The 113388-nt window shown below is 38.8% G+C and overlaps 4 protein-coding genes and 1 long non-coding RNA gene across 5 annotated transcripts; 4 read left to right on the top strand and 1 right to left on the bottom strand.

Moving 5' to 3' along the window:
• Positions 1-57408: 57408 nt before the first annotated feature.
• Positions 57409-59952, bottom strand: LOC134648321 (uncharacterized). The gene has a single exon (XM_063502823.1). It carries the CDS (start codon positions 59944-59946, stop codon positions 57697-57699), a length of 2250 nt encoding a protein of 749 aa, XP_063358893.1. The 5' UTR covers positions 59947-59952; the 3' UTR covers positions 57409-57696.
• Positions 59953-67639: 7687 nt separating this feature from the next.
• LOC134648361 (uncharacterized) lies at positions 67640-68787 on the top strand. Its single transcript, XM_063502879.1, has one exon. The coding sequence runs from the start codon at positions 67900-67902 to the stop codon at positions 68785-68787; it is 888 nt and encodes a 295-aa protein (XP_063358949.1). The 5' UTR covers positions 67640-67899.
• A 681-nt stretch (positions 68788-69468) lies between these two features.
• On the top strand, positions 69469-97241 carry LOC134648293 (laminin subunit alpha lam-3-like). Its single transcript, XM_063502783.1, has 9 exons — positions 69469-69682; positions 92019-92180; positions 92836-93020; positions 93368-93507; positions 93742-93802; positions 94328-94576; positions 96326-96507; positions 96843-97104; positions 97215-97241. The coding sequence occupies exons 1-9, from the start codon at positions 69469-69471 to the stop codon at positions 97239-97241; spliced, it is 1482 nt and encodes a 493-aa protein (XP_063358853.1).
• A 3800-nt stretch (positions 97242-101041) lies between these two features.
• On the top strand, positions 101042-107960 carry LOC134648291 (laminin subunit alpha-3-like). Its single transcript, XM_063502782.1, has 7 exons — positions 101042-101059; positions 101410-101581; positions 102421-102630; positions 104976-105481; positions 106096-106251; positions 106770-106850; positions 107708-107960. The coding sequence occupies exons 1-7, from the start codon at positions 101042-101044 to the stop codon at positions 107948-107950; spliced, it is 1386 nt and encodes a 461-aa protein (XP_063358852.1). The 3' UTR covers positions 107951-107960.
• On the top strand, positions 106389-106642 carry LOC134648398 (uncharacterized). Its single transcript, XR_010096884.1, has 2 exons — positions 106389-106422; positions 106458-106642. It is a non-coding gene; the product is annotated as an uncharacterized LOC134648398 (long non-coding RNA).
• Positions 107961-113388: the final 5428 nt, after the last annotated feature.

Genomic DNA, 113388 nt, shown 5'->3' with positions numbered 1-113388 from the left:
GTATGACACAAAGCCTTTTTGAGGACCGATAGTCTCGTCGTTGAAAACATGCCATTTTATTTTGACCTGTGTCTTGTATGGTACTTATTAGTATTTAGAGGTCAAGTATTTTGGTTTCTTGTTATCTTACTTAGTGATGGTTATAATGCGACTTAGGTATGTGTTTCATATGAGTATGATGTACAGTCGCCATCAGATATATCGGAGCGGCCAAGGTGTTCACAATAACTGAACACGCACTCTAACGCCCTGACAATAGCGGCGTGTTCAGATATTTTTGAGCGCCTTAGCCGCTCCAATATATCTAATGGCGATAATGTCCTAAATCACCTCACTTTAGCAATTTCTTACCTACTCATGTTCAAAAACAACAATTACAACAATTAACAATACAACATTTTTTTCTTTAAGTATTCCTTTGAAAGCATTTCACCGAATATTATACTTCCGTGTATACGCTAGCCGTGGCCCTAGGGTTGCCAGATGGTCGGGATTCTCCCGATTTTTAGCATGTGTTCCCGATTCCCGACAAAGTGAAAAATTGTCCCGAAAAACAGCATCACGTTATAAAACAATAATTTATTTTCAAGTTCCGAACTGTTGTCGAGCGAGCCAGCGACCCGCGTCGAGCCCGTCAGCGCAGCGCGCGCGTGGCGAGATCGGGCAGAGCAGCTGACGCAGTGCCAATAATGTAAAATATCGTTGTTTTTAATACAATTAATTTAATTTGAATGGTTTTTTTTTCCCGACTTAAGGCCCAAAATCCCGAAAAAATTATATTTTTTCCCGATAATAACGCCCTTCGATCTGACAACCCTACGTGGCCCACTAATTAGGTCGCATCAAGATTGCCGGCTGATAACCGGTGATAAGGCACACGGGTGGTCGATGCGCGTGCGCACCCAATTATCAACCTTAACGCTATAGTTATAGAGTCCACAATGAAGAAACGTAGGGACAGCCGTGTTGCTACAACTATAGTAACATCAAACACGCGAATACGTAGTGTTCTCTCTGTCACGCCTATCCGCCGTAGGTAAGTGTGACAGAGAGAATACCTTTAAAGAAAACATGTTGGAGTTTAGTCTGAATATACAACAGTGAAATGCCGCTTGCGCATACGATTGTAGACTTTAAGTTATTTATATAGGGAGTATAATAGTGTGCAGTGTGTTTTGATGCTGATTGACAGCGAAATGGATTAATTAAATTAAATGTTAAGAAGAGATTTTGGATTAGCGTTTTTAGGGTTCCGTACCCAAGGGGTAAAAACTGGACTAAGACTCCACTGTCCGTGTGTCCGTCTGTCTGTCACCAGGCTGTAGTATCTCATGGACCGTGATGATAGCTAGACAGTTTATTTATGTTGCCGCTATAACAACAAATACTAAAAAGTACGGAACCCTCGGTGGGCGAGTCCGACTCGCACTTGTCCGGTCTTTTATTGTTGGCCAACTTTATACAACTAGCTAATCTAAAACAGTCGCGTTCGCGTTATAAATACCGACAGATAACGCATAGGTAGTCTAAACCGTTGAATGTAGGAAATGAAATTTGAAATTATTTTTTTAAATGTTGTAGACCTCAACTAAAAAATGAAAACGAGATGGGGTTGAAATTTTTCCACGACTTTTCGGTTTAAAGATATTTTATTTCCTCAAAAAGAACTTTTATGTAGAAAAAAATATGGACGAACGCTAGTTATCATAATTATAATCTTGTTTATTGATGTTTTATACTTATCAATGAATAATTTCGAATGTTAGTCAAAACAAAGTTACATTGTTTTCAATACCTCTCCGAGTGTGGTGACCCCTAAAACTAGCTTTATAAGTATTTGATCGAAATGGATTGATTTATTTGATTTAATTTAACTATTATAAAAAGTAGTTAAAAATAAGAATAGTTCAAGTTAAAATAACTATTAGATAAGTTATAAATTCAGAATTTTTTACGGGATATTTACCTATTTTAGGTAAAGCCTGACCAGTAATATATGATCATTGTCAAGAGGGCGCTGTTATTTCCATGTATAGAGTGACAATTCAGTATAGTATGAAAAAAATAGTTCCAGTGAAATTCCGCAACATGGCACGTGATCTGGGGGCACGGTAGTGCCCCCGCCAAGACGAGCAAAGCGAAGCGCAAGGGCACTACCTACCTTTTCTCGAAGCGCTTCGTCGTTTTTTTTAACCCTCATAACTTGGGTTTGGATTATACTAGATAAACAAAATTCTCGGGATATGATGCCAATAGTGGACTTATTAAACATAAAAAAATTCAATTGCATAGCTCTTATACTTAAGATTGTATTCATATCTAAAAAAACCCGATTTCGTCACTGACTCACTCACTCACTGTTGATCATCAAAACCTCTAGGGTACTTCCTGAAGTCCTAGGAAGCTGAAATGTGGTATGTAAGATAGTATTAGTACACAAACAACAAAAAAAATCAAAAACTTGAATTTTTTGCCCCTAAGGGGGGGGGGGGAAAGGGGGTGGAATTTTGTATGGGAAATCAATAACCGCTGAACCGATTTAGTTGAAATTTGGTATGTAGATAGTTTTTGTAATGGGGAATGGCATAGAATAGTTTTCAACCCCAAAATTACCCCGTAAGGGTGAAAAGAGGGTGGAAAAGGGCGTTAGGGGAAAAAGAGGGTTGAAGTTTGTATGGGGAATAAGTAAAAAGCAGATTGTATAAAAGATGCCCCCAGGTACGTATTTCAGAATTTTTAATCGTAGGTCCTTAAATCACACGCGTAACCCTTTAAATTAGGGGATGAAAGCAACTTACAAAAAGAAGTGAAATCCCACCAAAAACATTTTCATGTAAAATGTTGCCAAGACGAAACCATAAGGCTCGCACTGACAAAAAGTTATCAGATCTCTTGTAGAGCGAAGCTTCTAACTCTACAAGCCCTAACTTCACAAACTCTACACCTTAGTCAAAATATGTGGCTTGGCCGTTTCGTTACTCCAAGAACTATTGTATTATAAAAAATAATGAATAGTGAATACATTTTTCACCTTACGTCCATGTCACAGTAGCGAAACGGTCAAGCCACATATTTTGACTAAGGTGTAGAGTTTGTGAAGTTAGGGCTTGTAGAGTTAGAAGCTTGGCTCTACAAGAGATCTGATAACTTTTTGTCAGTGCGAGCCTTATGGTTTCGTCTTGGCAACATTTTACATGAAAATGTTTTTGGTGGGATCATATATTCCTGGTCAGGCTTTAGATATACTCTACAAGGTGAAATGTAGACTTAAACGGCATGAAAAGAAGTCTTTATCATATTTGGCCATTTAATAAGGAAACATGTTTTTAGGTATATTAGGACATTTAGGACTAATGATATGTTATTTTGTAATTAAGGATATAAAGCCAATGTTATTACCTTAAATATTTCCGGTAACTTTCCGCGTAGGTATCGCAAACGCCTTTTGAAGAAACAGGCTAACTTTATCACGATATTATGTCATCAGGCCAATGGCCTGATAAGTCAAGTTATTTATGGCCGACCCTGACAAGGTCATGTATTCATAAAAACCGATGAACAAAAAATTTGTCGAGAGTGGGTCCAACACGCGAGTATATTTGATGCTAATGTTTTATTTTAAATATCAAAAGTAACAAGGAATAGTCCTTGCCTAGTAAAAAACATGATCACATATTTTTTCAGGTTTTCGTTTTTAGCCTGCAAAGATTACAAATTCCAAGGAATTACCAATGATAAACTGACAGACATAAACTAAAATCCTACATAAGCTCTGCATAGGTCTGCTGGGTCTGCAACCTATACCTAAACGATTGCTTATCTTCCTTTTATGTCATGTCTCTACACCAGTTGGTTTTACATCTGATAGCACCTGAAGTTATCCGCAATTCATTGACCTTTTTCGTCACAGGTCACGACTCCTTTAAAATTTTATGGTCCTTGGCAAAAAACTGTGAAGCCATCTCTTATCACTGAAAGGTTAAGAACCTCTACACTGAGCGCGACAGTACAACTACATCTACAAAGCAATATCTTTCGACGTCTACTTCACTAAGGATACAAACCCGCTCACGCAAAAGCTTTTCTCATTTTCATTCATAAGTGTACTAACTCTTAACTGATCATTAGTGTGTCTTATGTCGTTGCAATATGGTTTAAGATATGTCAATAAATAAATGTTGGTGTAAAGTAAAGGCATTCAGCCGGATTGGCCAGTCTCCATAGTACTGCCGGCGCGTTTGTACGCGCTGTGCGCGCGTTGCTTGAATATTACGCGCGTCAAAAAATTGTAAAAGTGGACAATAGTATTTTGTGAAAATCTTAAAAAATACGGATTCGTTGTTGTTAATTAGTTATTTAAGTGATGATGATGAGAAAAAGTTTGTGATCATAATGAGAGCTGATAAAGAAATGACTAAAAAGAAAAATTTGAAAATACTTTTTGAGTGATTAAATAATTAGCTGAAGCTAAATTTATAAATCATAGAAATAGTGCAGTATTAAAGTGTAACCAATAGAATAACAATCAGTGTACCATATCATATCAAAATCATAAATCAGTTTAATTGATGACATTAGATCACGAAGGATTGGCTTAAACATTTAAGCCAATTGAAAAGTGTGTCACCTCTCACCAAACAATTTGATCAAAACTACGAGTAGTACGAGTAGATAAATTCATTGCTATTTAAAATTTAGGTACTTACGTAACATGTATTAAATTCGTGAAATGGTGTGAAACTTTAATCAAAAAAATGCAATAAACCAAATCAATCGTGATCATTCAACTTAAAAATTGATAAGTTTTGAGTACTCGTAATAACTAAAGACTATCTGATCATTACTTTTTTCTAGTGATCATACTGATAACCAACTCAGCAAGTGGTCATAGATTTTTTCTGGTGTACAAATAATTTCTTATGATTATGACACACTTTGATAACAACATAGTGATAGTGATGTTATTACAAAATCTTAAATCTTAGTGGCCAAAAGTGATGTGACCAGTTTCAAAGATCAGAGAACTGACCACATATGCGTTACGCATCTGATCTTAAATCTTAGTGACCAGTGATATTACCAATGATCATTTCTGACCACATAAATGCGTGATGCGTTGGCTACTCCCGCTGGTGGTCACCATAGTGGCCACATCTATGGCCGCCGGGCCACGGCGCTGCGCTGGTCGGCTGGCCAGAGAGCGGCTCAAGGCTGCCGAGAAGATACGAGACAAGAGATACTTCCTTCTCTGTTGCGCACCAGCGTGCGGGCAGAGGAAGACGCGGCCACCGGTCGCTACCACGAAGTATCAGCCGTATCATAGGACCTGGTTCGGATTGAAGTATGGTACGTTTACATACTAATACCTATACCCGCTAACCCGCGCATCATTCTGTATCCGATTTTTATCATTACCATCATCATCATCATCATCTCATAGCGGATGAATTCCCGGGAGGGTTAAAGACAGCAACACAGCTATTACTCGTGTTTCATTTTTGCGAAAATTAGAATTAGTAGGTGACCTACCTGGGAGACCGAGCTCAAAAAAGCGCGTTTTCCCACAGATAAGACCTTGCTAGATTTTCGCCCTCGAAAACCCCCATATAGAGAATTTCATCGAAATCGTTAGAGCCGTTTTCAAGATCCTCGAAATATGTAAATATGATAGAGCATTTTAAAAGATAATTACCTATCTGGGAGATCGAGCTTTGCTCGGAAAACATATAAAAACTTAAAAATTCGCGTTTTTTTTCAGAGATAAGACCTAGCTAGATCGATTTTTGGGCCTCGAAAACCCCCATACCTATAGCAAATTTCATCGAAATTATTATTTAATGTAAACGCTGTTGAACTTCTCAATAAAATAAAACTAGTAGTTCGCCCCGAACTGAGAACTCGCGGTTAACCAAAAATTATATAGCGATTGACTTTGTTTTGTTGCACCTACTTAGGTACTCGTATAGTGCGACATATAATAATAGAAAATAAATGAGGGCGCCACTTTCTACGTAACTGTCACATTTTTGAAGTAAAATGCTTACACATGGCAACAATTTAGTATGGACATTTTTGAGTTCCATTTTATTTAATTTCTACTATTTTATGTCGCTCTATAGGCGGCAATGGATCAAAGATCGCGTGGATTTATTGCAAGGTCTGTGGAGCCCTTAACTGATTGATTTAAGCAAAGAGTAGTATGTATAATATAGTTGGCCAAGCAGATCTTGTCAGTAGAAAAAATGTAGGCGCGAAGGGATATGGTCTCATAGAAAATTTGAGTACCGCGTCTTTTTCTACTGACAAGATTTGCTTTTTTGCATCAATTTTGAAGCGCCATTTACAAGTTTAGCGTTAAGTAATATAGATGGCGCAATTTTTTCGAATAAAGGGCTTCGTATACGGCTGTCCCTCCCCTGGATTTAAGTCACCACCATAGAGATTAAAATAAACTGTATCTGTGCTAAGTCGAAATATTTCCTGTCAAATGTCAAATACATGTATTATGTTTATTCTATTTTATTTTTATCTTGCTAATTATTTCAAAATGGTAAATTTAAAAACGATATTATAAAAGTGTAAGTCGAGCACTTTCATTTGATACTAAACTCGACCATGTTTCTTGCAAAAAAATGACCAGAATAGCAAGACCTCTCACAAACAGCTTTTTGGCCTTCTAAGCTCTTCTAGCTCAATAACCTCTTGATCGGGCCTGCTCATAATTTAATGACTAAAATATAATGCCCTCGACTACACGTTTACCCAATTTTATTTAAATTAGAACAAATTTACTTAAGTTATTGAGTATCAAACTATCTTCTGACAGTTCAGCTTAAAAACATCGAAATGCCGAGACGTGCCGCTAGCCAGCCGCGTGTTCAAAGTCGAATGTAAGAACTTCGCTTCGCTTCGCTCGCTCGTTCGATAAAAAACAAAAAATCATTAGAGCCGTTTCCGAGATCCCCAAAATATATAGGTATATATAAATAAATAAATACACAAGAATTGCTCGTTTAAAGGTTTAAGATACAGAATTATATCCGAGAGTCAAGTAGTCAACCAACACATTTCCCACATTTCAGTGCAAGTCAAAATTCTGTACAATAATGTTACCATGTGTAAAGTTCACTGAAGCCATATAACTGAAGTTTACTGTTGTATTTTAGTTCCCTATTACCGCTAATTGTCTACACATTACGTGCTATTGATGACTATTGCCCATTTGGTTTATAGTGTGTGAGACGAATACAATCATTCCTAAATCGTAAAATATAAAAATATTATTTCCGAAATAGTTTTGGTATACATTTTTAATGATTACTTCTTCGTAACTTATCATCATGTACAGTAACTTATAAATATGAGGTAAAGTAATAATTAAATATTCTTCTAATGTATAACACTTCTATCTATTCTGTATGAAATCACTTCTCCCAATCTTGTCCCTTCTCTCTTGTCCCAATGTTTATCTTACAACGTTTAGTAGGTACATATCAAACAAAGGACATGAGTGAGATCAACTGCTACTACCTATATCAAATAAAGTTAAAACTTAATTTCTAGTAAATATTGTATTAACAAAAAAAATACTATAAGTACAAGCTTGAAAATCTCCTGAAAACTGACCTAGTCCCCCTATAGCCCTATAAGGTTTGTTTTTGGCTAAAAATAATCAGAATAACAATTATCTATTTGTCTCCCGGACTACATATAGCCCTAACCCGGCGACTATAAAGCAAAGAACGTACAATCTTCACGCGCGCTACTAATTTACAGCCAATTATGCGCGCGCGCATCACTGGGGTGCGAGATTAAAAAAAAACTTAACATACTCAGCCCCTGCCTTGAGACCTATTCGAACTTTTAAAAATTCACTGCCAATACTGCCATTTAATAGGATTAAAAACAAGCTAAATCATGGATTTTGAAACTTGAAATAATTCCATTGTCCTCGTATGAATTACCGAAGTTCAATAGGAGTAAATCTTATATTTTGTAGCAGATGACGAATTGACAATATAATATTCGTATCTAAAATAATATACAATAGATAAATTCTTAAATACGTATCCACAAAATCTCTCAGAAACAAAAATATTCAGGCTCACACAAATAATTGCCCTAACCGGGATCCAAACACATGACCACCAGCTTCACGGGGGTTACTAATTGTATGTCTGTAAGTTTGTGGATCATAAGTAAACCAGCAGCCTAAACCTGTGACCTTTGCAATCGGGGCCGCCACTTCCGCACGGGCAAGATTTCGCAGTATTTTGACTTGACCTTATTTTACTTGGGCTACTTGGCGCCGTTAAGAGTTGAGTGTATTGGGACTGTGGGGGATGGGGTTGGAGGAGGTTACCCAAAGTACCAGCTATGGGTCAGTGGAAGACTCGAGCCCGTCACCCCACACCCACAGAGGGTAAAAAGAATAAAGATTAGAGAGAATAAAGATAATAAGTGACAAATATTACTGTGTAAATGCTGTACCTACTATTATTAGTAAAATATGTAAGTACCTACTTTTTACCGACTTGTAAAACATTGACTTTTACCAATAAATTTATTGCATCTTGTATTAGTTAAAATACTATCTACCTCTATCTATAACCGTAATAATCCGTAACCCTGACAAATTTGATATACTTAGCTATGATTTTCCATACTTTTGCAAACAAATAAAACTTGTTAGTTAAATTAGAATAATGTTCACTGACACTCATCAGGTCAGACCAGCTATCATGGTCGCATTTTTATCACCTGTCATGCCATGCGTCACTTTCGCACTTACATAATTGTTGGAACGTGACAGCCATGGTGACAAATGATAAAGAGCCGGCCATCTTAGCCCTATACAGGTCTCATCAGGTGAGTGACAGGTCATCGCTCGCATCAATATTTCATAACCCTACTAAATCTGATATCCTAACCGAGATTTTCCTTAATTTTGCAAATCATTAAAACTTATTAGTTAAAATACTGTCCATAATTAAACTGCGTTAGGTCATCGGCCCGCATCGCTATTCCGTAACTCTGCCAAATCTGATACAACCGAGATTTTTCGATATTGACTCGTCTCGGGCGTGAGAAAAGGGTCGTCGGTTCGATTCCCTGATAAAAACCCGTTCTTCCTTCACACCGACACTCGGACTGCGGTCTGCGATGTAGAAAGATCTGATGCTGATGATATGGGACAGGCAACATTTGTTTCGGGTTTGGATCCATTGTAAAACTTGGTCAGAATGACCTACACCACAGAATAAATAATAGTACTAAGTACAGAAGACTCACTCTCTAACAAAACGCGTCTGTGCGATCAGCACAGATATGGCCGCTAGGTGGCGACAGCGCCACGCGCGGCTTATGGCTTTCCCCAAAATTGGGGCGGAACGGATGTACTTTTTGCTACCTGTAGCAAAGCCACGAAATCGCGGAGTGAGACACGCCTGCCTACACATTCACCTAAGCAGGCGTGACTCACTCCGCGCTTTCGTCGCGCCGCTACAAGTACATGCGGCCGGCCCCACTTTTGGGGTCTAGCAGTGGTTGCCGCGCATCGCTACGAGACGGACGCCCGCTCGCGCTCGCGCTTGTAACTCTCGCAACAGCACCACAGCACGTAAAATATGTCGAAACCACGTAAATACTGCATCGCAGCTGGGTGTTTCAACAATGATACAAGTATTGAAGATACATTGTTTTCGATCCCATTAGGAAAGTCGGAGAAGGATACAGAAAGGTAATTTACAATAATTAACGCAAAATTAAAACACTATTAAGTAGATATCTTAACAATTTTGACACTCATCCGTTAATTAAGTAGGTACCTAACGTGATAACAATAATAACTGATAGGTAGTATGAAACCGTATGGTGAAACCTACATAGGTATATTACCACATATGGCTTCGCTAGTGTATTAAACAACATGGTATTAGGTGACAGTACTCGGTGCGACCGCTGCCAACCCTAACGATAGTCACGCCCATGCCACACCCTTCCAAAGAGCGCGGTCCAATCGGCAACGTTTAGGCACGTTCGGCATACCTAAACAGGGATTTGTTAGAGAGTGAACCTTCTGTACGTAGTACTATTATATATTCTGTGCCTAAGCTCGTAAACTTCTTCTTCATCAGTCCCTCATTGCTGAGTATCGCGACCATAGTGCATAGTGCTCCGTCTATGGTGCGATCATAAACCATAATTATGGATCACGCACTGCATGTTGCCGCCAACCACCCTCTTCACAGCATCTTAATAAATTTTTCACCACACCAACTGGTAAAGGCTCTCTTGATCGTTCAAAAACCACATGTGAGGCAAAGTAATAAAATGTGAGTTGTTTTCTTATGTTTGCTGGTTGAATTGACTTTTAAATGATGATTTTGAATGATAAATATTTAATAACATTCATTTGGATTTGATTTGGTTTGTTTTTGTTTGATATCTTACAGTTAATATTTTCTTCGGGTTGGTATGGTAAAAATTTTTGTGTTTCACTCGGGGGCAAATTTTGTTTAAAACCTTCGCAACTCTCAAGATTCCATTTTTCGACTCGCTACGCTCGTGCGGTTACGGCAATTTTGGAATCTTTAGTTTGCTCGGGTATCTTAAATTCTTAATCTAGGACTCAGTTGTATTTTTAGGTTACGACTTCGTATTATTAAATTGCCCAATTAGAAATAAAGTAATTAGCAAAGAACGAAAAAATACCGTTTCCGTTCCCATACAAAAAATACCGGTATCCGATCCCTGTTATAAATACTTCATAATTCGTTTATTGTCTGTCTGTAGAACATCGCCCCATGGGTATATACAATGATGGAACATAAACATCTAAACAACAAGTAAAAATGGACTGACATCTTAAAGGTTCCGTCACACAGGCGCGTTTTCCGTGCGGGGCGTGAGAGGGGCGCGCTGCTTTTACATATAAAACGCTCACGCCCCGCCCGGAAAACGCGTCTGTGTGACGGAACCCTTACAGAAAAAATCGCAATTAGTCCGCCGGTCAAGGCTACCCAGAACCCCATAACGCTCTGGGCATTGGCCTTTACCGATGCGCAAGCGCAAGAGATCGAGTCTAAATTTGAATATGGAATACGATCGTTCATCAATATTACCTTACTTTGAAAATGTCTTAAGCGACATTATATTCTCACCAGCAGTATCAAAATAACCATTATATGTGATCTTTGATTGTGTTATGGTTGTTACATATTGCGAGGTTGAAAATATACTGGTAAATTTTGGAAATATTGTGAAGAGGTGCCGTTTTGAAAAAAAAAAAAGAGTCGATACGTCAGATAGCTTTTAAGAAACATTATGTGTTTTATAAGTGTTTAAAAAGGTTGTTATGATGCTTTTTGTTTCTTTATTGCGATTTTTATGCGAGGAAGCTACTAATTCGCATTACACATTTTATGGTGTACAGTTGACTTAAAAATATAGAGACAAAAAGACTAAAATGTCACTTCTAGTTTAATGCATCATCATCAGTGCAGTGAGTGGACTGCAGTGAATGAGCGTGTAGGTATTTTTGCGTCCTTATTTTTTTTTCTTTATTGGGGAAAAAAACAGATACAGGCCAATAATATTTACAGGCAAAAGTACAGATGGTTAATGGTAAAGTCCTAAGACAGTTCCCACTAAGAGGGAATTATTAAATAGATATTGTTTTATCTTCAAACCTAATAGGACTAGTGCGACATAAAATAGTAGAAAATAATAAACGAGAAATAACTAATTTACAACATTTCTGCCATGTTTAAGCATTTTACGTCAAGTATGTGACAGTTACGTAGGAAGTGATGGCGCCCTCAATAATTTTCTACAATTTCTTGTCTATAACTGGCAAAAAAGCTTGTGAAAAAAAATGTTTTTGTTTGTACCCAACTACAAAATATTACGAAATAATTTTCCTACTTTTTTGGCTTATTCTAGTTCTAGATCTAATCCAAATTTGACTCTCGAAATAAGTACTATTTTTTTTTATCCTGACTTATAGCGTAAACTTTATAATTTTTGGTGTAAATGTAATTTATTTGTTTATAATTGTTCTCATTTGTAGTTTATCTAAGGTACTGTATTTAATTTATGAATGCCATAAAGTTTTGATGTATGGGAAAATAAAACAGACGAACATAAATTATACTGTTGAAAGATTAAAGACTATAAACAGTAATCATATAAATCAGTATGCTTTTAACTTGTTTCCTTGCTGTATTTTATCAAATTAATAACGTTTGTGTGGGTATGATCGTACACGATTGTGCCTGAGGCAATTTTAGTTCGGTAAAATCGATAATACCTAAGTAGAAATATTATAAACTGTTGTAAACATATACCTACTGGCTGAATAAATCCGTACTTATTTCTTAGATAAGTAAGGTAAACGCCTCTGTACTTGACATGCTAATGCCCAATAGCATCCTGATTCCTGCTATCACCTCTATTGACACTGACTTAAGTTTAAAGATGACATGTACTGGGACCATGACGAGCACTAGTTCGTTTACCTTACGTACTTAAATATTAGAGCGTTTTCCAATGGAAACCTGATTCTCTCAGATCCTGATCTTTTTGGGTTCTTCCAACTCAAAATCAATAGCATGTAATTGTACATTATATTCCGTTATTGATGCTAAATAAAAACGTCCCAAAAATGTGTCTGGATATTTTAGTTTCCACTACGTCACGCACACACACATAAAAGTGTTTTTTTTTACACTACAACGTGACGTAATGGGTCCGTTTCATTACGTCACTTAGTAGTGAAAATTTTTGAGACATATTTTTTAATGGGTAGGATAGAAAATGCTGACGATTCTGAGTAGCTTCAAAAAGTTCAAATTTATAAGAACCAGGTTTTTAGTTTATTTTTAAACGCTCATTTATTATGCATAATCTCGCCATAAATCTTTATAATTTGTTTTGTCTATCTGTTTATTTGCCAGAAACGTATACTAGACAATTTGGACGTGAGCAAGGGAACCCACTAAACCTATCAGCCGTTTCAAATATAGATAAATATAAATCACACTTCCTGTACATTTAGGTTTCTAGAGCGGATTTGAAGATAAGCTGTAACATTGTCTTACTACTTTCTTGAATCTTATCACAAACGTGTAAAGTATATAATCGATTGTACTGTAATTCCTGAAACTAATATACTCCAAATACTTAAATTTGAACCTTATAATAAAGTGGAGTATGTATAAATTGTGTTGAACGTTGGTCGTCAGTTTTTGGAGTGACAGGCGATGACAAGTTATGATCTCATTAGTGAAAATGACTAATGTTCCCAATACACGTGCTGTATGTGTCCTTGAGTGAATGGAGTAATATGTGAAGAGTTCCTTTGATTTCTTCAGGATCCTTCCATCAGATACTGATCAGATGACAATGTGAAATACCTATGCCCTTTCAAGCAAAAAAAAAATCTATCCAAACGTCCTCGAAAAATCTGAGGACATAATTTTTGGTACAAGCTTTTATCGCTGACTGTACTTTCTTTCTCACAGGTAACTAAAACTCATTGAGATCATTTTAAGAACCCCAAACACAATTAGATTTCTTTGTTTTATCACAAGAGTTTTCCTATTGCCACCTCCTGTCTCCGTCAGCAGATCAGCTCGATGGTACCATAATATTGCAAATTCACCCGACTTACATACCTAAGTATGCAAATTTTCAGCTTCATTGGAAGTAGGGAAGGGAGAAATTTAACTTGCAAGATTTGACCCTAAAAAAACATACATATTACGTAGGTATCTTGCAAGTTAATAAAAAGCTTGTAAATGAAATAAAAATAAGATCATCAATTTGATAAATTTCTCATACAGTATAACCCGTTTTAAATTTCACTAATCATACACAGATAGTATAAACAGTGAGCTCAGATCACAACTGAAATATTTACATTAATAGGTTTTGATAAGAGTACGCAGTTGAGTTTAAACGCGAAGGACGCAAGCGTATCGCAAATTATTTTATCACAAAGTTGCGTAATGTTATCAACTTATCATCTTGTAATAGTCTCAGATCCATCTAACCGACATGCTCGATAACTTGGTAAATACAGACTAGAAAATTGGTATAGAACGACGTATGTCTTAGTATACAGCGTGTAAAGCCTGACCAGGAATATAATTATGATCACGCGCCATGTTGCGGAATTTTAATTACGCCTTCATTGGAGTAAAAGACAAAGATCCCCGCAATTTGCGAATTTCGATTTTCGCGGTACCCCTCAGAATCGAAAATACCGAGAATAGCTGAGCAATGAAGACACAAACATGTTGAATTTTCTAACAAAATCCGGTAAATAGTAAATGAGCAATTTATAACACTAATGTGGATATTAAAATAATATCTTCCTCCTCACGTTATCCCGGCATTTTGCCACGGCTCATGAGAGCCTGGGATCCGCTTGACAACTAATCCCAAGAATTGACGTAGGCTCTAAAAAAATATATTAAAATAATACATGGGAAAAAAAACAAGATCTGAAAGTTTCAACATTTTTCTTAAGTTCCTAAAAGGAATGAAGTAAGGGTACCATTCGATACTTTACAGTTTATTCAAGAAAAGGTTGTACCTATAGCAATAGCCACCTTTTCCCCCTAGGCTCTTCATTAATAAATCCTCACGTTGTATAGACGGCGCTTGCGACGTTTTCCTGACTTTTGAGGTCTCAATCATGCGCGCGCATCAATCATGGCGGCGCGACGCTAGGACCTCCCCCGCTATGCAAAGTGGGATTTGCATTTATATTAGCTCAACTGTACCTTACTTACGCAAACTTTAAAAGTTTTAAAACACAAAATAAGTATCTAACCTATATCTGGACTATAACCGCGAAAATCTAAGTTCGCAAATTGCGGGCATTTTTCTCTGTCACTCTAGTTACGCCTTCATTGGAGTAAAAGAGAAAGATCCCCGCAATTTGCGAATTTCGGTTTTCGCGGTAGCCCCTCTGGTGGCTGGTTTTGTTCTAACCAATATGATCAGAATATTCTAATCATCATTAATGTATAATTCCTCGCGTTGTCCCGGCTAATTTCCCAGGCTCACGGGAGCCAAAGATGCGCTTGGAAACTAATTCCAATAATTAGCGGCACTACTTTATACGAAAGCGATAGCCATCCGAATGAATATACTTATACAGATGTAGCGCATACAAATTGTTATCCATCGTATTTTCTCGGAAACGTTCGTATTTGTCATGCTACTTCCATTGAGGTATATACAAGAGACGACATCTCGAACAAAATGTTTCCGCACCTCAGAGAAGAGCATGCATGCGTGCGAAGCCGAAAATTGTTAATAAAGACGCCACGAGTATTTTTTGACTCAGTTAAACAACGTTGCATACAATACTTTTTCTACGACCAAACATTTACTTTGAAAACTAAATAATAGTAAATCAGTAATTATTCCATTGCTTACCGGTGAAATGTTATTCCATCCCTTTTATTATATTTTCTTGTGCTATTGTTGCAACTTTTTAACACGCACGAAGACATTTTTTAATTTTTAAGTTTCTGTACACGTGTGGCATCTCGTCAGTGGTCGGTGACGTACTAAAAGCAAAGAAGTGCATGCACTTCTCTGAGGTGCGGAAACATTTTGTTCGAGATGTCGTCTCTTGTATATACCTCAATGGCTACTTCAGTCAATGTCAGTACTTTTTGTACCGAGACTGACAGAAATAGCAAGACATGTTCGTACGTAGCCTTGCCGTGAAAATACGTTGCAGATAATTATGCATGACATATGTAATGACTAATGAATATCAAATGATAATTGCTAAATCAGAACACTCAATCACTCAGTCATTTTATACTACAACTCATTATGATCAAGTGTGTGTTGGTTTCTTGTTATCGTACCTATAGCAAACCATGTCCTATTACATAATCAAAATGCAGTTATGGTGTATAACGAAGCACGTTATCCTTTCTTTATAATATTTGGCATAAGTACTCGAAATATAATTATAGTACCTTATTAGCGCATCGTAACGTACCTAGCAAGAAACACCATGCGAGTTTTAAAAAATATTCCTGATTTGACATATATCCAGGTTCTCTCTCTAACTCATATAAGTTTACATGGAGGTACGAGTGAGATGTGAGTAATATAATATCAAATCGAGTTCAAAGATTAATGTTGGAATGCGCCAGGGCAGGTGTTTATTTTGATGGGTGTAAACGGGATCTGAGCCAACGGGACCGATTCGATAATTCACAACTGCATAATGCATTATGCATAGACCAGTTCTCATCTCGGGGACTTAGTTGCAGCTTATCTGATATCGTTGATTTGTGTAGATAAACTAGTGGCTCCGTAAGCTCGCAAACACCTATAACGTTTAGGTCCTAAACGTTTAGGTATGCTAATTTGAAAATTTGACAAATTTTTAATCGAAAAAAAATCTTTATTATTATTATAGGTAATTATAAAACCGCTAAGTGCTCATTGGTACATTATTTTATATCTTTGTGAAATAAAGTTTAAATGAATAAATAAAATTTCAAATTGGCCACAAAATACGATCTGTAGAAAACCGTCAGCATTTCGCAGAAGTAAAGCATTTCGGCCCAAATCGAGACGGAGAACTTTGATTTCGTTGCGTTGGTACAGTCGCCAGATATATCGCACCTGCCGAGGTGCTCAAAAATACCTGAACATGCACTCTAGCGCCTTGACAATAGAGGCGTGTTGAGATATTTGTGAGCACCTTCGCCGCTTCGATATCGGATGGCAATCTGTGCAAAAATTAACATAGTTTTGTTATGTAAGACTTGAATGTTTTCGCGTGTTACGTTTTTAATGAGATTTAGGTTGATTTGGCATTACCACACAAACAGCATTAAGCAATGTGTTTAGAATACGTAATGCCCATACATCACGAAACAAAAGCAACATTGACGGATGGCGTCCCACCACCGCGTTATCGGTTCTCGGTGATCCGAAACGATGGACGAATTACGAAACGAAGATACTAGTAAATAATTGGTATATGCCTTATTGTTATTGTGATAAGGTGTAGTTTCAAAGATTGATGCGTTTAAGTATTGTTTAAAAACGCATCAGTCATCACACTTAGGTTTTGTAACATTTGTATCGATGTAAATATTTTGCTATCCCTACCATAGAGAAATATAAGTACCTACCTAAGGAAAGAGTGCTTCATACATCCGTTTTCTTACCATACGCGAGTTATTTCATAGTCGACATCTAGCGTCAATTAGTGGATTTATCAGTACCGCTACTTCACTATCACTATAGTAATAATAATAATTCAGCCTATACAGTGTGTAAGTCTAATACGGGCAATAAATTAAACCAGATATAGAATTTACCCGTCTTATCATTAATTAAAATGTTTTTTTAAGTTACACTTAATTATGACCCCGTGATTAATTTTTTCCACATGTACCGAGCAGCAATGTACTGCAAACATTAAGAAACAGAAGATGACATGACATTACTAGATACGAGCTTTTTATAGTAACTGCCAACAAGCGTTGACAGTTACTTTAAAAAGCTCGTATCCCGTAACTTGTGTGGTGTATTACATTGCGGGCCGAATTATTTTGTATGGTTAAAATTTTCAATGCATTTCTAAGTAAAATCTATCTCAATATACTTTTTAGGTCCTATGCTAACCACCGTTTAAATATTCGCTCGTATTGGATTTACACACTGTATACGTCCGACTGCTGGGCACAGGCCTCCTCTCATGCGCGAGAGGGTTTGGGCCATAGTCCCCACGCTAGCCCAATGCGGATTGGGGACTTCACATACACCTTTGAATTTCTTCGCAGATGTATGCAGGTTTCCTTACGATGTTTTCCTTCACCGAAAAGCTAGTGGTAAATATCAAACGATATTTCGTACATAAGTTCCGAAAAACTCATTGGTACGAGCCAGGATTTGAACCCACGACCTCCGGATTGAAAGTCGGACGTCATATCCACTCGGCCACCACCGCTATCACTACATAGTATAAAACAAACTCGCCTCCCGATGTCTGTCTGTCCCTATGTATGCTTAGATCTTAACTACGCAACGGATTTTGATGCGATTTTTATAAATAGATAGAGTAATTCAAGATGAAGGATTATGTATAATTACGTATCTATCTAAGTATTGCTTACATTTTCCCCTTTGGGCTCGAATAATTTACAGTTAATCCTAAGATCAGACGTCGTATTTATTTAAAAACCTCAAGCCACCTATCAGTAAATACAAAACCTTTATAAACTGACAAAGCACCCACAGAACCAGCTTTTATAACAAATGGAGTTATGTAGTTACTCTATCTCGGCCCATCAGCATAGTCCACTTAGGTGCAATAAAAATGGGCTATTAATTACCCTGACGCCTACAACTGATGGAATCTGCCGCCCATCAGTCTACAGAAGACCGATTAGTCACTGTCAGCTACCTATTTTTGTGCACTGGCAGTGTATATAATTCTTTTTATTATTCTTTTGATCTGTTCTATGACCTTTGAACTTGCAGTAGGGAATACGGAATTTTACAAGCTTTATCTAAGTTTCCGTGTTAGTTAGTCTGTGTGCGGTTTAAATATCGCGACTTCGAAACATCTTTTGTTCGACCTACCTATTTTTGTGCACTGGCAGTGTATTATCATTATTTTAAGTTGTTCTTTTGGTGTACTATGTTTTCACCTATGAACTTTTATAGCACTGAAACGATTTTCAGATTCTCCAAGAGTTTTGATATTATTATAGTACTTTGCCTGGGGTGGGGCACATATATGAGATCCTCGAACGCTATATATGAAAAGGTCGGAGTTTTACTTACGTAAATCGATTTAAGAGTTAGCACGATTTTCGCTTTACGTCCACTAAACTGACAACATCGACATATCATAGCTTTTTGCAAAACAAAGCACTTCCCAACATTTCGTGCACAATGTTTACAACATTCTAAACTGACCATCGCTGAACCTTAAAGTCCTTAAAATAAGGTTCAAGAATAGTTAGTCAACAGTATCACCATCAATCGTCATAATAGTCCAGATTCGTCTCAAATGGCCCCACTCTGACATGGAATGGACCAAGGAACGATCATTCAGCCACGATCCATCTCCAATTCATCATGAGAGAAAGTATAAACAAAGAAACCATTTGTATTATTACATTACCTCTTCTTATCACGAGTGTTTTATTCCAAAAAGCAACCCTAAGAATTGACTGTTGCGGTTCAAATTTCCTTGCAAAGGATAACAGTTGTACGAGCTTTAGTAAGTAACAATATTGAATATATCACGGTCAAACTAGAATAGAGCTTATTGTGTTAGTATAAAGTTGGTTATTAAATGGTGGTGTGCAGTGGTCAGGAACAATGATTCGTTGTCCTGACGAGTCAATCGGACCGCGAATAAAGTTGAGACACATGTAGCGTTTACAAGGTCCCATCTGACGTGTACACTTAGCTAGGAATAATGTAAAATAGTTAGGTACTTTATTTGTCAGCAGCTGTACTCTGTCACAAAAACACAACATACTCAGAGATAATGGTCATAGGAACTAGGAAGTAAAACAAAACTAATTAGTGTGGGTTTGTTAGAACCAAAGAATTGTATTAAGATGACATAAGTCTTAAAGTAAAGCAGAGTTCGACAAAAAAATGAATAATGAGTACGCACAACTGACGCATAATTGCATATAGTTTAATCAACACAATAATAACTAAAATAGGTACCTACTCTTTTTGTTAGAAGACCCGTCGCGGCACCATCAAAAACTAAAAGCAAATAAAAGCATAAAAAGAGGAGAGAAGAGAACGCAAATGGGTCAAAAAGAATACTGTGTTGACGTCTTTCCTGTAGACATACACAAGAGTTAAGGGCTATAAAGGTTAATTTTCTTATTTAATCCTTATCCACGTAAAAAGGTTCTCCTTTTATTTAGAGAACTATGATAAAATCATTACTTACATGCCCACAAGCTGTTAACTATTGCCCACGGGAGAGAAAACTAGTGTGTTCGCGCGAACTGTACATTTTTCTCTCCTGTGGACAATAGTTAACAGCTTGTGGCATGTAAGTAATGATTTTATCATAGTTCTCTAAATAAAAGGAGAACCTTTTTACGTGGATAAGGATTAAATAAGAAAATTAACCTTTATAGCCCTTAACTCTTGTGTATGTCTACAGGAAAGACGTCAACACAGTATTCTTTTTGACCCAAATCTTTTCTCGTTTTTCCTTTTTTCATACTTTTTAGCCCCCTGTTAAACATTATGGAAATGTTTATTTTTCGATCTTTCATAGCCCATTGCGATAGTGATAAAGTGATCATCTTTGACTATGCCGCTATTATACATTTATAAAGAATCCGCCACAAAACTTTATCTAATTACATCATATTGTACTTTTTTAAGCCTATTCCTCATGTCGATGTTGTCATTCATGTTCGTCATGTCAACCCACGTTGCTATTTCTTTGATTCAATATGGGCATCATTACGTGCCAATTGTGTTTTAAATTAGCTTTAACTTAAGCAATATTGATCATTAACCATGTTAAGAAAGTTTTTGAAATGGAACAGGATTAATTCTTCTTTTCAGTTTACTATATCATATACTTTAGTTAATCGTTGTTTGGACAGCATATTGTTTTACTTTTTTCTCTAGCTCTGGCCAGTTGCTTAGGAAGCTGTCCAGATCATCCCGCGATCTCCGTTTGGGCCTGCCCCGTCCACGTCCCTCTACCGGCATCCACTTGGTGGCTAAACTGGCTAAGCTAGTCCACCACTCCGGATGCATGCGGTACACGTGACCCGCACAGACCCATTGTTTTACTTATTTGCAAATATTTAGGTTGCGACATTGTTAAAGTTTCATCATCAACAAGTCTTAGCTCACGCAGCTGGAATCCAGCCTCAGTATCATCATCATCATCGGCATCATCGCCAGTATTTCAATGCAAATTCACCTCCCAATTTGTTTGCCAATGTCCTAGGCAGGCTTCTTCACGAAGTTTCCCTTCACCGAAAAAAAACTAGTAAATAAAGATAAGATAAAGCTAAAATATAGTTTATTCAAGTAGGCATATTACAATGCGCTTATGAACGTCAAATAAAGCTACATGGTTCCAACCCTACACCACTGCCTCGAGAAGATTTAAATCTCCCCTCAATTGGAGGAGGATATCCCAATATGGGACCGGCAACAAATGTCAGAGAGATTCTTTCAGTGTATTATCGTCAAGACGCATTACAAGATGCATAGCTGCTCAGTGACCCGTGTTCGGGTCACGATTTTGATGTCTTATCTGGTCTTACCTTATCAACCTTACGGTTTATATCTCACTTACCTTATACAATGTAGATTGTTTTAGATCAAATATCACCACACATAACATTAACAAGTGTTCTTTGATGCCTAAAAACAGGGAGGAAAATTACGGGACCTAACTCATTAACTACTTTAAAACAAGCAACAACGGTTGCACTCCGGGAGTGCCGATAGAAGTGAAAACTCACCTCACTATGTTACCGACGCCCGGTAACACGATACATACGATAAGCGGAGATATTCTATTTATTTATTATATATTATTATCATTCTCAAATAAGATCACACTTTTTCATTGACATGTTTATTTACATACTGCCATGACAACGTCAAATTATTTGAACATAAAGAGTCTTGAAAAGGAGTCCGCAACATAAATGTCAAATAACATTGAGTTTTTCTTTATTGATTTAATTTAAATGCCATTGAAATTATGAGTGGCCACCTTACGGGGCTTACGGTCACGTGATCGCGTTACGCTGCTCGAGTTTAACATTTTTTCCCCACCTCAAAAAGTGCCCAGCGCCGTTAAAGAAGTTTTCACTTCAAAAACTACAAACAAAACAACATCTCGACAAAGAATAGATTCAAAAAGAATTTCAAGATCTTTGAACCAGATAAAAAATAGAATCGTCAGGAGCGCCAAGCGGAAACTTGAGGAACGAATCCATTTTGACAGGACCTTGAGGTCAACGACCGAGACCACAGAGTTGAGAGAAAGATAGAAGTAGGGTCGCTTAGTCAAAGCTATGATTTGATGAAAAGCTGAATTTGCACATATTTCCTGGGCTATAACCGCGAAAATCGAAGTTCGCAAATTGCGGGCATTTTTCTCTGTCACTTTAATGACGCCTTTATTGGAGTAAAAGAGAAAGATCCCCGCAATTTGCGAATTTCGGTTTACGCGGTAGGCCCTCTGATCAGCCCTCGAGTGGCGAATGTGTGCGTGCGCCGCGTGCAAGAAGAATCTGTGTGTTATGCTGTTATGAAATTAAGTACTGTTTTGTCTAAGCAACCTCCCTCTGCCTATTTATTGACTATGAGACCGAGTAAACTAATATTTTTGAGGCCTTTTTGGGGTCAATAAAATTGTGACGGCTACACAATTCGGTTCTAATCCGAGGTCACCTTTGAGGTCACTCCTTGAGGATTTGAAATTTGTCTTCACCGTTTTAGTTGTTGTGCGTGAGAATTCAAAACAAGATATTTATTAACCTTTGACTGTTTACTGTGTCGGATCTCCGTGTTAATCGGACAACTGACTCGCTGACTGACATACATATTTGGAACGACGGACATCTAAATTTAAAACCGACTAAACTACTAAGGCGGCTGAGCGGGCGAGGTGTTCAAAATGATCTTGACGCGACTTTATCGTTAAGAGAATAAGAACGCGTCAAGGTAATTTTGAACACCTTGCCCGCTTAGCAACTTCTGCTGTTGACTGACTATAACTGTTCAAAATTTTAGGTTTTACGTCAAACGCGACTGAAAAAAAACGCATTTAATCGATTTGCAAGACTGAAGTGATTCCATAACTGCTCCGTGAACAAATTTGTTTTTGAGATTTCTGGATATGTTAGAGCGCTCTCAATTAAAAATGCTCCCAAGCAATTATAAAGCCCCAAACGCGTCACTAGCGTCATAATAGTTATTTTCGATACAAGTGCGAAAAAGAGGAAATTCGAAACGAGTGGCGACACGAGTTTAAAGTGTCGACATACGCACGAAAATATTTTACGCACTAGTGCGGAAAAGTAGCCCCATATGTACTGTAAATTGACATTTTTGCGTCCGCATCTCCATTTTATCGGTAATATAGGTCATAATCGGCGATTTGATCAGACAATTTAATCAGATTGGCGAAAAATTGTTGCCGGCTTACTGGCCTTATAGAAAAATAAACCAAAAACAACAAACTTTTTTATGTTCCTATCAGTTGAAACCATTTATAATCTGTATGTTTGTAACCACATTATCCTCCTTGGAATCGCTCATTGGCTCAGTCGGTTAAAACAAGCTCTTTTTGATTGGCCAGATTGCCAGATGGTCGATTGATTGTAAGACCGATACGAGATGCGAGGTGTAGTTATCGTTGCGATCGCGTTTTGTTTTTGATTAGGTACAATCGCCATCAGATATATCGGAGCGGCCAAGGTGTTCACAATATCTGAACACGCACTATAACGCCCTGACAATAGAGGCGTGTTCAGATATTTGTGAGCGCCTTAGCCGCTCCGATATATCTGATGGCGACTGTACATAACTTTAGAGAAATAACGCTTGCATCGGTGGATTCCGTTAGATCTTGTTTTTATTCTTAAGCAGTAATAATATTAGAGTCGGAACACGTTACGAGCCAACAGGAGTGGTCATTTCTCCATACAAACGTACTCGACTGTTTCCTCCGTGGGTTTTGAAGCTAGAGCAATGATTTTTTCAACACAGATTAATATTGTCAATATCTGTGTCGGACCGTTTTGCTTTTTTTGATATTTTTGTTTTTTAAGGCGCTAGAGCCCTTCAAAAATGGCCAAAATGGCCTAATTGACTATGCAGCAATGAGAGGCGTGGTATTCAAAACTGATATCAATTAGCCAAAAAAGCAAAACGGTCCGACACAGATAATTTTATAATCATTTAGATTTCCAAATTTGGTTACGATTGGTTAAGTTTTGGAGGAGGAAACAGTCGAGTACGAAACCTCGATTTTTGAGATTTTTACGCAGGATTTTTCGCCTTATCCTTATCGCACTAGTTTCAGGAGCCGCTTCCGTTAGCGAGACGGGTATATTTACCTAAAATATTTAAATCTCAGCTCCTGTTGGCTCTTATCAAGCAGGTATGGAGCTTACAGGGATATGGATCATATGAGTATGTACCTAATCTTACTGCGCCAGGTTTGTGCAAAGGTATTAGCGTGGCCAAACTCTATAAAACCTGAATAAATATTGAAGTTTTATCTAATTTGTCTATCTGTATAAGGATACATAAGTAATTGCTACTGCAGCAGCGTTATACAGTCGCCATCAGATATATCGGAGCGGTCAAGACGTTCACAAATATCTGAACACGCCTCTATTGTCAAGGCGTTAAGAGTACGTGTCTAGATATTGTGAACACCTTGGCCGCTCCGATATATCTAATGGCGACTGTACATCATGACAGCTTCTGTAGTGTTGCAGCACTCGCAGCACTTGCAGCACTTGCAGCACTTGCAGCACTTGCAGCACTTGCAGCACTCGCAGCAGTAGTTGCAATGCAAATACCTATAATCTCTTCTTCTTTAATTTTACCGTCGGCATTTTGTACACACATCATTAAATGAAAACCTAACCTGTAACCATATTCGACTGTCACTTAATATGTATATACCTAAGTATGTATTAGATTCATACTCTTCCTAGTAATTAAGATATCATATGCGATACCGGAGAAATTCATACAAGCTCCTAATATGCAAATGTCACGACAATTAGAAAGTATCAAATGTCAATGTTGCCATGTACCATCGTCCATTTTAATTTACTATTCGTAGTCCTTATTTCAAAGGTATAAGGTTCAAATATGGTCGGTCAAAAGTACTTTTAGTACTTGTCGTACCCTCTAATTTGCCAGGATATCTCAAGTCTGATCAAGACCCAATTGCATTAAACATGCTTAATCTAAAAACTACTTTATGATGTTTGGTTTAAGGTAGAAAATCGGCTGGTGAATAAGCTCGTTTAAGGGCAAAGGTGATTGCGACGTGTTTGTATTCAACTCATGCGCACGTGTGTACAGTTAGCAGAAAAAGCTTTACAATTATGTTAAAATATGCCATATTACCTTAGTAATAGAGTCCTGTACAGATTTTAAGAGATTTATTAAAGTAGTTTCTTATCTAGGTAGTAATAACTAGATCTTGTTTTTTTTTTGTTTATCTATTTGTGTTTTTTAATGTTGAATTTTTCCTTTTTTTACAGGTAAGTGTTTGAGACCACGCCTCTGTACCAAAACAGACGAAGGGAATTATACAACAGGTAATAAATAATCTCTACTAGCTTTTTATAAGCCCTATTTTAAGTATAAAATTACAACTGAGTGTCTTCTTCAAAAATTTAAAGGGCCAGCAACGCGCGTGTGTCCGCGTATATGTACCTAGTAACCTTTATGTCCGTACATTCAGAAGCAAAAAGGGCTTAGCGGGTTAAATATTCTAAATGCGACTGTAAATCTGAACGCAACTGTTGCTAAAAAAAATAAGAGCCACTTTTGGTGCTGCCTGTACACTAAGTTTCCCGCCATCTTAGTTTACAAAACCGCCGTAGTTAACAAAACACTTGACTACACAAGCACACGATTGGCATCAAAGATGTCCACCAAATTTCTTTTTAAAACACATAATGTCATATGTAACTAATAGATCAGATGTTCTTTTGACCTATTAAAGTTCAAACTTAGGTCTCGTATTTACAAACTTACCGATACAATTGGAAAAATCTGGAGCTAATAGAAAACTGAGCTTTTTCTAAGTAGATAGCGAATGTGGTGACGTTAAAGTTGCGTTGGTAAAGCTGTATAAGGTTTTGTATTGACAACAATACGGCGCCGAATGTTGGGCAACGCCTATTCTTTGTATATATTCTTCGTTCGAGTTTCTTGTGAGCATCTTTGGAGACGATGAAAGGTGCCCTAGTTTGACCTGGTATGGAAATTAACTCTTAAATAGTTTTATGGTGTTTCTATAACAATAGATCATCGATTTCTGAGTCAAACTAACCGCGAAATAACTAATACAGATATAATAACGAACAGAATTATATTTGCTGAGTTGAGCGGCTGCCGTTCCTCAACCCATCAACGGAGCGTCAGCTGACGTTCACGAAGCTTCATATGATGATGATATATGAGTTCGGTAGACAATGGTTTGCTAACTAAACGTTCTGCGAAAAGTGGAAAATAAGAATAATCGAATAAATTTCGCCGAAATGGATTGCAGTGACTATTTGATTTGGCTCTGGTTAACATTTTTACATATATAATATGGTGCTACTTTAACTTAGCACTTTACGTGCCTATGTCGAAAATTTAAAGGGTATGTACTGTAATACGTTGTACGATACACGTGGGAATAGGTCATTCGCAACTTGTGTTTTAAAACACTCCCTTCTGGTCTAAGAGCTAGCCACGTAAATAGGTATGCAATTTATAGAGCAACAAAATCCCTGTAGTTAGTATGCCATACTATCATTATTAATTAATCCGGGCGCCTGGCAGCTGTCTAGCGGTGGGTGTGGGAGTGGATGGGCAACAAAGTGGTTGTAAAATCAATTGAAGGTGTGCAATTTATAGAGCTCTGTGTTTGGTGTGATATAGCTAATTATGAAATGAAATGAAATAGTGCCAGGTGATGAAAATACACAATCACTTTGTGCGCCTGCAGGAAGTACTCACAATTGCTTTACGCATAGATTGTGAGTCAGGTGCAATTTGCTCGTGATCTTCCTACAGGCGCACAAGTAATTGTGTATTTTTATCGATTTTTATTACCTGGCACTACTTTTCCCCCAAATAAAACGCCTGGCATTGTTATATTTGAATTAAATACATAATTAGCTATTATATCACATCAAACACAGAGCTCTATAAATTGCACACCTTCAATTGATTTTACAACCACTTTGTTGCCCATCCACTCCCACACCCACCGCTAGACAGCTGCCAGGCGCCCGGATTAATTAATAATGATAGTATGGCATACTAACTAGAGGGATTTCGTTGCTTTATAAATTGCATACCTATTGCCGTGGCTAGCTCTCCGGCTATTCGGTAGTGTTTTAATTTATCGCCACTCGTTGCGAACTTCCTATTTTTAGCACTTATCGTATACGTATTATACGTTGGAGAATAATGATAATGACACTACAACTGTAGGTACTCCTTTTTAAAGAACACCATACTGTTTCTCTTTCTAAATAACATGACAAATTGTGCCGACCACCTGACATCTCGACATTCTCGACAACTCGACAATCGATTCATACTCGTAATTAGAGGCAGGTATTCAGCCCGTATGCCAGGGACATAGAGAAAGAAATACTTAGAGTGCTCACTCCATACATCAGTTTTGGTACCAAAAAGACTATTATTTTCAGAGTCGTAGAATGATCAGGGGCCTATTTCTCGAACGATATTAGTCTAATATTATTAGTCCACGAAATGTCAAATCGTATGGGTTGTCATGACAACACACTAATAATATTAGACTAATATCGTTCGAGAAATGGGCCCCAGTACTGCTACTTGACAATATAGATGTTGCACCGACCCACGTCTAATGCTCATCAATTTTTAGCTAATAATATTAACCGGATTAGCCGGAGCTCTATTTTCAACTCCTGCTTTAACATTAGTTGTATGTAAATTGTTCAATACAATTTTTGTGAGACATCTAGTATTAAGTAGCGGTACTGATAATTCCGCTACTCGATGCTAGATGTCGACTACGAAAATAATAGTAGGTATTTTTGGTACCAAAACTGATGTATGGAGTGAGCACTCTATTCTTACTATATTTCTCTATGGCCAGGGATGTAATTGTTTAATGACTTGTACGTGCTTCTGCTTACAGTATGTGGAAATTAAGGGTCACCCGGACACACGGATGTTGGGAGATGAGCTTGCCAATTGATAATTGTAGTTTATGTGACTGCTACGTAATGGAAGGTAATACGGGCTTGGGTTTATGAAACGAGCTGTAAGCGAGTTGCATAATAACATCACAAGAGTGTTTTAATTCCTATTTATGTCGGTACAGTTACATACACTGCTTTATCTACACACACTATAAGTACTTTAAACTTTATGATGTGTTCAGGAACCTTATGTTATGTGTACGTACCTACATAATATTTTTGTGTCACGACTGCCAAGGCGGCATTTGGCACATCATCGCACTGTTTGCAAAATTGCAATTTTGCGGTTCATTTCATCTCGACTGATACTAGTGATACTATAAATGAGGTCACATCAAATTCCTTTGTTTATTAGAAACTAGAGACCTGCCCCGGCTTCGGACGGGTATAAAAAACGATACATAAATCTTCCTCTTGAATCACTCTATCTATTTAAAAAAACCGCATCAAAATCCGTTGCGTAGTTTTAAAGGTCTAAGCATATCATACAGACAGACAGCGGGAGGCGACTTTGTTTTATACTATGTAGTGATAGTGATGTTCGAAATTTAATATAGGGTAACGGCTCCAGTAGTCAGCCATACGGCCATGCAGTAAAAAGTACGTAACTATGATCCAACTTGTCCGATTCCCAGCGATGTCGCTGCAAAGTTTCGTATTCCCAGATTCCCATGTGCCTCAATTAATTCCGAACAAATTGGTCTTTTTGCAACGGCAATAAGGCCACTAACTGTACTCGGTGTACAGTCAGCGTGAAAAGAAATCAGACTAAGCGCTTGTGGCAGTTGTGGCCCTGTGAGTTGTAGGTAGACCTCGTGATAAACTTAAAATAAGTTTTTGGCATTTTTGGTACAAGCTTTTATCGTTGACTGTACTTTTCTTTCCACAGACAGTTTATATACTTGTCGAGACAATTCTAAAAACCCTAAACACATTAGGTTGCGTTATTTTATCACAGAGTTCCTATGGCCACCTCCTGTTTCCATTATCAGATCAGCTCCATTTTACCATAATAATTGTTGCATTGTCACATGACGTACACACGTATGCAAATTTTCAGCTTCATCGGAAAACGGGAAGTGGGTCAAATTTTACTTGCAAGATTTGACCCGTACAAACATACATAGTTACATAGTAAAAATGATAAAAATGCTTACTTCGTTGGGTCATTATCACTATTCACTGCGAACTCAAAGTTTTGAAAAACTATATTGATGCTGACTGTACAGTTTACATGGCATTTTTAAAACAGTTTATTTATTATTAAAAATGTTCTTCAGTTACACCCTTTTACTGCAGCTACGTTCTTTTGTAAGAATTTAAACCTTATGCTTTCGACATAGAGTCTAAAATTGTAAAAATATTTTTATGCTGGAGTATTTAGTATGTGACAGAGAATCCCATTATACTCCCGACAGATTGACGGTTCTCCAGTTTTTAGTGCTTTTAACGGTTCCCACTTCAATACAAAGTGGCTAGAATTAATGAATATTGCTTAACTGACAGTATTGACACATGTACACTCGAGTTCACAAACGCTTTTACAAGCCAACGTTCCAAATATATTAACACGCACTGAAAAGGCACTGAAAAGGTCGTGCGTAGATCCAGAGGGCCTAGCCAAGATGACATCGAGGAACGCCAAACGAAAAGAAAAAACCGGCCAAGTGCGAATCGAACTCGCGTTCCAAGGGTTTCGTACATTAAGTCCGACTCACGCTTGAATGCACATTTCTTATAAGTTTTTCTGTCATCTATAGATAAAGAACTATTTTTCGGAAATAAAGGAGAGGAATGGTAATTTTTTGGCTATTTTCTTAAATAACTTCTAACCTATGTATTTTAAAATATAAAAAAAATATATTTAAATCTCTCAAAATGAGCTCTTTCATTTGATATATAACAGGAATATAGTTTGAAAAACTTTATTTTTTAACTTTCTCATTTACCCCAAAGCCCCCAAAAGTGGCCCCCATGTTTAAAATTCATTTTTTTACGTTTCATTTCCATGTTTGGGTCACTAATTTACATAATGTGTACCAAATTTCAACTTAATTGGCTTAGTAGTTTCCTAGAAAATAGGCTGTGACAGACGGACAGACAGGCCGACGCACGAGTGATCCTATAAGCTTCCGTTTTTTTCCTTTTGAGATACGGAACCCTAAAAAAAGTATCGGGATGTCACATGCTACAAATAGTCGTGACTATTTCCATAATCCATACATTTAAGTTTCAAATGGCGTGTTCTATCTACGATATCAACTTGGCTAGGCCACCTAGATCTACGCACTCGCGTATGCGCATATGCGTTTGATAAACTGCGCGCGCAAATCTGCATCTCCGGGCAATTAGAGTCCCTGCGCTGAGCTATTTATTGTTTCCTACTGCGTTCCGGGATTTATTTATCGGTATAATGACTATAATGGCTAAGTAAAGTCTAGCTAGTATTTTCTTAGACTAATGGAGAATAGCAAATGATGATTCACAAATATAGCTACCATTAAACTACCTTGTAATATACATAAGTAAGTACACCTATTTAACGACGCATTTACTTTTGCTCAATAAACCTAATTTGGTAATAATGGCAATGATACATTTTCACATTTTTTCGGGAATAAAGTATTAGTACCTGCTTAGTTCTCTCTTCCTAACTCATTGAAATTTCATTTGAAAATATTTGAGATCATTTGAGATCTTTTATTGTCACTCACCATCTTTTATTAATATTTTACTAAAGGGATTATTAATACCTATTGTTGTATCTCCATTTTGGACTTCACGGGCCTATAAATCCCGGTCTTTATAGGCATGCGTGGGGATATAGATTCAACACGTAGAGTCATATTATTAATATTATTAGCTTATTATCTACTTTTTCATCGGAAAGGTACTTTCTGCTGAGAGGGACAAAGAAAGGCATATGTTTTGTCCTATTCAGCAGCAAAATATCAGAAAGTGTGCGAAGAAAAGGTAGTAAACTTAGAACCAAAGATGACTTCCAAACAAGATGTTTTATCCGTAAGTATTTTGTTCTCAAAATGATTCCACCCAAAACAATACCCAGACACCAAACAAATCATCCAATTAGCGTTATTCAAATGACCGTATTACCACATTAAGGGCCGTCGTCCACCGCATAAATCAGGACCGGTCTGCCCGCGGCAGCAAGGTGTGCGGGCATGGACTGATGCCTTTATATACGAGTATTTATATAGTTCTATGCTCAGAAGCGCAGTTAGTCGAACGATTAAGTCCATACTACCAAGTCGGTTTAAGGTCTCCATAACCTTGGTCAGAGCGTCGCATCTGTCTTCTTCATCGTTTTCGATGAAGGCGATCCTAAATAAATATTATTTAGGATCGCCTTCATATTATGGACTTTGTATAGCGTGAGCCTGAGCCCTAATGTGGCTGGCCAGGCCGAACTTGGTCTTAAATACTCTACTGCACGCGTGACAATAAAGTTGGCCAGCTGCGTTGAACGTGTACAAGTAGAGGGGCTTAGGTCTCTCTTTCCGCAACCGGCGTCTTTGGCTAATTGTCTACGCAGAGCGCAATACAATTTGGTTTCCAACATGGTGGGAAAATTGGGAAACTAAACGCTGTGGTCGGAACCCACGCCACGCTGCTGACTTCTATTCGGAGCAGATGGCAAATCTATACTTACTGTTGTTTACTTAGTTACGAATTTCACACCGGTGAAAGCTAGATGAAACGACTTGCAGTACATTTACGCACAATTTAGCGGGAGCAATCGTATAATATCAATATAAAAACCTAACACGTTCAAAAACTGAATACTGATCCTGCCAAGAGACCACAATTTCTAAGGTCCTATTTGTAATAAGATAGATAAATATAATTTTAAGGGAGGTAAGTACCTACTTATAAAGACAAGAAAGAGGTCGAAAGTTCAGCAGAATATTAGAAACATTTGACGCGCAAATTATGTGGTTTTAGTGGTGTGGTAGGTCCGTATTTAAAGCTGGATCACCTCACGCTCGCCTCGCTTGAGATTAGTTAGGGATTGTAATAGTAATGGAAGCAATTAAAAAGTAATCTAGTCGGGTTTGCATTAATGAAGATAGGAATGTTTGAGCTATGGGTGCAGCTGTTGTTATGACTGCTATGAATGTGATTATCGAGAGAACTGTAGTTTCCACTTTAGATTGGCAGGTATTCGGTTTCTTAAAAACTAGTGAGTCATATCGGGATTAGGTTTCCAAAGCGGACCCCGGGTTCATTTAGAATGCAACCAGGAAATTATAACCTTTTTGCATTGCAACTATTGCAACTTGCAAGACACATACCTTCCTATAGTTGTAGGTATTAGTGTGAAGTTTATTACGAGTATGAAGTACATTTAGCTCGTACCTAACCGAACATAATGACTGCTTAAGATTTTATGATTGAGGAAGTAAGAATAATGATGGTTATTGAAGAGTATTAAGGTAAAGGGTTAAATTGACCCATGAAATCCATCAGCTTATAACAAAAGAGCTTATCTTCATTTAACGTGTTTAACGAGTATAGACTCTAAGTCAGTTAACGTAAGATTCATTTTGCAAAGAGTTGGCAATTGTTGATGGAATGTATTATTTTTAGTTTTCAAAATGGCGACCTTATATGGGACCGACTAAGTAGTAGTCACGTGAAGGTTTATTTCAATTAAGGAAGAAATTAGTATCTTCAGGTAATTTTGAATTTATGGGTTCGACTGATTTATATGATAAGGTTAATGAGTTTAATTAAAATATAAATTTATCTTGATTGAATTTTATAATGGTATTAATTATGACCAACGACGGAATACATTATACGAAGCTCTCAATACATTTTATGACTTCGAAAAACGGTCTATGATGAGACTTATATATCGAACACATATTACTAAAAATTATCCCTTTCCATAAATGTAACCCACCCCCAGCCCCCAGCTTACAATATTACATAATTATTTCCCGCTACTTAAAAAGTATTAGTCAATAAAACTTTTGATTGCCTAAAACTAATAAAATATAATATATTATGTCAATATTTGACGTTGTCAACGTGCGCGTGAGTCGCTCACGACACAATTCACACTGGGTAATTTTTGAGCTCAATTATCATCATATATATAATCAGACATTTATATTTATTCTATTTGCATTATCTAGATTCTAGAATAACTGAGAAAATTTCTTAGTAAGTAAGTGCTTTGCAGGCGACATATAACGCTCATGTCGGTTGCGCACGCGCTGGTATAGCGATGTCGTTCGAATATGCACCTAATTTTCTTAAACACAGGGTTAAATCTCGGTTGCGTATGCACTGGCATAGCGCTCGGGTCGGATTAGCCGCCCGATTTGGCGTCTGACTCGAACTGCAGGGCTATAACCGCGAAAATCGAAGTTCGCAAATTGCGGGCATTTTTCTCTGTCACTTTAATTATGCTTTCATTGGAGTAAAAGAGAAAGAACCCCGCAATTTGCGAAATTCGGTTTTCGCGGTAGCTCTGGGTTGCACTTTTACCATATTTTTCCATGACCTTTTGATATAACATTAATTCTAATGTTGTATCAATGCTTACGACGGCTACCAGCGTAGATGTGAGCGATGTCACTGTCAATATCCATGATAAAATAAGTGAGTCATTGTCGTTGAACAGTAAGTATATTCGCGACAGCAATGCGGTAACGACAAAAACATAAATACATATATCAAGCAAATTTACAGTGATGTGTTGTTTGAATAAAAAACAAGCAACAACGGTTGCACTCCGGGAGTGCCGATAGAAGTGAAAACTCCTATGTTACCGACGCCCGGTAACACGATACATACGTTTAGCGGTGGTATTCTATTTATTTATTATATATTATTATCATTCTCAAATAAGATCACACTTTTTCATTGACATGTTTATTTACATACTGCCATGACAACGTTAAATTATTTGAACATTATAGGTAAAGAGTCTTGAAAAGGAGTCCGCAACATAAATGTCAAATAACATTGAGTTTTTCTTTATTGATTTAAATGCCATTTAAATTATGAGTGGCCACCTTACGGTCACGTGATCGCCTTACGCTGTCTCGAGTTTATAATTTTTTAGTTTTCAAAAACTAGCTGCTCTCTGCATTTTAAATTATGTAGTAAATACTTTATGTAAAGATTAGTTAGGGGTCACGGCAGAACTCGAAGGAGTTGGCGGCACGATCGTGACGTCTTTCGGGAAGATTGGCCTCATATTGCCATAGAACGAGACGCGTGGAAGAAAGAGAGGGAGGCCTTTGACCAGCAGTGTGACACAACACCAGACTAACAAATAAATAGAATAATAAAGGTTAGTTTTGGCAACCCTAAGATCTCTTAGCCAGGGTTTACCAACCGCGGTCAAGCCAGGCTTAGTTCTCGCGCGCCGATGTGTGAACGTTGCCCCACATACCTACTAAATATTTAGTACAGTCACCAACACGATTACGGTAGTTAAATATAACATTATATACAACGGTATCACAAAACCCCTATCTAATACGATTTATATCGAAAAGTTCGATTATGGTAGTTAACCTTGTGATAGCATAATATACTTCATACTGTATTGTAGCGCCTTCTTTTTAATTTTGGAAAATAGCCAGATGTTTACCGTTGGCCAGGGTTTATAACGAAATCTTAAAACCCTATTTTAAAGCATTCCGCGGGTTGTCTCGTACAAACGAATGTTATTTCTTGTACCAGAAGTCGTGAACAATTTTCAAATCGATACACAAAAATTGGCTCTTTTATACTAGATTTAAAAATACTGGAGTTTTCTCTAACTCTGATTTACATTGCCCGAAATCGGATCAAACGTAATTTCCGGACATGATATATCAAAATTATGGGCATTTGCATCACCAATTAATTTTCGGGAAAAATTACCAATAAACACTAAAAATCTATATAATATCAACTTATTTCACTTAATCACTTACCTAACACTTTTTTACTCAAGAGTAAAGCTCAACCTTAAAGCTCCGACTGTACCGATCTCTCGATTACATCATCATGTCCCCAATCGATTCAATCGACGCGTGAATAATCGATTATTCAGCCGACACCATCTATACCTTGTAATCCCACCACTATCCTTCACCGTTAACAACATCTAAACTCATCCTTAAAACTATAACAATAAGGATTGCTGTACTGTAAATCAAAGTTTGTTTTTGTACAATTTTTTTTGCCGCTCGTCAAATTGAAATTCCTCTTTATTTTTAAGCGATTAGGGTTGGTATTTAATTTTGTAGGTTGATTTGGAAAGTGGGTAGTAAGTGATAGTAATTAAACGTGTAATGAGGGGTAAAGGAGTACATTAGAGTAGTGACAGATTGATGGGCAAGTATTGTCAGTGGACAAAGAGTTAGAGTGTGTGGGTGTGGGCGTATTGTAGTACAGTCAGCAGCAGAAGTTGTCAAGTTTTTAAAATTCTTAAATTAAATCTATCTATCTAGGTATCTATTAGCTGTATATTTTACTGAGGTGTGCCAATAAAAGTATTCTATCTAACTGTCTATCTCAAAAGAAATATTTAATTCCATGCTAAACTCAGTTGCACAACCTAATACCGCAGATACTATCGACCAGCAGCGATGCTCGTTCGATACAGCGCCTTCATAAAATTGGGTCCGTTGAGACTATCCCACTGTCCATCTCAAGTTAATAGCTTTGGTTTCGTGAGATTTGTAATCGTATACCGTTAGTAGGCGCAGATAAAGAGTCGCGAGTAGGGCCGGACAGAGCTAATTCTGCATAGACTTGGAAATGACAAAGTTTGGGGTACTGTAGATTAAATCCATGTTGGAAGCTTTAGTGCATATTATTATTATTATATGTAATTAGACTACTAAAATTATTGTAATCGTACTGGTTTCCTATACCATAATTATTTGCACACTTTATGTATCTTATCTATCGAATAATAATATCAGAGAAGCTCAGAGCGAACTTTCCGTAACTATAACGTTTTGTTTTCCTTTCCAAGTTCAGTTTTCAGATGGTGTTTGATGTGGTTTACGGTCAGCAAAGACTTTTACATCAGGAAATCCGTTACCAAATGTCTATAAAGTGCGGTTGACTATGTTTTAACCGGTTTGCCATAAGTTCGCGACCTACTTTTGTATTTTTAGAAATTCGCTTTACACCACACGCATGTAACACCTCTGGAGTGCAAGCGTCCGTAGGCTACGGTGACTGCTTACCATCACACGGGTTGTCTGCTTGTTTGCTACCGACATAGTATGTAAATAAATAATTATACTTACATTAGACAAGGTAATATGATAATTAAATTACCTTTCGTCATATTTTAATTCTCTTTAATCTTTTAAAATTAATGAGCTTAAAATAAATAAATATAAATAATAATTCCGAGCTGCAATGATATCAGAATTTAATTACTTGATAATTATATCGTAATTAAAATTGTAATTATATTTAATGTAAGATTAACTAGGTACAATCTACTTGGGAGGCCGGACAACTGGGAAAATCGTGGGTATAAAACACAAAACACGTTTATTGCTTGACATTTAGATTTACTTAATTCATTTTCTTCTTGTGAAAATTGCAAATAAATGTTTAAGTGTTCTATGCATTATCTTTTATGAGTATATAACTCTGTAGATTTTAATTATCATCCCAACTAGCAAAAAAGTCTCAGATTACGCACTTTATAAGAGTAGTGAGCTTATAGCGCTCTTATTTTTGTTTTGAACATATCATCGCTCTTATATTAGTCTTAGACAAGCTAATACGCACTTTAGTAAGTTTAGTCTTATTACCTAGTCTTATATATGTATATAAGAGCATTTTATAATACTATTATAAGCCTGTCGCTCTTACAATAACATTTACTAAGTCTCATTGAACTTGAGAGTACCTGGTTTTATATCCACATTCTCTAAGTTCATTTGATCTTATATTAGACTTTCTAAATGCTATTATAAGAATGTAAGACTAATATCAACATGGCATAATACTAATATGAGCCTCTCGCTCTTACAATAACATTTACTAAGTCTCAGTGAACTTGAGAGTACCTGGTCTTATATCCACATTCTCTAAGTTCATTTGATCTTATATTAGACTTTCTAAATGCTATTATAAGAATGTAAGACTAATATCAACATGGCATAATACTATTATGAGCTTCTCGCTCTTACAATAACATTTACTAAGTCTCATTGAACTTAAGAGTAGGTCTGGTCTTATATCCACATTCTCAAAGTTCATTTGATCTTATATTAGACTTTCTAAATGCTATTATAAGAATGTAACATTAATATCAACATGGCATAATACTATTATGAGCCTCTCGCTCTTACAATAACATTTACTCAGTCTCATTGAACTTGAGAGTACCTGGTCTTATATCCACATTCTCTAAGTTCATTTGATTTTATATTTAGACTTTCTAAATGATATTATAAGAATGTAAGACTAATATCAGCATGGCATAATACTATTATGAGCCTCTTGCTCTTATAATAACATTTACGAAGTCTCATTGAACTTGAGAGTACCTGGTCTTATATCCCCATTCTCTAAGTTCATTTCATCTTATATTAGACTTTCTAAATGCTATTGTAAGAATGTAACACTAATATCAACATGGCATAATACCATTTTAAGCCTCTTGCTCTTACAACAACATTTACGAAGTCTCATTAAACTTGAGAGTACCTGATCTTATATCCCCATTCTCTAAGTTCATTTAATTTTATATTAGATTTCTAAATGCTATTGTAAGAATGTAAGACTAATATCGGCATAGCATAAGAACACTGTAAGTACGTACATTTCTGATCTTATTCAAAGCTATAATAAGATCAACAGCAGCACTTTAGTAAGATATTGGAGTGATATAGGATCAAGACAGTTATATCACAAAAGTGAAGATCAATATAAGATGGTTTGATCTTAAATCGTTTTTGCGAACACTATTGTAAGTATAAGTAAAGCAAGGAACCCTAATTTATTCAACATGGCCATATCATTTGTATTCAGAATGCTTATAAGACTCTAATAGTGCGCTTGAAAAATACAGCTACAGCAATGGCTGACTATCAATACAAAATAAAGAAATAAAATAATTATAAAAATATTCAAATACCATATTTGATTAGGCGCATGAAGTTTGAAGTGTAAAACAGGGTCTACTTTACAGTAAATAATATTTTCCCATGTGAATACTTACCATAACATAAACACACAATGATAAACAGCAGGTTATTATAGTTAACATAATTCATAAACACTTACACTAATATATTTTTGTCACGTTGCAGTTAATTTCACCCGTATATTTTATACATCACAAATAGAATGATTCAAATCTCTGTGTGAGACTGTGTGACCTTACAACCAAATCAATATAAGCCTATGTAGACTTACAAGATACTTACGTTCGACCAACTTAAGCCTATGTAGGCTTACAAGATACTTACGTTCGACCAATATAAGCCTACATATGTAGGCTTACAAGATACTTACGTTCGACCAATATAAGCCTATGTAGTTGTAGGCTTACAAGATATTTACGTAAAAGCGATATTAGCCTAAGGCAGCTTAATTTAGTTTTGAAAAAGATTACTGTGAGTGCAAACAGCATTCAATTAGACTGATATTAGAACGATATTAAAATAAATACTCTTATAAGTTGTGCCCAAATCCGGGCTTAGACGATGATATAAAATCAATATAAGAGCGAAAAATTGTAGTCTAGAGACTGTTGTTAGAGCGCTTTTTGCTAGTTGGGATGCGTTCCCACTTCCCATAGAGTTAACATACATATATGTACTTACTGAGATTTGTAATTTTAATATTTTAAGGTTTAAGGTAGGTATTTCATTAAAATTTAAGTCATAATAATGGAATTTGATCACGTTAAACCCGTTAAAGACATTAAATATGTATACAAAACGCGAGAGGTACAAAATTTTAAACTCGATGCGCTTCCTAATGTTGATTTAAAATGTTGAAATGTTTGCATGTAAAATGTAAACTTTTGAAATTGTAGGATCATTTATCATGAATTGTTGATACAAGAATTGACAAAACAAGCAACAACGGTTGCACTCCGGGAGTGCCGATAGAAGTAAAAACTCACCTCACTATGTTACCGACGCCCGGTAACACGATACATAGGTACGTTTAGCGGAGGATTCTATTTATTTATTATATATTATTATCATTCTCAAATACGGTCACACTTTTTCATTGACATGTTTATTTACATACTGCCATGACAACGTCAAATTATTTGAAGTCTTGAAAAGGAATCCGCAACATAAATGTCAAATAACATTGAGTTTTTCTTTATTGATTTAAATGCCATTTAAATTATGAGTGGCCACCTTACGGGGCTTACGGTCACGTGATCGCCTTACGCCCCTTACGGTCACGTGATCGCCTTACGCTGTCTCGAGTTTATCATTTTTTCCCCACCTCAAAAAGTGCCCAGCGCCGCTAAAGAAGTTTTCACTTCAAAAAAACTTGGACTTTCGCTTCACCCTAAGTGCACACAACTTACTCAAAAATAGATCAAATAGCTTTTTTTCGGTGAATTAAGAAGTATGGAACATATTTCTGAGTAAGTAAGTATGTAAATTTCAAATATGGAATGTTTATCACAAACTTCTCTAATACAAGAACTATGTTTTAAATAGAAGCTTGCAATGCTATAACAAGACGAAAAGTGAAAAACGAGAATATACTAATACTGTCAGACAGTAAATCAGTACTACAAGCGCTAGGCAGTGACAAACTAACTTCAGAACTTATACTGGAATGTCATCGAAGACTTACTGAGGTGAGCAAGGAAGGCAACAAAGTAACAATCCAATGGATAAAGGGGCATAGTGGATCAAGAGGAAACGATGCAGCGGATGAACTGGCCAGGAAAGGCTCAGAGACACCGGCATACGGACCCGAGCCCATTATACCCCTTCCAATATCCTACATACACAACCAACTAGACCTACATCACAGACAACTGCACAATAAGTACTGGAATAAAATGGACACATGCAGGCAGACTAAAGATATTTTACCGGAACTGAACTACAAGCTCACCAAAATACTACTGAAAACACCTAGGCAACAACTACGTAAAATAATAGGACTTATCACAGGACATAACACACTAAACAAACACCTACACAATATGGGTAAAACGGACAGCCCCTTGTGCAGAGCATGCATGGAAGAAGAGGAAACAACAAAACACATACTCCTAGACTGCAAACAGGTAGAAACATACAGGAACAAATACCTAGGAACTCCGAGCACACTAAAAGAGGCAGTCAGCAACCTGAAAACACTGCTAGGTTTCATGGAGGAGCTGGGGTGGTTAGAGTAGCGCTACCTCGTTTCACGCAAAATAGGCACAATGGTTGTCGATTTGCGGAAAATGCCCAGAAACACTAACTAACTAACTAACTAACTATGTTTTATATTGCTTTAGATTATAACTGTGAATCAAATCAAAATATACATAAGATTATGTACAACAATGTGAAGAGCATAAACACAAACACGTTAATAGTATATCAAACCCATCATCGACACAAAGTGTGGGTTTAACTGTAGATTTTATGGTGCCGAGTGTGTATTACAAAATGCTTTCGCACCTTTTTATTGTAATAACCATGTAATAACAATAATGTTTACATATGAAAACAATTAGGTGGGACGATTTTATTTTGGTGTTTTTAGGGTTCCGCAGCCAAATGGCAAAAAACGGAACCCTTATGGATTCGTCATGTCTGTCTGTCTGTTCGTCCGTCCGTATTTCACAGCCACTTTTTTCCGAACTATAAGAACTATACTGTTGAAACTTGGTAAGTAGATGTATTCTGTGAACCGCATTAAGATTTTCACACAAAAATAGAAATAAAAAAAACAATAAATTATGGGGGTTCCCCATACTTAGAACTGAAATTCAATTTTTTTTTTCATCAAACCCATACGTGTGGGGTATCTATGGATAGGTCTTCAAAAATGATATTGAGGTATCTAATATCATTTTTTTCTAAACTAAATAGTTTGCGCGAGAGACAAAGTGAGTGGTAAAAATGTGTGCCCCCCCCCCCGTAACTTCTAAAATAAGAGAATGGCAAAACTAAAAAATATGGGATGTACATTACCATGCAAACTTCCACCGAAAATTGGTTTGAACGAGATCTAGTAAGTAGTTTTTTTTTATACGTCATAAATCCCCTAAATACGGAACCCTTCATGCGCGATACCGACTCGCACTTTGCCGCTTTTTTTTTCGTCAGATTAAAACGGCCACATGCATAATTATAACAAATAATATCTACATCTCGGAAACGGGTCTAACGATTTCGATGAAATATGCTATAGGGGTTTTCAGGGGCGAAAAAACGATCTAGCTAGGTCTTATCTCTGGGAAAACGCGCATTTTTAGTTTTTTAATATTTTCCGAGCAACGCTCAGTCTCCCAGATATTGTTTTATTTAAGTAAGATTTTAAATTAAAATTATAATGAAGTATGACTCTATTTGTATATAAAAGTTAATAGAAAGTGACGCATTTTCATTCTTCCTGCAAGATGAGCAATATGTATGGCGGGACTAGTCGGAAGCTATGAAGACGGATAGCGTGTTTGAGCGAGTAGGTATAAATCCTACGTTTAAGTCAACTCAACACGTGGGTGCGCCCGCGCAGGTCCGCCGGGTCAGCCCAGGGGCCCACTGATTAACAGTTCGCCTGACGGTATCGGCCTGTCAGTTAGAACAAAAAGTTGACAGTTCCGAACAACTGACAGGCCGATACCGTCCGGCGGACTGTTAATCAGTGGGCCCCTTTAATTTAATCGCTTTTGGATTTTCTAGCTTCATAACATAACTTCTTGATCGATCCTACTCAAATAAGGACTTAATAAATATTTACCCCTCAATTACGCTTTTACCTAATTTCATTTACTTCCAAACAATCTTATTAAAGTTACCGCGGAAAACTATAGAAAATAAAACACTTCGATATACCGGAAAATTTAACCTATTAATTCAGTTGCAAGAATCGCAGCACAAACACATCGCACTATGTTTTAGTTAAAGTCTAGACCTAGACTTTATCGCTGCATCCTGGTTACAAATTACTGCCCATTGTTCTGAGCATTGGTTACAATTCTAGACTACCTGTATACCTAGGTATACCTAGACTTAGGTTATTTTTATTTTCTCGACTTTATTTTACACCTGCTCTTGCTATTTGGGTTTATACATTTTATTTATTCACGCTTTCCTCCCTCATGCAAAATTATTGCTAAGGAATAAATTAAAAGTGGAAAAATGCACTGTCTTGGGTGGAACTTGAACCCACGACCACTGGATCACTAGTACAGTGCTCTGCCATCTGAGCTACCAAGACCAATTTAATAATTTAATTTATTTCGAATCTTAATAGCATCGTTCGCAGACGTTTCTGCTTAATACAAAATTAATTTATTGCTAAGGAAGTTTGAATCTAGTTGTATTTTTAACTGGGTATACTAATATACTAATCTATGGGTTGAACTTCCTATGTGCGAAAATTTCACGCGACAAATTTTGGCTACAAATACTAAGTCGTAACTAAAATCGAGTCAACCGCCAATAGAATCAGACCTCATTCATAAACCCAGAAGCATTCATTCATCACGAACATTTCGCAGTGTGTGTATAAATGTTTATGAAACAGGTCAATGACCTCAGATAAACGCAAAGTACGAGTTATGAATGAAACATGGAGTAGAGCAGCTAGTACATTGTGCAATAAAATTATAGTATTTAAAAACTAGGTCTAATATCTAACTCAACCTCGATTTTTGAATTTCGACCGCTCGATTTCATGTATTTCGTTCAATAATATCTCCACTACTAGTGACGAAATCGAGCGATCGAAATTCAAGAATCGGCCGCCAGTATTACAGCGACCTCACATGCCTATTTCTGCCAATTTGAATATTTTCTAAAAAACGAAACGACAGAAAAATCGTATCTAACTATCGAATCTGCTCACAAAATTTCATGAAAATCGGTTGAGAAATGCAACATGCAGAGGAGAACATCCAGACATATAGGAGAGAATTTTTACCGAAGCTGAAACGGAGACCTTCGCTGACGCTTGCTCGATAAAATAATGGTAAGATAATACCTAACTGTAAAAGAAAAAAAATGTGTCAAAGAAAATTCAGTTTTGTAACGAATTTTCACATACATTTTGTATGGACCGTTACAAAACTGACACCCAACATTTGTATGAAAAACTGGGGACACTTTTTCCTTTGTCTCATTCAATAGTAAGTACTCGTGATTATGAGTCTTAATAACCCAGAAGTTAATGGTTTTTCTAAAAAAAGTAAATGGTAGGTGCCATATTTTCTGAAAACCCCCCTAAACGCAAGTAACAACCCAGCAACACTTAAGTAAGGTGTCATTCTATGGGACTGGCTAACTGTGTATTTAAATAAAAGTCACTAGTAAATTGACATTCAGAGACAACTTTAATATGGCGGTTTGTTTACATAGTTTTAGCAAGTTCCATAGAATGGCACTTTAAGTATTTCCCGTATTATATTTTTTCCTTGGAGGTGGCAAATTAGTTCGACATTACTAGGAGAGGGATATGTCTGTTAGGTCTTCTATTATACCTAGTAAGCTGTAAAATGTTCGTTGAATAAATCGTCAGGTTAGCCAGTGAGATACTGCGTGGGTGCGCCCACGTACCAGTGAGGTAAACGACGGATTACAAGCACCAGATGATTTATAAGGATATTGTGGAAATGTTAATGACTGACCTAGGGGGACTAGCCAAGATGATAATCGTTGACAAAAAACGCCAATCGAAACTTAAATTATGTATGGAAATATGTGACGTTATCAATCAAGTCTTGTTGTCGATGGCGCTTACGCCATTATTAACGATGATCCGATATAAATACAATGCCGCGCAACGCTGTGCAGCGTAAGCGACATCGACAATAAGGTCCCTTTCCATAGATAATGCCCCATTTAGTCACCTGACTTCGCACCCTCCTGATGCTTATTATTTTCGTTAGGCCCACTGGGGTCTAAAGTCAAGAATGCAAACCGGTTTTTATTTGTATGAAATTTCGGTTAATAACCATGTCATCACCTTCCTCGCGTTATCCCGGCATATTGCCACGGCTCATGGGAGCCTGGGCTCCGCTTGACAAGTAATCCCAAGAATTGACGTAGGCACTAAATTTTACGAAAGCGACTGCCATCTGACCTTCCAACCCAGAGGGGAAACTAGGCCTTATTAGGAATTAGTCCGGTTTCCTCACGATGTTTTTCCTTCACCGAAAAGCGACTGGTAAATATCAAATGATATTTCGTACGTAAGTTCCGAAAAACTCATTGGTACGAGCCGGGGTTTGAACCCGCGACCTCCGGATTGAAAGTCGCACGCTCTTACCGCTAGGCCACCAGCGCTTATCCGACTTAACCGGTTAATAACCATGTATTAACCGGTTTTTCATACAATTACGTATCTACCTACGTTATTGTAGTTTTGTTATGGATTTTGCATTATGTGGAACTAGGATATCAATACCACAGTGCAAGGCAATAAAGTAAACAATGCCCCAGTTAAGTTATAAAGGTTGTTTTTTACTTGGTATAGTCAATCCATAGGATGCATGTGTAAAAGGTTTGGCAAAACGTCCTAAATAATGTAAAAATATCTGGGAGACTGAGCTTTGCTCGGAAAACATATAAAAACTCAACTAGATCAATTTTTCGCCCCCCAAAACCCTCGTATAGCAAATTTAATCGAAATCGTTAGAGCCGTTTCGAGATCCCCGAAATATATAAATATACAATACAAGAATTGCTCGTTTAAAGGTACTTATAAGATAAATACAATACCTTATAAACCTTGACAGCATTTAATGTTAAATATTAATTACGGCGTTTAATTTTTTTTGACCTATATTATTTCCTTTCTATATCCTTCTGTCATCATTTCCATACTTGAAATATATTCGTCTGTTTATCTATTATCACATGGAACTTCACTTTATCTTTATTTTAATTTGCATTTAAGCTGGCAAACCGATAACAGATCACCTATAGATACCCCCCAACCAATTTATCACGATACGCCGACGTTTTACAGCTAAATAATACGGCCATACATTTCACTAAGTAATGTCGGGCCGCGGCTATTATTCTAACATTTTTAGAATAGCGACTGTGACATTTCATGCGGGATTTTGCACGCAACTCTATACGTTAGCGTAAAAGTCGTAGCAGCCTTTGGAAAACGCATATAAATATGGACTGTATACTCGCGGCATAAAGTCCAAATTTAAACTGGTTTGCCGTTGGTGGTTATGCGTGGTGTGGGAAGATTGTAGGTGTTACTTAGATAGGTTTAAGGGATAGATGCGGGCTAGATTATTTCTATTTATCTATTTTAATCTTTATTATACAATACATGGTAGTACAAATGATGACCAATGGGCAAAATCAGACTTAGCCAGAACGCTTATGGTGACGTCATATCGTGGGATTCGACAGGTTAAGTAGGAGAGGTTCTATTATGTATAGGTGTGAATACCCACAGTTCGGCTTCTTATAGGTATTTTACGCTTACAAAGTATTAAAAATGTTTAAAGAATGTACCTAAATTGCCTTCTAACAATGTGCCAACAATTCTACACGAAAACCGCTAAAAAGTTTGCTCAAATACAAAAAAAAAACTATATACAAATTAATTAATTAACGCTTTTTTGTCTGAATTCTGATGTATAGGTAGACCAAATGCGTTTAAGAACTAAAGTGATATAACTCACACAATTTTAGACCTAATGTGGATCGGTTCAACAGAGATGAAGGCATAATGATAATGAGGAAATCGTAATATAAGCAACTAAGGGCTCATTTAGACGGTGCGAGAACTCCCATGCGAGTTTCAATACATTGAGTCATTTGATCGGTCGGCTGAGTTGATGTAACCTCAATGATCCGCAATGTAACTAAAATCGTATACGAGTTCGCGCTCCGTCTAAATGAGCCGATGAGTAAAAAAACGTTTTAGGCCCGCGGAGAACAAAGGGATAAAGTGCCCCATCTACATTTAGTTGAATCTTTGTTCGCCGAGACTTCTGGTCAAAGTCACGACTTGGCACACTCGAACACCCTTCGATAACTTAAGCCTTAAACACACAGAATAACCCGACACTTGAATTACTGGCATTCACTGAGAAAAGCAATAATACTTGGCTACTGTAAATCTGATGTGCTTAAAATAGGTAATTTCTAAACGTTTTGTTTTAGGCCTCATAAAAGAAAATGCTGACCTGCTGGTATACCCGCTAAACCATATCATTAATTTATCAATTAGAGATGGATGTTTTCCTCATAAACTTAAAGTGACAATTGTGAAACCAATTCTTAAAAAAGGTAAACCTTCAGATATGGATAATTATAGACCGATCGCCCTTATTCCTGTATTTTCGAAAATAATTGAAAAAATTGTTTACCATAGATTAGTTGAATTCATTAATAAATATAATATACTTACCAATACACAATTTGGCTTTCGAGCAAACAAAACTACGGCTTTAGCTGTATACGAGCTTGTTAAAATTGTCAGTCAATGTAGAGATGACAGGACTCCTGTATCTGCTATATTTATGGATATGTCCAAAGCCTTTGATCGAGTGTGTCACAAAAGGCTTCTGGATAAATTATATGCCTGTGGGATACGAGGAAATTGCTATTCATGGTTAAAGTCATATCTCCAAAACCGATACCAGTGTACTGAAATTCAAGCACATTGCCAAATAAATAATACATTCAACAGCTACAGGTCTGAATATAAAAAAGTAATGTATGGAGTACCACAAGGCAGCATTCTTGGTCCGTTACTGTTTTTGATTTATATCAATGACCTACCGGTTATAACAAAACATAAAATACTACTTTTTGCTGATGATTGTTCCATAATTATTCGTAGTGATGAGACTGAAAACTATGAGACAGAAATCAATAATGTGTTTCATGATGTTAATGTTTGGATGGAAACTAATAACCTTCAAGTAAATTTACAAAAAACTAAGCTAATGGAGTTTTACTCGCCACAGGGCAAACAAGTCCAACCAAAGATTAGTTATAAGGGTTGTGAGCTAGAAAACGTTAACCAAATTAAATTTCTAGGCATAATAATTGATACTTATAGTAACTGGCACCACCATACAGAGCATATTTTAAACAAATTAGCCAAATTCATATACCCTCTACGTAGACTAAAAAATATATCATCAGAACAAACAGCCTTACTTGCCTTCCACTCATATATAATGTCAAATCTGCGTTACGGACTAATAATGTGGGGAAACAGCAGCAATAAAGATAGAATCTTTACATTACAAAAAAAATGCATTCGTTCCGTTTACGGTATCAATCAAATGGAATCATGTAGATCATATTTCATCAATAACAGGATACTTACTTTCCCATCACTTTATATATATGAAATCTGCATATTTGTAAAAAATAATCCAGATTTGTTTCCTGTAAAAAAATCTAGTACTCAACCAATCCGAACCAAATACATGTACGATATAATACGCGCTAACCCTAAATCGGCACTATTTTCAAAAAGCGTTATATGTATGAGTATAAAGATATTTAATAAACTTCCCACAGACCTTAAAAAATTCGCATCATTACCCTTCAAAAAAAGATTGTTTGATTGGCTAATCAAACATTGCTTTTATAGCATAAATGACTTTTTACAAAGTTAGCTAGTTATTAAGTACCTACAATTTAATGATATGTCTATCTATGTAACTGTTAATGTTAAAAGTAGTTCTAAGACAACTTACTAAATATTGTACGCCTTTGTAAGGCAGGATATGGAGAACATGAAAAATTTGTACCACCTTTGTAAACCCATAACCATACAATAAATATATTTTTCTACTCCAGCACTTAAATGTGTCAATTAAATGACTGACAGTGATATCTAAAGCAATGTCATTTGAATGCTTTGTCTATAGGCTCATAAGATGACTGCTAGCAGTCATCTTATGAGTATAATACAACTGCTTTATTTTTTTTAAAGATACAAGTTCCGATCATCTTGATTGAAAGAGGTATGTTTTCATTTACAATAATAACTCTTTTTTTTTTAAATAATAACTCAATTTTTTTTAAATAATAACTCTTTTTTTTTAATAATAACTCTTTTTTTTTTAATAATAACTCTTTTTTTTTAATAATAACTCTTTTTTTTTAATAATAACTCTTTTTTTTAATAATAACTCTTTTTTTTTTAATAATAACTCTTTTTTTTTAATAATAACTCTTTTTTTTTTTTTTTTTTGCTGCTGCTGTCATAGAAAAAGTAATGTATGCAACAGCTCATAATTGGTTCTTAAAATTCTCGGGTCTTTTTTTACAAAACTCGACTACGTCTCGTTTTGTAACTTCGACCCTTGAATTTTAAGAACCCTTATTATATCACTGTTGCATAAACTACTATTTGATTTTGATTTTGATTACTTGGCATTATTAAACGAGAAACGCAAAGCTATTTACATGTAAATTACTAGGCCCCAAGGTAATTAAAATAGCGATATAGCATATTTCTGAACGTTCAATTTTTTTTGTGTTAGTTTGTTTCTTAAGGATGAGTCACGCTAGAACGGTTCGGGTCCGGGACGAAGCGTCTAACACTTCAAGAAAACAGCAAAAAAGTTGACTAAAATACAAAAAAAAAACTATAATTAAATGAAGTAGGGTGTAAAGTACTAGAACGGTTCGGGTCCGGGCCGAAGCGTCTAGCAGTTCAAGAAAACAGCAAAAAAATTGACTAAAATACAAAAAAAATACGATTAAAAAAATTAGGAAGGTGTAAAGTGCCCCATCTACATTTAGTTGAATCTTTGTTGAGACTTCTGGTCAAAGTCACTACTTGGCACACTCGAACACCCTTCGATAACTTAAGCCTTAAACACACAGAATAACCCGACACTTTAACGTTTAATTTGTGTTGTGTTAGTTTGTTTCTTAAGGGTATGAGTCACGCTAGAACGGTTCGGGTCCGGGCCGAAGCGTGTAACACTTCAAGAAAATAGCAAAAAAGTTGACTAAATACCAAAAATAAACTATAGTTGGTCAAACCAAAGTCAGTAAATAAGAACAAAAAAAAACTATACTCATTCTTTTCTTTTGGGTGCAAGTACATACTAGTGTAAGACAAAGATAGTATGATTCTCTCTGGCTATGTTTGAAATGAGACAGTCCATTGACAAACTACTATTAAGTAAGTTGACTAACTAAATTAAGTAAGGTGTAAAGTGCCCCATCTACATTTAGAATCTTTCACCGAGACTTCTGGTCAAAGTCACGACTTGGCACACTCGAACACCCTTCGATAACTTAAGCCTTAAACACACAGAATAACCCGACACTTGAATTACTGCATTCACTGAGAAAAGCAATAAACTTGGTTACTGTAAATTAATGGAGGGGCTTAAAATAGGTAATTTCTAATAGTAGTTTATGCAACAGTGATATAATAAGGGTTCTTAAAATTCAAGGGTCGAAGTTACAAAACGAGACGTAGTCGAGTTTTGTAACTTCGACCCTTGAATTTTAAGAACCAATTATGAGCTGTTGCATACATTACTTTTTCTATGACAGCTGCAGCAAAAAAAAAAAAAAAAAAAAAAAAAAAAAAAAAAAAAAAAAAAAAAAAAAAGTTATTATTAAAAAAAAAGAGTTATTATTAAAAAAAAAGAGTTATTATTAAAAAAAAAGAGTTATTATTAAAAAAAAATTGAGTTATTATTTAAAAAAAAAAGAGTTATTATTGTAAATGAAAACATACCTCTTTCAATCAAGATGATCGGAACTTGTATCTTGTATCTTTAAAAAAAATAAAGCAGTTGTATTATACTCATAAGATGACTGCTAGCAGTCATCTTATGAGCCTATAGACAAAGCATTCAAATGACATTGCTTTAGATATCACTGTCAGTCATTTAATTGACACATTTAAGTGCTGGAGTAGAAAAACGTTATAATAATTATTATATTATTTTAGAGCAAAGCTATCGAGAACGTACGTAACTTACTTTCTATGGATCTCACTGGTAATCGCACATTAGTGGGAGCGATATGTATAGAAAGTACTTAAATTACGTTTTGACACTGTCAGTGACTAGTGGTACGGGCAGTGGGGAGACACTCCTGACTTCGGGCAAACTCGGCTCCGTTCGGCTCAGCATTGCTCCGAGCAATTATTAGGGTTGACACAACTTGACGTCCCTTTTGCGTGCACGACCACAGATAAGATAATGACTTGAATTTTGACAACCCTAAATAGCCGAAAGGGATAGTGCCATTAGTTAGAAAGGGATATCATGATTCGACCCTGAATCGCTGTCAAACTTCGGTTTTGTAAGAAGTGTCCTTTCTGTGCGGTAGTAGGTACTATTACTTATTCTGTGGTACGGGTATAGAACACAATTTGTATCACATTATTTAATTGCAAAACGAAACTAAATCGCGTATTTAGGTTTTAAGATTTACCGCCGACGTTCAATACCACTTCACTTTACCACTTCACTTCACTTTAACTTGTACTTATCCATTTCACTTTACGTAAATACCTACCCACAAACCATCTTACAAACACCTTCCAACCAATAAGATTACAAATTAGTACTAATTAACACCAACACGCAATTAGCATCTTTAATTAGTCACTAATTGGTATCGTATGCAAACGTTACTGTGATAATACTAAAAGCATCTAGACTGACCATCTTTGGAACTTATTTCTTGGGAATAAGGCATAGATTTGATCAGTTAACGGTGCAGACAATTATGCATGCAGTTGCTGTACTGAGGATGACTAAGGTAGCATTACAGTATCTACATAAAGCTGTTTTTCCGTAAACAATTTCACAAGAGTATCATGCAAAAAGTACGGAACCCTCGGTGGGCGAGACGTTGGCCAAAGTTGGCTTGCCGGAGAATCACTACATAGTATAAAACAAAGTCGCTTCCCGCCTGTCTGTCTGTCCCTATGTATGTTAGATCTTTAAAACTACGCAACGGATTTTGATGCGGATTTTTTTAATAGTTAGAGTGATTCAAGAGGAAGGTTTATGTATAATTTGTTAACCCGTGCGAAGCCGGGGCGGGTCGCTAGTTAGATATAAAATGCTGATTGTACCTAAAGTACAGCTACAAACTTAAAGGTATTTCACCAAAGACCTGCTTTCTTTACGACGAGGTCAAACATTGTAGCCATGCGTCTCTTACCCAAACATACCAACACTACTTTGACCTCCCAACCAGTAACAAACACACATTATCGAAGGCCATACTATCCTGGTTTCTGAATGGTGGAATAACAAGAGCAAGCTATGCTAATCACTTTCTAGGCTGAAAATAACTCGAGTTTCGAATTGAGTCTCCAAAACAGAGCCGAGTCTTAAAGCAGAACTCAAATGAGTCGAGTCTTAACCGAACTATAACAGGTAGTTCATTATGAATATTACGATCAACGATTTGAAACAATTTCCCTTTAATTTATGAAACATTAAAACTAAATTATCGTCGATACGTTGAAACAATAAAATACTTACATCAAACAAATTCATAGTTAATATCTCAAATAGGTAGCCTGGGGCCATTTGTAACGAGGTGTTATGTACAGTCGACGTTAAAGGCACAGATTTAATAGTGTTTCTGATACAAAAGGCGTATCGTACACGAAGTTGGGAGTTACGCCAAAATTAAAAAAAAAAATTTGATGGATACTGCAAAACGCGTTGGAGAATTGAGTTGGAAAACATCCTTTTCGTGGGTTGTAAGGAACATTTTTTCAAGATATCGAAACGTTAAATATAAACTTCAAACTTCAAATACATAGTTAAATATATACCATTCGGTTGAGAGAAAACTTCTAATTTACCTACATTCATAACTCATTTTGTCCCTTACGCCCTTTGAGCCTCCGGTAGTCGATATACACAATTACACACATCAAACATAATTGTACATATTTCGCTTTATTTTAAAGAAGTAAGTTACAAAAGTGATATACATTTGACGTCGACTGTACTGACAATAGTTTATGATATCGTGATTGCGAACTGATAAGTTTACGCCGAAGGGGAGTACTGTAGGGGAGACCGGGGCAAAATGAGATATATCGTCAAATAGACCTCGACTGGTTAAGGGGCCCACTGATGATCAGTCCGCTGGAGGATATAGGAATCATGTTTTTTATTCGTGATAAACTTAAAACTAAAATTACATACAATATAACTAAAAAAACCGGCCAAGTGCGAGTCGAACTCGCGCACGGAGGGTTCCGCACCATCAACAAAAAATAGAGCAAAATAAGCAAAAAAACGGTCGTCATCCAAGTACTGACCCCGCCCGACGTTGCATAACTTCGGTCAAAAATTACGTTTGTTGTATGGGAGCCCCACTTAAATCTTTATTTTATTCTGTTTTTAGTATTTGTTGTTATAGCGGCAACAGAAATACATCATCTGTGAAAATTTCAACTGTCTAGCTATCACGGTTCGTGAGATACAGCCTGGTGACAGACGGACGGACGGACGGACAGCGGAGTCTTAGTAATAGGGTCCCGTTTTTACCCTTTGGGTACGGAACCCTAAAAACTACAACTATGCATAAAATAGGTGAGTTAAAATCAGGTGTCCTATCGGCCTGTCAGTTGTTCGGAGCTGTCACCTTTTACGTTTAACTGACAGGCCGATATCGTACGGCGGACTGATCATCAGTGGGCCCCTTTAGATAAGGAAAATGTCTCATTTTGGTTAAACAAGAAGTTCATGGAAAACAAAAGGTCACAGATTATGATCTGATAATAACATAAGAAACGGCAGTTGCTTTAGAATGTAAAATTAATTTTATAAGTTTTATTGATATTCGTGGTTTAAAAACCTAGTTGAAATTTTAGATTATCTTTAATTGATAAATAGCACAATCGGATTAGGACTAACCTCGAAATGTCTAGAAGAGTCCTGAAATTTAGTATGTATGTTAATTAAAGGTCTCTATTTCATGCAGTGGCGTAACTAGGGGGGGGGGGGGCTGGGGGGAGCACGTGCCCCGGGCGCCGTCCAAGGGGGGGCGCCATAATGGGCAAAAGACCTCCCATAGAAAATGGACCAGCCAGAATGTAGGAAACAGTAAAATGTTTTTTTCGCGACTTAGGGGTTGGTCTCATAGTAAAAATTGCTCAGTATAATCCCAAAACCTCCCTGGCAACGGAAATGCAGTTATTTTTTAGCCACCCTGTATACAGGGTGGTCCAAACCTTGACGTCCAAAAAATTTTTTTAGAATCCTCGTCGTTGGTTATCAGAATATACCCCATGTATGTTAGCCGATTTTTCGTAGTTTTCGAGTTTAACTTTTAATTTTTGTTAAGAAATTCCGGGGTGAAGCTTTGCGTTGCTTTTATGCCTTCTAATAATTGTTCGTGTTATTTGCACTGATAACATGAAATAGCGATGGGGAAGTGACCCCATAAAATAATAGTAGAAATAACAAAAGAGGATTTTTGTAATGAATTACTAATTTGGAAGCTTTCCACCTCTGTTCCTTTGACCGGCGACTCTGACAAATTATGATTATTAAGTATCACTTTTTTGACCTTTTAAAAAAACGTAGGGTCTAGCAGTTTCTAAAATAACCAAAAGTCCTTGAAATCGCTTGTATTTTTTATTTATTTAGGTAAGGGCAACATCTAAGCTTGACATGCTTGAACGTAAAACTTTGTCTTTTTTTCCAAAATCAGCCAAGTGAGGATGCTGATTTTTTTTAGCAACTGCGCCGTTTGTGAAGGATTATGTTACAAAAAGAAATATTCATAAAAGTTCAATAGTTTTTTTTAATAAATAATTGCTTCACCCCGGAATTTCTCAACAAAAGTTAAAAGTAATAAAAATAAAAATAATAATTCGAAAACTACGAAAAGTCGGCTAACATACATATTCTGATAGCCCACAGCGTGAGGAATCTAAAAAAAATTTTGGACGGCAAGGTTTGGATTGGACCAACCTGTATAACACATGCCGTGCCAACATCGCTCGTTCTGTGATACTAGAATGCCGTGAAAAACCTGCGTCAGGTATTGAGAGCATTCTATCCAGAGTTTCGGTGTGGGATCGGGAGAATTTAGTCCAATTCAATCCCACCAAGGCTCAATTTTGCGCGTTTACCGCTAAGAAAACCTCATTTTTCAAGGCACAACCCTTCCCATGTCAGGTATTGGGAGCCTCGGTGTTGACATCTCAATCAGTGACGTCCAATAATTTTGTAGCCACCTTGCTGGGTAGGCTGTGATCGTATCCAAAAAACTCGGTGTGCTCAATAAAGGGAGGCGATACTTTACTCTGGGGCAGACAGATCCATAGGCGTACCCACCGTGGGGCAAGGTGGGGCAGTTGTCCCACCCTGGTCTCTGACCATAAGCTAAGGATCTCTGTTTCAACCGTACCCTGTTACAACGTCCCCAGCCTCCCCTACTTCTGCCCCACCCCTTAAAAAATGCTGCGTACGACCATGGACAGATCCCATATAATGAGTACTGCTGTCACCTTTGGGCAGGAGCACCTAGATGCCACCTTGGTCCCTTCAAATCAGTTCAAAGGCGCGCTATGAATAGTCTACTTAGTGTAGATTTAGGCTAGCTTGTAAGATTTGCATGCTGTGCATGGACGGCTAAAAGGACGGACTTAAATATAACGTACCAACTTTTTTTTTTGTAACTCCTTTTTTTGCAAATAAATGATTATGAATTATGAATTACTTCCCAAACTTACAAGCGATATTGAATCTTCAAGTCTAAGGAGATCTCCAAAAAATAATTTTAAGTTTAAGTAAAAAGTTTTAAAATGGTCGGCAACGCGCATGTAACGCCCCTGGAGTGTAGACGTCCATAGGATGCGGTGATCGCTTACCATCAGGTGAGTCGTAAGCTTGTTAGCCACCGATGTACTAAAAAAACACTTATTTGTCTAAATCAAAAGTAAAAAGTAACCCTTTCGTTAGTTCATTTCGTGGGGGGGGGGGCCGCAAATTTGGTGTCTGCCTCGGGCGCCATATCCTCTAGCTACGCCACTGATTTCATGTCCACACTTTGACATTTGGCGACCTCGAGCAACCGCCGCCATCTTGGAAAATGTTACCATCTTGGAGAAATTTTCATTTTTCTCGGAATACAAGTTCTCTATAACAATATGATGTAAGGCAACATAAACACAATTAAATTTTACATAAAAAAATCTTCGACATCTTTGATAATTTTGATAAGAGTTTGACGAAAACATATTAATTGGTGTATTATTCCCATTTTTAGGGTTCCGTAGCCAAATGGCAAAAAACGGAACCCTTATGTATTCGTCATGTCTGTCTGTCGGTCTGTTCGTCTGTCCGTCCGTATGTCACAACCACTTTTCTCCGAAACTATAAGAACTATACTGTTGAAACTTGGTAAGTAGATGTATTCTGTGAACCACATTAAGATTTTCACACAAAAATAGAAAAAAAAAAACAATAAATTTTGGGGGTTCCCCATACTTAGAACTGAAACTCAAAAAATTTTTTTTCATAAAACCCATACGTGTGGGGTATCTATGGATAGGTCTTCAAAAATGATATTGAGGTTTCTAATATCATTTTTTTCTAAACTGAATAGTTTGCGCGAGAGACACTTTCAAAGTGGTAAAATGTGCCCCCCCCCCCCCTGTAACTTCTAAAATAAGAGAATGATAAAACTAAAAAAAATATATGATGTACATTACCATGCAAACTTCCACCGAAAATTGGTTTGAACGAGATCTAGTAAGTAGTTTTATTTTTAATACATCATAAATCCCCTAAATACGGAACCCTTCATGGGCGAGTTCGACTCGCATTTGGCCGCTTTTTAGAACTTTGAGCTTGAATGAATTCTGCAATATTGTATGTTATTTACTTCTTACTTTGTATGAATCATGATTTACAGTGAAATGACTGTAGTAATTCTAATTTGTATGAGATACAAACTTACTAGGAATAGGTCCCGCCTTTGATCTCGGCTGGTTGACCCACATTCGTATAATTAACGAATCTGTTCGTGGCGATAATTTGTTGCGAGCTACAAATCAGACAGGGCCTACCAATCCTACCATCAACATCAAAAAATTTAAAAACGCAGATAGCCTCTCTGTCGTTCGAATATGCAAGAACGACAGAGAGGCGGATAACGATTTTAGATTTTTTGAGGTTAGTGGTAGGCCCTCAGATCTATTTGTCAATGCTCTTGCGCACAATCACGGACTTTTAATTGATGAGTTACCACTCATGGTTTAGGTACATTAGGTACCGTAAAAGTATAAAACTTTAGTATATCTGTAACTATTTTTAAGTTATTTCACTCTTCCTGGACTGTGGCGCGGTGGGCAAAGTTACTTAAAGGGCAAAGTTTTATAATTTTACGGTACTTCTGTATTCTTCTGTAAGTTTAGTGTGATAGTTAATTTTGTTTAAACCGATTTTGATGATGAAGTTTTACCAGTTTTCACTATGCTCGTAACTCTGAAACTGAAATCGATAAAGTGGGACCGTCTGGGACCTACTAAACTTTGACACATTTTGTCTTCTTTGTATCGAAAAGTGTCTTTACAACTGCGTTTAAATATATTTATTTTTCGTCGTTTCTTACCTACTACGCAAAAAACTTATTAGGTACCTACTTACGTTTATTTATTCTTTGAAATCCTTATCTGTGTTTCCAAGTATTACACAACAGGCATCATAAGATGCCAATGTGCAACATTTAAAAACATCCATTACCTACATTTGCGACTTAATAGTTAAAAAGCTTTTTATCTACACATCAGTAACCACATATTTTTCAAAAAAGTTTTATAAAAAATAAAAAAATAAAATAAAAATAAAATGCATTTAATTCAGACAAACATGGTCCATATTTTGTTAGTACATCTTAATCTAAATTTAATACTTATAGCTAAGGTTAACTTAAAATAAACTTAAATAACTATCTTAGGTACTAAAGATAAATGCAGAGAGGACCAGTACCTTATCAGGCCACTGTCCCACCTGCCAGCCACGACGGCCAGGAGACTGTGGCGGCTGTCGCGCACCCTGCGGAGCGTCGCGGCGCAGCGCTTGCGCAGTGTCGCGTGGAAACCGTCCACATGAGCATCAGCGAACATGCCGGACGCACTGCAGTACCGAGGCAGCCGCAACAGTACCCTGAACGCGTCATTATATTGTACGCGCATCGCGTTAAAAGCCCTTTGCGTGTATCGAGTCCACAGGCTGCAGGTGTACAGCGATGTACAGAACGCTCGAAATAATGTTATTTTTACTTGCGCTGTACACCGGCTGAACCTGCGAGCTATCATATTGGCCCTCACGGCCAAGGCCCTCCGCTCCCTCTCGATATCAGCGTCATCGCAGAAATCGTCGGTTACCAAGTGCCCAAGGTATTTAAAAGAGGTAACCCTTTTCAGTTGCATGCCATTCAAACAAATGTGTGGGATGTGTGATGGGCACTTGCTTCCCGCTTTGAAGACCATATACTCGCTCTTGCTTACATTATATTTAAGGTTATTAGGCTAGGGCATATGACTCACACCTCTCAATAAGCAATCTCAGACCACCGACCGACGGGCTCAACAGTACCATGTCATCGGCATAGCTTATGTTATTGAAGCATACCCTATCTATATGACAGCCCACACGTGTACTGCTGAGCTCGCCGATCAAGGCATCGATATACAAATTGAAAAGTTTAGGTGAGGTCAGTCCCCCCTGCCGCACCCCGCACACCAGACCGTACTCGTCCGACAACACATTACCCCAGCGAACACAATTTCGTTGGCCAGCATACCAACACCTGAATATGCGTGTGAGCTCCTTAGGAAAATGCACTTCATCAAGCTTATTCCAAAGTAAATCATAGTTGACAAGATCGAAGGCTTTGGAAAGATCGAGAAAACACGCATAAACAGGTGTCCTTCTGCGTGTGTAGTACTCTACAGCTTGCTTTAGGCAAATGATGGCACTTTCGGTAGATAAACCGGCTCGAAAGCCGAACTGTGCATCATGTAATTTTATACATTTGTCCAATTGCAAATTGAGCAAGCCGTCGAGCACCCTAGCCACAATTGTTGCTAGAGATATAGGCCTGTAGTTAGCTCTGTTGGATATGTCACCCGTTTTATTTTTGACAATGGGCACAACAATGGTTTTGGTCAAATCAGATGGTAGGTACGAGTGACATATACAAAGGTCAAAAAACATTGCCAATACGCGGGGCAGGTGAGGACCAGCAAACAGCAGATGCTCGATACTTAAATGATCGTGACCGGGCGACTTTCCTCTCTTCATATCCTTTATTATTTTTCTTACGTCATCTGCACTGAAATGGATCTGAAAGTCACTCCCCTCCGATACCCCAATATCGAGCAACTGCCGCCGCCCGTCAACGGGCGAGACAGCAGGTTTAACGTTGAAATGGTCCTTAAATACATTTGCAATCCCCTTGGGATCTGAAATTCCTTCCACGCTTACAGAAAGTCCAGGCCTAGTGTCCAACTTTTTCGTCATTTTCCAAAAATTTCGAAAATCATTTTTCGTGTGATGTGCGGCAAGTAGGTCCATTTTTATTTGCTCTTGATGTTGTTGGACCCATCTAAGTTTAGATTTAAACATTTTACGACTAAGAGTCATAGCATCAAAAACGGACCCACCATTAGGCTTACCACACGACACCCAGTCCTGGAATCTAGCCCTGGCCTCCCTGTGCGCATCGCTTACATGTTTGTTCCACCCTATGACAATCTTTTTTCGGCATCCGGAACCTCCCGTGGCAGCTTTGCTGTGCACAGAAGCTATACATAATGATGATATTAATTTTAAATAAATTTGATCAATTATCTTACAGTGGTCAGAGTTATTTAAACAGCAGCTGCCACAGCAGTCCCTTAAATCGGAAGGAAAATCAATCATTTTTAAAAGTTCACTGCATTTATTGTCATATTTTTCAATTTCATCAGAGGTTCTTTCCCCCCAAGTTACACATTTCCCATTAAATATTGCACAGTTATTACTTTTATACATCTTAGGCTTAACTAAATTCAAATTACATTTAATTACAAGAGGGTAATGATCAGAACAATAGACATCGTAATTAATAAAAACATCAACAATACCGTCCATCCCAGCTGACGTGGTTACGCAATGATCCAACCACCGCTTAGATCCGTGCATTTCACTTAGGTACGTGTGCGCGCTCGAGTCTATGCCCAGTTTAACGATATCAGCACAAATCCAGTCCCGTTCCGCACAAAAACTAAGCAGCTCGTCGCAAAATAGTTCGTATGGGTGCGCATTGAAGTCTCCTAATAAGTAAACTGTTTCCACGCAACTTTCCTTCACTATAGCGTCCATTGTACTGACACATTGTACGAAGTCCGGCAAGTTATCGATACCATTATTCGGCATGTACACGCTAAACACTATTATGTGTTTATCACCCAACGCTATATTGATCGCGCTAATCCTAACGTTATCGCACTGAATAACCGACGTAGACGGAAACATCTTCTTACGCCACAGAAGTGCAGTGCCACCGTACGGCCTGCCGCGCAACATTCCCGCTGTCGTGTCCACCGCTGAGGTCCCGGTGCAGGCAAACTCGTCACTTATGGTGTTTAAATATGCAAGGTCACTTGGTATAAGCCAGTGCTCTTGAATGGCTATTATATCCGCCGTATTGCACAATCTTCTAATATCGTCAATGGATCGTTTAATGCTACGACAATTAAATGAACAGAGTGTAACTTCACTTAATCCCATAATTTAAATTACGTTTTTCTACTCCAGCACTCAAATGTGTCAATTAAATGACTGACAGTGATATCTAAAGCAATGTCATTTGAATGCTTTGTCTATAGGCTCATAAGATGACTGCTAGCAGTCATCTTATGAGTATAATACAACTGCTTTATTTTTTTTAAAGATACAAGTTCCGATCATCTTGATTGAAAGAGGTATGTTTTCATTTACAATAATAACTCTTTTTTTTTTTAAATAATAACTCTTTTTTTTTAAATAATAACTCAATTTTTTTTAAATAACAACTCTTTTTTTTAATAATAACTTTTTTTTTTAATAATCTCTTTTTGTTTTAATAATAACTTTTTTTTTTTTTTTTTTTTTTTTTTTTTTTTTTTTTTTTTTTTTTTTTTTGCTGCAGCTGTCATAGAAAAAGTAATGTATGCAACAGCTCATAATTGGTTCTTAAAATTCTCGGGTCTTTTTTTACAAAACTCGACTACGTCTCGTTTTGTAACTTCGACCCTTGAATTTTAAGAACCCTTATTATATCACTGTTGCATAAACTACTATTGTTTACTTGAGATTCGTCTTAGCACTCGTAGCACCCGGCGTAGCACTCGTAGGACCTGGCGTAGCACTGGTACGAGTAGTATCGCTCGGCGCGGTGTCGCGGTCGCGGCCGGTATTTTTATGTTCCATTATAATTCTTTGAATTATTTCACTTTTTAGAATTCAAGCGTGACAGTTGTAAAACTGCTATAAAACAAGGAATGGTAAATGCCGATTGGATCTTTAGTTTTATGGGTCTATTATCTAGATTTTACCAATTTAGTTTTGTAATGATTTGATGACGTCGTAAAGTTTATATTTATTACATATATATGTCGTCATTACATGTATTTTACATCAACCTACCCATCTAAGTATATATGTAGCTAGCAAAGTGTAAGAGTTATTAACTGCAGAAAAGTTTTTGTAACAATTTGGGTAAAAGGTACCTTAAGGCGATTAACGCTTACGCTATTATCAACGCCGGTGCTATATTATTGTGGTGCTATGCGACGTAACCGCCAGTCCCAATAAGGTACCTTTTTCCCATGGAACGTCACATTTTTTTCTTCAGCAATTTAAGCGTAAGAGGTAACAATGTCCAAAGAGTTTTCTTCGCATTTATAGTATTACGATACTTTATAGGTAAATGTTTCTCTTATCTTTAAACCAAACTATAGTACGTACCTATTAATAGTTATTGGTAATAGTAATCTGCGCGTACAACTGGGTCGGCCGTCCGGTCTGTCTGTCTGTCTGTCAATCACGCGTAGCTCGGAAACGGCTACTACGTTTAGACACGTGTTTGACTGCTCTATTTAAACGTGTTCAATATCATTTAATGGTTATGGGTTTTCGCTATTTGCTTTAGTTTGCGAACAATTTCGAAGTCAAACCTAACACAATAAGACAAACATAAGAAACACAAACAAAACATAAGACAATAAACTTAATTCTATTTGCCTGGACTTACAATCATCCATAGGCTAACTTTCGCACAACCGCTTACCGTCAGGCCAAGTCCCTGTAATATTATTGATAAATTGAGTAATCACATGGAAAAAATCTGAAACTTCTCATATAGGTATTTGTATGAGGATGGAAATTTTCCATTTCCAAAATGAATGCTTCCTTAACGCTTTATTTCCTGCGAAATACTTACTTTTCCAACTTTCTGCAACATACACATCTGTTTTTGAAGTGAAAACTTCTTTAGCGGCGCTGGGCACTTTATGAGGTGGGGAAAAAATGATAAACTCGAGACAGCGTAAGGCGATCACGTGACCGTAAGGGGCGTAAGGTTTAGATGGCCACTCATAATTTAGATGGCATTAAAATCAATAAAGAAAAACTCAATGTTATTTGACATTTATGTTGCGGACTCCTTTTCAAGACTCTTTACCTATGTTAAAATAATTTGACGTTGTCATGGCAGTAGGTATGTAAATAAACATGTCAATGAAAAAGTGTGATCTTATTTGAGAATGATAATAATATATAATAAATAAATAGAATACCTCCGCTAAACGTATGTATCGTGTTACCGGGCGTCGGTAACATAGTGAGGTGAGTTTTCACTGCTATCGGCACTCCCGGAGTCCAATCGTTGTTGCTTGTTTTATACCACATCAGTGGCAAACAACCATCGGCCCGCCTGATGCTAAGCAGTCGCCGTAGTCTATGGACGCCTGCAACTGCAGAGGTGTTACACGCGCGTTGCCAACCCTTTAAAAATCTTTACTTCTGAGTTATTTTAAAGGGATCATTTACTCTGATTTAGGCACAAAATACACGAAATAAACCGAGAATAATCGACAATTACACATAACAATCTCAATATACATCGAATCGATTTATCTTCATTACGTCGACGCGTGCGCAGGGCTCGGCTGCCACAATACGTCATTGTTTGCTTTCAATTACGCGGATAAGTAATTGTACAGAATGCCTGCCTAGGCGCGGTTGCGAGAGATATTATAGTGTCATTAGTATTGAGAGTTATGTTATAATAGGTACACTTTTCTACAAAATGTAGCCTTTTTTGGGTGAGCTAGTTTCCGTTATTAGGTAGGCACGTGATATAAAACATGAATGTTAGGTTAATATTATTGTTTTACCTATAAGTAACACTGGACGAATTATAACACCATAGAAAAACGGAATATCCTGAAAAAAGTCCTGACATCGCCTTAAAAATCCTGACATTGCCTGCACGATTATTTCAAATCTAATTTTAAATATTCATTGCGTGAGGCAGTTTATATGGCCAATATATGACCTTATTAGGTATTGTGCGACTCTAACTTAATCAAAATATTTAACTGTCAATTAAACTAGAATCGACAACCGCCCACAGCCGGCGTCTGCGCTTATAACTGTCATCATCTCTCCCATACCCATAGTATGGAGGTGTCTCGCAATTGCCTGATTGGTTATTGGTAATAATGGATTATATCTGTATGCATTTGCATTTGATTTGATTATAGGACCGTTATGTTGTTTTATTAACTGTGGCGAACGAGATTGATTAATGAAGTATTTAATATGTTTCGTAATCACTACATAGTATAAAACAAAGTCGCTTCCCGCTGTCTGTCTGTCCCTATGTATGCTTAGATCTTTAAAACTACGCAACGGATTTTGATACGGTTTGTTTTTAATAGATAGAGTGATTCAAGAGGAAGGTTTATGTATAATTTGTTAACCCGTGCGAAGCAGGGGCGGGTTGCTAGTCTAATATATATATAAAAATGGTGTCTGTTCTTCATTTATTTATTTAAACGTAAGGTAGACGTCCCAGTGCTCGTCATGCTAACTCCTTGTAGTTGATATCCTGATGTTACCTCTATTGCAAATGACGTAGGTAAGTTTAAAGAAGACATGTGCAGTCAGCTATCCTATACATAGTTGACCTGCTTAGAAATTTCTATACACGGGGGTTAGTTATCTCTGCAGCTGAGACTCCACAGAAGTAAGCTTGAAGCGCTGAAGTTTAAAAAAGATATAGGTATACATATACAATTAGTGCCTTATTTAATTACACAAACGGGTCTACCGCGATATAATTTCATTGTTTTTACCTTTAATTATTGAAATTATATCGCGGTAGACCCGTTTGTGTAATTAAATATGTGTACAAAACGCGAGAGTTTAAAGTGTTATAATTAGTGCCTTATAAAAATCATGCCTTACTTCTGTAAACTTCTGCTGATGCTAAAAAGACGGATTTATAACTTTATTTATTAATTATTCATCCTTGCCTACTAAACATCCATAAACATGAGTTTCGCCATTTCTGGCAAAGTTATCGTGAATCCCATTATCCATTATCAATAAGATATGCTTACTTTGCTAAAAGCGTGCTGGCTATCATTGTAGGACTAAACGGGTGTTTCTGTTTTTACTACTAAATCTATGAAAATATTATATTAACTTTTTTCAACATAATATATATTTTTTCTTATCTTATCTTGTTGGTGCGTAAATCGATGTGACAATGCAATATTATGGTACCATCGAGCTGATCTAATGATGGAGACAGGAGGTGTACATAGGAACTCTGCGATGAAACAACGCAACCTAATTGTGTTAGGAGTTTTTGGCAGTGTCTCGATTTTTTTTTTTTTCATTTTAATCGATTGAATCTATTATCTTTACATTTAGCGAAATGTAATTTTATTTTATGTACTCCTGACGTGTCAGCTTTAAGTATCAATAAAATATGAATGAATGAATGAAAGAATTATGAGTATTAGTTGTCTGTTCGTAACGTAAAAAAAGTACAGTCAGTGCTAAAAGCTTGTACCAAAAATGTTTTTTTGACAAAAATTTATTAACCATCTTATTGTAGAATGTCCTGATGGAATCTTGTTTACAACAGTTATCCGACTACTAGCTGTACAAGTGCTTTAGCCGCTTAATCTAGTGTAGCGCGCAAAATTATGTGCACAGATAACGAAACCATGTAAAGTGGCTTACTTTTGTAATTATGCTAAAAGCTTTTGTATATTTAATGGAGAGATGAATTCTAAAAGGTTACGTTCGATATGTAATCTCAAGAGGATTATAATATGGTTGAAAATGGAATCAAAATTGTTGAATGTGCGATTCGCGCGTTAAAAAATGTGTTAAGGATTCTGGTTTATTGTTATTAGCGAAATTTAAATTTTAAGAGTAAAATTAGAGATTGTGATTTTATGGAACTTTTGTGCAAAATATATATGTATTTTTTACTCCTCTGGTGGCGGGCAATATTAAATTATCATGTTTCCGTAGTAACGTAGTCTTTTTATTTGTTCCAGGGTGCAACTGTTTGCCTCTCGGTTCGGAGAGCAGCGTGTGTGACATACGCACCGGACAGTGTAGATGTCGACCACACGTCACGGGGCGCGCGTGTGACACTTGCGAGGTAAGCCTGCAACTGTTCGCCGAACGGCTCGGAGCAGCGTTTGTGACATACGCACCGGACAGTGTAGATGTCGACCACACGTCACGGGGCGCGCGTGTGACACTTGCGAGGTAAGCCTGCAACTGTTCGCCGAACGGCTCGGAGCAGTGTTTGTGACGTACGCTCCGGACAATGCCGATGTCGACCGCACGTCACAGGGCGCGCGTGTGACACTTGCGAGGTAAGCCTGCAACTGTTCGCCGAACGGCTCGGATCATCGCACAGACTTGTCATTTTCGCGCTCGCGCTTGACAGACAGCTGAAGTGTGCGAAAGGGAAGCCATCACGTATATGAACATACCATGAGTGCGAAAGAGTCAGACTACCAATGAGAAAACGTGACCACTTTTGACTTTGACGACGGCCGCGGACGGCCAAAAGCGTATCACAGTAATTTTCAAATTGAAAAATATACACGGATTAGGACGAAAAGTATTAAATAAAGTAATTCAGTGAAGATTGTGTCTTGTAGTGTGCCGGATTTCAGTGTTACAGTGCCAAATAATCCAAGCAAACACTAATTTCAGAGGATTTATGATATTCCTAGCGAAATTTTCATAACGATATTTTGTCAAATTAACAGCGTAAAAAGTGTAAGAAGCCGGTTTATAAAGTTCATTATAAGTTTTTCTTCCTTTGTGTGCTAATATTTTATCATATTAGTCTATATTTTAAAATATTTTGTGTAAAAACATAACCTGTTACTTTACGATAGGGCTTGACAAAATGTTCAGATGACAGTATCGATAACTTGTCGGTATATTAATAGCTATGTAATTATTTCTTCACAAGACATCATTAAGATATTAGCTTTTATAACCGACTTCAAATAATAACGATTGTTATACCTTTTTGAAGGTGCTCATGTTTAGCGGTAAATTTAAACTTCACTTTCCAACACAGTAAGAGTTACATTAAGATAAGTCTGCAACGATTTTGATAGTACACGCAGTGCAAGTGTTATTTATACGTCATAATGTCGTAGAATTTTAACGTTTAAAATAACACATTTGAAAAAGTAGTCGATAAAGCAATCAAACATCGACAGATTATTAATATGTTGTAACATGACATCACTATTTTCGATCTCACATAGACAATTTACGCACACACTTGCATTTCATTTTTGGTCGCACTTTTGAAGATTGACAGTTGTTCTAGTCATATTAATTCTATGGATCATCGTTTGTGACATGCGCTCCGGACAGTGCAGATGTCGACCGCATGTCACGGGGCGCGCGTGTGACATTTGCGAGGTAAGGCTGCAACTGTTCGCCGCACGGCTCGGAGCAATGTGTGTAAGTATAAAATACGCTCCGGACAAAACATTCATCTATATTCTAGAATATTTATCCGTGTAAGGAAAGTAATTAGTCAACCAGGCAATTAATTAGAAAACCTTAACCGTTTTCCCTTACCATCGATTTATCAATACGCTAAATAGTTACCACCACTCCATAAATCACGAATTCCAAATAGACATAAACACAACGAATTAACATGACTGCGAATTTCCACAACCTCGTATCCCATACCGTGCAACTTTTAAAAACGACTCTATTTCCAGGGCGTTATGACTTAAATTTAAGGGGAAGTGTATGTTGTATAAGAGATTATGTAAAGTGGATACCTACCTCTGATTAGTTCAACATTCCTAGCGAGATATTTCTTAGAATCTATGGGCACAGTTTAGCGTACCGTACATTCTTGGAACGATAATTTGCTACAAAATTCTAATTATACCGGATATAGGTACTAAGGGATTATACAACCCGTTAACACGTATTTATTTATACTTATACAAGATGGCAAAAGAGATGTGATCGAAATTATTTACGCTTCGGTAGGTTAGGTATACCGTATGCGACCACGATTGAAACTTTTCAAGTTTAAAGCTGCAACGACTCCAGAGTGTCACAAAGTGTGGTGGTGCTATTATAAACTACGTATTTTATACAAATTGGACGTTTTATGATGACACTCAACACTTATGGTCACTGTAAAATCTATGCAGTTAACTTAACTAACTCTATTACAGATGTTTCTTTCTTCATTTCCATCCAGTTAGTAGTTAAAATGCATTAAAAGCTATAATACTGCAAAATTAGCACATATTATTCAAATTATAACATTTTAAAGCAGCATGATACTACCAATAAACATTCTAATAATAATACGCCGAAAATACCAAATTTGAGTCACTTTCAAATGTACCTACACCCTGTATTTTATAGGTACCTAATAATATCAACTATGATAATACCCCTGTTTCTGCCCTAATTCTCTCGCATTTCAGCAAAGATAAACACTTAAAATAAATTGCACCGTATTCTTAAAAAAAATAAGGTTTAAATCAGTATAACAGTTAGGCATAGAGGATGTTTCGTTTTGTCCAATTGTAAATGTCAATGTGACAGTTGTATGAAAGGTTTGTTGAGCAAATGTGCTATTTGTGTGCAAAAAAAAAATTGGTGGATGGCAACACCGCGCTGTTGTCGTTAACATCGGCTCCTTATTACTTCGTTCCGTAAAAATATAAAAGCTTTGTGTTTAAGTGTTATTCCTACTAAAACTTGAAGTTTTATAAACGATAATCATTTGCTATATAAGTGTTTCACAAATTAATAAGTGTACTCTAAATAATCGAGCGTTAAAGTTCGCCTGGAACCCTGGTTCGTTCATAATAAACGCAGTGCGCGGTAGTTGTAACTAAAATGGCCAACCTTGCGAATAACAAAGTGTTATTTTGCTCAGCCGGGTGCAAAGACAGTATAACAAACGTGAAAGATGTGTTACGCTGCAACTCCGAGACGTGCCAGAAGGTTTTTCATAGGTTGTGTATAACCTCAAATACCTTGTCAACAAACGAAAAGTCGAACTGGACATGCCCTGACTGTAAAGCGGCATCGAAAAAAGGAGGCGATAACTCGACGACCCCCATCCGCAGCCAACAGGTTGACAATAATAATATAACTATGCGTAAGAAAGTCATACAACAACCTCAAAAACCTGTTGAATCAACGGCTTCGCAGTCGCCGTCGACCTCAGAGACGAAAATGCCGGCGGCGGTCATTTCGGACGAAATAGAAAGCAGCCTCACTCGGGAATTACAGTTGTTTCGTCATGAACTAGCTGGAGTGCGTCAACAATTGAGTGCCATCAATATAAATTTGGAAAAATTAACAAATACAGTGAGTGGCTTGGACGTCCGTATGAGCAGCCTCGAACAGAGGGTCCAGGTATTGGAGGAGCAGCCCGCGCAGCCTGCCGGCGTACCGAGCGCCGTTAAGGATCTCATGGACACCGTAGACCGCCTAAAACTCGAACTTAATGACCGGGACCAGGAGCTCCTATCCAACGACGTGGAAATAACGGGTTTATTAGAAACAAACAACGAGAATCCGGTTCACTTGGCGGTAATGGTGGCACAGAAGCTGGGTGTGGAGCTGGAGCCGCAAGATGTGGTCAGTGCAGAACGCGTCGGTATGAGGCGCGCGCCGAGCGACGGCGCCGGAGTCCAGGGCGGCGACGGTTCCGCCGGGCGCCCCCGCGCGCTGGCGGTGCGGCTCACACGGCGCGTCCACAGGGATAACTTACTGCGCGCGGCCCGCCGGACCCGCGGCGCCGACACTTCCGGCTTCAACCTGCCCGGCCCATCACGTAGATTCTACGTTAACGAGCGTCTGACGCGTACCAACCGACAGCTATTTTATAAAGCTCGCCAGGAAGGATCCCGCCTAAATTGGAGATACATCTGGACTCGTGACGGCAGAATATACGCCAGGCGCCAACCGGACACTTCGTCTCATAGGGTGCGTTGTGAAAGTGATCTCGAAAAGGTTTTTGGTGTTTCACCTATTTGACTCTAATGTGTATCTATAATGGATTCTATTTTTTCACTCGTGTTAGTTTAATAACATTTTTTAATTTAGTAGCCGCCATAGAGTTAACATATTTAACATATTTTTGTGCTCGAACTAATTGTTGCGACCTAAAGTTTATAAAACCAATTAATATGTTTAGTACCAGTCCTATTCACGTAACTTACATAAGTGTTAAACTGAACAAGTGCTGTAAATTCATAACAAAACTATGTAATATTAACTTTCAACCATATGATTTTGAGCAAGCGGTCTGTACCCTAATACCATATTATATTATTATACAAGTATATATCATATCACACACATACTACTATACTTTATCTGTACCACAACTTATACATTATACCTGTACTCCGTTATATAATAACATACATTTCTCAGTTTATTATTTTATTATAATTGTTTTAATAACCTACATATCTAGTTCCAGACAGAAAATTAACCTAACTAGCGCTAAAACTATTCCGCCGAGTGTACCTATCGCTTTATATTTAGTATATTTTAAAGTTCTTACCATTGAACTCCTACAGGATAATTTATTAATTTGGCACGGGCGCGGTTAAGCAAAAAAACTTAAAATTAGGATTCCTTAACGCAGGTTCTCTCGGAACTAGTCACAATGAGCTTATAGTTGCTGTTGAGCAAAGTTATGTAGACATAATGGCCATCAACGAAACCTGGCTACACGATGGAGAGGAGGGGCGGGCGCCGGTCATACCTAACTATCGCCTGCGCCACATCCCGCGGCCGCGCTCCGTGCGCGCGCGCGGCGGCGGCGTCGGCTTCTACGTCAAGAATGGAGTTGCGGCTCGACGCTGCGCCCACCCGCCCGATATGGGAGTTGAACAGATGTGGCTCAAGTTATCAATTAATGGTTTGACTCTGTTAATAGGAACTGCATACCGACCGCCATGGTTAAGTATCGATACATTTATTGACGCAATGACTGATACTATTACTTCGTTTTCTAAATTTGATTATATTGTGTTAATGGGAGACTTCAATATAAATTTATTGAATAATGATAGAAATGCCTCTAAGCTCAAACTGTTACTTACTTATTTTGATTTAACACAACATATTGACGTACCAACGCATTTTACTAACAATAGCAGTGCCTTAATAGACGTGATATGTAGTAATTGTCTCGTTACTAAAACTCAAGTAAATTATATTCCGACTTTGAGTCACCACGCATTCTTATCTTGCGAATTAAATATTAAAAAATGTAAACCTCTGCCACAAAAAATATGTTTTAGACCACTTAAGGACATTGATCAGGAACTATTTAATCGATCGATTGAATCTATTAAGTGGGAATGCATATCCGAGTTAATGACTGTTAATGACATGGTAAATACCTTCAATTGTGTAGTCCTATCCCTGCTTGACGCGTATGCGCCTCAGAAAGTAATTTTAATTAGAGAGAGGAGCTATCCATGGATAACTCACACGATCAAGGAAATGATGCGTTTACGTGACGAGGCACATAACACGTATAAAGCGTCTGGACTAGACAGTGATAAATTGTATTATCATGAGCTCAAAAAATGTGTAAATAAAGCCTTATTTCATGAGACGCGTGCGTATTTTAATCAAAATATTAATCGAAATGCCAGCAACTCTCGAGCTCTTTGGAATAATCTTAAGCGCACTGTCAGAATAACTAAAAACTCGCATGAATCAGAAATACCTTCACACTTACGTGACCCTGAACGTATCAATTTACATTTTCTAGAAGTTCCAGGTAACGTGGCAGCACCGCAATCATATCTTGCTAAATTTGAAACCAGTCGCTTTCATGATTCGACCTTCAGATTGGAGCCAGTGGGAGAAGACCTTGTACTTAAAATAATCAAGACCTTAAAATCGTCCGCTCTGGGAGACGACGGTATCTCTTTAGACATGTTGCTTCTTACCCTTCCCCATTCTCTAGGTGCAATCACTGCAATTATTAACAAATCTATTTCTACCTCCGTTTTTCCTGACGCCTGGAAGGTTGCATTGGTAACGCCGCTTCCTAAAACAAATAATGTCACAAGCTTTAAAGATTTAAGACCTATTAGCATACTCCCGTGTTTGTCCAAAATACTTGAGCGCGTGGTATACATGCAACTGTCAGCTTTTCTCGAAACAAATAAAGTTCTCCCAACCCTGCAGTCTGGTTTTCGCAAATCTCGTAGCACGACGACGGCACTCCTAGATGTAGTTGATAATATTTTGTCAGCACAAAACGAGGGTCATAGTACGATAATGGCACTTTTAGATTTTTCACGTGCTTTTGATGCCATAAACACCCAATTATTACTATCCAAAATGAGATACTATGGTTTTGAGTCAGATACCGTCGCATGGTTTGCCAGTTATCTTAGTGGCCGTACGCAAGTAGTTCAAATCCCAAACAATACTAGTTTATATGCAAAATCAAAGCCATCTGTCGTCTCCAGAGGTGTGCCGCAGGGCTCAATCTTGGGTCCGCTCCTTTTTATTCTCTACACAGCTGATGTCAGTGGTATCATTAAGAATTGTAATTTTCACCTTTACGCTGATGATATCCAAATTTACATCTCTTTCGACCCAATCGATACTGATTATGCTGTTGACAAATTAAACAAAGATCTTGAGAATATTACAGCCTGGTCCGAGTCAAACTGTTTAGTGTTAAACCCTAGTAAATCCAAAGTTATGTTTTTTGGTTCCAAGAAACAGATTAAACAGGTAGAAAACCATCAACCAATTATCATTATCTCGGGAAATGAGGTTGAACGTGTGTCGGAAGCGCGAAATCTGGGAGTATTGATGGATGAGTCATTGCGTTTCGAGGGTCACATAGCGCAAATTGCGAAGAACACATTTTACAGACTTAAAGTACTCTATCGGATTCGCGATTTCCTAAGTGTTGATTTGCGAATTAAGCTTTGTCTTTCATTAGTACTCTCTAAATTTGATTATGCTGATGTCGTTTATGGCCCACGTTTATTAGCTAGTACAGACCGGATGGTGCAAAGAGTGCAAAACGCCTGCACACGTTACTGCTTTGGAGTCGCCCCACGAGAGCACGTGACGCCATATTTGAACTCGGCACGTATTCTTAAAATGTCACTACGCAGAGAATTGCATCTTTCATCTCTGTTGTTTGGTGTTTTTAAAACGTCTAAACCAGAGTATCTGTTTAATAAGTTTACATTTCGCGGTAGCAGGTCAAGCTTGTATGGAATCAGATCGGTTTGCAATGATTTGTTACTGTCTCGTTGTCACTTTGCCGTTTTCAAAGGTAGCTTTAAATACTCAGCAACAAAATGCTGGAATAACATACCGCCACCTATCAAAAACTTAAATACAATTGGTACTTTTAATTTAAAACTCAAACAACAACTTCTGGAATTTCAAAGCACGCTACCTCCTGGTACTAGAGTAAAACCGTCGTATCTGTAGTGGTCGAAATCGTACTTATGCGCCGTTCAACTTTGTTAATCTCAGTACCTACTTATAGTAAAATTATTACATTCATGTTATTTATTTCCTCAATATATACTTTATTACCCAAGTATTTATTTAGCCTAAACATTAAACCTATCTTCACATATGTCATATTATCATATAGTATAATCTTATAAATACATACACAAACATAAACATATATATATATATACATACCTATATTATTTTCTACACAAACTAAAATAGTCTTAGCCGTAGAGTTTCCGACAAACAGCAAGCAAATTCGTATTGTACGAAGGGTCGGCCTGAAAACCAGCGTTGTAGTAGGTAAGCCTGCTGCAACACATGCTGAGGTTCGCTCCTTTTTAGCATCATAATTTAAAAAAAACTTATATCTACATGTAAACAAATTAATTTGTGCCTATTTAAGTTTAATTCTAAGGCTTGTAATATTTTGTAGCATTGCCTGTAAACATTTTTCAATGTGGTGTTAAATAAAAATTTTCTATGTCTATGTCTATGTCTATGTCTATTTTATTGACTGGGAAATGAGCGTTAATCAGTGAAAGCATATAACTGGAAACCGCCTTTGGGAACATTACCGTTCAAATTCTCGGGCCAAATTAGCACACATACACAATTACGCCTACATTTAAATAAGACGATACGTTTACAGAGCCTGTCTCTATTACACTAACGTACACAGCTAAGTGTAGATGAAATGCATATAATGTCAATAACTACCAATCAGCGACATTAATCCGCTAATAACCTTCTTGCTGTACGTACTGGCCGCTGAGAGTTCGCGGTTCATATTTGATTAGAATATGACTTGGACAGGGATAGGTTTATGCCATACATTGAAGAACCAGTCAAATAATTCACGTATAATAATTTAATGCAGATTAAAACATAACTAGTTAAAATGTTGTTATGAAATTAAATGACAGACTAACTCAACATAATTAAATATTCATTGTTGTATAAATGTATTCCGCTATAATAAGTATTTTGTATATTTTATTATCAATCTGTATGGCAGTGTGAAGTCACGTTCAGAGCCCGTACCATGAGTCACTGACAGTGTCAAAACTGAAATTTACGCTATCGAGAACGTAATTTACTTTCTATACATCTCGTTTGCACTAATATGCGAGTACGAGCGAGATGTATAGAAAGTAAATTACGTTCTCGACGGCGTTTATGTCAGTGCCAAACTGATGGTAGCCGTACTGGTATCGTCTGTCCGTTTTTCTAAGATCAAGTACGCCATAGTAAATGTATGGCGAACTTGATCTTAGAAATCGGACAGGCTATACAGCCTGCAAAATTTACATGGGTACACGAATCGGGTCAAAAACATTTGAACAGGCGGAGTCACAATAAATCCCCACTTTCAGTTCCAATGGAAATATTTTATTATGTATATAGCCGGTCAAGCAAGTTTGTCAGTAGAAAAAGGCGCAAAATTTTGTATGGGACCATAACCGTTCGCGCGCTTACATTTTCTAAATTTGCCGCTCTTTTCTACTGGCGGAGGAGAGAGAACCTACATATATGTGACAGTAGAGAGTGGATTCAAATGATCAACATTTTCAGATAATGTGCGTATTTGTTAAATTAATTCAGTGAAAGCGTGATAGAAAAAAATGTATCTACATATAGGAGACCGCGTATGATTATCTCACGGGTTATCTCATGAATAGAACATAATATTCTAGATATCTTGCCAGGCATCCTCAATTTCATGTCTCTCTAATTGGACAGCTTTTTTCCATAGTTCTCTGCGAATAGCATCTTGTGGGAATCTGAATGGAAAGTAATGTAAAATGACAATACTAAATTTGATTATTAATTTGAAATAACTAGGTAGTTTTTTTATAGTTCCATCTCATGAAATAAAAAAGGAAAATACAAATCTGTAAGAAGGAATTTATTACTACATTTATAATTATATAGAAAACACCTAAACCAAACGTAAGTTAATAAAATAGTCTACTTCATTTGGCATAAAACCATCCCTATTATCCTGGCAATTTAAAAAGTCGTATGTTGTTATGAAAGTCGTATGCAGTTATTACGTTTTAGCTTAGCACGATAGTATTGAAAAAATGTCGTCATGTTTATTCCAAATTTTACTGAAGTTATCTGTTTACTACAAGTGAAAAGTGATTCCACTGTCCTTGATATGAACTAAAATAACTTCTGCACCACTTCACGACCCATGAAGACATTTTTAATTACAAAAAAACGTAGTTTTTATAAACTAATTTAGCCATCCGTCACTGACTGTCATCTCAGCCGAACTGAAGTTGCCAATCGAACACTCTGTAAGCACCGCCTACAATCGAATACTTTACGTTGGGTCATAATTGAGCGGACAGAATACTTCCATGGTTTATATGCGTTCACTGGCGTTAATACTTGAAGAAATGTGGATGGGCAGGAAAATAGGTCATTTTAAGTATTTTAACCCCTTGACCGCCAAACACGTCAACTGACAAACGCGGCTGCAGCCCAATATGAACACAAACATACAGACGTGGCAGGGTACTTTATTTTTTAAGGTGATACGTACCATATGCGTACCATGATATCACGTTGCATTCGAAAATAATAGTTTTTGGTACCTACTGGATATAATTATTATAGGCAACTCAGGCAAGCAGTAGGTACCGCTAACTTTGTAACATTACCACCGCGTAGTCAGTTAAATGTCACCGAAGTCGGCCACCGTGGTTAATGGCTGCCGTTCAGGCTAAGATCCCGCAACAATTATATAATGTCGGCTGTACAATACAAACTCGTCGAGAGTCTCGTCCGCTCCGACCGATCCAATCGGAGAACCGCGAGACGAGACGAGGAAGATTGGGACGAGAAGGGAGCAGCATGTATACACTCGTTCTCGGCCTGTTTCGGGGTCACGAGTGTGTACAGCCCACAGGTTAGATAGGGTAAAGATAATCCTCAGACTACCCCGAGCAAAATAAACTAATATATATTAAAAGATAAAGAGAAAAGATAAAAGATAGTTTATTCAAGTAGGCATAATTACAATGCGCTTATGAACGTCAAATAAAGCTAGGTAGACCGGCTCCAACCCTACACCTCTGCCCCGAGAAGATTTAAATCCCCCCTCAATTGGAGGAGGGTATCCCAATATGGGACCGGCAACAAACTCGGCGGGACACATCTTTTCAAAAATAATTACATCTTATAATTAACATGCATTACGAGAAAATAAGGGAAAAAATACAATTTAAATTACTATAGAATTCATGCAATTATACACATAAGGTGTAATAGAAATTTGATTTAGAAAATATATATATATGTACATGGAATCATACAAATTCGTAGCTCTTTCAGAAAACATATCAAATTCTTACAAAAGGAAAAGAAAATAAAGTTATTAAAAGAAATGGGAAAACATATTATATAAATCTGATTGATTATTATGAATTACCAACATATAATATTTGATGTGCTTTCCTGCTTACCTGAGCTGTGTCACCTATAACTCTATACATAATACAATGTTTTTAATTGCTACTACTTTTTATTAGTTTCTGGTTTGGACCATGCATGTTTGTCTGTCAATTAGTCCTCGACTCTGTAATAAGCTTTTAACATCAATGACTTTTTTAAGTAATTCTTAAGAGCTGGAAAGGGTAATCTTAAAGCATCCTCAGGTAACTTGTTATAAAAATGAATGCATTGCCCAACGAATGACTTTTGTACTTTACGGACACGAAACATTCTGATAGCAAGCTTATTTCTATTTCTAGTGTTAAAGTTATGGACATCAGAATTCTTAGTGAAGGAGTCTAGATTCAATAATAACATAAATAATACTATCATATATGTATTGGGAAGCTACAGTTCAAATAATATTAATTTCTTTGAAAAGTTCTCTTAATGATTCACGCGCTCTTAAGTTATATATAGAACGAATGGCTCTCTTTTGTAAGACAAATATAGTCTGTATGTCAGCTGCTTTGCCCCAAACCAGAATACCATATGACATTACACTATGAAAATAACTATAATAAACAAGGCGAGCTGTTTCAACATTAGTCAATTGTCTAATTCTCCTCACGGCGTAAGCGGCCGAACTTAATTTGTTAGCTAGTGTTCCGATATGAGGACTCCATTGTAGATTTTTGTCCAATGTTAAACCAAGAAACAGAGCTTTATCTACCATCCCTAAGCATTCATTATTCAATAGTATTTTAGTATCGACTGGTTTAACATTCGGCAAAGAAAATCGAATACATTTGGTTTTCTTAGCATTAAGAAGCAAATTGTTCATAGTAAACCAGTTAAGTACATTAACGAGTGTGCTGTTAATTACACTATAATCGGTAGATTTCCGATCAACCTTAAAAAGTAATGATCATCAGCAAAAAGAACTATTTCACAAAGATTTTCAAAGATTATGTTTCTCTAACCCCACATGACATTAAGCTTTGGCTATTTTTAAAAGTTCAATGGATATCATAAGTAGCGGAGCGTTTATAGAAATACAGTTCTTGAAAAACCGGCTAATCGAGTTGGACTCGCGCACGAAGGGTTTCGTACCATTACGCAAAAAAACGGCATAAAAATCACGTCTGTTGTATGGGAGCCCCACTTCCCCCACTTATATATATTCTGTTTTTAGTTTTTGTTGTTATAGCGGTAATAGAAATAATTATTATCTGTCAAAATTTCAAGTGCCTAGCTATAGTAGCTACTAGCTATCACGATTCATGAGATACAGCCTGGTGACAGACAGCCGGACAGGGTCTCGTTTTAATACCCTTTGGGTACGGAACCCTAAAAGATAAAGGCAAATCAGCTCCGGCTTGTCTATATTTTGGATGAGCCGATATTGCGCCGCCACATAGTCACGTGCCGCACACCATACAAATTTAAAAATACATAGGGAAGTTTGAACAAAGTTTATGAATTTAGGGGTTAAAGGCGCGGGATCTCACACTATAAAGTCATCGGCTATCCATTGACTAAATAGTAGGGATGCCTAGAAATAGAAGTGTTTAGTCACACTTTTGCGTACTCCTAATTACAAAGTAAGTATTTAACTACTTTTCTTTATGTGTTAGTTTCCAATGTTTCCATGTTACGACATTTGAGACTCCATAAAGTGCTCCATGGCAAATGAATCCTGGACCTAATTAGATAGATACCATCGGTAGTTCTGTTGTTATAGGTTTCTACTTAATAACTAAATCTCGAAAAAAACCGCTCTTCCATAAAAAATGATTAAATGATAGAATAGAAGTGATTCTTATGAAACAGCAGATTTTTTAAAGTTTTTATCGGAGTCGGCCCTTTAGTAAAAGTGGTTCAATATGACCTACATATTCACCCCTCAGAGTCATAGAGAAATATAAGTAAAGAAGTAGTGGTAACTCCATACATCAGTTTTCTTGCCATAACGCGAGTTATTTCGTAGTCGACATCTAGCGTCAAGTAGCGGACATTATCAATTCTGCTAGTTGACAATAGATGTGGAAAACTCTAATGCTCAACAATTTTCAGCTAATATTATAACCGGATGCACCGGAACTCTACTTTCAAATCCTTCCGCTTATAATATTAGTTGAAAATTGTTTTAGCAGTACATTTTTCGTCTGTAGCGACATTTGTGACATCTGGTGTCAAGTAACGGTACTGATAATTCCACTACTTGACGTTAGATGTCGACTACGAAATAACTCGTGTTTTGGTAAAAAAAACTGATGTACCTATAGAGTTACCACTCTTTCTTTACTTTTATTTCTCTATGCTCAGAGACCTAGGTTAGACAAACACGATCACTATATAGATTTATATGCCTAGAATCATCTGGTCCAGTTAACCGCGTATTTTATGAGCCTTTGATCCTCTGTCATCTCTCATTGGTAGCTATGAAACTGTGCCGTATGAAAATAGATGCTGTATCGAAATATTATTTATTACTGTCTGTCTGTGTCTGGCTACATATATTATTAGGTACATTTATTACATGTTGAAAAGTTGATGACGGTGTGTTGACTAAATATGTATTTCTATTCTAAGAGTTGGATTATAGGATTGAGACATTTTCTACGTAAATATAAGTAATTTGTAAAGTATAGTTAGTGACAGACGACGTACAAATTAAACCTCTGAAGGGAGAACCTTGAAATTTTAAACACGTATATATTCTTCATAATGTTGTAGCTGTAAGAAAACGAAATTCTACCCCTGAAGGGGTCAAAATGTGGTTGAAAGTTTCAGTCCACTTGTGTTTCTAACCAAAGCTTTGTTAGGACTACTCATTCGCGGACGGAAAAGTATTTTATCATGTCACACTTATCTTTATAAAACCGCTATCCATTGAAAGAAATCGTCATCGTTTCTCAACTGAATAATGGATAAGACAGACCTTGTGGCACCGATCCCCGCTCACCTTTCTACTCAGAAACTCGCTTATAAAACTGCTATTTACTATTTATAAACAATTGACTAATACATCTATTAGCTGTTTGTAGAGATGCGATTCACAATAATAAATTTAAAAACAACTTTTTAATATCGAGTCAAAATTGTTTTTTATGGATCGTCAAAACTACGATGGGATCTCGGAGAAAACATTTGTAACTCGAGCATCTCTTGCAACATTTGTGTTAATGATAATCATAATCAATCATAATAAAATAATGTAATCTTATCTCAAGGGGCCCACAGATTACCAGTTCGCCGGACGATTTCAGCCTGTCAGTTGTTCGGGACTGTCACCTTTTGCGTTTAACTGACAGGCTGATATTGTCCGGCGAACTGGTGATCTGTGGGCCGCTTTAGTGTTTAATACCGCCTGTTGTTACCTAGTTCTATTTCCCTTTAAATTTATTGTAGTTTTACATGTAAAATGTATAATTATTGGTGCAATAAAGAATATTTACTTAAGTACTTACTTATCTTAATTACAGGAAGGGTACTGGGGCCTCCGAGAAGGCGGCTGCAGACCTTGCCAATGCGGCGCCGGCGCAGCGGCCTGCGACCCTGTCACCGGGCAGTGTGCGTGCGCGCAGGGCGTTGGAGGGGACTCCTGCGATCGATGCCTTAGAGGATATTATGGGTTCGGGCCCAATGGCTGTCTACGTAAGTGTCTGATGATAAAGTGAGAGGAGTAGAGAGGGAGAGAGAGGTAGGTGATTCTGTCACCAAGCAATGTGCGTGTGCGCAGGGCGTTGGAGGGGACTCGTGTGATCGATGCCTTAGAGGATATTTATTTTATTTATTTATTTTAATACTACTTACTTACTTACTTACTTGTACTTTATATAATGTATAATAATAATAATGATAAAACCGCTCTGACAATGACAGACGTCTCGTAAATCTTATTTGCTATAATTATATTTTTATACGTTTTTATTGTTAAAACTATTGTGTATTTTGCCATCAAATGAACCTTTGACCTGGCTAAATATGTGAAAACATAAAATATCGACTATAATACGTGTGACTCAAACTCTATACACACGCCACGGACATGACATTTGTTTGACAAAACGGTCAACACAATATTACGGCAAAACGGTAAAAAAGTATGAAACGATGATTACGAGGAGTCAAAAACGTGCAGCGGAGTCGACCAACAACGCACGCCCACCACCCCCGCCCGCCTCGTCCACTTCCTCGTCCGCATCGTCGTCAGGCGACGAGTTCGCAACGGCGCCTGACACAGACGGGTCCAGTGACGAGAGCGGGCCGCCGCCGCCGCCGCCACGACCACCTGCGCGACGAGGGCGGCCATCGCTGCCGGCACGCTTGGGGCCTGCGGGACATCCTGCCCCGCCCACGGCTCCCGCTACCGGTGGTATAGTGCGACGCATGAGATGGACTCAACAAATGAACGAGAACGTCATGCGCGCCTATTATGGGGCTACAGAGGGGGGAACACAACTATCCGCATATCGTTCAAGAATACTGCCTCTGTTTCAGGCTCTTGAACCCACCATCACCGTGTCGGAGCAGCGATTATCGGATCAGGTGCGCGTCATTCAGCGGCTAAAGCGGTTGGATGACTCGACACTTGATCGGCTTCGCCTGGAGGCTCTCTCTGCTTGCGCGGCCTCCACCTCGGCGCGGGACCCGCCCGCGACGTCGCCGGATCCGGTGCCGACACCCGACCAGGCACCGGGGGCACCGCGGGTGGATCTCAACGCCGACGAGGAGGAGATCGCGCAGTGTGTGAGTAGTACAGCCAATGAGCAATTGAGGAGGACTCTGGATGAGGCGATTACGCAGTATCGTTCCACTCCCAACACTAGGCCACGATTACCACGTTTGCCTATGAATAGACGCAATCTAGCGCTAATGGGAGCCCTAAACGCTTTACTAGAGCCATATCTACGGACTAGTAAAGATTTAGATGATACGCACGCGATCATGTATTGCGGAGCCATCGCGGCGTGCCGTGTTGCACGAGTCAAGCTTCCGGACTCTGAACGTGCACCTAGGACCGACGGAGGTGCCCCCGCATGGCAAATACGGATCGAGCGACGTATCAGCTCTTTTAGGACTCTTATTGCAAAGCTGATCTGCTTTAGGGGGGGCAATAACCGCCCCCGAGTAATGCGCTTTGTAAACCAGGCGTTCGCGGGGACGGATATCAGGCCCCGCGACTACATGGCCAACGTTACGGAGCGCATTGACTTTCTAAAGCAGAAAGTCTATGCATGGGCAAACCGTATTCGCCGCTACAGAGAGCGTGTGGATCGATTCCAGCAGAATCGTCTTTTCCAGAGTGACCAAAGGAAGGTGTACCGAAAGTGGGAGGAAACCAACCTTCGTGAGTCCGACACGCAGCCGCCGGATCCTACTGTCATGACTGACTTCTGGCGTAGCATCTGGTCGGTGCCTGTCGGACACACCGAGGGGAGTTGGATGAATGTTGTCGAGCGTGAGTGCGAGTCCATCGAACCTATGGGGGTAGTCACTATCACCCCCGATGACGTAAGTTGTGCCATCCGCACGACCCAGAACTGGAAAAGTCCTGGGCCGGATGGATTGCACAACTTCTGGCTAAAATGGTTCCGATGCTCGCACTCCTGCTTAGCAGCACAATTTCAACAAGCCCTCGAGCTTGGTTCTCTCCCACCTTCCTTAACAACTGGTGTCACCTTCCTGCTCTTCAAGTCCGGTAGTACCACGGAAGCAAAAAACTACAGACCCATCACATGCTTGCCTACACTCTACAAGCTCCTTACATCCATTTTGAGAGCAAAAATCAACGCGCACATTGTCGCAAATAATATTTTGGCTTCCGCTCAAAATGGATGTAGGGTTGGGTCCCGTGGTACTAAAGAGCTCCTCCTCACAGACATGACCATATGCCAACAAATCCGGCGGAACAAGGGGGCCCTCTCAGCCGCTTGGATTGACTACAAGAAGGCCTATGATTCGGTGCCTCATTCATGGCTGGGGAGGGTCTTAGAGCTGTATAAAGTTGATGCAACTTTGAGAGCCTTCCTAAGCGCGTGTATGGGGCGGTGGACCACCGTCCTTCGTCAACCAGGAGGCGGGAATGACCGCTCTGGTCCGCAGGATTTTATAAGGATTGAGCGAGGAATCTTTCAGGGTGACAGTCTGAGTCCCCTGTGGTTCTGCCTAGCTCTGAATCCCCTCAGCACCCTGCTGAAAGATTTGGGACTAGGTTGCCGGCTTCGGAGAGAGGGTGAAGTCATTTCTCACCTTCTGTACATGGATGACCTCAAATTATTTGCACCAAATAACCAAGACTTGTTGGACCTACTGAAAACTACCGAAGTCTTCAGTAGTGCCATCAACATGGAGTTTGGTGTCGATAAATGTGCGGTTATACATGTAGAGCGGGGGAGGGTTGTAAATTCAACAAATTTACAACTCTCTGAGACAATGGCTTTCAGATCTATCTCTGAATCAGAAACCTATAAATACCTTGGTATGTCACAGTCGTTGGGTATTGAGGACGAAGGTATTAGACGGTCGGTGAAGGAGCGCTTTTTCAGTCGGCTCACAAAAGTCCTTAACAGTCTTTTGTCAGGAGGCAACAAAGTGCGCGCCTTCAACGCCTGGGTAATGCCCCTACTCACATACTCCTTTGGCATACTAAGGTGGACTCAGACCGAGCTGGACGCCCTGGATCGGAGGGTCCGATCACTGCTTACCGCACATCGCATGCTACACCCACGCTCGTCAGTTATGAGATTGTACATCCCACGGAAATGTGGAGGCCGAGGCTTCCTAAACGCCAAGGATCTCCACAACCGCGAGGTGTACAATCTCAGGAATTATTTCCTTAACAACGAGTGTGGGATGCATCGTGATGTGGTGGCAGTAGACAGGAACCTCACGCTCTCCTTGGCAAACGAGAACTGGCGCAAACCTGTGGTACTAAGTACTGCGGATCGCAAGGCGGCATGGGAGAGTAAGGTGCTACACGGGCGGTTCTACAAGGCCCTCACGCGACCCGATGTGGACCTGCTCGCGTCGGTGAACTGGCTACGATTCGGGGACCTCTTCGGAGAAACCGAGGGTTTTGCCTGTGCAATTGCGGACGAAGTAATGATGACGAACAACTATCGGAAATATATCCTGAAGGACGGTACGGTCGACATTTGTCGGGCATGCCGCCGTCCCGGAGAGTCACTCAGGCATATCATTTCCGGTTGTTCTCATCTTGCTAACGGCGAGTACTTGCACAGACATAATCTCGTAGCCAGGATTATTCACCAACAGCTTGCTCTTCTATACGGTCTTGTGGACCGCGAAGTACCGTACTACAAGTATTCACCTGTGCCAGTTCTTGAGAATGGTCGTGCCACGCTCTATTGGGATCGATCTATTATCACTGACAGGACTATTGTAGCCAATAAGCCTGATATTGTGATAATAGATCGAGCGCAACGCCGGGCCGTGCTCGTTGACATCACCATCCCCCATGATGAGAATCTCGTGAAAGCCGAGAAGGACAAGTCCAGTAAGTACCTAGACTTGGCTCACGAGATAACCGCCATGTGGGATGTTGATTCGACGATCATTGTCCCGATAGTTGTTTCAGCGAACGGTCTAATAGCGAAGAGTCTCGACCAACATCTTGAGAGACTCTCGCTAGGTGGTTGGATCAAGGGCCAGATGCAGAAGGCGGTGATCTTGGACACGGCGCGGATAGTCCGCCGGTTCCTCTCTCTGCGGCCCTGACCACCGGTAGCTTGGGCCCTGCCCCGCTGCCGGCGGCATTCTAGGTTAGGTTTTTTATAATGTGTTTATATGTATTTTTTATTGTTTTGTAAGTGTTTTTATATTTTACTTTTATATTCATATTATAAATAACCTAACGTAAGAGGAAAGATAAATAAATGAATAATAATAATAAGCCCGCAGGGCAGCTTGTGGCGAGCTGTTGGGGAGTAACGACCCCACGGACCCGAGTGCTCCAGAGAGTCGGTCAGGGTCTCCGTCTCCGGCGTGTCTTCGTCGGTTGGAGTGGAACCCCAAGGGGACCCGCAGGACTCTCGGCTCTGGCTTGCCTTAATTGGCCGTCCAGAGAGGAGTCGTTAGAGCTATATGCTCCAGGGGTGGAAGTGAAATTTGCGTAAGCGCGAGTTGGCACAGTGGCTGTTTACAGTCACTGGGTAGAAAGCGGTGTACACCTCTCGACACCCCTGAGCCGCTCACACCGATGTTGCTCCTGGTCGTCTTCGCGACGGCAGTTTCAGGGGCCCATCTAGTGCGCGGCAAGTCACCACCTGCCTCGATAACTTGTGTAAACCTTGTTATGGCAGGTGTCCGTACGTCTTTGCAATAGCCCAGTCTCATAGTCCACCCAAACTTCAATCCATAGACCGGTAGGTATTCTGTTCACTTTTTTTTCTACAATAGTCCCAATGCCTGCTGAGACCGGTTCATGGGTGTCTATTGTTGCACCTGTAAACGGGTCCCAGCAGGCGTTCTACATGACATTAAAGCTCTCCAAAGGGCCTCTACGTGTTGGATCTATATCCCCACGCAAGCCTATCAAAAGACCGGGATTTATAGGCCCGTGATCCCAAAAAAGGAGACACAAATAATAATAATAATATATTCTTTATTGTGCAATGAAAAAGAATACAGAGAAAGAACAGACATTACATTAGGTAACAACAGGCGGTCTTATCGCTCAAAAGCGATCTCTTCCAGACAACCTTTGGGTAGCAGGAAACCAATAACTTACAACAATGAACGGGTAGTGCTGATACGAGATTACGTAGAGTACTAATAGAATAGCCTCACATATCAAGAATAAATATAAAAAGATATATTGAAGAATTATTTTAAGTAAATACAATAAATATATAAAATACATATATATATATATATATATACACATACATATAAATAATCAGGTGATCAAAATATAAAACAAGAAAAGAAGTCACTAGGTTTTTATTGTGTTCAAAATAATTCACCACAAAATGATAAAAGACTATAATTATAATTATTGTTAATAAATTGTTTTTACAATGTAATATTCATTTTAGTTTTAAGTACTTAAATACGTGTGAACGGCTTCACAGCTCAACCGTAAAAGACCCCGATCCCCGGTTGTTCAGGTATTTTATACCTGGCGAAATGGCGCCACCTCGATCGGACGTGACGTAACAATCAACCGAATATAACCTGGCAAAATGGCGCCACCTCGTTCGGACGTGACGTCACGATTAGCCGTTTTAATCAATCACATGATCTCGTATTTAGTTCGTCAATACACTTACCATTTACGAGACCAAGTGTTTCATATTTGAAAGGAATATTATATAAACTATTTCTTACATTCGGCCTTTCCTGACATCATGTTTGTCCCCAAACTTAGGTACTTAACTATTAACATGGTCATCAATACATAATAACGTCTTTAAGATTACAAACTGGATTACATATCATTACACATCAATTTTTTTTTTTTTTTACATAAATTAACTTTGATCACGCTCGATCGTGACTACATATTATCAGCATCATCAAACATCAACCATATTATTCATTTCATCGTTCCACACTTGCCGTACTACCATACTAACCATACTACCATACTACCATACTAACCATACTACCATACTAACCATTCTATCTTTACTAACCTTACTAACCATACTACCAATACTGATCACGCAAATATTTTAAGACCAGTTTAGAATAACTGTATTTACTACTATTAAATTATTACTGGCAAAGGCAATAAATAACTGATAAGACAATCATCGTTGAATGCTATCATATGAATTATGAGTTTGAGGTAACTTTGATAATCAACTACCAGTACTAGGACCACTTCAAATCAATTCAATCTCACTCGCGAACGATTATCGCTTCTCACTTAGCCACTGCTAACCACTCGAATCAACAACTTCATACATATACAACATCTCTAGTACAATTATTATTTCCAACCCTTATCATTCCGAACATTATTTCTCACATATAAAACACACACACATAAATTCGTGTTATATTAAATTCGCTATTACCTTTTTTTTTTATTCAATCGTGCACCAAGAACTCATTAATTTTCGTTACTTTCGGATTCAGAGCTACTTGTAAAGTCATTATCATCAGTGTGCGTATTTATCCAGGGTTTAATACGATCAGCTGCCCATACATTACAATAGTTTCTCTGTGTAATATTAGACCCTATAATACTAGCTATTTCATACCTATCATTTTCGAGAACTTTTGTAATCCTAAATGGTCCTGTAAATTTGGGCAACAATTTCCTACTTTGACCTTCATTACTTGGAGATGGCTTTAGTATCTTTACGAGATCTCCTACTTTATAAGTTTTAGCCTTTATCTTATGACTGTCATACCGTATCTTTTGAGACGCCTGATCTTTCCCAATGTGTGAACTAATTTCTGCTCTAATGTCATCTAACGTACCGACTTGTCGTGTCTCGTGCAATATTTCTGAAAAAGCATTATCGCCTTTACTGACCATTCTAACTCCGAACATTGCTTCTGAAGGCGTTTTGTCTATCCCCTTATTAATGGTATTATTTAACCCCCACTGTACCTTCCCTAAAATAGTATCCCAATAGCGTTCACCTAACTTATTTGCGTACGCTGTCAGTGAATCAAGTATCGTCCGATTATACCGTTCTACTTGTCCATTAGCCCGAGGTGTACATACGGCATTAAGGATGTGCTTAATTTTTGACCGTTCGCAGTAATTCTTAAATTCTTTTGAAGTAAAAGATGTTCCTCGATCAGAAATTAATCTATTGGGATAGCCAAATGTCGTGAAGATATCTTCCAAAGCTCGAATTGTTAAGTTAGATTTAAGATTTCGAAGTGGCTTGAGCAAACAAAATTTCGTAAACGCGTCTACACACACCAGGAGATAAGACTGACTCTTTGCACTTTTTACAAAAGGCCCTAAATGATCAATATGTATAGTGTCAAAGGGCCTGTCAACCTTATGGATCGGATGCAATAGACCCTCTTTAGGTCCCGTTGGCTCTTTACTGTATGCACATTCAATACATGCACGTACATACTTGGTTATAAAACGTCTCATCTTAGGGAACCAAAAATCCTGCTTTATTTTCTCCAAAGTCTTCTCAACGCTGAAATGACCAATGTCATCATGATTAAACTTACACAGCTGAAACCTTGCACTTTTAGGAACAACCCATTTTAACTCACTTCCTACTTTTCTAAATAGTTTATTATCTTTAATCAAATAATTATCTTTTATTTCAGAATACTCTTTATCGTCAATAATTTTACGTATACGCTGAATTTCACTGTCATTTAACTGTAGACTAAGTAGCCAATCTTCCTGTGTAATTCTCAAAATTGAAGGTATAGGATCTTGAATTGGTTCCGGTCCACAAGGCTGAGGATTCCTACTGAGCGCATCGACATGAGACATAGTATGACCTGGTTTATATTGAATCTCGAAATCGAATTCCTGCATTGCAATCCACCACCGTGCTACGCGAGGGACGAGATCTCTCTTAGCAAAAGTTGCTCTTAACGCGCTACAATCAGTTACAAGGGTGAACTTTAAGCCAACTAAGTACACTCTGAATCTTTGTAATGAACAAATAGCAGCCAAAGTTTCAAGTTCATACGCATGGTAATTTTGTTCTTCTAAGCTAGTTTTGCGACTGAAATAAGCTATGGGTCGGAAACTGCCTGTTGTATAGTCTCTTTGCATTAAGATTCCTCCTAAGCCGTATTTGCTAGCGTCAGTATGTACCTGCGTTTCGCTTTGTGGGTTATAAATACCTAACAAGGGTCGTTGTGTAAGTGACTCTTTTAGTTGGTGGAAGGCTTGTTCTTGTTCTGTTGTCCAGCACCAAGAACAGTCCTTTCTAGTCAAATCGGTAAGTGGTCTAGCTATGAGCGCAAATCCCTTAATAAACTTTCGAAAGTAACTTGCTAGGCCAATGAACTGTCTCACTTCATGTACGTTCTGTGGTGTTGGAAAAGTTGCAACGGCAGCAATCTTATCTTTTCCCGGTTTAATTCCTTTCTCACTTATTTCATACCCTAAATATTCTAGTTCCTCTTGAAGAAAATTGCATTTTTGTAAATTTAGAGTTAGTCCCGCGTCTAGTAACAGTTTGAATGCGTTTTCTAATCTTATTATTTGTTCATTAAAGTCTTTTCCAGGTATAAGTATGTCATCCATATAAGCAAGTGTGGAATTAAATCGGGAATTACCTAATATTTTATTAATGGTTCGCTGAAATACAGCTGGTGAATTAGCAAGCCCAAATGGCATTTTTTTGAATTGATATAACCCATCAGGAGTGATAAAAGAGGTATATGGTCTACAGTCATCACGTATAGGTATCTGGTAATAACCACTAGCGAGATCTAAGCTTGAATAATATTTATTCCCATTTAACATGTCTAATTGGTCCTCAATCCTAGGCATAGGGTAATGATCCTTGACAGTTTTTTGGTTCAGCGCCCTAAAATCTACACACAGTCTTCGCCCACCGTTTTTCTTTGAAACTAATAGGATAGGACTCGCGTATGGAGAGTTGGATTCTTCAGCTATATCATTCTCAATAAGTTCTGCCACCATATCCCTAACTGTCTGCCTTTCTGTATAACTCAATCTATATGGTCGGTAGACAACTGGTGTTTGGTCTTTAAGCTCAATAACCATCTCTGACGCATCTGTACACCCTAATTCTGATAAATTTTGTGCAAAACATGGCCTATAATTATTGATCAAATCAACCAGAATCTTTGATTGGTCATCAGACAGATTTGGATTCATCTTAATATCATCTTTAGTGAATGGTGTAAGGGTAGCTTGATCAGTTATTCTATTGCAAGAAACTACTTTTGAATCGTCTAAAGATTCCACAACAGAGACTTCATTAGCACGTACAAACAAAGATCCAGCCTTCAATGTTATTGGTTTCGTGGATTGATTACATACTGCAACTTTACAGTCTCCATTGTGTAAACTGTAGACGCCTCCTACGACACTATAGTCCATGTTTTTCTGAGACCGTAAACTATCGTTAATCAAAATGTCGCAATTCCTTTGTCCACTACTTTTACAATTTACAAATTCAAACGCGCCTACCTTAGTGTCGGTTATGATCCTAAGAACCACCTTTTCACTAGTAGATTCAACATTATTTGCCAAGGTAGCCCAATCTATGTTCGTATTGTTTGTGTCACGTTTCAGTATGTCTAATCGCTCATGTGTTTTTATTGCTAAAACTTCGGGTCTTTCCGTAAAGTCCTGCCCTACTAAAATTTCCTCAGTTAATACAGTAGAGTCTACTATGTAAGCGTCTACGTTGGCTGTGACCTCACCTAATGTCAAACTAAACTTTGTACGTCCTAAGGGTGTATATGGGTTAGGTCCAAACCTAATATTAGATATATCACTATCTGATTTTGGTAATGAGTGTTTATCAACAACATCTTGTCTGATCAAAGTACAATCGCTTCCAAAGTCAACAAAACTTTGTAACTCAATATTTTTGTTTACAAATACGGGCTTATAGTATTTTGAATCAGGTGTACGGCTTTGCGCAAACATTGTTTTTTTGTCTGTACTTTTAGTATTTAATTTGTTCCGAAAACAATCACTAGACTTATGGCCCATCAAGTTACAATTATCACACTTAGCAATTGGTTTAGGGCATTTAGTTGATATGTGTCCTTTTTCTTTGCAGTTATAGCACGTAACCTCCGTTCTGTTAGAATCCCGGCAATTAATCGCACGGTGACCTGATTTGTTGCATTTAAAACATACTATATCATTGGAAGCGCTTGCATTTGGTCGCTTAGACGTTCTCAGGCTAGTTTCTTTACAAAAATCCTTTAAAAACTTTAACAAATCCTCTGGGTCCGTTAAGCGGGCCGCCATAGCACTCGAACGCATGATCTTATCATCTATAGCATAAACTAAACAATCGACAGCTTGTTTACCTTTAATGCCGCACGCGTTAAGCAAAATCATTTTGTCGTAATAATATTCGTCAACCGATCCTCCGTATTTTAATGACTTATCTAACATTTCCATTAATAACGCAGCATAATTTGTTTCTGAAGGAAACGCTCTAGTCAATCGTTCCTGCCATTCGGACCACGTCATAAGAATAGACTGCAACCCTTCGTACCACTTCTTAGCATAACCGGCTAACTTAGGTAACGCGAAATGAGAAGTTTGTTCATCCGTCCAACTATAGATTTTAGCACACTCATTTACTTTAGCTATCCAATTTTCTATCTTTTGGTTCTTTTGTGCAGGATCGAAATTTGGAATGATATTTTTATCATATGACATTTTATGTGTGTTAGACTTTAACAAATTTTGAAAAAACATTGCAATATCAGTCAAATTAGAATTTAACATCGGTACCTCGACATTATCTCGCGAAGCTGCTGAGGTAGCCTCCTGTCTCTCTCCTGGCTCCGACACCGCCGGCTGCTCCGCCACTCTCTCATCTCGTCGTCGCTGTGCAGGCGCTGCATCCGTTTCATCCGCCAACTCAGCATCTCGTAACCTTTTCATTGATTCCGTGATCGACTCTTGCTGTTGTATTTCTCGTGGTGGTGTGTAACTTTCTCGTTTAGAATTCGAAGCACGCGGAGACCGTTCTCGTACCGAACTCTCACGATGACGTTCGAACCGCCGTCGTTTGGAAGGCGACCTGCGCTGCGTCGATCGCGACCTCCGCTTCTCACCATGGTGGCTTGTCGTAGACTCCGTGGATCGCTCTCTGCTACTCGTACTACGGTGTCGCCGAATCATTTTTCGTCTGGATGTACCGTGCACTGCATCCTTATAGCGTGAATGTCGCTCCCTCGAACGAGACGTCCGACTTGATTTGTTTTTCTTACTCCGTCCCGTCATGGTTCATGTATCCCTACTTCTGATATAAATAATCAGGTGATCAAAATATAAAACAAGAAAAGAAGTCACTAGGTTTTTATTGTGTTCAAAATAATTCACCACAAAATGATAAAAGACTATAATTATAATTATTGTTAATAAATTGTTTTTACAATGTAATATTCATTTTAGTTTTAAGTACTTAAACACGTGTGAACGGCTTCACAGCTCAACCGTAAAAGACCCCGATCCCCGGTTGTTCAGGTATTTTATACCTGGCGAAATGGCGCCACCTCGATCGGACGTGACGTAACAATCAACCGAATATAACCTGGCAAAATGGCGCCACCTCGTTCGGACGTGACGTCACGATTAGCCGTTTTAATCAATCACATGATCTCGTATTTAGTTCGTCAATACACTTACCATTTACGAGACCAAGTGTTTCATATTTGAAAGGAATATTATATAAACTATTTCTTACATACATAAATAAATAAAAGCAAATTAAGGCAGTGACAGGTAATGGGATTTTAAAAGATTTTTAAATATGGAAAGGGATTTGGCGCATCTTATATCCGACGGCAAAGCATTCCACAATCGAACAGCCCGAAAAGTGAAGGAGGTATTATAAAATTTAGAAGAAGAAGAAGGAAGAGCAAGGAGATGCTTCTCCGCACACCGCGCAGAAGAGAGATATTTAAAACGTTCTTTAAGGTAAGGGGGGGTAGTGGGGTTGAAGAGAATGTTATAAAGAAGGGTGAGAATGTGGGAGTTGCGACGCAGACGAATTGGCAACCACCTGAGCTTGGTTCGAAATTCCGAGACGTGGTCAAATTTGCGCAGGCCATATATGAATCTAATACAAGCATTTTGTAATCGTTCTAGTTTGTTTAGCTGGTCCTCCGTAATATCCAGGTAACAAATATCGGCGTAATCTAGTATGGGAAGAAGAAGAGATTGTGCAAGCGCAATGTATAGTATATTGAATGCAAATAAAGAAATGAAATGAAATTAAATGTAATCTTTATTGCACAATACATGAAGGTACAAATGGCGGACTTATAATAGAGTATACACTTTCTTTAGGAAAGCTACATTTGATGAAGTCGAACTGCTTTAACTGCTTAGGAAGATCATAAAATGTCGACATACTGTTTTGTATAACCAATTATTTTTAAAGTTAACTAGCGACCCGCCCCGGCTACGCACGGGTTAACAAATTATACACAAACCTTCCTAAAGAATCACTCTATAGATAGGTGAAAACGCATGAAATTCCGTTCAGTAGTTTTTGAGTTTATCGCGAATATACACACACACAAACAGGCAGACGCGGCGGGGGACTTTATTTATAAGGGGTAGTGATTACAGCTTGTGTAACTTGCTAATTTTGTTCCAGCCTGCCCCCCTTGTTCCGACGGGAAGGTCTGCTCACCAGAAAACGGGCGCTGCGTGTGTCCACCCCGATCCAGGGGTCCCGGGTGTAAACAATGCGCTCCAGGGTTCTGGGCCAGGCCTGCTGGGTGCAAGCGCTGTTCCTGCGGGCCCGGGGCCGCATCTGGTAAGGGCAACGGCAGCGACAAAGTGTGATAGTGCCACTATGAAGTTCATATTTGTCACCGTTAAAGCGTTCGCAAAATTTTATTGTATGGGAAGCTTCATAGATCTCTACTGCGTGACGTTCATCAGTCTGTTAATTGTGGTCGGTGCAACTGGCGCTAAATCTTTTCAATTGGTGTCATTTAAAAATACCAATAGACTAGTAGAAGTCGTACAAAAAGGGCAAAGTTTGCTATTAATTATTGTTAAGAATGTTATGAGTGTTTATGACCCAAATTATATAGTCGGCGAGATAACTTTATTACAGCAATATGCATTCATGTTTCTTGTTAAATGATCAATCACGATTGCTCAATTGACTAATAATAGTTATGAAATTGCTTTATGTTTGTTTCTGTACCGTGCCCTTTGACTGATTTTTAACAGACGTCAAAAAGGAGGTTTTTTCTCAATTCGTTGGATCTCTCAGATCAAAAGTTTTTGCTCTTTCTTTATTTAAATGTATGTTCCCCGGAAGACGGCTGACCGATATAGGAAATTCTTTGGTCTACCATGTCATCTCGTCAACTTGGAGATCTCAATGGAACTCATTAAATATTTTTATTGTCGTCGAAAAAGCCTTGTACCATCAAAAAATGTATTTCTTTCATCCTCAGACACCTGCGACCCTCTCACCGGGCAATGCAAGTGCCGCGCCGACTGGTCCGGGGCTTCCTGTGACGTGTGCGCACTCGGCCACTTCGGGCCAAGGTGCAAGCCCTGCCATTGCCATCAGGACGGTAGCGCGCAATGCGAGAACGGAGTGTGCGGCTGTGATGATAACGGACAGTGTTTCTGTAAGGTGAGTTGATGCGAGTGCAGCACCGGCTGGACCGGGGCTGCCTGCGACGTGTGCGCACTCGGCCACTTCGGGCCAAGGTGCAAGCCCTGCCATTGCCATCCGGACGGGAGCGATGCAAGCCCTGCCATTGCCATCCAGACGGGAGCACTCAATCAGAGAACTTAGTGCACGGGTGTGAAGATATTTCCAAAGTTGATTCTTGAAACCATAAACATAGATACTTACAATAAGTATGGAAACACGTTTCGTTTTCGTGGTGATCGTGAGCTTTCTTATAGGTAGTAATTCTTGTTTGCTCCATCTGATTGTTGAGATGAACTGAAAAATGCAATAATTATTTTTTACAGGCGAACGTAGTTGGTGAGAAGTGCGACCAATGCCGGCCAGGTACATTCGGACTTTCTGCTTCGCCAACCGGCTGTACTGAGTGCTTCTGCTTCGGCCGAAGCGCGCACTGCACACAGGCAGGTTACTTCTCTAGTGTAATGTAGAAGTGTGATCAACTGATCAATGCCTACTTGGTACAGAAGTGTGACCAATGCCGGCCGAGTATATAGGACTATCAGCTTCGCTCACTGAGTAACCTGTAACCTGTAACCTGTACTGGCTGTACTGAGTGCCTCTGCTTCGGAACGCATTTCAACATTTGTATGATCCGTTTTCGACCTAATATTATGAAAGGAATATAGATTTAATTTTTAATTTTATGTTACATCAACAGGCAGGCCTCACTCGGGCGGCCCTGCATGCCGCTGCGCCCGCGCACCTCACGTTGCTCCAGGGTGATAGTATAAAATCAGTAAGTATCAACATTATTTTATACCTTTAACGAGCAAATTCTTGTTTATTTATTTATATATATATTTATTTGTATATATATTTCGGGGATCTCGGAAACGGCTCTAACGATTTCGAAATTTACTATATGGGGGTTTTCGGGGGCGAAAAACCGATCTAGCTTATCTCTGGGAAAACGCCCTTTTTGAGTGTTTAAGTATATCTTTTCCGATCAAAGCTCGGTCTCCCAGATATTTTAAATCTATTCAAGCATGCTTTAGGGTTCAGTGTATGTACCCAAAATGGTAAAAATTTAACCCTCATAGTATCGCGACGTCCGAGAGGATTTTAATGAAATTTCAACAACAGATGTATTTTGTGTTGCCGCTACTTATTTTTTCAAAGAAAGGGGAAGGGGGTACAATCTTTAAGCAAATGTCAAATTGTTGCACATCATTCGGATTTTCTCACCTTAGGAATAGTAAGACTTAGCTCAGGAATTCGTAATAACTTACCTTATTTCTCCACAGGTAGACCAAGACTCTCTAATAGCCATCCACACCCACTCCCTGGATTCCACAATCACCCTCCCCTGGCCCCCAGTCCCCGTGTACATGGAGCTGGATAAGCGGTTCCTGGGGGACCGGGTGACGTCATACGGAGGCTTCCTCCGGTTCAGGGTGGAGGAGGAGGGGGGGGAGGGGCTGGATGAGGAGACGATGAGGAGGTTCCCGCTCGTCAGGGTGTACGGGAGGGATGTGGTGCTGGATTATTATGAGGTACCTATTTTTAGTGTAATGCCCAGATGAAAAACCCTGAAACACCAATGCCACGGGGCTTTGTCGAGAGTTTAAATTGAAATTATAAAATATATGATGGCAGAATAGGCATCGTACGCTTCCCATAGACAATATATCAATTAAAAGTATATTGCGGCAATCGGTTTCATCCTTTGGCTCTTCGTTTAGGTACCTCATCATCCTGGCCTGGCCCTCTGTCGTTGCAGCATTTTCCATTCCAGCCTATTCTGGGCTTTCGTTTTTACTGTTGGTGTTGGTTGATGTGTGTAGGGCTTGCAATGCGAATATTCGAATTTGTCGAATATTCGACCTGTTTTGATATTCGAACATTCGGCCGCTCAGGTTTCGAATATTCGAATATTTTTTATTACTATAAAAAAATCTATGTCATCCGCTGTAGTTACAGTTTCTGTGTGTTTTACGGGTATTTACAGTGAATGAGGAATGGTAGGTACCCAAATACGAAGGAAATAATATTTTTACTGTATTCCTCTCGATAGACTTCGTGAATATTCAGTAAAACCTAACTCAATTTAAAAGAAAACGAAATCAAAAAGTATGTTATTTTTACGGTGCGTAAGTTTTAAGTTAAAGGGTCATTCTGGTTATTCAGTACAAGCGTACGTTAAGCGAATTTTTGAAGTCTAAACCTTGCCACTTATCGCAATTCTCAAATTTAATCATACCAAACCTGCCCAACTTGGTAATCTAACCATGCACCTTTAGCTGACCAATAATCCACCCAGTACTCAACTAACTTTTTCCCTTAAATATTCCAATATTATATAATTAGCCGACCATTAGGAATAATAACTTGCCAAAACAAATAAAGTCAATGAAGATTCAAAATACAATGAAATTAAAGGCCTTTTTACAGGCCTCTGAGTGATTACAAGTTAATTTAAATCGGAAAATAATTACCTACTAAAAAAAAATATCTTACATACCTAGGTGTTTGGATGGTTAAAGTTATATTATTTCACGCAACGACGCCTTTATAAGTTATATCTAGAAATATTAAATACGTATAATTTTGGCGTTTTACTTGTTTTTATAACTGTGGGCATCTTATAAATAGTAGGATGATAAAAATCTAATCAATTAAGTGGATTTCTGCCAAATATCCTTAGTTTTAGCAATATGTGAAAAAAGCTTTTGAATAAAACGATAATAAACCGATTTCTCGTTCCTTTTCTTATTTTTTATAATATTCGAATAATTATTCGAATATTCGAATACGTCGTCAGAAAAAGTCGAATATTCGAATATCTAAAAGTTTCGAATATTTGCAAGCCCTAGATGTGTGGCTACAGCACCATTCTTTTATCCGTGTCAGGTATGACATTCCGGGTCTTCCTCTTCCTCTCTTTTTTTAGGGTTCCGTAGCCAAATGGCAAAAAACGGAACCCTTATGGATTCGTCATGTCTGTCTGTCCGTCCGTATGTCACAGCCACTTTTTTTCGAAACTATAATAACTATACTCTTGAAACTTGGTAAGTAGATGTATTTGTGAACCGCATTAAGATTTTTACACAAAAAAAAAACAATAATTTTTGGGGGTTCCCCATACTTAGAGAACTGAAACTCAAAAAAATTTTATTCATCAAACCCATACGTGTGAGGTATCTTTGGATAGGTCTTCAAAAATGATATTGAGGTTACTAATATCATTTTTTTCGAAACTGGATAGTTTCACAAGATTTCACACATTTTGTCTTGTTTTCCAGCGCACCCCACCAATCAACAACACACACGGCATCCGCCTTCACGAATCGCTATGGCGGGTGCGCGCACGCAGCGATCTGCAAGCAACCCGCGCCGCCCTCATGCTAGGCCTCAGCAAGGTCGAACGGATACTTGTTAGAGTCACCACTAGGGCGCCTAAACACGATGACAATGTCCATGCTCTGTAAGTATCATTGAATTAACCCTGACATTCCAAAAATGACAATCGTGTGTCAGTCTCAAAAATAGAAGTGCCGTATGTGGGAAATATATATCCTTTAGCCTGGTAAAGGTTTAACCGAGCGCCTCTGTTTCAACTCAGACAAAAATGCTTGCATAAGTATGTCTGGCAGTTCTAATCTGCAGGTCGCATTTCAGAACCGATTCTTTAATTTCCTAGGTATTATCATAATCTACAAAAATCTATTCGTGAAAGTGATTCTTAAGTTTAGAACGAACACCCGCTGAATTCTGATACTGAGCACATTAACACATTACAGGATACATTTTTCATTTCAGACTCCTCAACGTATCTCTAGACACAGCGATCCCCGGCTTCAGCCGCTCGGAGCCCGCGCTAGGCGTAGAACTCTGCTCCTGTCCCACTGGCTACTCCGCGCCATCTTGCCACGAGCCTGCCATCGGCTTCTGGATGCCTCCTGTCAAAGTTCATCTTGATAGCGTGGCTGGCACCATTGTTATAAGACTGGAAGGAGATGCGAAGCCTTGTGACTGCAATGGAAGAGCTGTTAGCTGTAATCCTGATACTGGACATTGCGTGGTAAGTTCTGATATCTTTAGTATTTTCTGTCAATGTCAACATGCCATCGGCTTCTGGATGCCTCCTGTCAAAGTTCATCTTGATAGCGTCGCTGGCACCATTGTTATAAGACTGGAGGGAGATGCGAAGCCTTGTGACTGCAATGGAAGAGCTGTTAGCTGTGATCCTGATACTGGACATTGCGTGGTAAGTTCTGATATCTTTAGTATTTTCTGTCAATGTCAGCATGCCATCGGCTTCTGGATGCCTCCTGTCAAAGTTCATCTTGATAGCGTGGCTGGCACCATTGTTATAAGACTGGAGGGAGATGCGAAGCCTTGTGACTGCAATGGAAGAGCTGTTAGCTGTGATCCTGATACTGGACATTGCGTGGTAAGTTCTGATATCTTTAGTGTTTTCTGTCAATGTCAACATGCCATCGGCTTCTGGATGCCTCCTGTCAAAGTTCATCTTGATAGCGTGGCTGGCACCATTGTTATAAGACTGGAGGGAGATGCGAAGCCTTGTGACTGCAATGGAAGAGCTGTTAGCTGTGATCCTGATACTGGACATTGCGTGGTAAGTCCTGATACTCGTATCTTTAGTATTTTCTGTCAATGTCAGCATGCCATCGGCTTCTGGATGCCTCCTGTCAAAGTTCATCTTGATAGCGTGGCTGGCACCATTGTTATAGGACTGGAGGGAGATGCGAAGCCTTGTGACTGCAATGGAAGAGCTGTTAGCTGTAATCCTGATACTGGACATTGCGTGGTAAGTTCTGATATCTTTAGTATTTTCTGTCAATGTCAACATGCCATCGGCTTCTGGATGCCTCCTGGCAAAGTTCATCTTGATAGCGTCGCTGGCACCATTGTTATAAGACTGGAGGGAGATGCGAAGCCTTGTGACTGCAATGGAAGAGCTGTTAGCTGTGATCCTGATACTGGACATTGCGTGGTAAGTTCTGATATCTTTAGTATTTTCTGTCAATGTCAGCATGCCATCGGCTTCTGGATGCCTCCTGTCAAAGTTCATCTTGATAGCGTGGCTGGCACCATTGTTATAAGACTGGAGGGAGATGCGAAGCCTTGTGACTGCAATGGAAGAGCTGTTAGCTGTGATCCTGATACTGGACATTGCGTGGTAAGTTCTGATATCTTTAGTGTTTTCTGTCAATGTCAACATGCCATCGGCTTCTGGATGCCTCCTGTCAAAGTTCATCTTGATAGCGTGGCTGGCACCATTGTTATAAGACTGGAGGGAGATGCGAAGCCTTGTGACTGCAATGGAAGAGCTGTTAGCTGTGATCCTGATACTGGACATTGCGTGGTAAGTTCTGATACTCGTATCTTTAGTATTTTCTGTCAATGTCAGCATGCCATCGGCTTCTGGATGCCTCCTGTCAAAGTTCATCTTGATAGCGTGGCTGGCACCATTGTTATAGGACTGGAGGGAGATTCGAAGCCTTGTGACTGCAATGGAAGAGCTGTTAGCTGTAATCCTGATACTGGACATTGCGTGGTAAGTTCTGATATCTTTAGTATTTTCTGTCAATGTCAACATGCCATCGGCTTCTGGATGCCTCCTGTCAAAGTTCATCTTGATAGCGTCGCTGGCACCATTGTTATAAGACTGGAGGGAGATGCGAAGCCTTGTGACTGCAATGGAAGAGCTGTTAGCTGTGATCCTGATACTGGACATTGCGTGGTAAGTTCTGATATCTTTAGTATTTTCTGTCAATGTCAGCATGCCATCGGCTTCTGGATGCCTCCTGTCAAAGTTCATCTTGATAGCGTGGCTGGCACCATTGTTATAAGACTGGAGGGAGATGCGAAGCCTTGTGACTGCAATGGAAGAGCTGTTAGCTGTGATCCCGATACTGGACATTGCGTGGTAAGTTCTGATATCTTTAGTGTTTTCTGTCAATGTTAACATGCCATCGGCTTCTGGATGCCTCCTGTCAAAGTTCATCTTGATAGCGTGGCTGGCACCATTGTTATAAGACTGGAGGGAGATGCGAAGCCTTGTGACTGCAATGGAAGAGCTGTTAGCTGTGATCCTGATACTGGACATTGCGTGGTAAGTTCTGATATCTTTAGTATTTTCTGTCAATGTCAGCATGCCATCGGCTTCTGGATGCCTCCTGTCAAAGTTCATTTTGATAGCGTGGCTGGGACCATTGTTATAAGACTGGAGGGAGATGCGAAGCCTTGTGACTGCAATGGAAGAGCTGTTAGCTGTGATCCTGATACTGGACATTGCGTGGTAAGTTCTGATATCTTTAGTATTTTCTGTCAATGTCAGCATGCCATCGGCTTCTGGATGCCTCCTGTCAAAGTTCATCTTGATAGCGTGGCTGGCACCATTGTTATAAGACTGGAGGGAGATGCGAAGCCTTGTGACTGCAATGGAAGAGCTGTTAGCTGTGATCCTGATACTGGACATTGCGTGGTAAGTTCTGATATCTTTAGTGTTTTCTGTCAATGTCAACATGCCATCGGCTTCTGGATGCCTCCTGTCAAAGTTCATCTTGATAGCGTGGCTGGCACCATTGTTATAAGACTGGAGGGAGATGCGAAGCCTTGTGACTGCAATGGAAGAGCTGTTAGCTGTGATCCTGATACTGGACATTGCGTGGTAAGTTCTGATATCTTTAGTATTTTCTGTCAATGTCAGCATGCCATCGGCTTCTGGATGCCTCCTGTCAAAGTTCATTTTGATAGCGTGGCTGGGACCATTGTTATAAGACTGGAGGGAGATGCGAAGCCTTGTGACTGCAATGGAAGAGCTGTTAGCTGTGATCCTGATACTGGACATTGCGTGGTAAGTTCTGATATCTTTAGTATTTTCTGTCAATGTCAACATGCCATCGGCTTCTGGATGCCTCCTGTCAAAGTTCATCTTGATAGCGTGGCTGGCACCATTGTTATAAGACTGGAGGGAGATGCGAAGCCTTGTGACTGCAATGGAAGAGCTGTTAGTTGTGATCCTGATACTGGACATTGCGTGGTAAGTTCTGATATCTTTAGTATTTTCTGTCAATGTCAACATGCCATCGGCTTCTGGATGCCTCCTGTCAAAGTTCATCTTGATAGCGTGGCTGGGAGGTGTTATAAGACTGGAGGGAGATGTGAAGCCTTGTGACTGCAATGGGAGGGCGATTAGCTGTGATCCTGATACTGGACATTGCGTGGTAAGGAGTAATTTTTAGAACAAATTTTGACATGTACTAATTAGAAAATTCGCTCTAGCACTTTAGGATTTTCTTATTATACTGGGACTTGTCGCTGGGACGATCGTTACAAGACTAGATGGAGATGCGAAGCCTTTTGACTGTTATGGAAGAGGATCATGATTTGGATAGGAAACTCCTTCATATCTTACAAATGAACAGTCCACTATGGGATATCTAGTCCCGTAACATCCTCGTTATCATGAAATTTTGAAATTATCATCGAGTAAAAATAAACAAATTCTCTGGTATAAGCAGCTCAAACCAGCAGGCGTTTATGGATAGTTTTAACCACGTGATAAAATAACTGTCGCTCTTTAACACCGCGGGATATTAGAAAGTGGCGGACAATGTTTTATCACGCTGTCACATAGACAAGAACGACCATCATATCCGTACAGGGCACTATATATTATAGCTCTTAATCACCTAAGTCAGCGGTCGGCAACCCGCGGCCCGCGGGCTGCATGCGGCCCGTGAACCTGTCACATGCGGCCCGCGAGCCTCCCTGGCTATTTTGTATGTAATATTGACAAACGACAATGTCTGCTAAAGTCATAAATATTAACAAAGTGCGGCCCGCGTCAACTTCGTCAACTACTATGTGGCCCTTGGCTGCTAAAAGGTTGCCGACCGCTGACCTAAGTACTTAATATGTCTTATATCCATAATTCATAATTCTTTATTGCAACCATGGTACAGTATAGATGTCAGAATAAATGTACAATGTCTCACATGGACCCTGTAAGGGCACAGCATCATAGCTTACTTCTAACTAATGACATATTATTATAGTATTTTTTGTATTGTATGTAGCAAAATTAGGTTTAGGTTTAAAGACATTTATTCTCATAAAGACAATACATCACTGACATGAGAACATATTTAAAATACATATTTACATCTATTTTTTCGTCGTCGCAGCATAACAAAATTAAAATAGGTACGTACATATTTATTAGGTTTAACTGAATAACACAGTTAACTATTAATTAATTATTACATTGTATCTAAAAAACAAGTTATGAAACAGTTCTTGTATTATACACGAGATCACTAATAAATATACATATTCATAAATATATATATTCTAGAACTGTACCCACGGAACTGGTGGTCCGCGCTGCGACCGCTGCGCCGAAGGCCACCACGGAGCCCCGGAGGCTCCCGGTGGCTGCCAAGCTTGCCCCTGCCCCTCTAGGGCGAGAAACTTCGCTACTGCCTGCGCCATGCAGGGGGGAAGGCTCCAGTGCTTGTGTAAACCTGGTGAGATCATATTTTTGCACGCTTTACTTACTAAAAGCATAGAGAAATAAAGACATGAGTGCTCACTCCATACATCAGTTCAGACTATTAATTTCAGTGTCTACATCTAGCATCGAGTAGCGGAACTGTCAGTACTGCTACTTGACAATAGATGTAGCACCGACCGGAAAGTCTTATCTCAACAGCATAAGACTTTCCGGTCGGTGCTACATCTATTGTCAAGTAGCAGTACTGATAGTTCCGCTACTCGATGCTAGATGCTAATAGTCTTTTTGGTACTAAAACTGATGTATGGAGTGAGCACTCTATGTATTTTTTTCTCTATGCTAAAAGGTAGAAAACATAGTTATGTACAAGAGCAATCGTATGTAAAAGAGCAAAGGTAAAAATAAAATCCTTTGAGAGGTGAAATAAAAAACCGGCCAAGTGCGAGTCGGACTCGCGCACGGAGGGTTCCGCACCATCAACAAAAAATAGAGAAAAACAAGCAAAAAAACGGTCACCCATCCAAGTACTGACCCCGCCCGACGTTGCTTAACTTCGGTCAAAAATCACGTTTGTTGTATGGGAGCCCCACTTAAATCTTTATTTTATTCTGTTTTTAGTATTTGTTGTTATAGCGGCAACAGAAATACATCATCTGTGAAAATTTCAACTGTCTAGCTATCACGGTTCGTGAGATACAGCCTGGTGACAGACGGACGGACGGACGGACAGCGGAGTCTTAGTAATAGGGTCCCGTTTTTACCCTTTGGGTACGGAACCCTAAAAACAAAAAAAAAAAACAAATACATAAATAATTAAATAAAAAAGCATTTTTTTTATGTAATTGTTTTCAGGCTACGCCGGCACTGACTGCGAGTTATGCGCCGCCTCATACTACCGCTTACCCGACGGCGCGTGCGCGCCCTGCGCGTGCGACGTTGCCGGCTCGCTGTCTCCCCAGTGTGACGGGCGCGGAAGATGCCGGTGTCGCGATTACGCGACCGGCGATAAGTGTGATAGGTGCAGAGGACCGAAGCTGTGGATGGATGGTGGCGGATGCAGGCGTAAGTACTTTATAATCCTTATAATAATAATCCTTATAATCCTTTTTATTTTTTTTATTTATTTTTTTTATATCTCTAACATAGGTCTTAAGTTAAGTTAATAGTTACTAACCAAATTATGGAACCTGTTTTCTGAATTAAATGATTTTTATTTTTATTTTTTTTTTTTTATTTTTTTTTTATATAATCAGAGATCGGACAAATTTGCGACATTGCTCGCAAGAATGTGGGCATGACTCCAAAATTGATTAAATAATTAATAATTTAATTAATTTCTTACCTGAGGTTTAATTTTGATTCCTAATCAATAAAAAACACAAAGATTTCTTATAATGTAAATTTATTAAAGAAATTAATCAGTATGTTTTCCAAATTTTCTGTAGGTACTCATTTTTTTTATATCAATAATATAATTAAGTGCTATTTATTGATGAGGGAACAAAATTAAATCTCAAGTAAAAAATTAATTAAAATAATTAAATGATTAATTATTTAATCAATTTCGGAGTCTTGTCCACATTATTGCGAGCAATGTCGCAAATTTGTCCGATCTCTGCTTATAATCTACCCAACGCCTGTGACGTTGCTGGCTCGCTTTCTCCCCGATGTGACGGCTACAGATTAGGGCTCCCGATATCCGTGCTACCCGCCAACCCGTGCGTCCGTGTTCTTAGCCCCGGCGGTGCTAAGCGTCCGAACTACCCGAACCCGTCGAAGTCCGTTCCCGTGTAGTCCGTTCCCCCGTGTAGTCCGTTCCCCCGTGTAGTGCGTTCGGATCCGGATCTCGGCTCCGTTCGGGTATTGAATACGCGGCGCCGACAGACCGAGTGGACCGACCCACGCGGGCCGGTTTGAGTTTTGAGTTGAAAGAAATTATAAGTACCTAGGTATCATTAATTCATTATATAATGTTAAAAATTATGTTATATTGCGTACGAATTTTATTTATTACGTATACCTAACTTCTTGTACTAAATATTGATAGAGATACTTAAAATAAATAAAATGTCTTTGAAGTCGTGGTAAGTGAAAGAACTATTAACTTATTCGTTATCAATTATGGCAGCAGCCTTTTGTTTTGTAGTAAAGAAGTAAGTAGGATTAACGTGCAGATAAAGAGAATAATGGTTCGCCGTGGCAATTTTTACTGGTAATATTGACACTGACACCCTGATTCCCTTTGACACTGGTATTTTACCAGGCATACCTTTTGTTTGTAAAGTTGAAGAATTAGCCGTGCTGTTTTAAAAACAAGATAAGAGTGGTATTTTTTCGGTTGTTTTAGAGGGGGCAGCTTTTGAACTCACAAGTACTCATTAGTCATTAATAAGGTTTTAGTTTGCCACACCGCCGGTCAACGTTTCTAATCTGAATTCAGTTGTTTGCATTTATGTATAGTTTTACCTAGTTGCAAAAAAAGTTTAATTACTTACTAATTTTGAAATTAGGTCCATTAGCGGCATTAAGTCAGCCTGTTGTACCTACCTACTCTTTTTTCTTTTTTATGTGCAATAAAGTTTAAAAATAAATAAATAAATTACTTTGATGCTGTAATTAAAACCTTTTTTTTTGCGTGCCTCTAAATTTGTCCATGAGGTTTATATTAAACATTTATTTTTCGTTATTGAAACTAATTTTTGTTCTTCGCTCTTATAAAGAACGCGTCCGATCGTCACTGTACGTCGAGAACGGGCCGGACCAGCATGTAATTAATATCCGTGGATCCGGACACACGGGTAACACGGGTACCCGGACTTTAATTACACGGACCCTAATTACCCGTTCCGAACGGGCCACAAATCCGGTTTCGTGTAGCACGAGAACGGGGCCCCGGCAACGGGTGCACGAAACCCGGACGCGACCGCGAGCCCTGCTACAGATAATGCCGCTGTCGTAATTACGCGACTCCCTACCGATAAGCGCGACTTGCACCATTCTACTAACCCAGGGTTAACCGGTTAAACCTGGAGTTACCATGGTTACCAGTACAATTTGACACTAAGTTAACGGTTTAACCGCTTAACCCCGGGTTAGTGGGTTGGTGCAAGTGGGCCTAAATGTCTGAAGTGTAAAGGACCAAGGTTATGGATGCAGGAGGTCAAGCCAAATCTCACCAAACGTGGGGGCTAGGAGGAAAATAATAGATTAATTTATAGTCTAAACTATAAACCGAAATGGATATCATACATTAAGGGCTCATTTAGACGGTGCGAGAACTCGCATGCGAGTTTCATTACATTGCGTCATTTGATCGATCGGCTGAATTGATGTAACCTCAACGGTCCGCAATGTAACTAAAATCGTATACGAGTTCGCGCGCCTTCTAAACTTTGTTTTTTTTTCAGCTTGCGACGACTGCACAACCACCCTCCTCGACTCGATTGACCACCTCGCCTCCTCGCTCCGCAGCGCCGATCTTAACGAGCTCAGCCGCATACCTCAACCGTACCCCGCCGTCCGCGAGTACTCACACAACACCTCACTACTCCGCAACTCTTTATACCAGTTCGTTAACACCCTCAACCATTCTAGAAACTTAAAGGACGATATTAGTAACTTGGAAGCTTCGGAGCATAGGATTTTCACCGATTTACACACTTTAAAAAAAGATGCGGAAACAAAAGAAGATTCAGCGAAATTTTTAAGCTTAGAAAGCATGAGTGGTTTAGAAGAAGTGTTAAAGCAAAGACAGAGATTGGGTGAGCAGGTGGCTGTGTTGGACGATTTCGCGAGAGGCGAGAGGCATTTGGGGGCGCATAGAGCGATTAAGGAGGCGAGGCATTTGCTGAGGAATATTAAGGATGTGAGGCTGAATGATTATATTTCGGGGGCTAATGATGTTTACGATGCGGTGAGTTACTCCTTTAGTTTAATCCTCTCCTATACTTCGTTTTTTTAGCATTAGAAATAAGGTAAACAATCTTGATGTGTCTTTTAATTGAAAAACACATTTTAAAAATAAGTTACGGTAAATATGTAACAATTATGAATCTAATACGATCTTTTATAGTCTTCTAGTTATCTTTTATAGTTTCCTTTCTGCTTTCATAAGTAATAGTTATTGATTTTTAAAAAGTGTTTTTCAATTAAAAGACATGTAAAAATCGCTTACCTACCTTCTTTCAAGTTCTTTCTAATGCTAAGAAAAACGAACTATAGAGTAGGTACAGCTAGTCAGCAGCAGAAGTTGCTAAGCGGGCCAGGTGCTCAAAATGATCTTGACGCGACTTTTACATTAAGATAATAGTTAAGAGCGTGTCAAGGTAATTTAGAATACCTTGCCCGTTAGCAACTTCTGCTGCTGACTGCTGTCATTTGATAAACAATAGTCTTTTTCTAAAAAAATAATGAAATGAAAGTAGTAAATAAAGATGCCTCTATTACTTAAATACAGTATATCAACTTGTTTAGATGATGAAACGATGGATTTACTATAAAAATTAAATCACTATTTTGTGTTTTAAGGCTAATGTGCAATCTACCGCGATTCAAGAACTTAACTACAGCATAGATGATGCCTATGCGCGTCTCCGTGGCCTACAAAATACTTTCGAGAGTTGGCATGAGAAAGCTGAAGACCTACCACGATTGGCTGAAGGCGTTTGGATGGCGGGAGACAAGGTATTATGCACGCCAATTGAGGGGGGATTTAAATCTTCTCGAGGCAGAGGTAGGGTTAGAGCCGGTGTAGCATTTATATGCCTACTTGAATAATAAACTACTTATCTTTATCTGCCGCAGTACCAGCAAAACAACAGCCTATACTCTGTATCTTTAGGTATTTAAATATAAGTAAACAAATAATTTGTACATTTTGGGGTACTTAGTTATAACTTTTGTTGGTTAACCAACCAAATACAAAACCACCTCGATCAGTCACTGAACGACCTGACTTTAACCTACATTATTTGATCGTGTAATGTTTTCATCTACCCTCAACTGGCTTAAGTAGCAATATGAGGGTAGATTTTGTTTATCTTTATTTAAATACCTAAAGATACAGACTATAGATGATGCCTATACGCATCTTCGTGGCCTACAGACAGCCTTTGAGAGTTCGCACTACGAGTAGGAAATCTGTAGCTCGCTGTCTAACATAATTATTTATGCAACATGTCAACACATTGTATTGGTTAAAGGTGGCGGCCATGCAGAAAGAGGTTAGGCCGAGAATGGCGGCCGCTAGGGACACTGGACTGCGATGCAGACTTGTTCTAGAGGTAAGGATAGTCGTAAGTCATTTCCTTACAAGTTTTAAGGTTATTTTTTGTCTTATCCCTGAACATTATTGACCGAAGCGTAGCGAAGGTCTACGTTTTGACTCGGGCATTTTGCTTTTGTATGTCCGGATGTTCTCCTCTGCAGGTCGCAATTCTTAACCGATTTTCGTGAAATTTTGTGACCGAATTATATGACTAAATTTTTTTTTTTGTCGATCCGGTTTTTGGAAATTTTTCAAAATGGCGGAGTCGTGATAGCTTCCGCCTAAACAAATAGTCGTATCGATATCATAAGAGTTTTTTCTTTTTGAGATATGTTTATAGATTAAATGGCCAAAAATTCAGAAAATTTGTATCGCTGGTTTTGGCGGTAATTAGATATTTAGTTTTTACTTGAGAATGAGCAGCTAAATTTCGTCAGCTTTAGTAAGAACTATAATGGCGTATTTTGCAAACGTTCGCTTTTTTTGTTTGCATCGGCAGGTCCCTGGTTCCATCCCCAGTAATTGTATACTGCTACATAACTTTTTGTATTTTTTTCATACTTAAATTTCGTATTGTTGTTTTTTATTTTATTTTTTTATTTTGAAAAAATTAAAAAAATCGTATTTTTTATTTATCAAGCGCGGGTTAAGCGTATTCGTTTAATTTTTGTTCTTAGCTTTATGTAGTTTTTTATTTTTTGTTTATATTACATGTACTATACCTATATTTTAATAAATATTTTTGCCATACATTTATTCAGTTTTAAGCTCTGCTCGCGAGGTCTACAGCTCACAGAGCCACTAGTTCTATTAAACTTATTTTTTTCTTAAAATCAACCCCTCACTGCGCTCAAACTTCACTTTCGCTCCCAGGACGTGCTGTCTCTCTCCAACCACACATTCGTCGAAGACGCCGGCTCTGCTCTGCTCCGCGCACGCTCTCTCCTTCTCTCTCTGCCCGCCTTAGCTGCAGAGTTGGACTCGCTCACACCCGCGGCGGAGGAAAAGGAAGGCATTCTGTACAATTTGACGCCGGCGTATAAACAGAAGTATTTGGACGCGGTGGAGAGGCATGTGATGGAGCTTGGGGCGAAAGCGAGAGAGTATAAGAGGTAGGAACCATTTTTGCTACTTACATAGTGCTTACTTACTTACTTTACTTAGGTACTCTAGACATCATTATCTTAGGTAGCTACCTATTCTATTTTTTACTCTTCCCTCGACATCATTAGGTGTAATCGCTGAAAAAACCGTCAGAGTTTGTACAGTGTTCAGAACCAATTTAAGATACTGATCGAGGAAAATAAATAAGCCAAGGCGATACATTTTCTTCATGAGTTTACAACCATTCTGGTTTTGCGGGCGTCCATGAGCGACGGTGATCGCTTACCATTAGGCGATTTATCTGCTCGTTAACCTTAAAAAAAATATTTTATACGTATCACTAAAAAAATTGACAATGGCTCCCTAGGTTGAAGACGACATCATTTTTAGGGTTCCGTAGCCAAATGGCAAAAAACGGAACCCTTATAGATTCGTCATGTCTGTCTGTCTGTCTGTCCGTCTGTCTGTCCGTCCGTATGTCACAGCCACTTTTCTCCGAAACTATAAGAACTATACTGTTGAAACTTGGTAAGTAGATGTATTCTGTGAACCGCATTAAGATTTTCACACAAAAATAGAAAAAAACAATAAATTTTTGGGGTTCCCCATACTTCGAACTGAAACTCAAAAATTTTTTCTTTCATCAAACCCATACGTGTGGGGTATCTATGGATAGGTCTTCAAAAATGATATTGAGGTTTCTAATATCATTTTTTTCTAAACTGAATAGTTTGCGCGAGAGACACTTCCAAAGTGGTAAAATGTGTGTCCCCCCCCCCCCCCTGTAACTTCTAAAATAAGAGAATGATAAAACTAAAAAAAATATATGATGTAAATTACCATGTAAACTTCCACCGAAAATTGGTTTGAACGAGATCTAGTAAGTAGTTTTTTTTTTATACGTCATAAATCGCCTAAATACGGAACCCTTCATGGGCGAGTCCGACTCGCACTTGGCCGCTTTTTTAAGCGCGGGTCAGGCGGTCGACAAGACGGCTTCTGATCGGGGACTAAAATTTGTTCCATGTTAGCTGGTTTGCCACCAAAATTTGCTTGCGCAAAATCCAACAACCACAAAGCGAAGCAGAGTTATCCTCTGGTGATCACTTTAGTATATGATAATATATCTTTAAAACATTTAGGATTTACGTCACTGTTTCCATTTTAAACCAACATGTATTCCAGCCTGTTCGCCGGCACCCGCGCCCTGGCCTCGGCGGGCGTGTCGGCGGCGCGCGCGTGGGCCGCGGTGGCGGCCGCCGTGCGCGCCGCCGCCGCGCACGCGCACGCCGCCGCCGACACCGCCGCCGGCGCCGCCAAGATGGCGCCCATGATGGGCTCGGCGGAACAGGCCAAGCGGGCGTCGAGCGATCAGAGGATGAGGGCGGCTGACGTGCTGAGCAAAGCTGAAGGTATTTACAACTTTAGTATACAAGATGGCGCCCATGATGGGCTCGGCGGAACAGGCCAAGCGGGCGTCGAGCGATCAGAGGATGAGGGCCGCTGACGTGCTGAGCAAAGCTGAAGGTATTTACAACTTTAGTATACAAGATGGCGCCCATGATGGGCTCGGCGGACCTGGCCAAGCGGGCGTCGAGCGATCAGAGGATGAGGGCCGCTGACGTGCTGAGCAAAGCTGAAGGTATTTACAACTTTAGTATACAAGATGGCGCCCATGATGGGCTCGGCGGAACAGGCCAAGCGGGCGTCGAGCGATCAGAGGATGAGGGCCGCTGACGTGCTGAGCAAAGCTGAAGGTATTTACAACTTTAGTATACAAGATGGCGCCCATGATGGGCTCGGCGGACCTGGCCAAGCGGGCGTCGAGCGATCAGAGGATGAGGGCCGCTGACGTGCTGAGCAAAGCTGAAGGTATTTACAACTTTAGTATACAAGATGGCGCCCATGATGGGCTCGGCGGAACAGGCCAAGCGGGCGTCGAGCGATCAGAGGATGAGGGCCGCTGACGTGCTGAGCAAAGCTGAAGGTATTTACAACTTTAGTATACAAGATGGCGCCCATGATGGGCTCGGCGGAACAGGCCGAGCGGGCGTCGAGCGATCAGAGGATGAGGGCGGCTGATGTGCTGAGCAAAGCTGAAGGTATTTACAACTTTAGTATACAAGATGGCGCCCATGATGGGCTCGGCGGAACAGGCCAAGCGGGCGTCGAGCGATCAGAGGATGAGGGCGGCTGAGGTGCTGAGCAAAGCTGAAGGTATTTACAACTTTAGTATACAAGATGGCGCCCATGATGGGCTCGGCGGAACAGGCCAAGCGGGCGTCGAGCGATCAGAGGATGAGGGCCGCTGACGTGCTGAGCAAAGCTGAAGGTATTTACACTTTTATTATTTATTTAATTAATCTTTAAAAGAAAAAAACCGAATCAGAACTCAAGCTTGACAAAAATGTGGCTTAAAAACTTAACATGCTTAACAAACAAAACGAAGAGGACAATTAAATCGCCAAAAGTGAACTATGCGTCGTTGAAGGGTTCCGTTCTGATCATCATCAGCAGTTCCACTTCCTCAAATGTCACTTTTTGAATGTATATACTTGATTTGTTGATAAAAACACAAACATCACTATATGTATGCCTTTAAGATTTGAGGAGTTCCCTCTACATAGTATAAAACAAAGTCGCTTCCCGCTGTTTGTCTGTCTGTATGTATGCTTAGATCTTTAAAACTACGCAACAGATTTTGATGCGGTTTTTTTAATAGATAGAGTACCTAATTCAAGAGGAAGGTTTATATATAAATTGTTAACCTGTGTGAAGCCGGGCGGGTCGCTAGTTTAAATTAAATAAATAATAGTTTGATTTGTTATTTTCAGAGCTCCGTCGTCAACTGGATCATTTAAGGAGAGGGGCTGACTTAGTAAGCGTGGTGCTACGGGGACTCGGCTGGCAAGAACGAGACCTCGGAGCTAGGCCTAGCGCCCGTGTCGCACAGACCATTGGTATAGTTTGTAGCTTTCTAGTAGACCCCGAAGGCTTATCCTATTGTCTATTGTTCAGTAAAACCGCACGTGCTACTTACCTGCAAAAAAGGGTCTTCATTATTCTATTTGGCACCTGAGCGCGGGCTAGTCCAACGCTCAGAAAACCAGTGTAGGTGCGCTCTCCGATAACGCGCCTTTGTTACGCATCTCGATGACACATTTTAGACTGGTTCTGTAGCGTTCGACTCGCCGGCACTCAGTAACCGAAGTACCGATTTTTTATGCAGGTGGAAACTATAAGCCACATATTAATACGTCATTTGCACCCCGATAGCTTACAGTAAGTATACTACTGTAAGCAAAGCAGTAAGTATGCAAGGCAGGCAGGGGTGTAACATCGTGTTCTGTTCATGTTAGTGCCTGAGGTTGCCGTCCGTGGTTCATACTTGAATCACGCATCGGAAAATATGCCTTTAGCGAAAGCAGCAGTAGTAAGAATAAAGTGTAAGCATTAACTCGCAGCATAGAGCATGGCGGCGGCGGCAACCAAGCATTGAGAATGAATGCCATGAGACAAGAGTAAATGGCATTCAAAATTTTAAATCTAAGAAAAGGTTCATTATTACCTGCTTATGATTAAATTGTTGAAACTTGAATATGACCGGTCAGTAACCAGTATAACAGTGTGTGTGACAATTACATATGTTTTCACCTCAGCAGCTCGAACAAGGGTACTTTGCTACTTAAAAACAGTGGGCAAATTCGCATTTTGCTCACTGAGTGAGACAAAATGAGCAAAATGCGATTTTGCTCACTCAGTGAGCACAATGCGATTTTGCTCACTGTTTTTAAGTAGCAAAGTACTCTTGTTCGAGCTGCTGAGGTGAAAATTTAATTGTTGGTATACGTATATCTTAAGAAAACATGAGTAAATAGAGGTAAGTGATGAAGAAGGAATACATTTTTCGGGTTCTCTAATATGTTCTCACTGCTGAGGTGAAAAGTTTTGTGTACTACACGAGATCAAAGTTATTTACATCTCGTGCGCTTTTGAGTCCCTTACTACGCTCAAGATTCTAAATTAGATTCACTCGCTACGCTTGTGAATCTAGTATAGAATCTTTCGCTTGCACGGGACTCAAAATAAGCACTCGAAGAAATATCAAACTTTGATCTCTTGTTGTACAAATAACTATTACTAGTGTATTAGACCGTAGGGCGCAGCATGGTTCCATTTATATCGCCTGTCACAATGCCCGTCACTTTCGCACTTACATACTTGTTAGAACGTGACAGGCATGGTGACAAGCGAGGGACGTGACGATTGTGGGCACTCTTCACCAGTGCTCTCCAAGCCGCTCTGTCCAGTACGGATATGATGGTCGTTCTTGTCTACGTGACAGCGTGATAAAACGGTGTCCGACACTTTCTTTCCCACGGTGTTAAACAGTGACAGTTATTTTATCACGTGGATAAAGATGGATAAAGCTATCCATAATAGGCTGGCTGGGCCCAGTGCATGCTAGCCTGCAGCCAAAAATTTGTAGCCAAAAGTAACTTGCCAATTTTAACCGAAGAACTTATTTAACTTATTTCAGCGGCGGCCAACGAGCAGGCGGACCGAGTGTTCGCAACGACACGAGTCCTGTACGACGAGGCGAGCGAGATAAGACGACGAGTGAGATATAATCTGAGACGGCAGTTGACAGAACTGCAGAGACATGGGGATACCGCGCTTGGAGCGGCACAGGAACATGGTAGGTGATACAAATCAGGGATGTTGCGGATGCCGATTTTTTGACATCCGCGGACGCGGATGCGGATTTTTAAAGGCTCACATCCGCGGATGCGGATGCGGATGTCAAGATAGATACATAAAAAACGTCAAATATTACAAGTGCGAGTCGGACTCGCGTTCCAAAGGTTCCGTACATTAAGTCCCACTCACGCTTAACTGCTAATTTCTAATAGGTTTTTTTGGCTAATGACTAAATTACCTAGCAGTCTAGCACTTAGCCGATGCTAAGACATTCCTGTACCGACCTGTTCCACATCCGCATCCGCATTAAATCCGCATCGATTTTATGCGGATGCGGATGCAGATGCGGATGTTGAAAATAATGCGGAAGTTCCGCGGTTGCGGATGCGGATGCGGATATTCGCAACATCCCTGATACAAATAACATACATGACATAGTAAAAGGTAATTAAAACAAATAATTCAAGATGTTAAGCAGTAAGATGTGGAGACCATTTGTATCCACTCAGCAATGCATATACCTACTAGTTCACGAATCGACCCTTGAGTGGGGATGCGGTGCGGCGGCGTACATGCGGTACATGTTAAACAAGTACAAACTTATGTAAGCCTTTGGGCACGCTGCTTAAATCCGCCAGGCGTGGCTCACTCCGCGATTTAGTCGCTTTGCTACAGGTAAAAAAAAAATTAAAATTTAATCTGTTTATTTTTAATCAAGAGGTTAGTTGTACAATCAATCTCAGTTACAA

Source organism: Cydia amplana, chromosome 5 (genome assembly GCF_948474715.1).
Source record: "Cydia amplana chromosome 5, ilCydAmpl1.1, whole genome shotgun sequence".
NCBI lineage: Eukaryota > Metazoa > Arthropoda > Insecta > Lepidoptera > Tortricidae > Cydia > Cydia amplana.
The sequence above is the reverse complement of the archived record's forward strand: the minus strand, read 5'-3'. Positions and strand labels throughout refer to the sequence as shown.

Excerpts from the sequence above, each read along its gene's own strand:
- LOC134648321 (XM_063502823.1), bottom strand. The coding sequence starts at position 59,946 with ATGGGATTAAGTGAAGTTACACTCTGTTCATTTAATTGTCGTAGCATT.
- LOC134648361 (XM_063502879.1), top strand. The coding sequence starts at position 67,900 with ATGCGTAAGAAAGTCATACAACAACCTCAAAAACCTGTTGAATCAACG.
- LOC134648293 (XM_063502783.1), top strand. The coding sequence starts at position 69,469 with ATGGCCATCAACGAAACCTGGCTACACGATGGAGAGGAGGGGCGGGCG. Across the intron at positions 92,181-92,835 it reads CGGGCCCGGGGCCGCATCTG|ACACCTGCGACCCTCTCACC; the intron begins GTAAGGGCAACG and ends TTTCATCCTCAG. Across the intron at positions 93,508-93,741 it reads GGTTACTTCTCTAGTGTAAT|GCAGGCCTCACTCGGGCGGC; the intron begins GTAGAAGTGTGA and ends TTACATCAACAG.
- LOC134648291 (XM_063502782.1), top strand. Across the intron at positions 102,631-104,975 it reads GGATGGTGGCGGATGCAGGC|CTTGCGACGACTGCACAACC; the intron begins GTAAGTACTTTA and ends TTTTTTTTTCAG. Across the intron at positions 106,851-107,707 it reads GATGCAGACTTGTTCTAGAG|GACGTGCTGTCTCTCTCCAA; the intron begins GTAAGGATAGTC and ends TTTCGCTCCCAG.